This window comes from Siniperca chuatsi, linkage group LG4 (assembly GCF_020085105.1).
Source record: "Siniperca chuatsi isolate FFG_IHB_CAS linkage group LG4, ASM2008510v1, whole genome shotgun sequence".
In the NCBI taxonomy this organism is placed as follows: Eukaryota; Metazoa; Chordata; class Actinopteri; order Centrarchiformes; family Sinipercidae; genus Siniperca; species Siniperca chuatsi.
The window spans coordinates 24,456,473-24,569,168 of NC_058045.1; the positions used below are offsets into that span (position 1 = coordinate 24,456,473).

A 112,696-nucleotide genomic window follows, 5' to 3' on the forward strand; every position below is an offset into this window, starting at 1 on the left:
TTGCAAGAGGTAATTTCCCACTCCATTCATCATGCAATGATTCCAGCCAGGTTGAGGAAATTTCTGCTTTTCCTGCAACAATGGATTGTGAAAACTTTAACTGAACTGCGACAAACATTACCTGGAATTCCATAATTATGTGCTGTTAGTAGCAAAATCTTTACATGCATTGTTGCAGGAAATGTAGATTATAAAATCATGACTGAGCGGAAAGAAATGCAACCTGGCATTCAATTTTTAGGTGAGACGTGGAACAAGAATTAAGTAAATGTGTTTCTGTGTGTGTGTGTGAGAGAGAGAGGGTGCAACAAATGTGTGGGTGTTCATGTGTCCGGTTCTAGGTGTGTGTATGTGTGTGTCTGTGTGTGTATCAGCTATAGTTCTGCTGATGGGGTACGCACCCATTTTTCTGAACTTAAAATATGGTTTCATGAACTTTTCCATTGATATATTCATGTCAGTTCCACCTGGATGAACTCAGCTGCAGTTTTCTACATAGACAAACCCACAGCCAAAAGAACTCCAGAGACACTGATCCACCAGTTGAACAGCTTAATTTTACCTCTGACCATTTTCAATCATTCATGCTATTATTTCAAGTGGCACAAAGATCAAAAGTCCATCCAATATCCTGAAAAAGCCATTATGGTCATGAGCTGCAGTCAAAAGTATTTTCTTTTTTGTCATTGTCTCAGTTTTTGGGGTCAGTCAAGACATGGAAACAGTATGAAGAATACAAAAAAGTTCTCAAGATTTAGTTATGAATGAAAAGCCTACTGATGCTGAGAAAACTCTGAAACTTAGATGGCAAAAGAAATGGAGCACTGAAATCATGCTAGCATGCATCAGCTGTTTGCCTGCTATGTGATAGGTAACATGTTTGCATGACTGTTAGCTATAGACTAATCAGCCGACTGATTTATGTGTGGTACTACTGCAGTATCACACCAAACTGAACACATTTTCAAGAAGAAATGTTTGGGTTGATCAGAGTTGGCAATCACCCCCTCCAACAGATGAAGGCAGCCTGTGTGAACGTGGATGTTATTCAGTCTCAAAACACTAAACATTAACATTGCTGTGCAACCTCCACGGGTGTCCTGCTTAGTAATTAAACCCTAAACAGCATTACTTGCAGTCCATGATTTTTTGCATTGTAATCAGATGAAGTACGCCACCTGATAAAAATCTGAAATATGGAATTGTGCAGTGTACCCAGCCCAGCAGGGCATACTGCAGGCAGGCTTTCCGGTCTGTACAGTGGTCCCGAGTCGGTCTGTTGTTGGCATGTTAAATGGTAAATGGCTACATTTATAAAGCACTTTGGATAAAAGGGCTTTTACAAGGTTTTTGCCGCTCATTTACCCAGGGTCCCTGTTTTATGCCTACAGAGACGCACATGCACGTGGATGACATGATAAACAAATGCAGCAATGCGTAAACAAAGGCAAAGAAAAAGAGAACAGCTAGCTAGTAAACATGGATGCTAATGCAGGGTTAAAACTTTGCTTTTAACTTTAAGCTTTGCAAATGTTTTATGAGGAAAGACATGCACTCGACACATTTTTGAGACCTCAAGGATACACACAATATGTTTTGGTGAGTAATACTGAAAATAAACAGAACTTTTGTTTGTTCACAAGAAAACTCTGCAGGGCAACTTTAATGGGGATAAATTAAAGTGACATTCATTTCATGAGCAGAGGCTTGTGGATTTTGCTCTCCGTTTTTTGTTTCCAGAGATGAAGTTAGTTTTTGGAGCAGCTGATTACAGCACAGACCAGTCAGTGTGGTTTTAGTGATTTGTAGTTCATCCATGCGTTTATTAAAACTGGACCAAATTTTAGTAATGTATTTCCAGAAAAACATGCAGTATTTAGGCCAAAATTATTGGTAGGGAAACCACATAAGGCTGTTTAATATGCAAATGAGGTATATATCATCAATTCTAAATGGGGCCATGAGAATTTGGTCTTAGAAAATGTAAAAGCAAACAAAGTTTAATTACTTAAATCAAGAAATTAATCTTTGAGTTCACCCAAATTACCATAACATATTTTTTTCCACTTACCCCTAGTGGTATTTAGCCATTTTTGTTTGTCCAGATTTTGATATTTCTGCCTCCAAAATCAGTGCCCTGGGTGGATAATCCATAGAGCTTGTTTTGCACAGTTTTCAGTGTCTGCTGAAGAAATAGTCCCTGTGACACTTGTTGACATTGTGATCTGTCCAGTGCAGGGTAATGGGGACACTGATTCTTGACAAAGATGTGTCTGTTGAATCAGTTCTATTGTAATTGTATAACATGTTTTTGTAATTTTGATTAACCAACTCTTTAAAACAACTTGACTTTTCTATGAATGTTTTCCTTCATAAAATTATTAATTTAGTAATTCAACTTACTACCACTTGAAGCAGGATGCTTTGCTTCATGATTGCCTGTGCATTTCCTACTTATGACACCTAACTCCAACCATCTCAAATTCATTTCTGTGAAGTGGCAAATTGCATTTCAGCATTTCAGAGTGATGCTTTTCCCTATTTTGTTGTTTAGGCTGACTAGATGCATACAGTATATTAGTTTGGAAAAATACAGCATTGAATAGATCTCAGAAGATCTCATTAGCTCTAGCTAACAAGGCGAAAAACATCATTTATTCATGTTCTTAAAGAAGGGTAAGAATGAAGAGAAAAGGGGTGAAGGTAGGCTCTGAAAGAGAGGAAGATGAGAAAGAAAAGTGGAGAAAAAGGAACAAAAAAGGATCAAAGAACATTTTCATGAGCTCTGATTCATCCGACTGACTTTCTGTTATGATGTAAAGTCCCACCAGAACCACTGAATGAAAAAGTCAAAGCAATGTTCCAGACACGGCTGTGCCGTATTCAAAGTTGTATTTAGAGTTCAGCAGCAGTGAGGCTAGTGATACTCAGTCCTGACGAAACTGACACAGTGGAGAAGCTAACGATAATGACATTTGTCACTGAGGTAATGCAATTTTTTTGTGCTCACAAGGCTTTTGGCAGGGCCTGCCAGAGCCAAAGAGGAGTGAAGGTGTTAACAGGGCAGGATTACTTCCAGAGTGTAGCTTCTCCAAATTGTCATCTCATCTACAATTATGTGCATTGAGATTAGCTCTGGTCTTATACAAGCATCATCCAAGCATGATTTCACATCTGGAATTACCTTCATCATGTTCTTCTGCATCTCCTTTTGGCCATGCTAACGGTATGGCTTTAGGGATGACAGTGTTGGTCAGTCTGTCCACCACTTTGGTCCAGATTGAAATATCTCAACAACTACTGGATTGACTGCCATGAAATTTTGTACAGATATTTATGATCCCCATAAATGGGTGATCTAGCGCCATCATCAGGTCAAATTCTTTCCAGTTTGTCCAATACTTTGTTTATGACTAAATACCTGAAACACTAATGACATTTCCATCAGCCTCAGCTTTACTTTGTGTTTAGTGCCAAATGGAAAATGTTAGAATGCTAACACACTAAACTGAGAAGGTGAACTTAGTAAACACTATACCTCCTAAACATCAGCATGTTAGCATTGTCATTGTGAGCTTGTTAGAATGCTGACTTTAGCATTTTGCTCAAAGCACCACTCTGCCTACATACATCCTCACAGAGCCAGACTTAGGCATAGTGTTGCTTCAAGCTACATGCTAACATGCTCATAATGACAATGCTACCATGCTGATGTTTAGCAGATATAATGTTTACCATCTTCACCATTTTAATTTAGCATGTTTGCATGCTAACATTTGCCAATTAGCATGAAACAGTACTATTGCTGAGGCTGATGGGATTGTCATTAGTTTTGCAGGTATTTAGTTATAAACAAAAGTATTGGACCAAATAAATTAAACCACAAATGTCAACTTCATGGTGGCGCTTGATGAACAGTCAGGGATCACCAAAGTAATTTGAATTCATCCCCTGGGGCCATAACTGTCTGTATAAAATATGTTGACAATCCATCTAATAGTTGTTGAGATATTTCAGTCTGGACCAAAGTGGTGGATTGACAGATCGACCCACCGACCAACATTGCCATCCATTAAGCACACTGCTATTGTGGCTGATAAGAGCATTTTAACAAGTGTGAGGTAAGACATGGAAGAGGATGAGAAGAACAGAAGAAACAGAGAATCACATGCAATCTGAATACATTTAATGAAGTGAAGATTAGTTGGAGGAAAAGGTACAGCAGACAGAACACAGAGAAGCTGATTGCCTGCTCCCTCTCCAAATGTCAGCTCAATTATTCCATCCTGCAGAGGATATACAGGGCTGATGCTGTTTCAAGATCTGATGAGGTTAAACTACATTTGAAACATTGCTTTTTCTTCTCATTAGAACTCTGAGCTGGGTGATTATTTTTTCCCATCACCTCTTAACATTTATTCCAATACTATAAAGTGACTCAGTTGTGTTGTATTTTGCTCCAGGCAGTCCTTAATTGGTGATCAGAAGACTTGGACAACCTGAAGTGAAACCTTTGGCTCTATAAACACACGATCAACACAGCCTGGTGTCATTATACACTGCTCTACCTGCAGTTATTTTAATTTAGTTCTCTGTCACTCCTCTGAATCTGAATCTCTTTACTGTCAGTCTTTTTCCTGTTTCTTTCTGAGGGCTGCCACCAACACAGACCCCCCACCCCCCATCACTGCCTCCACCCTTCTATAGCTTGTTAAATTTGATTGACAGAGCCAGATATTTGTGGTGAGTGTCAGGGCAGTGAGGTTTGGAAATGGAACAGAGATGTCCATGCATGGGGACTGCATGAAATTACTAGCCATATATGTGCTTTCACACTGTGATATCTGCACTAATTTGTCATGAATGATTCATTTACCTTCAGGAGGTATGAGTGCATGTAAATTATGCTTCACACTTTGAAATAATTTTGGATACGTTCAGCAGACTGACACTTTAGTTGTTCAATACCTATAATTTGTTGGCACCGTTGCATGGCTGAGACAGAGACAGCCAATAGCAAAGAAACTGACTCTAATGTGGGACTGTATGCGTCCTGTCTTTTCAGTGGAACAGACCAGTATGTCACTGGCATGTCATCATCTTCCACGATTCCACATGAATCTCAAGAATTCAGTATTGTTTGCAAGCTGCCAACTCCAAATCATTTCCATTTCATTTTCTTCCAATCTCATTTATGAAACCAGTCAGTCAGTCAGAGCACTACACCACAGTTTGTATAACTCCTAGAGTTACACATACAGTAAAACTAATTATCAGGGTGCACAGTGCTTTAAATTGGGTCAAATTAAGTTGCATGCCACTTATCAGTATTTTCTAATCGCCATATACTTTATATTTGTCTGTCACAGTTAGTTTTAGCTCATGAATGCTGGTTTTCTTTATTGGTACAGTTTGGCATGGCATAGTTTGTACCCCTTGACCTGATTTTGCAGTTGCAAATGCACCTGCAATCTGGACTGCTGATTAACAGAGCTGAAAGACACTGTTAAATTATCCACGACTGTAGTAGTATTGGTAACAGAAAGTTACACCAAAGTTTAAAGTTACTATTCTATTTTATTTAAAAAAATAATAATTTGGTTTTTTGCCTTTATTGGAAAGGTAGAGAGGCAGACAGGGAACAGGGGAGTATGACATGCACCAAAGGTCCGCTGTGGATGTTGCAGACATATGGTTTGCACTTTAACCATTCAGATACCGGGGCGCCCCATCCAATCAGAGACACTGGGATCAATGGGCTGAAAGTACCACATAGCTGCCCGTGCTCTTCAGTGTGCTGTCTTTATCAAATACATAATGACTCGACAGATGGATGTCTCCTCAACAGAGAAGATATAACAGAGTTTGATGCTCGTCCTGATTCCAAAAGGTTACACTTTCCTCAGCTTTCAGTTTGTTTCCACTTAATTCAACTTTGGCCAATTTGCTTTTAGTATTAGATACAGTGGATTTCATCAAGCGCTTTAATTTAATATATTCAGTAGATCTCATTTGTCTCTGATGGCTATCTGGCTCTGAGCCCTCAACTGTTAAATCGATAACATAGAAAGCTTATACCCTATATTACAGTGTGGAATGGCATTATAAAACTCAAGTTCAAATATTAACCAGCTTTCTACACTAGGCTACTTTAAAAGCTGCCTGCTGCAATATGACGTGCTCCTGCGTGTGACTAAATTTTATATTTTGACATAACAGTTTAAGCACTTGAGATCCTATATTGCCATCCAATGAAAGTCATCTATCTCCAAAATGTCAACTTTTCATGTAATAAACTTTGTTATAGGCCTTGTGACAATGCATTTTTTAGGCAATTTAGTTTACACTTTAGAGGAGGTTTTCCAACGCAAGACAGAAAAAAATCATCAAATATAGAGAGGTTTTCAGTGGTCGGCAACAACTGACGTGACTTATCATGAGTTTGGCCTATGATATCTGATTACCCATTACACCAAATATCTGATTAGAGAAATGACATCAGAATCATCTCCTTGCTGTCTGGTGCACATGCTAATTAAAATAGAATATATTCAATAATTAATAATTAATAATCAGCCAATCAATAATCCAGTATTTAGCATTATCTAAAGTTCTTTTGCAGATCAACAAAACACTGCGGCTATGAAATGTCTGTTTTCTTCCTATGAAAACATAACAAGTAGACATTCTCCCACAAAATACATTTGGGCTTATTATGGTGGTGTGAATAGGTCGATTGCCAATGACTCCCAAAACGACATACATGACCGTTCCCCAAAACAGTGGCAGGCGTGACATTAAACACGTGGTTTACGTTGTGAAACTGTCGCAGTTTGGTTATAAATGGGATACCAAACAAAATAGATGTGCCAGCAAGCTTTGTCAGTGAGCCATTATACACAATAGTAGTACTGCCACACCTTAATAGAATGCATCTAGTATTAAAGTTAGTAGTTACACCTGTGTTTAATGAGTCAAAATATCTCTGTGATAATGGTCTATTATCATGCATGTAGGTAAGAGCTGCATTCATTTAGTCAGATTATATGTCTTGTTTTGTCAAGCCTGGCAGGTTTAGATGATTTGTTATTAAAATTAACTTTCAGCCTTAAAGCAGCCTAAATTCCCATTCCCTCATGTTTAGGTCCTCACTGTAGGCAGTTAGCGCTAATCCTAGGATTAGCGCTAATTGTTAGGCGTACAAGAAAGAGTGGTAGTGGTAATTCTGGCAGATGAGGAAATTTTTTTGTTTTTCCCCCCTACTTCTATATCTAATTTGAAATAAATAGAAGTTGTGAAATGTTCCTAAAAATTTTGAAACAGCAGGTTTAAAGTCATTACACTCATATGTCATATCCTCTGTATTTAACACACATAGAAGTAGAAAATAAGACATTGTGGTTTAACAAGTAGGCCTAGCTAGTCTACGGTTTGGACATATTTATTGACCATCAACAGCTAGCTTAATTTTAGCCTCTGTGACTACACGCAACATGGAAGAAGTCCTGTCTTAACTGTGAAGCTGAGAGGGTCATACACCCTCTGACTCCGAACAAAAGAGTGGCTAACGTTAGCAAGCCAGCTAAGAGCACACAACACATGAATATGAAGTTAGTGGAAGGCATATTCCTTCTCTTTTGGTGGAGACTAGCTACCTCCACCCACCTCCAGCCCCTATGTCAAGCTAATTCATAACAGAAGTTATCTCATTGCACTTTTCCTATAAAACAGATCTAGACCGTACTCTTTATAATATTATTTACAGAGACCCAACAAATCCCACCATGAGCAAGAACTTAGCGACAGTGGCAAGGAAAAACTTCCTTTAAGAGGCAGAAACCTTGGACAGAACCAGAGTCAGTTGCTGCCGGTTGGGTTGAGAGAGAGAGAGAGAGAGAGAGAGAGAGAGAGAGAGAGAGAGAGAGAGAGAGAGAGAGAGAGAGAGATGTGTTCTCAGGTCAAATGTGTGACACAAAGAGGGAACCCAGTAAGCTGTATAAATTAAACCTACTGGGTCCAAGACAGTGGTAACAAATTCATCATGGCCTTGAACTCACCTGATCTGATGAATTACATATCAGTATATAACCAAAATCAAAATGTCCCTACCAGAGATGGTGTAAAAAAGGCTATTGATGATATCAATATATTTCATAAGGCATCTATTAAAGCTAACCTTCCAAAACAAAAATGGAATCCTATTAAAAAGCAAAATGCAGACAAATGGTTTGATCAAGAATGCAAGACCATCAGAAAAGACTTGAGGAAAATAGCAAATGAAAAACATCACAAACCAAACAACCCAGTCTTACGCATAAGGTACAATGACATTTTAAACAAATATAAACATACAATCAGGAACAAAAAACAAAATTATACCCACAAGAAACCTGAACATATTGAAAATGCCATTAATTAAAATCGGTTCTGGGATATGTGAAACAACTTCAACACAAAGCAACAAAAAGAACTACCCATCCAAAATGGTGACATCTGGAGAGCACATTTTGAAAATCTGCACAAAGACATACCAATAAATCTAATTAATTCAGATCAATGTATTATAAAAGATAAACTAATGACTAATAAACTAATAAAAAATAAACTCCAAACATTAGAAGAAACAGTTAAAGACCACCAAAACCCCCTTGATTTCCCAATTACTAGGGAACAATTGACCCCACAGAAAAAGTCTATCCAGCCAAGAAAAGTTTGTGGTCCAGACAGCATTATATATATGAAATGCTAAAATGCAACAACCCAGAGATGCAGGGTGCAGTGTTGAATTTGTTTAATTTCGTACTACAGTCAGGATGTTTTCCCGACATCTGGTGCAAAGGGCTCATTTCCCCCATTCATAAGAGTGTAGACAAATCAGACCCTGGTAACTACCGAGGCATCTGTGTCAGCAGTTGTCTAGGTAAAATATTCTAAATAAAAGAATACTAGATTTACTTGAAGAACACTCCATCTTGAGTAAAAATCTAATTGGCTTCCTTCCCAAAACACTGCACCACTGTCCATGTATACACCCTTTAATTAACAAACATGTACACCAAGAAAAAATGGTTAGATATTCACTTGTTTTATTGACTTCAAGAATGCTTTCAACTCTATTTGGCATGAAGGGCTCTATTACATACTTTTACATTGTGGTGTAGGGGGCAAAATGTATGATCTGGTTAAATCAATGTATTTGGAACATAGACGTGCTGTAAAAATTGGAGACAAACAAACTGAATCCTTCTGCCAGAGAAGAGGTGTTCGTCAGGGCTGCAACTTAAGCCTGACTTTATTTAATGTGTATATAAATGAACTTGCTGAACAGTTGGATCAGTGTTTTATAATTTTCAAATTCCAATTAAAATTTGGCTTAAAATATTTGATAGTGTCATCCAGCCCACTGCGCTGTATGGTAGTGAAGTATGGGGTCCACTCAGTCATCGTAGCTATACCTGTTGGACAAACATCCAACAGAATCTTTACATGCAGAATTTTGCAGATACATTTTACACGTACACAGAAAAACACCAACAAATGCATGTAGAGCAGAACTAGGCCGATACCCACTGATAATTAACATTCAAAAGACTGTGAGACTGAGAGTGCTCAAATTTTTTAATCACCTTAAATCCAGCCCCCGAGACACCCTCCATTCCAAAGCCCTCCAACCCCCAAGAGCTGAGCCCAGAAAAGAGTCCCCTATGTCAGTTGGTGCTGAGACTAACTGCCCTTCCTCAGACAAACTCTGACTCTGAAAGCGCTGCTTTCCAAACACCAATCAGAGTAAACCAAATTATAAAGCAATGTAAAGAAACCTATTTGGAACATTGGAAAGAAGAAACTAAAAGCCAAAGTAGATCAGAATGTGATCTGGCCCAAAAAAGAGATTATGAAATGGCAAAATATCTCTCTGCTGTCAGAGACAGAAAGCTGAGACAGACCCTGACCGAGTACAGGCTCAGTGACCACAAAGTGGCAATTGAAAAAGGAAGATACTTAACTTACTTAACCTACTTAATAAGCTCTCAAAATTAAAACTACTCCTAGGAGAAGGAGACATGGCAGATCTTGCTGGCCAGTATATATCAGCCTTCCCATACCATTAAAGCCAAATTGAATTGAATGGGGGAGGGATGGCACAATGCAAATTCCAAATAATATAATAATAATGTAATGGTAGTAATAGTAATATTAATAAAGTAATAATAATAGTAATAAGACTAATAATAACAATTGTAGTAGCAGTTGTCGAGCAGGAACATGGGGGCAGCAGGTGGCCCACAATCACAGTTCCAGACTCTGCAGCTCCGGAGGCAGAAATACCTGCAGAAAGTGACAGAATCAGAATCAGAAATACTTTATTGAAATACTTCATTGATCCCCGAGGGGAAACTCTTTTGTTACAGTATCAGAAGGAGAGAAGAGAGAGACGAGAAAGCATAAAACTACGGGAGAGAGAAGATGTCAATTAAGTAACATGCAGTAATGGGATAAAAATGCATACAGATGGAGAGGGAGAGGAGGAGAGAGGAGCTCAGTGCATCATGGGAAGTCTCCGGGCAGTCTAGGCCTATAGCAGCATAACTAAGGGATGGTTCAGGACTCACCTGAGCCAGCCCTAACTCTAAGCTTTATCTAAGAGGAAAGTCTTAAGCCTACTCTTAAATGTGGAGATGGTGTCTGCCTCCCGAACCCAAACTGGGACCTGATTCCACAGGAGAGGAGCTTGATAACTGAAGGCTCTGGCTCTCATTCTACTTTTGGAGACTCGAGGAACCACAAGTAACTCTGCTTTCTGGGAGCGCAGTGTTCGGGTAATACGGTATTATGAGCTCTTTAAGATATGATGGTGCCTGATGGATATGATGGTAAGTGAGGAGAAGGATTTTATATTCTATTCTGGATTTTACAGGGAGCCAGTGCAGAGAAGCTAATATTGGAGAAATATGATCTCTATTTCTAGTTCTTGTCAGTACACCTGCTGCAGCATTCTGGATCAACTGGAGAGTCTTAAAGGACTTATTCAGGCAGCCTGATAATAAGGAATTGCAGAAGTAACAAATGCATGGAGTAGCTTTTCAGCATCATTTTGAGACAGGATGTGCCTGATTTTTGCAATGTTACGTAGGTCGAAGAAGGAGGACTCACCGTTATGTACAAACTGAGATGGATCTGATAGACCAGCTTAGTGCGATTCCTTTAATGCCAATTAAATGTTCCAGTCTTTGTAATAGGATGTGATGGTCAATGGTGTCATTTGCAACACTAAAATCTAACAAGACAAGTACAGAGACAAGTCCATTGTTTGCTGCAATTAAAGGTAATTTGTAATTTTCACCAGTTGCTGTCTCTGTGCTATGATGCACTCTAAATTCTGACTGAATATCCTCAAATAAACAATTGTTAATTAGAAAGTCACACCACTGATTGGCAAAGGATCTTAGAGAGAAATGGAAGGTTAGATATAGGTCTTTAGTTGACTAAAACCCCTGGATCAAAAGTGGGCTTCTTAAGAAGAGGTTTAATTACACCTATTTTAAAAGACTGTGGGACATAGCCTGATAATAGACAGATTGATCATATCCAGTAAAGAAGCGCTAACTAAGGGTAAAACTTAATGGGGACTGGAATGGGGTCTAAGAGACTGTTGGCTGGTTTATGGCTTAGATGAAGAAATCATTGAAGTTAGTCGAAGAAGGTAGATAAGTAGATATATCAGGTTTTCCAGCTGTTTCTAAGGTTCCTGTGTTTGAAGATAAATTGGTACCTGTTGAGGGCAGGACATGATGATTTTTTTACTTTAATAGTTAAAATTTTATCATTAAAGAAGCTCATGAAGTCATTACTACTGAGGGCTATAGGAATACATGGCTCAATAGAGCTGTGACTCAGCTGTGTGTCAGCTTGGCTACAGTGCTGAAAAGAAACCCAGGGTTGTTTTTATTGTTTTTATTCTTGCCGTTTAGTCTTGTCAGGCTTTGGGGATTATACCATGGAGCTAACCTTCTTTGTTTTATTATCTTCTTTTTTAGAGTGGCGATAGAATCGAGTGTTGTTCGCAGTGAGCCTGCAGCACTATCAGCAAGATGATCAATTTGGGAAGGACTGAAATTAGCACAGGAGTCCTCTGTTGTATTGAGACATGGCATTGACTTAAATGCAGATGGAATTGCTTCCTTAAATTTAGCTACAGCACTATCAGATAGACATCTAGAGTAGGAGTTTTGCCTAATGGTGTGTAGTCCAGTAACACGTGTTCAAAAGTTATTAAATAATGGTTTGATAATGAAGGATTCTGTGGAAAGACTATTAAATGTTAAATTTCAATGCCATATACCAGAACAAGGTCGAGGGTGTGGTTAAAACAGTGAGTGGGTTTATGTACACTCTGACAGAAGCCAATTTGATTTAATAATGAGATAAATGCAGTACTAAGGCTATCATTATCAACGTCCACATGAATATTAAAATCACCTACAATAATTACTTTATCTGTTTTAAGGACTAAACTTGATAAAAACTCTGAGAATTCAGATAAAAATTCAGAATAAGGACCAGGAGCGCAGAACACTACAACAAATAGAATAGGCTGCCGTGTTTTTCAGGTTGGGTGTGAAAGACTAACAACAAGGCTTTCAAATGAGTTATAATTTTGTTTGTGTTTAGGCTTGAGTCTGGGTGGCGTGGATTCATTTACACATACAACATATTCTTCATGACCCAGCCAGGTTTCAATAAGTCAAAATAAGTCAATACGATACTCTGATATTAAATCGTTCACTAGTACAGCTTTAGATGACAGAGATCTGATGTTTAAGAGTCCACATTTAATTCTCCTGTTTTGTTGTGCTATTTCAGCTGCGGTAATTTTGTTCAGGTTTTCATGTATAACTCCTCTTCTGTTAACTTTTGATTTTATTAATTTAAGTGGTCGGAGAGCAGACACCGTCACTAAGGAGTTTTGGGTGGGTAATTGCTCTGGAAGTGCAGAGAAGCAAGTAGGACGGTAACTCTACCTCCTGGTCTCACCTCTGAGTTGTCATGGTTTTAGTCCACTAATAACCTCAGCCAGATTTCTGGATATGAGAGCTGCTCCATCCAAAGTGGGATGAATGCGTATCTCCTAATCAAACCAGGTCTTCCTGAGAAAGTCTGCCAATTACCCAATTATATCTTTGGCTAGCATAGTCAGTCAGGGTCCAGTGTTTACTCATGTATTAGTTATGGACACTGAACATTGTTGTGTGTTTATCTTCCAAACAAGCACCCTTACTTAGGTAAAATTAATATGTAGTGGTGGCACTTCTACTGCAGCAAAAATATGTCTCCTTCACCATTATGGAAATACAAGACAAAAATGAAGAATATGTTCTTGAGCAACAATGAGCACTTAGCCTATACAATTCAATACATTCAGTCCATCTTCATTACTTGTGATAGAAACAAGGACCTAAATGAAGTAAATGCCTTCTATGAGCAGAATAAAAAAGGCTTTGTAAAATGATTAGAAATTCTATTACACACTTGAGCACAATATTGAGAGCTTTTTTAGAACCCTTATAGTCCATTAGAGGAAATGACTTCCACACACTAAGATCAGTGCAATTTTCATATTTAATACACCCTTTTGGCCTGTGCTTCCTGCATCAGAACCTTATTATCCTCATGAAAGTCTTATTCAAGCAGGCAAGTTGACTGGAAGACTTTGAAAAAGTAGGGATTTTATGCATCTATCTATTCAGACATCTATTTAATACCGATACTGGTGAATACTTTTAACATAAATATGTATAAGAGTAAATATTGTATAAGGAAAAAAAATCCTGAGCCAGTACCATTTCACATGATGTTCAGGAGGACAGACTAGACAATTTCACTCCAATACTCTACTGATTTCCTCAAACTGAATAAAAGATTGGATGTTTGAATGCAGGAATGTTATTGGCTGGTGTGCAAACAGGTTGTTTTCATTCTGAAAGGTCGGTTGTTTTTAACTCCATATCTCGGTCAAGGGTACGCTCCAGACGTTATCCATCCGTCAGACAGTTTATAGTGCAGAGTCACTACAGATGGGATCCATCACGCAGAGACATCCAGGCTGATGTTGTTTAGTTTAACCATCTCCAGCTCTGAGAACTGCTTTTAGTTAGGTAACACTCCCCAGGTTTAGACACACACACACACACACACACACACACACACACACACACACACACACACTCATGTTTGGCATGTGGATGAAAAACCATGTAAAATGTGAGCAAGCTCATTTCTGTGTTTTATTATTTACACCCACACCCACATTTGTTACTTATAAATAGACGTTGATTATTTGATTGTTGTATTTAAAAATACAAAGAAAGTCAAACTTAAAAGTCGTGCATGTCTGTAATTCAGACAGAATAATGGGGAAGTGTAAAATGTCTTAAAGGAACAAAATATATTATGAAAAGGAAATGGATCAAAATATCATCTAACTTCAACTCATTGCTTCAGCTTAGTCCAAACTACACATTTAATATGAGACCTTAAACCCTGCATTTCCATAATCCCTCATACTTTTCTCTACACTATAATAAAACTTGAGGACATGGGAGAGTAAAAAGTGCAGTGATGAGGAGAGTGACAAATTTACTAAGTAGCTCTAGAGGACCTAAAGGTGTTAAGATACTCTGGCGACACCTACTGGCCAAAACACACTGCCTCCTGTTGTAAATGCATGTCTATCTTGTAAAAGTGTTGACAAGGGATTATAGTCATTGTGTGAGGAGATGTGAGGAAACCTGAGGGTGTGCTTAAGGTACACCCGTTGTCCATACAGAAAAGTGTGCATTTAATCCACAAGGAAATGATCAAATAAAATGACAGTCTATAATGGAGCACATGTTCATACACTTTAAGGTATATTAAAATGAAAAGAATATAAAATCAGTGTGGAGCAAATACATTTCATTAACATTTGAAGTTCGTTTTTGACTCTATCAGAGAGGCATTCAGCTCAGAATGTATTTTGGTGCCTCTGCTCAGGTTCATATCTAGAAAGCGCACCAGTTGATTTATATTTGTAACTTCAGAGCAGCGAACATTGCTCTGCTTGACGTTATCTGATATTAAGTGATGTTCATTGCTCATTTGTTCATGAAACATGCGTAACATGTGCGTAATGCGTAACACGCACAAGACGGGACCAAAAACTTTTTAGTGCAACTATGTTGCTCACTGTTGAGTTTATAATGACCTTATCTAACTTCATGATGTCTTTCAAGTCCCATGCAGCACACAGTATATACAGAGCAGAAAATCTAATGATGGTCATTGTTCATAGAACATGGTAATTTCGCATAATTGTGGAGCAAAAATGCTGAGATGAGGATAAATAAACACAATTCTATTCCTTCTTCACTTTTAATATAACTATGCTACTCACTTTTGAGTTTGTACTGAAAATATGTAACTTCATGATGCATTTTAACTCCCATGCAGCCCACAGTGTATACGGAATAGAACATTTGCTGTCGTTTTTTATCAGCAGGCAGAACATAGGTATTTGTCCCCAAAAGGCATCTCCGGGTGTGAGATACACACACACACACACACACACACACACACACACAGACAGACAGACAGCGCGCGTGTACTGTGTGCGTGTGTGTGTAAGGGGAGGGCTTGCTCTTATTAAAGCGCGGAGCTCCAGTTTGGACCTTCCCTCGCCTCAAGTCAAGGAGACAGCCGCGGGCACCCGGGCTTTGTAATTTGGCGGCCCCCCGCTGCTTCCATGCTCTCTATCAGCACCACACACTGATCCGGGAACAGCAGATCCTCTCTCCCCGAGCAGCACCGCTTCAACGTGGTGCGCCCCAGACGCGCACTCTCCAGTTCAGGATGGACTCGTCTCCTTCTCTTCACCTTTACCACTGACTGTGACGCTGCTGTAGTTTGGTGGGAGTTCCTGGGGAAGGAGCTGGAACGGATCCTCTGTCTGCTGTTTCGCCTTTTCACTGATTTTAATTTTGATTGAACTGCCACTGTATACTCATCTCCGGGCTCCGAAATGGGAATGTATATTCATCTGCTGCTTTTGCAGTACTATTTCGTCTCGAGTTTCGTGTGCAACGCAGTCGCTTTCGTGGAGGAGCCCTCCGGAGGCAGGTTGGACGGGTACTGCGGGCGGATTCTCCGGGCGCAGACCCAGGGGACCCGGAAGGATGGGCACCATGAGTTCAGGCTCAGAGTGGAGGGGGACCCGGAAAGCTACCAGCCCGGCAGCACCTACAGAGGTAGAATTTTTCAGTCCATCTGCGCGATCAGTGCGTAAACATGCGCCAAATTTAACAAGTGGACTGTTAATCAAGTTGGAAAACAGGGAATGTGCACACTGAAATTTATAGTAATCGTTATTTTATTTCATTTCCAGATGTCTAATCACCTAACATTGTAAGTAATATCCACAGTAATCTAATATTTGACCAGAAATTGTAGCCTGGAGAACACAATTTCCAAACTAGTCAGTCCGCCTCCTCTGGCTCCTGCAGGGAGAGTTGTGGTTTGATAAGGCTACTTAGTGTTATAATGTCTGACCTATATTCACTTCCTCTCCTCTTCCTGCAAGCAAGGGGACACACATACACACAAACACAGATCTGGCTCCAATTAAGCTGACCCCTACAAATTTAAAGTCCCTATCCTGCCTGGTGGATTTGGCCTCAGAAAAAAGACTTTGGCGTACTCACAGAGATTCTTGGTGAGTCTAAAACTTCACACTAAGCAGTTTTTCAATTCAAAATACAACAGTTTCACTTTCTCTGTTTTTAAATCCAAACTTTATTCATAAAAATTCTGATAAATCCAGTGATACAACGGGGGGATTTCACAGTAATAAGACCTGGTCTGCTACAGTTTTGACACAGGCTTCAAAAACAAGGATGAAAATCAAGGGTCACCTTGTCTTAAAGTCTCCCCACTGAGATCATACTCCAGATCATGCATTTTTTGGCTGTGATGCCACATTTAGCAATCACGGTCATAATTCTAATCAGCTATCAGTAACCTGTGAAGGACACCACCCGAGGAAAAAAAGAAGTTATTCCCCAAGCCTTCACAACCTTTAAGTAGCAAATAAGTTCACTTTTTATAAAACCAGATAAGATTGAAAATATTGACATCTTCCTTCTCAGCACCTGGAGCAAGTTTTAAGATAAATGGGCCGGTATGACAATGCTAGGTTAGGACACAAGAGTGAGCCGAATAAAATTCCACCCACATCTCATTATATGGCTCCCATTCCTGGCCTGCTCCCCGCACCAAACTCCCAGCATGAGATTTATAGGCTCTCTTTTATTCTAGTGTGAGATGCTAAGCCTCTATTTACAGCCCTCACTCTTCCACATTGCGCGGATGCTCGCAGGAAAGCTGCTTTCATGTGTGTTTCTCTGGCATCATCCAGGGTGACCCTGCGTCATGCGGTGCGACCCTGATGTGTCAATGTATGTGCCTCTTTAGTGTTCAGTGTCCCTGTGAAGTAAATACACACTCTCTCTCTCCTTTATAGTGGTCCTCCTGGCAACCAGCCCTTCTTATTTCAGAGGTTTCACCCTCATCGCGCTGAAGGAGGGCAGAGAGGGCACCAGAGACGACGACTACACCGGCCAGTTCCAGGTAAGGATGAGCAGCTGTGGAGAGGAAAGGAAGAATCGCTGCATACTGAATGTGCTCTGAGCTTTCTGGGAAAGTTTGCAAAAGATGAACTCATTTGCATGCTATAATGCACATGGGAGTCGACTTAGCTGCTCCCCGCTGTCTTCTGATATGGAGGTTAAAGGAGGTGTTGCTGACAGATGCAACACAGCTCCCCTGGATGAAGCTAAAAAACTGAGCTCTCTTGTTGTGGCGGTGAAGAAAAGAGAATCTAGTTGCCTCTTTGGTGCATCTCTTCTAGGGTGAGGCAGACATGGCATCCTTCCCACTAAGTAGCAGATATTTCCTCCAGCGGAAGAATGAGAAAGGGAAGGAGAGAGGCAGAGGAGGATAGAGAGGAAGAGGCATGTGAGGACAGAGAGAAAAGAGATAAACAGAGAGAGCTAGAGAGAAAGCAGGAGAGAGATGTGAGATGTTTGGTTCAGTAGTAACACAGCTCCCACTGAGCAGCAGAGAGCTCCTGAGGAGAGAGCCAGACTTCCTCAATTACCTCCCGCTCAGTGTAAACAGGAACACACATCTGTAGCTGTGTTTCCACATGCGGATCCTAACCAGACTCTTACCAAACAGAGCACGAGGCTGCTTTCATGTAGCCAACAGTTTCAAGAGAGGGCTGAGAAGATTTCACTTCTTGGTTCCACCAGCCCTCTGACTTTAAAACAAATAGTTCTTCAAGTTTGTTGAGATTTTGTAGCTTTCCCTACATGCAGACACAGCAGTGAGTGTAAGGTATTTACCCAATTATTTATCTTAAGCTATGATCCTCCTTTTAATCGCGTTGGCAGCATCTGTTTTTGCTGGCACTTCTGCGCTTCAGTTTAACAGTTTGGGTTTCCATTGATGACGGAGCGAAAGAAACTACAGTGATCAATTCCTGGTATGTGGATTAACAGTCATAAACTGGCTTAGGAGTTTTGTGTGGCTTTAATGTATGATGTAATTTGTCTAAGTACACATTAATTAAAGGTGCCCTGTGGAGTTTTTTAGTAGCGCTATGGAGCAATGTTTTCAAATGCGGGTCCCTTTTTTGTTTTTTATTGTGCACGCACACGAGCACAAACATGCGGGCAATGCGATACAGCATGAAACACATTCCAGCAGCAACATGCAAAGAAATGTAGCAATGTGCCAACAAAGGAAGGGAAAAAAGAAGAGTGCAAGCAAGTAAACATGGATGTAAACAATGCAGGATTTAAAACATTCAAACAAGACTAAGAGTCTGAAGATGAAAAGTCAGAGTATTACCAAAGTCATAAGGATTCATCTTCTGGTGACCATGAATGCCTATACAAAATGTCATGGCAGTAGATCCTGTAGTTGTTGAGATATTTCTGCCTGGACCCAAGTGGTGGACTGACGGACTGACAGACATTGCCATCCCTACTGCCAAAATCAGCTTTTGTCAGACCTTAAGGATATACACGTGTTTTGGTGAGAAACACTGAATGTAAAGAGAACTTTTGTTTGTTTACAAAACTCCACAGGGCACCTTAAAGAAAGAAAGCACCAAAACTAATAGTTTACATTATATATTATAATATAATACACTACAGTACATTTAAACAGCACCACAATCTACAACATCCAAAATGGTCATAAAGTTGAATCAACACCTCTCTAAAACAGTTTCAACAAAAACTGAACATAATAACCTTCATGACGGGAGGATTTATTGCAGGACTCTTGTATTGTATTAGTGCGTTGACTGCATTAGTTTTAGCTAGGTGTACTTTAACTGGCAACTGAGTGCAATGTACACTATATGACCAAAAGTATGTGGACAGCAGAATGAAGTATATGGACCCCTCAACATTACACACACTCCAAAACCATGGGCATTAATTTGGGTGATACACAGTTACCGTTCCATTCAATTCTGCCAGTTAGGTTCTTCCAAGCCAAACTAGGAAAACAATTTCTCTATGGACCTGGCTATGTAAACATTATCATGTTGAAACAGGAAGGGGCCAAACACGCTTGCCACAAAGTTGGCAGCACACTTTTGTCTAAAATATTGTGGTATCTCTTAATTGGAACCACGAAAAACAGCGGTGAGGGGTGTCTACATTTTGCTCATATAGTGTATCAGTTTTAGATGCAAAGCATTAAATGGATCCAGGAAGTAACAAGGATGTTTTCAGTTCAATTGTTTGTTTGTCAGCCAGATCTTATTATCAAATATGGACCAAATTTGAATACAATTTGGTGGAAACTTCAGCTATGGGCTAAATGATTAGTGTTAATAGTTCATTGCAAAATGGGCAATATTGAACCGTTAAGCAGTTTTCTCATGAACTACCGCTCTTATTTACATGAAAACCTGGCACATTTATCCCATGATTATCTATCATGTGTATTTTCATGCAAATCCAAATCCAAAAGCAGTTTAACAGTTTCTAAACATTTTCTTTTATTTAAAATAATCACAAACAGACGATTGTGCAGTCTTGGCAGAGTTATTGGCCCTTTGAGTGCTTTCGGGATCTTTTATTCATTCATGTCAAGCCTCCTGTCCCTTAGTGGTAGAAGGTATGACAATGTCTACTGAAGACATACTGAACAGGAAGGTCACCTTTCTTCTCTCTATAGTCTCTACAGGCAGCCAAAGAGTGTAGGGAGCTTGGGTTCTGACACTGAAACTGTAGGTCTTTTTGAGAGTGCGTCAATACGTATGAATTGTTTCATTTGTTCATTCATTCATTCACTTTGCTCTTCTTGCTAGTGTATTTTCCACTTTTATATGGTGTAAAGTCTCACATGCCTGGCCGTGGTTCGGCCCTCAGCATCTCTGCCTCTGGGTTTACTCTCCAACTTTTCAAACCACTAAATTCTAATGAAAATTCTTCATAACTTTACACACTGATTTACAAATAATAAAACAAATAACATTCACTGGAAGAAGAATAAAAAATAAGGCATCAATTGTGTTCTGAAGTTTTAAAAGCTGAGAGTGATTTTGTGTGAGCTCCCCAAGTGGAATAGATAAAGTTGAGGAATCTGGACTGATGTTCTTTTTACTTGGAGTTTGGTGTTTAAAACAAAGATAACTGAGTAACCATGTTGGTTTCTAGCAGTCCACTCTGTGTTGTCACAAGGCACGGCTAACTTGCTCGGATCATTTCGGTTTAAACAGTTCAAACTCTCACAAACATCTCACCTCACTCTGCTCTATTTGATTTCAGCTCCCTGCACAATAAATACCTCACAGTCTCAACCTCGGAGTCCCAACAGAGTCTGGAGTGAGGCTGAGACCAGGGAGTAGGCAGTGAGCAGAAACTGGAACAGTGTGGGCTGAGCTTGCACAAAATTAAAGTTGACAATGCTTTGCAGTCTGTTCGATACATATTGGCAAATCCATCAGACACCTTTTGTACTGTAATTGACAGTTGTAATAGACACTTTTATCCACATGTGGAAAATGATTAAGGCCTCTAGAGATAAGCTGCTGTCAAAACACTGTCAAGTATTAAAATAATATATTTGGTTCTGAAGAGTTCTGAGAAGTTGACTGCATGAAACCAGATGTGTCCTGCATGACGCTACATTATCAGGACACTACTTTAAATTAATGAAAACTTTACTTTGGATTGATGTAGTAACAGAAATTTGTTTCAGAATGATTTAATTTATAAATACGCCATCCTTTGTGTCCCAGTTATATTAGCGGGTCGATAAGAGAAGATGCAGCATGACAGCGAGTCTGGCTTTTTATCTAAATGACCTCAATCCATCAAACTCAGCTTCTCTTTATCAGAGAGGTTTACATAATAATACTTATGTAAAATTAAGTTCATGCAACAATTTATATTCCTGACAGTTTATTTTCCACAAGTTAATTATGCGGCTAGTTTTGCAATGTCATGATTGTTATTGTGCAGTGGAAGAAGAGCCAAATGAACACAGTTGTGGGTCTCCGTACGGCTGTTCTCTCTCCTCCCTCTCTGGTACTGGGTTGTTTCTGGCAGCTGTCCTGGAATGTGCCCACCTGCTGTTTCACTAAAACACTACAACTGAGAGTCGCTGCTCATTGTTTTTTCCTTAAGCAATAATCTGCTATTTGTCCCCAATACTACCATTAAAGGACTTCTGTCTTAATGTGTCAGACCATAGAGAGTTTCGCTGTGAGTGTGCATCTGTGTGTGTGTGTGACTCAGTATCCCACTGAGTCTGCAGTCATTGTTTGCTTGGTAATGTGTGTCTTTGTGCTTATATATGCACCGAATGGGTATGTGGGTATATGTGTGGGTCTGCATGTGTGTTTTTCCCAGCACGCCTTGTGTTAGTGTGGGACGCGGGTCATATTTATCTAGGGCAGCAACGTGTTATTGCTCAGGGAGACAAACGGAGCTTGTTTGGATAAGGGGAGAGATGAGCAGGCATGAGATATTATCTTCTTTTTTTCCCCTGCACAGATTATCTAGGGTTCTGAGTTTAGCTGGGGATAAATAAACCCAATCAGTTTAAAGTGCAACAGCTAAGTCATAGGTTTCAGATAGAGGCAATTACATAAGCCAAGTAGAGCTTAGAGGGCTTTAAAGAAAAGGACGTGAAAGAGTTGGAATGATGGTGACCTGATATGTAGCATAATCACACTCAAATGTGATCCTAAAGTCATTATTGTCTCTCTAAGTACCCAAAGATAGATACATGCTGGAGCCTAAGTCCCGCACCCTTTTCTGTTTTTCTGAATAACAGGAGTTAAGGACAACTGTGTGCTTGTTTACTTCAAGGAACTTCCAGTGAAGCCAGAAGATGATGTACACATCTTATGCTTGACAAGCTCGCTGGTTCAGATGTTTGAGGTTTGGATAAATAATCTTGTACTCTGCATTGATTATGGCTTATTAAATACATAATGCATCAAGACTATGAGTGTGAGGCCACTATTTCTTGCACTCTTTAATCCACACAAGGAGGTGACAAATCATTTTGGGGGGGATTGTGAATTGATGTAAGAAATGAGAGCATGATGAATTTTTACAATCATCCAAAACATTTTCATATAAATAAATGTTTATCATGCTAATCTTTACCACAGATTATCTAAAGCTATATTTTCTCAAGCTATACCCAAAGCGTTTACGTTTGCTGTTCTAAACACTTTGGTATCCGGTAAGTTTTTCTCTGTTGAACAGGAAGTGATTTTAAATTTCCAACAGCAGCAAACAGTGTTGATGTTTTTTTTTTTTTATATAACTAGCTAGTTTTTTAGCATGAGCAATGATAGCCACTATCACTGACCAAACTTCAGAAACAGAAAACAGGTTCGTGCTATCCCAATAGGTCCCACCACCTCCATGTAGTCATTCCAAACAACAAGTAGATGTCACAAATGCAGCAACTCATTGGCTTCCCACCCACAAACATTCACTTTAGAATACAAACACACACAAACACAACAGAACCAGAGATGCCACTACCAGGAATTGGAGCCTGGGCCTCTATAGTGGGCAGAAGTTTTGCCTCTGTGCCATTCATATGCATTCTGCTCACACTGTTTTACTGACAGTTGATCTGTGGGAAGTCCAATGCAACACCATCATTTTAAATTTCCAACAGCAGCAATAGTGGTGGTTTGATATAACTGATAGCCATCATTGCTGAACAGACAAAAACAAAAGTACCATCTGCAGAAAGTCAAATTTCAGAAACTTCATGGAGAAAGATGTCTCAGTACTGCTCACACTATGCTTTTACTTGCAACCCCCCAGATTTTCTATGCACTGTAGTCCTTGTCACTGCTAACACCACTTTTGGCCAAATAAATGCTTGATACATTTGTATTTTGTCAAAGCATAGTATAATATGCACCACTGGAACAATAGCAAAATTACTTTGAAAAGGAAACTTATTATTACCACTGTTTGGTGTCACAGAAAATGTCACCACTTAGTTTTTAATGTTTGGAAGCCAAAAGCGATTGAGGATGACTGCTAAAGTCAGCTCTGCAGCTCTGTGACTCAGCCTTGGTCTAAGCAGGAGCCTGTCTGGTTTATTCATGCTGTTTTTCATTGACAATAGCCTAAACAAACCTTAGTCGGCAAGGCTGGAAAACAGACATGCACACACAAGTAGGCACATACACACACAAAGTCAACCCTATTCACACCACATGCACACACATAAACAGTGGCTGTTTACTTGTTCAGAATAATAATGGCCCCACACTTTGGTTAAGGTTTCAGTCAGGTTAAATTGTTAAGTTCAACCCTTGTTACTTTATGAGGCTCCCTGTTGCTATGAAAAACCAAGCTACCCTTTCTTTCTGATTAGGCACATATGTTTTTTATTTTTTTTATTTGTCCAAAACAAGGTCACCCAGCCAGTAATTGACAGGGGCATCTAATTTGCTCATGTAAAAACGTCCCATGTTCTGTTTTGTACTTAACTTGGGTCTGGGAGAAAATGTGGATATTGTAAATATCAAAACAGCTGTCAATTAAGCATGGCTTGGTTTTCCTTATATGGGAAAGAAATGATGATACCAGTTGGAAATAATGCCTATTTTCATTAATTCAGACAGCAAAAGAAAAAGGAATAAATATATTTCCATGCCACAAAGTCTGTAAACACTATATGTTTACTGGATTATTGAGGTTCAGAAACACGTCAGGTACAAACAGACTTCAGGTCAAAAGCTCAATACTCAGTGTTTGTAAATGGCTAGCCCATGTCATAGAAAGTATTTCACTTTACCACATTTCTTTTGTATATCTGTATGTGTTATTTAGTCTATTCCAAGAGCATGCACTTTAGTCAAGGTGACAGACATGTGTGTTATTATCAGAGCTTTTCACACCAAACCCTGATAACGTCAGACTTTTTGCACAAGAAAAACAGAGATGAGAAAAGGACAGGACACTCAAAGAAGGGCAGGCAAGAAATCATTTGAGCATTTTTTACAAGTAGAAGACAGTCCATTTATGAATCTAATCTGCATGAACACAAACAAGACACAAACACTTGGTTTGATGGCTAGAAATTTCTACAAAGCATTATAGCACTAAAATCTGTATATAAACTGTAACAAAATGGATTTTAAAAAGAGCTTTGGGGTCATTTTTATATTAAACAGACTCAATGAACAATGCGTTCCCTCTTCTCCAATGTTGTTTAGTGTAATTGAACGGCAAAAGCCACAGAATTGGCTCTATTTGCAAGGAAATAAACCTGCACACACACACATGTAGTTTTTTACAGAGTAGCTGTTTGGATATATGACACCGCTGCCTTGGTTGGGTGGCTCAGACACAAAATGTAATATGATGCAATATTTGTGATAGCCCCAAGATCTCAGCGGTATTCTGCAGTAATAGTATGGCTTTGATTGATGGAAAGCTCAAGGCAGAATGTCGGCGCCTTCGAGGTCTTCATCGTGCAAGAGAACTTTGTTACTTTCTGAAATAAGCTCATCTTCAAGGGTTGACGTGACATTTCAATCTATCTGTCTGTCTGCCTTTGTTTTTCCTCCGCACTCAGGTTCCAAAGATTTTAACTGTATTCACTCCTTTGTATCTGCTTTGCATTTAATTACAAACCTGCAATGTGTGTGCACACCGACCAACAAACACACAAAGTAATATCACTCTTATTGTCAGTTTTCTCCAGGGATCCTGGGTGTCTGTTCAAGCCTTGGTTTGCATTGTCTGTCTCCCGCTCTCTGTCTCTTTGTGTGCGTGATGATGTGTGTGTGTGTTTGAACAGGGCTCTGCGTTTGCTTGTGCGGGCGCTCTGAAGCATCTGTGTTTACCGTCTCAACAGAGAGCGAGAGATTGAGAGGGAGGGATTGAGACAGACAAACCGTGGACACACACAGGCATGCCATCCTCTGCAGTGAAAACAAACGCTCCTTTGCCAGTCTTCCCACACTCCATCTCTTCCCCTCTCTGTCTCTCTTTCTGTCTGTCCTTCCATCTCTCATTCTCTGTTAGCAGTGTTAGAACAATATGGCTTGACACTTTAATGGGCCTGTGTTGTTTCTAGTTTCTTTGTTTGAATAAAAGTCATCAGAGCAGAACACTAGTGTGATCTGTATGTATTAACAGTCACACTTTAGCCCCAAAACCGATAACCTAAGATTCGACTTAACAAAATCAAAATGGACTGGCAACACAATTTTGACTTTAACACCACTGACTCCTGACTTCAAGTCATCAGGCTCCAGCCTGATCTCCCCCTAAGCCCAAAGTGGAGTAGTCTTTTGGGACCAGCAGCTTATACAGAGACAGAGCAGGCAAAGATGCTGCTCTCAAACAAAAGGATTACCATTTTGAAGATATATTGTATTTGAATGCAAGAAAGAAAAGAAAACACAAGGACCATGACTTGGAAAGTTTAGGACTTGGTACTTAACTGCCTTGTTGTGGGACTCAACTGTCTGGACATTTGACTGTCCTGTTGTGGGGCTTAATGTGGGACTTGCCTGTCTTGACTTTGGACTCTTTACTTGGCATTGACTGTCTTAACTTGGAGCATTACTTGGGACTGGACTGTCATGACTCTGATCGTGATTTAGGACTTGACTGTCTTATTGTTTTTATTAAACGGACTGCAGTGCTGTCCAGTAGACAAATCCAGTCTGAGCAAACACAATGATGGACTATTGTCCTATTCATACACTCTGTCGCTGTTGTGCTATTGCTCTTGATGTTAAGTGTGGACACATACATCTGAGCCAACAGCGTCATTACAGAAAATAAGCTGTACTTTTCTTATGTCTAGACAGCAGATCTTTATTTGAGTATTATCCATGTGCAGTTTCTGTGTCAATTTATCATGTTGTAGCCCTAATCTATCTCCACATTCCTCTCTCCCAAAACTCTGTGTGTCTGTCTGTGTCTGTCTTCTCTTTAAGCTTACGTCTTCCTTTTTCTTTGTTTCTCCCTTTCTCCTTTTCTTCCCCTACCTCTTTTATGTCTCTCACCCCAGTCTCTGTCTCGTTCTCTTCTTCTGCCTTTTAGCCAGTGATTTGTGTATGCTTTTGACTGACAGAACTTCAGTCTCGGTGACACAAAGTAAACCAAACTGTGTATAAGGATGCATGAGGAGGTCGATACAGAGATACATAGAAGTATGTGTGCGTGTTTGTATGTTCTGTATGCATGGGGTTTTCCAGGTCTGTGTTCATTTCAGTGTGTTCACACTGTGTGCATTTGTGTATGTGCGTGTGGATGTGTATTTGTGGAATAGAAAAGGGAGTTTATGAAAGAAAGAAAATGAAAATGGAGAGAGCTGTCTGTGACTTTTGTCTCCCTCCTGGTGTCATCAGGACTTTGGGACTGGGTGTTAGGTCATTGTTATTATTGAGCCGAGGCAGCTGGGGAACACTAGCTACAAGGTCATAGGCCATGTGTGCATGTGTGTGTCTGTCTGTGTGTGTGTTTAGTCTTTAAAATGTCTGACAAAGTCCAAGTACCGAACGGACTGGGCTGTACATGTCTTGAATACACAAGACTGTTATCCAAATCCCCACTTAGGGCATTTGAGAACTATCCTCTTTCCCAAGCTGGTGTCACCAGCTAATGTTATGTTAATGTCATCAAAGAAGAATCAGAGATTGCTCATATTACTGCTACTGGTAATATTAAGTATAGACATCAGTTAACCATTGAGATTAATGTTGACATATGAGTTTATTTAATGACTCACTCCCTGAACAGATACCATATTAAAAGTGGACATGCACAGTTCTCTCATATCTGCACTCTGTAGCTCCCGCCATAGCTCGATACGTAAAACATTTTCTGCTCTTGCTCTCTGATCACTGATGAAGACTACTCACTCCGTGCACCTGTGACATTATTATAAGGAAGCAAAGTGCATACGTCTGTCTCTGTTCTCTGTTCAAATCTGAAAATGTAGCCCCTGCTAATTTGATTTAGTAAGTGAACAAACATGGGAGTAGCACAAACAAATAAAAATCAGCTAGCAGTTTTAGCTGTACTGGCCTCAAAAGAGCCATGTTGATTCTGTTATGCTTTCATTTAGCTGGAGACCTGTTCCTTCGTGGGGCCATTGGTGGAAATAGAGCTTTTCCCAAAATAACCTGTATTCCTTTTGATAAACCTGCAGGATGTTATATGTACAGTATGGTCCAATGGTCAGTCATTTAAAATAAAAAATGGATGCTATGAGCAGAAAGTTTCAACATAATTATTTAAATTTCAAATGAATATTAATTGTACAATTAACTGAAATATTGAAGTGCATAGGTTACAATACAGTACAATAGACAATGACCATGTTGTAGTATTCAACTAAATTGGGACCAGATTTGCCATCCACCCTGTTGTTTCCTAACCTTGCAAAGCCAGACTGCATCGTACAAGCTCTAATGTTTTTCTTGAGGAGTTAGGTCTGAACAAGTCTACAGCCACGCTAGCGGCTCTGTGAGGCTGTAATGCTCATTGTAAGGACAATCAAACTTAAAAAGATAAACCAAAGTATTGGACTAATTGAAATTGTGTTTATGGTGCTAAATGAAAAGTCAGGGATCACCAAAGTCAGTGGGATTCATCCCCCGGGCACCATGGATATCTGTACCAAATTTCATGGTAATCCATCCAGTAGTTGTTGAGATATTTCAGTCTGGACCAAAGGGGTGGACTGACATTGCCACCCCCTAGAGCCATGCTGATGGTGTGGTTAAAAACATCCACTTGAGAATGACCTGAGCCTGGCCAGATCAGAACATCACCAGAGTGTTTAGATGGTGTTAATAACTTGTCGGCTTTTAATAAGTAACTATTTTTATTTCAAATAATTTCAGAAAATTTATTTGGTGGATAGTTAATGAGATCGGATCTATCTCTACCATGTTTTTCCTGTTTCAAAATTAGAAGCAAGCACCTAGTGAGTGGTGTATTCGTCTGGTGAGGTATCGTAAGGTTGAAAGTTGATGTATGAGTGACGAAAAGAATTATCACTTGCTACAGGAAATAACCTCTGTCTCAAGCAAATCATATTGAGCCTTGTCAGACCATAGCAAGAGAAGAGCTCTTATGGGCTGGCATTGCAATTTACTGCTGAGTGATCTGGATATGCATTTTCAGGGAAAATGGACTTCAGAAAGATCATGGTGACATTTTCAAAAGCAATGTCATTTGTTTTCAGTATGTTAACACTAAATCCTTCCTTCTTTTCTTTCTAGATCATTGATGAGGATGACACACAGTTCATGACCAACTGTGCCCCTGCAGTGACGGAGAGCACCCCTCGCCGACGCACCAGGATACAGGTCTTCTGGACAGCGCCACCTACTGGGACTGGATGTGTTATACTGAAGTGAGTTTTGTTTTTGTCTAATTATGCTCCTCCCTTTGAATAAGATCATACTTTCGAGAGGCCTTTAAAGAGGTACTGCACACTTAAACGTGTTTTTTGAGCTGTAAACTAAATTATTTGACTGTACTGTGATGAAACACATCAATGCTGGTGTTAATATTGACATCTTTACCAAATTTATGAAAATCTGCATTTCACAGGTTGAAAATGGCTCAACACGCCATCTACTGATTTAAATCACCCTGAACCTTGCAAGGCCAATGCTGACGACCGAGTCGACCGTTTGGGACTAATTTACGTCATGACTTTTATATTAAAACACCCTCTAGACCCACCTCCCCCTGACTGTGAGTGGGAGTCTGTGAAACAGCGCTCATTTTTAAATATATGCAGATTGAGATGCATCATTCTCAAGAGTTTACACTAGTTTTTGCTAACCCTGTACTTAGTATTTTTCAATTCTGGTGCAGTGGTTCGGACTTGACGGCTATAGACACATCACTGGACTGCATTCTTTCCCTTGATGATGATCCCATGATTAACAGCAGGGCTATGGCTACGTACTGACATTCCCCCACAGACACACACACTCACCGGAGAGCCTCCCAGCCTCTCTGAGCCGCTAACGTTAGCTCAGCTACAACACAGGAACCACACAGAAACTTTTACAAAGGGCCATGAATGTGCTTCTGACTGTCAAAGCTCCAGCGTGTTTCCAGCGTGGACACGGAGTCTGACAGCAGCTGCTCACGGCTGGTTAGCTGTCTGTCGCTCACTCTGGCCGGTGTCTCCTTACCTCCCGCAGCATAAATATGCTGGGAGGGAGGGAGCTAGCACAATTTGGGGGTGAAGTTACACTTTAATATGGTGCCATTATTGGAGAGCAAAAACTGCAATATCAAAATCCGCTTGCAGAGACTTAAAAGCTGAGGTATTACATAAGTATTCAGATCCTTTACTTAAGTAAAAATGCCAATAAAACAATGTAAAAATACTTTGTAGCAAGTAACAGTAAAAGTATAGCTGTAAAATATACTTCAATTTTCAAAGGTAAAGGTATTCATTCTGCTGTAAAATTTCCCCTGTGACTGATATATTAATGTATATTACATTATTATTAGTTTGTTAATACTGATGTATCAACATGTAAGCAGCTTTTTACTGTTGTAGCTCGTTGAGGTGGAGTTAGTTTGAACTACTTTATATTCAGTTTGATAGTTTAGTCCAATGGTTCCCAACCCTCCAAAGGGTCACAAGATAAATCTTGTTGGGGGTTGTGAGATTGTGAGATTATTAATGGGAGAGGAAAGACGAAAAAACAAAGTTCTGATACGCAAATCTTTTTTCATATTTTCTTTTTACTTTTCTATAACATTTGCTTTTTTGTTAAACATTGGATAATTTTACCTGTTTGGTCTAAAAACATTCATTTAAATGAAACCATATGAGAAGTTTATAGGGGAAATTTCTCTTTGGTGGATCTGCTATAACCTCAGACATCTGAAACATGTACAGGAGTACAAGGAGTCACAAGTACACACTGATTTTAGTAGGAGGTCACAAGCAAAAAAAGGCTGGGAACCACTGGTTTAATCTTTAACAGTGCATTGTATTTTAGAAGATTCTCATGTTTTTTAATGTACAATCAGAAAAGTAACTAGTAACTACAGCTGTAAAATAAATGTAGTGAAGTAAAAAGTACAATATTTCCCTCTGAAATGTAGTAAAAGTATAAAGTATCATAAAATGGTAATACTCAAGTAAAGTACAAGTACTTCAGAAATGTACTTTAGATGACTTTACTCAAGCAAGTTTCAAGTCTCTGTAAGTTGTAGTTCATGCTGTGACAAAATGAATGGAAATCAGTAGCTGCCTATAAGAAAGGAAATCAGTCTCAAAACCATACGGTGTGCTTTGGATAATAGAGAGTACTAATGGAAAGTATTTTATAGGTAAAATTAAAAACCAGCAGTATGATCCATCAAGTTATATAATTTCACAACAGTAGGATCACTTAATCTACAGTTTCTCTTTTTTTGCTTGCACAAAGAAGAAATCTGGACTGCTTCACTACCGATGAACACTGCACCCTTGCATGTTGTTTTTACAGATAGTCATTATTGGTTATAGGCAACACATTAAGTAAGCTAATGCCAGGTGTTTCTCCAAAAGCCATGACACACTGTGGCTTGTGAAAAGGGACCGGCTCCACAACAAAGAAACAGATGATGATTAGGGGGGCAATTTGTGGTTTGAAGCAGGTGTGACACTAAACCTGCACTGTGTTATTTCAGGAGTGGTGTGTGTGTGTGTGTGTGTGTGTGTGTGTGTGACCTTAGTTGTATGTGGTTGTGTGAGATGGCAGCTACAACTCCTACATGTCAAATCCACTGTATCAGATCAAAGGGTTTGTACTGTTTCACCTGGACACACATTGGATGAGCATTAACTGCTTAGTTTTGTTCCCTCTTAGTCATTTTAAAGGCTCAATCACTTTATTTTGATTCCTCGTGAAACAGCATGGTGCTGTGGAACCAGTGGTGTGGTGGTAACTGAAGCAGTGTGTATGCTATGAATATTAATGATATGAAGAATGAGATTCAGGTGTTAAAGAAGAGCATGACTGAGAAATTAGCTGATATTAGCAGATATATTGGTATTAGTGTATATGTCTTACAATAATAAATAAGACTGCAACTGCAACAGAGAAATTCAGGTAATTTAGAAACAATGTTATCACTGCATAGTTTGTCCATTGATATATTATCACCTTTTAAAGTTGATATGGCTAATGTGTTACCAAACAGTTGCCTAGTTACACATCCAGCATATCTGGTGATAATGTGTTGTGTCTTTTATTACTGTATATTCTAAATATGTGTCAAAAATGTGTCTATGTATTTTTATGTAAAAAATCTACATGGCTGGAAATTATGTTGATGAGAGTGGTGAGAATGAACCAAAACAGTAAAGTTGCAGGCCAGACAATCAAAACAATGCGTCACGGAGCTGAGGGAAACTCGAGAGTCGGGTGAATTCTCAGTGGACTTATTACTACGAGCAACCCCTTTCACATTACACATAGTTAATATAAAAATATTGATCAGTGCAGCTTTAATTCTCAAACATTAATATCAGTATCTGCCTCAAAAATACGGTATTGGTTTGGCTTTATTCAAAAGTAAGCAGGCCAAATATTACTAAGTAGACACTGACCAGCCTTGACTCCATGGTAGAGGACCACTAGCCATCTGTTCCACATATGAAGAGGATGTTTTTTATGTTTTAATGATGTTTTGCTTCATCTTTAACTGCCTTCTCTTCTTCTTAACACTCACAGACTGAAAGCTTTGAAAAGCTGAATATCTCTACAGTACGAAATAAAACTTTAAACAAGGGAAGATCTTTTGTTTTATTCGTGCTCCGAATCACAAAAGCATTTTCACAACAATCCATGATTAACGTTATTACTTTATTATATTTACAGAAGCTATACTCACATCCAGAGTTGCATATTTCTGTTTAGTGTATGCACCATCACCTCAGCTGCTCTGTAAAGAAAAAAGAAAAGAATAGAAAAAAATTTGATTGAACACAGTGGAATGCAGTGAAGTCTATATTTAGCCCCTGGACTACAATACTTTGATGCATGTCATGATGAACACATGAATTCTTAATGTTTTTACAAGAGCCACAGGCTGTTGTGGAATTAAGAGAAAATGAGGTAGAAAGCCAAAGAGAGCAAAAGACAGTCTTCAGTGAAAGAAAGAATTAAGGGATTGATTTTTACGCACAATGACTTCGATTTATGCTTCTACAAATGTAATATTTTCTGATAACAAATCCCTCTTGAAATGAATACATGATGAAGTGTAAAGTGTAATTCATGCCACCTCTGTGAGCACAAACAAATCATATGTGGGCTCATACAGGCACGGTGAGTTATGGCAATATGTAGCTGCTAGCCACGTTTTGGCAAATCGAGAATACAAATGATAAACAACCGATAACTCGGGAGTGAACACACCTCTGAAAGCGTTTCTCACTCTGTCTGCCTCCCTCCCTCTTTCTCCACAGTTCTGCTTTTTTCCCTCCCTCTCGTTGCCATCTCCTCATCCGACTTCCCGAAGGGAATAACCTCCCTGACATGCATTTCTTCCTCGAAGCAAGATGCTATAACTTGCCCTTACCTCCACAGTATACTCACAGCTGTTACTTTTAATTTATCTGCTGCTGCTGTATGACAGATGGCACGGAGCCATCCCAGTGTTTGCTAGTCCAATAAATCTAGCCTTGCGTAGGGGAACATCTGCTATGCAGATTCACCTCGTATTACTGTCACTTTTGTCTGTCAGCGGCGAAATAGAGATTTAGCATTACCTCATCTAACGTGTACGCCTTTCGGTCTCACTCTGTCTTCTTTCTTAACTGTCCACTCTCTGCTGTTGTAACTTGCTTGTCACTTAATCTTTGTTGAGACTGTCTGTTTTTTCCATGGTGCAACTAGCACATTCTTCAGAAGCAAATTCATGTCAGTCAGGGAGGCAATACATCACTTTAGTGGACAGCATTAGCAACATTAGCAACTGTCTCCTATGAATCATACCTTTCATACCAGTGTCGAGTAAAAAGAAAGATAATGTAACTTCAACTATGAATCTTCACACCAAAGCTGTACATTTTCACTTACATCCCATGTCTTAGGAAAGTATTTTGCCTCTTTTTTTATCTTACCCAGTCTGTTTCTCTCTTCTCCCCAGCACTCTCTAGTTATATATATATATATATATATATATATATATATATATATATATATATATATATATATATATATATATATATGTGTGTGTGTGTGTGTATAGTATTTTTCCCTCACTGTAAAAAATCTCATTGGTCGTTTCAATGCTGGAGCAGGCCTCTGGGATTGCTTTTTTTAAAAATTTGATTCCAACTTCAACACCTGCTATTTCAAAATTATTTTTTAAAGGCAAAGAGGTGACAAAGCTGTTAAGGACAGCTGTAGCGCTTAAATAGAGGGACTAGTTTTTATTACCAGATTAGCTAGAGATTTAGACTTTTATTTAAATATTTGTTAAGATCCTTTGTTAATAACTGTAATGGAAAAAGCCAACAAAAAATTAAAGGAATAGTTTCACATTTTGAGAAATACGCTTATTGGCTTTCTTGCTGAGAATTAGATGAGAAGGTAGATACCTCATGTCTGTACAAGGCTACAGCCAGCAGCTGGTTAGTTTAGTTTAGCATAAAGACTAGAAACAGGGGGAAGCAGCTAGCTCTGCTTTGCTAGCAGGCTAATAAACTTTCCAATTATGGCTGACCTAAAGTAAGGTATAAGGGTGAAAGACTAGTGAAACTAGAGAGAATGAGAAACAGAGAGAACAAGGGAAAGAAGAAGGGAAAAACCCATTAGTTTAGTGAAATAACTTAATTAACAGTATTGTGTTTTAGCAATAGGCTGTATAAAATATGGACGTAGTCTCCATGACATCGCCATAGGTTTCTGAAGAGCCAGTGTGAAGCTCAGTGTGGTGGCTCCGGCTGATGCCATCTTGGCAGTGCCTGACTCCGCTAATCCAAAAAATAGGCATGGAGCTGAGGCGGGCCAAATGAAGCCTGGTTGCTATAACCAGCCACCTGTGACGGCACCCATCTGTTACTCAAAGCGGCCACGTCCTTAATTATGCATAACTTTAAGCCTTAAAGGATATATTGATAACATTTTTATGTAGACGAATATTAAAAAAAAAAAAAAACATCCACAGAGCTTTTAGAAATGTGCAGAATAAAAGTATCACTTTTCCTTAGCCCTCCCCCATTATAATAAACTATGAACTCTGGCATTCTAACCCACTGCAGGATGTCCAGTAAGAGACAGATAGGTGGCGTTGAAGTTCAGAACTTTATGGTCAAGCTTCTTCACCATACACAGTACATCCACACAATATCAATTAACAGTATGCCATGCTGCAGTGATTTCATGGGAATGAACTAGGCAGTGCTAGTAAACAAACACTTTGCTTAATGGAACATAAGCACAGCAAACCATTCTCATTTACTACACATAATGTTAGCAATCAAAGTAGTATGCTTACGATTAACATTACAGCTTTCAATAGAGCTAACATCAGCAGCATGCTAGCAACAATGTGGCTGTTACTAATAACAGAAAATCTGAATTTTACACAACATACAGCTGCCATCACTTTAAATGACGAGAATCGAACACTCAGTCTTTATGCACGCACAACAATTTTGAATATTTCCAGCACCTGAGCCTCAAGTGGCCATTCGAGGTACTGCAGTTTTTGCCACATTTTTCAGCCCCCGAGGTTGACTCTTGGTTTTAGCTAACAGAGGCAGAAGTTTTATAACTGTGTTACATTTGGAAATTAGCTTTGTTTGTAGCAGTTCTTTATCTGTGATTTTATGTAAGTGGTGTACAGTAAATCACGCTACAAGACTATGAACCGTTGCTACTTAGCTGTCGCCCTCACTAGTTGGGAGAGAGGGTTCTACAAACTATTTCCCTAACAGTGTTCTGTTATCAAGGAATTGTACTGACAGAACATTTTCATGAGGATTTACATGAGCTCCAACAAGCACGCCAAACTAGTTCTATTGGTTATTATAACTTTGTACTCACCAAGTTAATTGCTAAGATCTGGCAAAGTAGTTACATCACAAAAAATGAGGCCAGACAAGGCAAAAAACATGAGCAGTCAGACTATCAGAGAGGTTTTAAACAATCCCTGAAACTTATTTCACTACTTTGTAGACATCTATCATAGTTTACAGACAGATTTCTTAGTTCAACTTTGACCTACCGCACTTACCGTAGTTGTGCGTGCACAGTTTTCCTGTGCAATGAGGGCTTATCGCTGACATAATGGGGTGGACTCACTATGGGTTTTTCCTCCAAATAAAGTGTTTTAGATAATCTGATTGAACTTTTGCTTTGTTTTAACCTTTCTGACTGTTCGTGTTTGTTGCCCCGTTGGACTTTGTTGTAGTGATGTCGCTGTGTTCCCAGATCTCAGCTGTTACTGCAGCAAGTGCAATGTTATCATAACCAATAAGCCTGATGGCCAAAACCACAATAAGACCCACATTGTAATAAACCATAATTATCCTTTAAGGTTAGAGCTGAAATAATTAGTCCATAAATCGAATCAACAGAAAATTAATCTGAAACTATTTTAATTAGCGATTAATCATTTAAATCATTCTTTAAGCCAAAAATTGACTGGAATTTAATATTTGCTGTTTTTTAGTCGTATATGATAGTAAATTGGATATCTTTAGGTTTTGGACTGTTGATCAACAAAACAAGTAAGGGATAATGTACAGTGAGTCGGTCATTGTTGCGAAATTAACCTTGACAGGGTGATGCCTTCGCGTCGGGGCCTAGAATCACCGGGTATCACAGGACTTCTTTCTGCGGATTGATATGATTGGACTCCAGAGTCTATGATCAGAACTGCGTCTATAGCAACGGTCTGTTATTCATAGCAGCGGCCAGCTCTTCAGAAATAACAGACTGTAGAATGCCGTAATTGACCAATCAGAATCGAGGATTCAACAAAGGCGTGCAATAAGCAATTTGATTATGTGAACTTGGGGTCAGATCATTTTGATGGGCATTTTTCATTATTTTCTGACATTTTATCAACCAAACAATTAAACAATAAAGTAATCTGTAAATTAATCGATAATGAAAATAAGTTTTAGTTTTTTAAGGCAATGCTACTCCTTCTTGATCACATACTGTGAAACTCCACTTGGGACTACACTTCTTTCTTTTCATAAGTTTACACACAGTTAAGTGATGTGCAAGCTCAACACCTGAAAGAAGTCAGCTGTTAAAACATGCTCATTAGTTTCTTGGCAAGCAGAACATGTCAGCAGCTTTTAAATAGTACTCTCTATCATGTGCTATCTCTGCTCGTCTCAGACGTTACTGGCACTGGAACTAACGACATCTTCAAGATACAATGTGCAACTTTTCTCCTTGAGGCAGGAAATGTACTGTCAGGCCTGCCCTCCTCCTCCTCAGTTGGTCTAGTTTTCGCCCCAACTCTTGTCATTCATCCTGCGGAGCTGTCTGCCTTGAAACAACATGTAGCCTGAGGCAGAGGGAACCAGGAACTGCAAAGCCTCCACAGGCGCTGAAGAAGTCCACGCTTGTGTTGACCATGTTTTTAACTTTCCTGCCACATATTTAGCTTTGCTGCATTTATTTTTGATGCTGCTTTCCTCCTAAGTTTCAGCTTAGGTAAACAGGCAAACATGAATTCTGGCATTTACTTATTGTTATATAAGTGATAACACACGATAATGTGGAGGCAGCCTTTCCTCTAAGTCCATTATCTTCATATTATTATCAGGACACTTCTCAAAAAGAGAAGCTGTGTTCAAATTTAAATAATTTTGAATCAAATGTATTTTAAGTCAGTTCGACCCATGCTAAGGTCCATTTTATCAGTGAGTATAGGGTTGGGTTTTGATAGCTTTTTTGTTGAATATGAATCTAGTATCAAATCTGCTTTTTGAGTCAAATTCCTATTGAATCCATTTAAGTTTTAGCTTTCAACATTTACTAGTAACCAAATGTATGATTAAACGATCTTTGGCAGACACGGGTTCGGAGAGAGAATATTAACCAGACAACAGCCAACAATTTTGTTTTGGCCTGTTGTCAAATGTTGGGAAATTAGTTGCCGCTGATCTAATCTGGCACCACTGATGTTTGTGAGTTCAACCAGTGAAAGCGTTGGTCAGCGCCGGCTAAAATGAAATGCCTGCTAATGTTAACTGAATATTTTTTACATTGCTCTGTGCTAGTAAAAATGAGCAGGGAGGTTCTATAAGAGATTCGTTAGTAATGAAGCTTAATGAATCTGTGTATTTTGCCAAATGGGAACCATGCCCAAAATGTCAGCAGCTACAATCAATCAATCAATCAATCAATCAATCAATCAATCAATCAATCAATCAATCAAACTATATTTGTATAGCACCTTTCATAAAAGTGTGTGCAGTTCAAAGGGCTTCACATACAGTATGACTGACAACACGATAATAAGACAGAAGTGTAGACCGTAATAGAGTGAAATAAAATAGATTAAAAGACAGGACAAAGATAACAATGATGAAAATGAGAAAACGATTAAAAGCTATAATAATAATAATAATAATAATAATAATAATAATAATAATAATAATACAATAGAGTTAGATAAAAGCTAAACTGAAAACTGGATAAAATATTTAAAAAGACAACAAAACAAAAACAAATAAATTCGATAAGAGGGATAAAAACAATTAATAATTTAAAAAAATCTAACAGATAAAATAACATTTTTACAACATAAATACAAATATCAAATAAGAGAATAAAATAAAGTAAATAATGTCAAACCAGTCTTAATCAAAAGCCTGGCTGAAGAGGTAGATTTTCAGTCTTTGTTTAAAAATTTCAACACTTTCAGCTGCTCTCAGATCCTCCGGCAGACTGTTCCAGCTCGGGGCAAAAAAGCTTAAAGCTGCCTCACCACGAGTTTTAGTCCTACAAGTGAAAGTTAACTGGTAATGTAGCACATAACAGATGTCGTGTTACTATGGTAAGTTTTTCTGTGGCTCTGTTGAGCCAATATTAATGGACATCCTGGCGGCCAAATGTGAAGAAAATTTTTTTGTAGCTATGGTTTAATGTAATTAAAATATATTGCATATTACATATTACCTTAATATGTCTTAATCGTTTCACAATATAGTGCACATTCTGAAAGCTGCATGAATAGATTTTTTTTGCCACTTGGGGGCAGCGAAACAAGCTTTAAACACAACACTGGCATATTATCACCTCATAAAGTTGTTATGACCATGTGTTAGCACATAATTGACCATTTGCACATTCAGCAGACACAAAGTAACATTAAAATTCATGTAACGTTGTATTTCTGGCCACTAGATGAATGTGAGTCCAATATTCACTCTCATTTTTGCTCTATTTTGGTCTCTACTGACTGAAATATCTGGGTCTTTAGCAGCTAAATGTTCCACTTTCTTCACCAGCTGGTCGCAAACTTTGTCTGTCTGCTATTTGATACAGGGCAGGTAGTTTAGTTGAAAACTGATGCCTGCAATTGCTGGAAATCAGGTTGATGATAGCAGTGAGAGTTATCACAACAGTAAAGCTGCGCTAAAAGATGCTAAAATGCTTGGTAAAGCTGAACTGATAAATCTCTCTGGGTTTGTCAGTGAGACAGACACCTTTTCGCATTACACGTAGTCATTTGATCCATTGTTACAACTGATTAGTTCAACTTTAAAAATTATTATTTCTTTTAGTTGTAATCGACCATCTTTTTAAAAGCAAAAAGCTGCTTAAGTGTAAATGCTGATCTTTTCACAGTTTCAAAAGAAAACAACTCACAAACACTTATGCACATAGATCTTTGAAATTATCTTCCAACCTCTTCCTGTAGATGAACAGTTGGCACTAGAAAGTTTTGTTTATATCTCAAGAGTATATAGTAAAAACAACTTGATTACATTTCTGTTTAATGGGGAAACTGTCAAATCTTCTCAGATTGCTTAAATAATGGTGAGACACCCACATAATTTCCCTCCTTTCTACATATTCACAGCATCATCCAGTTTCAATTGCTGCATGTTATGAGGAGGATTTTCACCAGCAAGGTTTTTAAATTTCTGCCTTGTTTTGACTTTTTATCTTTCGCGAGCGTGACACGACAGAGTGTGTATGTGAGATTGTGTGTGAGTGATTGTGTTTTTGCATTTGTGTGTTTTCCAAACCAGGTTACCAAGGTCCTTCTGGTAGTTCAGATGAACTCAGCCCAAATCTGTTCTTTAATCTCCAGAAATCCTGAAAAGTCTTTCAGTGTCTGGAAACGTTTCCACTCGGAGCTAAAAGAGACAGACAGAGAGAGAGAGAGAGAGAGAGAGATGAGAGAAAAGTGAGTCTGTCTGAGTAGAAACAGGGTGAGGCAGACTGTTTTCCAATCTAAGTTTTGCTGTCCTGTTGATCACTTCTCATCTCGTTATCAAGTTTATACTTACATTTCTCCTCTCGCGCCATCAATGCCCTCCGGCTGTCTGTTCATCACATTTTCACCTCACATCGACCTCCTGCTCGATCTTCCCCATCAGTATGCTGCTGCTGTTACTGGGAGGACTCGAGGAGGAGGAAGAGGCCACCAGTCGTCTGCTTGCTTAGTGACAACACAAGTCTAACTGCGAGCTGCTTGACAGCAGGATCTAAACTCTTCTGTCTTGACGCAGTCACAGACACAGACAAGCCTTTTGTATTGATCACAGGACTAGATTATATGAAGTATGCTAAGCTGTAGGAAACCACTACTGCCTGGGTATTTGTTGCTATTTAATGTCAACTTTAAAGTCCCATGAATGCTAACCACAAAAATCCATTCAAGCTGAAATGATTCTTTCTGTATCGCTTCTTGTTTTAGCCAGCTGTGGGGCAGTCAAGACAGTCAATCAGTCTGATTGTCACTTTGACACTTCAATACCTTGCCAACTACAGGCCTGATTTACCTCAAATTTGTATGGAGATTCATGCTCTCAGAGAATGATTGCTAATGACTTCTGTGACTTCCTGACCTTTTGTCTTGCACCACTGTCAAGCAGTGGTGAAATGAGACTATCCCTCTATCCACCCTCCACCCTAAGCAAAAAACACGCTTCAGAATGCAACTTTCAGCCATGAACAAAGCCACTAACATTGATGTACAGAGTACTGTTCCCACATTTCTAGCCGTGCTATTGACGTGGCTTTAGGAATGCCAATGTCAGTCGGTCGGCTGGTTGGTCAGTCTGTTGGTCCGTCAACCACTTTGGTCCAGACACTCATGGTCCCTAGAGGATGGATCCTAATGACTTTTCCCCTGACTTTTCATCAGGCACAACCATAAGACATTAACGTTGCCCTCAGGATGAATTGTAATAAGTTTGTAAGAACTGTAATACCTTTTTCATCTAGCACCATCATCAGGTAACATTTTTAATTTGTCCAATGCTTTGCTTTATGTCCAAATACCTGCAAAAACTAATGACATTCTCATTTGAGTGGAATGTTTTTGAGGTCTGTGTTTATTCACCCAAAACAGCCAACCTACCAACTGTACAGATGTTAGCTGTTAGTGGTTACAGTAGCTGTTTCCTTTTCTCTCTGTACATCATGACTTGTAGTCAAAAAGCCCCAGGAGAAGTGTGCCTTCGCTGCAGTTAGCACCATCCAGGAAGAATTCACATCCACTCATGTCTTTGCATTGTTTTTTTTATGTAATATAGCCACCTCTGAAATTTGCTTTGTGTTCATATTCTTTGTGTTCCAGAATAGCTTTGTTTGTTGTATTTGCAAGGCCATCAAAATTATAATGGGCCCACCAATCATAGAGCCCACCAACATGTTTTTTTACCCAGTACTTCACAAAGGTATGATCCTGATAGGATAGAAAACAGGGGAATTTTATTTTTTTATGTGCTTGATTTGAGACCAATTTGTTAATTTTGACTTTTTTAGTAAAAGATTTACAAAATATAAATAAATATAAAATGAGACGTAACACTTTTCCCAAAATTTGATTTAGATTTATCGTAGGCCCTCTTTGAAGGCCCCGATGGTTCTCCACTGCTGTCAAGTCAGAATTTCCCCTTGAACTGAGGAAGAGGCTACTCACCAAGTCTAAGGCAGCAGATAATCAGACAGTGGAAGTTGGCAGGTCCTGTTGCAATGTGAGTGTTAAAAGGGCATGTAAACACTGTGTGTTTATTGAAAAGCAGCTTTATTTCAATAGTTTGTACTGACAGTCATGTTGTAAACATCAAAGTCTAAGGAGAGTTAAATAAGTGCATTGGAAGAACCATGTCGACATTATACGGAAAAATGTAATGGCTTTGGCCGTATGTATAAAATGTCAACTGTACTCAATAAGAAATGCCTTCTAATATTCTATACAGTTGAATATATACTTATTATACTTACTCATGTTGGTATTCACGCATCAAATCCGCAATTTAACCTATTTTAAATAAACGGCATGCTTTTAATTTCTAACATATATCCTGCCTCCTTTTGTACCCAAGACAGTTGGTTTTCTACAAACTGTAATATTTATTCATATTCTACAAACCCTTGTGGACAGTTAGCCAAATTCTCATTCAGATACAGAGGAACCACTTTATGGAATTCATATTGTTATAAAGAGAGGAATTCAGCATCCTTGTCAATCAATGAACAATCTCCCAGTTGTAAACATCAATATCACTCTGTTACTGTCCAGTCCTGCTGATACAGGGGCGTGACGTAGCACAAGATTCTGGACCCTGTACATAGGCATTCTCTATGGGCCCCTCCCCGGATCCACGGCTATACATTCTAGTATCTTTGTGGGCCCTGCTCACATAAGGGTCCTGCAAACTCAGTCCCCTTTGTCCCTCCAGTGACATGTGTATTTGTTTAGTTGTATCATCTCCAGTGGCTCATTTTCTTTATTTATATATGTGCAAATAAATAAACTAAATAAAAGTAAACAGGATAAACTGATTTGTCTTTTAACAGTAACTTGATGTTCTGTGATGATCTTCTGTGATGTTTATTATTGCAGTCAGGAGCAGTTATCGTGGAGTGAAAACATTATTCTATGAACAGTTACACAGTTGTACGTATTGGAGCTGCTCTCTGGAGAGCTCCCCACATGAATCCTAACAGCATGCTGAAGATTCAGCAGGGAGGGCTGTCCAAGCCTCCAGGGTACACAGAAGAGAAGTCAGCAGACATGTCGCTGAGATGTGGAATATATGCATGAGGCAAGAGATGCCAATGGAAGTACGATTAATAACAAACCTGAAAAGAAGGAGGCAGGGGAGTACAGGGAATAAGAAAAAAATCTGTCAGCAGTATGGCAAATCGGAAACAGATGAAAAAATATAGATTTGAAAGCATTAATATTCTTTGTCTAAAGTGTTGCAAGATTGATGTGTCACCAAGACACATTTTCTCTTTTACAATAGCCAAAAGTGAAATCATTGTTTAGTTTTCCACTGTTTTAAAGCATCATCTTATAGGCATCTGCTTTACATTTTGCTGCCAAGCATTTACAGTATGTCAGGAAGTGTGAGAGGCATGTAGCCACAGCAGCTCCACGGGTGTGCAGTCAGAGAGAGGACGTCTCCAGAGAGAGCTACACTGGATGTGGTTACCCAATATGAGAGTCCAGATCTAAAGGGAGACGCCTCGTGCTGAATCCCACGATCAGAGGGGAAATGGCAAAGGAAAGAGCTGTGATCAAATCTCACAGTTTGAGCGGAAGCCAGGGGGAAAAGCTGCAGACTAGATGCTGCTTTCTGTGATAGAGTCAAAGAATTTAGTTAAGCTCTGTATTTTCTGATTGACAACTTGTTGAACTCAAATGCACTCTTTCAAGTCATCAACAATATATTGTTATATTGACAAATACAGGATGGGGTAAGGGACACAATAAGGGACACAAAAGGAGTATCTACTAAAGCACAAAAAAGGAACAAACTGCTCCTCCAGTTGTCGCAGGGTTGGTGGTTCAGTGTCCTTGAGCAAGACACTGAACCCCAAATCTGCCCTCAATGTGCAGGTTACACAGCCTTGCATAGCAAGTGCTGTATTAATGTGTGTATGTGTGGGTGACTGTGATCCTGAAGTTTTCAGGATACAGGCACCATATAAATATAGTACTTTTATCATTTACGTAAGATGCAATAATCAATATTTTTACATTAACAATAGACTAAATGACTTAGTGTAATGTGAAAGGGGTCGGCCATAGTAACAAACCCAGATAAATATCACCCAACTCCGCAGTTCCCCTCACCTCTACAGAGAGTTTTAGTGTCTTTCAGCTCATTGTTTTGGTTTTACAGCCCACAACTTTACTGCTTTGGTTTAGTCTCACCACTCGCATCAACCCAGTTTCAAGCAGCAGCAGGCATGTTGCTGTAAGACAAAAATCTTCTAAAACCACTATACACTACCTGCCCAGCACCAAATGGCTGACAGACATTAGTGACATGCTAGTGGAAAATTAATGAAAAATCAATGAATGCAGCTTTAAAACAGATACTATGTTAATAATGACTGAGTAGATGTTAAAATCGGCATAAATTCAAGTTCAGTTTCTTAATGCTGAAAAATTTCCAAGGACTTCTTGGAAGTGGTTAGTGGAAGCGGAAGTTAATGCCTAGTTTAGTCAAGTAAAACACCTTTGGACAGGTTTAAGCATCTGAAACAGGCATCTGACAAAGTTTTGTGGTTTTTGTTATAGTTAAGAAAAATGATAAGTGGAAAATGCCATAATGTGAGTTAGGAACTCAAACACTAATTGTAGAATTTCAAGGTAAATGTAAAGTAGACACCTTTTCACGACTCTAGCTCCTTGGCCTTGCTCTCCACTTGTACACTACTGGAAAAGATATATAAAGTAATCTATGACCTCTTTAGGACCCAGAGGGAGTTACAGCCACGTTGTTAGAACATATTCCCTCCTACACATTACTGTTACTGTCTGCCTTCTCTGAGGTGCAGTGGCCTGTAATTGACAAATTTTCAAAATAGACGAGTAAACTCACAAACTGATGCACCAATTGAACAGATACGTCTAGTGAAGAGGGGATATGTTAAAGAAAGACAGGTAGTAGCTGTTGGTATGAATCGTTTTTACAGTGAAAAGGTGTCAAAACGTCTTTCCAAATGACCAGATTTATTGTTGGATTTATTGAAGAATTTATTATTTCATTAGCCTCACTGAAACTATTACAGAATTACTTCAAAAATATCAAGGACAGCTCAATAATACTCCGTATATTTCACTTTTGTTTATCAATTTCATGCCCAAGCAGTCAGCCCATGTTGTAGGGTATATTGCACCATTCAGTCTGTGTAAGATTTATAGGAGCAATATAACCGATAACTCCTACTTAATGTCGTCAGTCCCTCCTCTGTCTCCACAGTCAGTGTCGTTCAGCTCACTTTCATATCCCGCTTTTATGTCTCTCTGCTGTATGAGGTGGAGACACTCTGAAGACCTGAAGACTGCTTTTAGAAAAATAATATAATCGTTATGTATTTCAGTTGATATAATTAATTTATATATTATATTAAGTACAATTTGTTATGGAATTTTCCAAAGCAAAAATCTACTAAATCTTAGGCATTCTGACTGTGAAGCTTGATTATCCTTAGTCATTAAACCAGGCTTTGCAACAGTCACAGTTGGGTTGTCTGTCCACAAACTTTACTTCTACCAAATATATCAATTCTGCATGGATGAAATTTGGGGACAGGCCATTAATTGCTTTGAAAATGATACATTTCATTTTTATTTGCTTCTCAGAGTCTTCTCTCTTTATCTCTCTGTATCTCTCTCTCTCTCTCTCTCTCTCTCTTATAGCATTGGCTCTCATATATTGACAGCTGCTTGTTACCAGGACATTTTTATACACATGTTTCTGCTTTGCACGCATTCCTGCCTGTCAATCACCTGCCTAATTGACATTTGTTGGTGCGCTGTCAGTGTGAGTCAGATTCAGGCCCCCCACAACCAAGCTTTATCTTAAAGCCCAAACTGAAGTTTATGTTCATTTATGTTCCTCCTCCTGGTGTCCACAGGAAAAATAAACAACAATAATTGTATGTGATTAATCAGACATAAGTGAATATAGGATTATATACATATTCATTCATACATATGCACATACATACAAACAAACATACACATAAATAGGTAGTATATGTATTAACTGCCAGGTTAACAGGTAATTCATTAAAATAAAAGTAGGTACAGTACAAGCTTGTGATATAATCAGCAATACTGCAGCATACACATGCCCATAATTACACAATAAAGAACACGGCACTTCCCCGTCATATTCTTGTCATAATTAACTATATAAACCCTGTATCAGTCTAAATAGCCTTTATTGTATATATGACTCTTGATACATATTCTTAAAAATAATCATATTCAGAGCTTTTCTGATCAATGATAGTAAATTATTCCAGTGAAAGGCCACCCTGGACAGAACAGTTTTCTTTAAAGTTCTGCATTGTGGGAGAGCTACCAGCATGCATCCCCTCAACCTCCAGTCTGAATGAACAGTTCAGGACCAGATATGCTGCTCGATTCTGAACGATCTCAGGCTTCTGCAGATCCTTTTTTCACTGCTCTCGACCGTATCGCAGGGCAACAGTCCACGTGTCAAAATCCAACAATTGTACAACCAGCTTTAATGTCATGAAGTTATGTCAGAAGGTAGATATAAAGACAAATATATTTGGTATGGTGTGTCGGAGTAATTAGAAACAACGAGGACCTTTTAAAAGCAATAAATTGATACACCACCTGCATACGAAGCACTCACCTTATGAGAGAAAGGTGTGGGCGCTCTTCCAGAATAAAGCAGAAAACTTGACAGTGAGACAGTGGAACGTTAGGTGCTGTTTTCCCCAGAGTGTTTTTTTTCTCTCTTGTATTAGGTTTGTTAGCAAACTTAGTTCAAAAATGTAAAACAAGGTTTGTGACATGTGATATGATTTACTGTACTATAATGTGTATACTGTTTACTATAAATTTTTTACGAATATTTTCCAGCAAATTATGCATTCATGAGCTTGGGTCCCTGGGGCACAGAACCTGGTGTAGAAAAAGAACACCCAGATTTCTATCAGACAGAAATTGCTCGCTTTCTATGTTGTTGTTTTTTATTGTTTACAATTTATTTTTTTAAAAGGGCTTTGTTCATCCAACCGTTTATGACAGAACAGTAGTGAAAGGAAGTATTTTATCTGAAAAAATGTAGGTGCAAACTTACAGAACTATTGAAAGGGAATGTAAAAGCACTGGGAGAGTATGCAACTCTACTACGATGGAATGTAAAACGATTGCAAACGACAAGTGTTGCAAGGCCGCCAGACTTTATTGTTCCTGACAATTTTTTTCTTTGTCTCAGAATTTCCATATGAGTGGCATCACACAAAGTTTTACAGCTCTATCTGCGCAATATGAGAAAAGCATTTCATTTTAACTGAAGAGGAATGTAACTGGTATTGGTAAAACAACCTATTTTCATTGGGACAGTTTCATTTTCAACAAATATTAGCTCATAAGTTAGAATTCGGCTCTGTCTGCGGCCAGTGTAAAGATATATTCCTGCTTCCGACTGTAATTCCAGCTCTCTCTTCTTCATGTCTGTGGTCATGATTGCTCTGTTACATTTCATATTGCAGCAGTGTGATTGTGTCATGAGGTCCAGAGAATACAGCGCTGTATCTGTAAAAAGATGTGTTATCCGTGTCCACTATGAAACATCAGGGAACCCATTACCTTCCCCTCTCGCTGACGAATACATGGATCAGATATTGAAAAAAAACACTCCAGTATTATCCATCTAATGCACTTTTTGCACTGCTCGTACTATCCGACTTTATCTCCCTTCTCATAATTTAAATTTTTTTCTCTTCCTTTCCCTTTCTCACTACCTCTCTCTCTGTCTCTCTAGGGCCAGTATTGTCCAGAAGAGAATCATTTATTTCCAGGATGAAGGCTCTCTCACCATTCGACTGTGTGAGAAAGGTAATGACAGCTGGCCATCATCGCCATTGGCTGCCCCCCGTTCATCCTTGACCGCTCATCATGGTGCTATTATCCCCTGTTCTATCTGTCGTTGCGCCCCTTTTTTTTTGGAGCAGAACAGCTCCCACTCTTTAATACCATGTTTAAAAAATATGACGCCGACAGAGGCAGTGGGGAAAACTGAGGACAACTAATCACGGATCTCCTGGGAGTCTGTGTGGAATTAAAATATTCCTTTGTATTTCGCCACAGAGCAGCTCCACAGCTTTTGTGTTTCCTGTGATTTCACCGCAGAGAAAAATGCCACGCCAGCTTTGGAAAGCTGTCCGCTCCCCAAATAAACACTAAACTCTTGTGAGACAGTGAGGCGATGAGACTCTCTTAGCTCTGATGCACACGTTTTTTTGTACAATAAAAACCAGAGCCCAGACAAATGGTTTTTCAAACTTAATCTCAGGGGGAATTTTACTTTCATAAAATCGTCCTCTCCTTACCAAAATCTAATTTTCCAGGCTATTATGCAAGCCAATCAAGCCACCCTGTTTTCAATTTGCTTACTCATCCTGCTATAACTTAGATGTCAAGTGAGAATTTCTTTCGAATCATTTGGTGACTCATAAATATTCAAAAACTCTCCTTGACCTATCTTTGCAAAACATTGGTTGAGGCCAATATTTGAATATTTATGAGTCTGCGTCAAGGCTAATGTGTCATTTAAATACCAGTTTATTCCAGTGATGTAATTTTGTGACATTCTCACCGGTTCCAAATTGTAGTCATTCATCTGATAATTTATGCAGGTGTGCATTTGTGTCAAAGCTCGCACACCGGCTGATCTCTGTTTGTCTGTTAGCTCCCTGAACTGTGTTTTCTGTCATTTATTAGGCTTGTGCATCTTGTCTACCCTCTACTCTTTACGTATTGTGTGTGTTGTCGTGTTCACGTCCTGTCTCCCTGTAGAGCGTGTGTTCGGTGAAGCCACAGAAGCTCCTGCCATGGAGTGCTGCGCCTGTGGAACAGCCAAGTACAGACTCACCTTCTACGGCAACTGGTCAGAGAAAGTACATCCCAAAGACTACCCGAGTAAGTTCAAACCATGGGCATGCACTATTGCGTGTACACTGTCCACATTCACCATGTAAATAAAGAATGCACTGTAGATATTCATACTCATACATAAGTGTGTGTGTATATCCAGCATGATGACGGTTAAAGTAAATATTAGATAATGAGACACAAAAATGGTGACAACCATAGATAAGATCAATGTATCAGCACAGGTTATTCCAAGTCAAGTTACTGAAGCAACAACTCTTAAAGAAATTGTTTGACAGTTTGGGAAAGCTTATTCGCTTTCTTGTCAATACGAAGCTACAGCCAGCAGCCGGTTAACATAACGACTGGATACGGGGAAACAGCAAAACTGGGTCTGTCCAAAGCTAACTAATAAACACGTTGTATCTCCTTTTTTTAATCTGTACAAAAACCAAAGTATAAAAACAACAAGTTGTGGTTTAACAGGGGGTTATGTGCGGGACTATTTCTTGGCCAGACGAAGTGACTCGTTATGACAACACTCTACTAAGTTACTGCACCCAGCAAAGAAATAGCCCCGCACACACACCTCTGTAAACTTAACTGCTCCTAGCAACCGCTACTGCTGCTTCTGTGTCAACTGAACGTGACAGGCGGGATGGATACATCTCTCACTAACGATTGGTAGTAGCAAGATATGAGTTAACATAAACACAATGTATCACTGAATGAATAAAGTGAAACAAAATGGCAGTTCAGTCTGATTGTTAGGCTAATGTAATCAGTGTTACAGGCTTCAGTGTATTAACTAATCTACATAGAGTATTCTTACAGAACTATGAATATCAAGGAAAACTATAATAGCCAAAGTGCTGACTGACCAACTGAAAAATGCTTACCATCCTTATCTGAAAACACTGATAAAGTACGTCACGTCAGGCAGCCAGCTAGCTACTCATTCAATCAGTTAGTTTTCACTCTCTTACTGACTTACTTAAACCACCCAAACCTAAATTTCTTTGTCTCTCCTGCTCCTGTCTTCCAGGACGAGCCAACCACTGGTCGGCTCTGATTGGTGCGTCTCACTCCAGAGGTTACGTGCTGTGGGAGTACGGAGGCTACGCCAGCGAGGGTGTTCGTCAGGTTGCTGAGTTTGGCTCCCCCATCAAGATGGAAGAAGAGATTCGACAAAAGGTAGGGGTGACATCAGATGGAGACTATGCGGGTTCTCTGTCACTCCATTTTTGGTGTAACCACACACTTTCCATGTTTTTTTCATATGTTTGACCCTCATATTGGACTAAACCCAAGTGCTAGTGGCAAGAAATGGGATACATAAAACAAACCCCAAAGAAAAACAATAAAATCCAAGAACTGTAATCATCTCAGACCGCAACCTTCATCAGTGCATACAGAATGTAGATACACTATCATCATTATGTGCTCATGCCCCCCTGCCATATGTCAGGGGCTATTACAACATACTGAGAGGTTAATGACAGGCTGAGGCAATAAGAATCTGAAATGACGCGCGTGCACGCACACGCACACACGCTAATTTTACTCTGTCAAAATGGCAGTTGATGAATGTGCAATACATTGAAATTCTCATTTCCATACCGGGCAAAGCATTAACATAGCGACACAGGGCGTCTTCATACTCTCACCCTCTCATTATCCTTCTCATTAAACCAGATGCATATTGACAGTACGAGGTGCCGGATTCTGCTTGAAATCAGATTCCTTTGGAAAACATCGGCAGACTTCCTTTGAGTGAACTATGCCTTTAGGGGATCAGATATTTTTGGAAGGCATCCACTGGATAGCACCCCGAGAGGACAGGCTGTTGCCTCAGCTCCTCAAGTGTGTGTATGTATGTGTGTGTGTGTGTGTGTGTCTGTAGAAAAACTGAAACATAGCACAGACAGGGAACTAAGAGTGCATGACAGGACACAGCTGAGAGATGTGCTTGAGCATACTTCCATATAGGGTTGGGTAATGTGACAATATATACAGTGAGACGACAGTCAGATATTTTGCTATACCATTTATAGCATGGTATGTAGCTATACCTTTAAAAAGAAACATAATAGCATTTTAGCTTCAACACATATCCTTCAGTTATTCAATGCATGTTACTCCCACCCCGTCACAGATATGACTAGGGCTAAGTTTGAATGAACTAGAACTAACATGCAATTAGTTTGAATTCCAGTGAAAACAATGTAGCTTACTATGTTGTAGAATAGGTGTTCACTCGCGGTCTCTCCGCTGCCTCACTTGAGTGGCAAGCTAACGGCAGTTGCATTTTACAGAGTCATCAAAAAGCCTTACCTTTATCCATGATGTTTTCATCTGTGTTGTTGAATCCAAAATGCTCCTACATATTACTTCTCATCTGGTTTGGTGTCATGATTATCTGATCAGCACTGGTTGCTAGTTTGTTAGTTACAACAATAGCCTAGTTTAATGGTAGGGCAACGGGGCATGAAATTGGTCAGAGGAACATTTTTGTCCACGTTTGAACGTTAGTTTGAATTTCGAATAAAAGGTGACAGGCTGGCTTACTACGAGTTCCAGTGTCCTTCTTTTAATCAGTAAAGCTGTAATGGCAGCAGAATGGCTCACATTCACTCGCACATTCTTAATTTCTTGATCTTTTTCCAAGTTACCTTGAGCAAATTTGTACTTTGCGGTATTGGGCTATATAAATATAATTGACTTGACTTATAACGCTAAATGATAGTTATGTATGTAACTACGATTCCATGAATTCTCGATAGTGGGGTGTTGTCCAAATCTGACTGATGTCGTTATGTTGGTTTGTACTTAGAGTTTGTGGAGAGAAGACAACGTCAAAGATTTTTCACATATACTTTTTTGGTCTAGAGCAGAGGTTTTGTGAAGTGACAGAACAGGAACTGCTAATAACTAATTTAGCAAACTTTTAATGGTGCCAGTTTGACAAAATGTACACAAATACAGGCTAAAAAAATTGGGTTTACATTATAGCCCACAGCCAAAAAACTGACTCCTTGGCAATATTGCACTTCCTGCTTACATCTCCCATAATTAATTCTGTAGTCTTAAACACACAACAAACAACAACTGTGATCAGAATCAGTTGATTGTATAAAAAAGTGACTGTACATGGTAGACAGCAAAGGTAATGGAGTGCATTAATATAGCCCTTTTACTGTATACCAAAGCTTTTTCTATAATGTTCTTCCCATTCACTCATTCACATAAACACAATACAAAAAAAGATTATAGATTTAGTTACTGCCTAGTGTTCTTGTCCATGTTTGAAAAGACCTGCCAATCATTTTCAGTTATAAAAGGTTTCATTCTGTCTTTTCCTGGTCTGGCCATCAGGATCATTGGGGTTTAGTGTCTTTCTCAAGGACACTTTGATATGTGGACAGGATCGGATCTGGGGATCAAACCACCAACCCTGTAATTAATGAACGACCATCTGCACCTTCTCAACTATAGCTGTATATGTAATTTACAAACTAAATAAAGTGGAATCATGCTTAATTTGTCAGGTATTTAATTTTCCCAAACACAGACATTAGCGTCTGGATATTTAGTCTCTAATCAGTTTCTCAGAGGATTTCCAGATAATGTCCTATATCACGATACAATGGATATAAGCATCACAGTATGAAATTTCGTAAACTGTGATGGAAGATTTTATCCATATGGACCAACCCTATTCTATGTTACATTTGTTGCTCCTGTCTGCTATTTCGACTGAGGCCCATAGTATATTGCTGTCTCTGTGTGTCCTCTTTCAGCCACTCTCTCTCTCTGTGGGCACTGAAAGGTGTGTCCTGGCCATTTGCGAGGGAACAATAGTGTGTTGTTAGTGTGCTGTCACTGTGGTGTGTGCCTGTCAGTTTAGGTTTGGGCTGTTGTGTGGAGACATTAGAGGCTGACGGACAGCCCTAACTCCTCTCTTGGCTGTCTCTGTCTGTCTCTGGGGCTAATAACTACCCTGACACAATGGAAACTTCAGCCTGTTTCATAGCGGAATGAGATGGCTTGATTGTCTACTGTAGACTGGAATGTTAGCTGTTGAGCTGTAGAATGAAACAGCTCGATTGTACACTGTACACTGGAATGTCAGCTATTGAGTTGTCGGATTTTGTAACAGGGAGTCTTAAAACTTTTTTTTAACCGTGAATCAATAAGGTTTTGTGTCCTGCGCTATGCCCCATTCATATGACAAAATATAGACCCCACAATGTGTTTAGTGTCTCTTCTTTTAACAGGAGAACTGTGTTTTCACTTGAAATCGTAAAAAAAAATTCCAGTGAATGTTCACAGTGCCCAATTTCAGTTTACCAACAGTATGAAACAAAATTTGAAATGATATAAAATAGCAAATCATCACATTTGAGAAGCTGGAACAGGTGAATGTTAAAAAAACATTTGATCCTTTATCAAAACTGTTTGATCACTCGACTAATTGATTAATCAACTAAGCATTTCTGCACTAGTGTTGTGCTGATGTGCTGTAATCACTGAACTGGGAACTTGAGGATATACTTATTTGCTTTCTTGCCGAGAGTTATATGTTAGATGATATTATAAGATTGATATTATTTTCATATCTGTGCATTAAATATGAAGCTACAGCGAGCAACGATTTTGCGTAGCTCATTGTAAAGAATGGAAACGGGGAAACAGCTAGCCTCGCTCTGTCTGACGATAACAAAATCTGCCTCTAAAGCTCACTAAGTAACACATTAAATCTTGTTTGTTTAATCCGTGTTTAAATGACAATTCACAGTTCTTTAGTGGGTTATGTGTGAATGTTATGTGTGAGTTCAAAAGTGAACACGTGTAAGTAAATAAGTATTGAACTATTCTTTTAAGTATGCCACAGGGAAACAGACTACAGACAGAACATTAAGTAGTGTACTACAGTATAAATAAAGTTCTCATTGTTTAGTCTCATGAGAACACTGAATTTATGTTAAATACTGCTGTTGAGGTGTAATTGTTTATGATAAATAACCAGTGCAAAACTAAGGTGACACTGTACCAGATGGCCTGTGAGAGTCAAATCCTCTTCAGATCATCAGAAGCCTAATTCTAAGGTGATTATTCAAAGAATTTTGCACATAAATGGAAAGAAATTATATATATATATATATATTCATTCGCATACAAGAATGACTGATAACACTTTATTTTTGGTCAAGTACATTCCAGTGTTTGCGTGTGTCCTCATGCACACACTTTGCCTTGTAGATGAATCATTGAACATATTGAAGTTATCTTTTCAAGGTTTTAGACACAAACAAACTAAATTACACACATACACACTCCCATTTTTTCAATTCTCTGGGCCGTCTAAGTTCAGACTGGGAGAACATCGAAGTGGCTGCTGTAGAGGTGGGAAGCCGACATGGGTCAGTAATCCCTGTCTTAGCTGAGAATCCCAACCATCCAGAGGAGCAATCAGCTGTGGTGATGTGTGGACAAAGCCTTAAGACCAACCTCTCCAGCCCAGTGCCGGCCTGCGCTCCCCTAACTAACACAGGCCTAAGCCCGGCACAAGACAGGCAGACTGGCAGACAGAGACGCAGACAGACAGGCAGGGAAAACGAGACCTGAGAGCTCTCACTGTGATGATGTGAGTACAAGCCAGAACATCTCTGTCAGAGAGGTGCTTCTTCAAACTTGTCAGCGCTGCAGCACGCTGCAGGAAGACGTCATATATTTCAGAAAGTCATGCGGCAGCATTTAATAACCAATCAGAAATTACACGAAGGTTTTTTCTGTAAGCAAATATTTAGACGCTGAATAGATGTTGACACAACAGCCTGCTCCATCTTACTAGTGTAAACCAAGCGAGAACCACAGTCAAAGTTGAGGTGTTTATTGAATTGCTGCTGCATGAATTGCTTTGCAAAATCATGACCTAAATCTATCGTCTCCTGCTTGTTTGTTTAACTTGGCCATCATGCTGTCCATCAAATTCTCTCTGGTAAGCATGTGAGCACAAAGGCCCACTTAACAGGGCCCGACATGCATGAGGTTATGTAAAATATGTGTGATAAAGCTCATTTTGAAAGGCTTCAGGCACACATCAGTTCGTACCACAGCACGCACAGCACATCGCTGCATACCAGCTGACAGCTCTGACTACTTTCTGAAAATGGATCTCTCTAAATACTGGCACCATTGACTTTGCAACATTCAGCAACAGGTTTAAACGTGCCAAGATCCTAAAATGCTTTTGTCAGTTCACTGAAGCTGTCAGAATAAGGTGCACATCCTTTATAGACAAATAGAGCTGCATGCTGAGAACTATACTTGTATAAACTAGTTGAAAACTGTTCATTCACGTCAGTGATATTTGATAATTAGCATAATTGATGACCCCAAATTATGAGCGAGTTTCAATGACAAAAACATCACCCAAGAGTTTAAGAACTTCAAATCAATGTAGCACAGTAGTCATATTAGGGTACCCAAAAAACTTTTAAAGCAGAAGCTCAAGCAAAGTGATCCAAGTTATGGTTTTAGGGGAGTTAAGGAATAGTTACAGCATGTAACTCCCCTTAAAACCAGAAGTGTCATAATGCAAATTTGCCTCATTTGTGTTGCCCAATTCGTGTGTTTGCATTGACTTTGTATGTAATCGCGCAACGCGAAAAATTTGCTTGGCTTTCTGTGTGAACACACCTTGAACTGATATACTGTATATATATAGAAAACCCCATGATGTATTGTATATGTATTGTTTATACAGCACGTGCCAACTTGTGTGATTTCTCATTTTGAAAAATATATACAGCACACACAATACTTCTAGCCTTTATGAGGCCAAGGAAAGTTGCCTGAGCTCGTTTTGAATGAAGCTACTAGTGTCAGTAGATTAAGAACAGACAGATAACACAGATTTCTTTCCCTTTGACCAGAGGAACTAAAAGTATATTTTTAATGTCACCAGTCTCTTACTCAAGAAACAAAATTACACGGCACATCTAATTATTGATTGCTTGGAAATGCCACATGCTGCCGAGAGTGAAAACGATCACAAGAGTGGAGGTTGAAAATTTGAAGAGCTGCTGGCCAAGGAGTAAATCCTCAGCCCTTTTAATGCCACAGCGCACTGACACAGGACAAAAAAAATCAGTAGCTACCTAATTATTCCTCCCTGTGAAATGCCACATGCTCTCAGCCAGGTGTGATCACACCAGGATCAGACAGCAAAATGTCAAGAGCTGCTGGCCAACGAGCCGTTTGTATCAACTTTAAAGGGGAGAAGTGTGATCACAGGCCCAGTCAATTACATTTTAATGACGTTAATGCAATTCTCTGCCTCCATAGTGATTTCTGCATCCAAATCTCAAGGTCTGCTCTGCTCCACAGTGCACTCTTGCTCACCTCTAAAAGGATTTGTCAATTGTGTTCCTCTTCTTTCTGAATGCATTGCTCAGCAGGTGCTTCGGGGCACTGCCTGTCATGGCTACAGCTGTTGTGAATAGTCATTTGACATGCGATTCTTTTGTGTGGAAGCTTAACATGTTTTTAAAATCTGGCTCAGCTTTTAGCACTATAGGGAGCAATTCAATTTCAATTCAATTTTATTTATATAGCGCCAATTCATAACAGAAGTTATCTCATTGCACTTTTCCTATAGAGCAGGTCTAGACCGTACTCTTTATAATGTTATTTACAGAGACCCAACAAATCCCACCATGAGGAAGTACTTGGCAAAAGTGGCAAGGAAAAACTTCCTTTAAGAGGCAGAAACCTTGAGCAGAACCAGACTCAGGGTGGGCGGCCATCTGCCGGTTGGGTTGAGAGAGAGAGAGGTATAGGGGGCAAAATGTATGATCTGGTTAAATCAGTGTCTTTGGAAAATAGGTGTACTATTAAAATTGGAGACAAACAAACTGAATCCTTCACCGAGAGAAGAGCATCTCCCTCCTAGATAAAGAGGTGAAGTCTCTGTTTTACACTGATGACCTTGTTCTACTGTCTCCTATTGAACAAAGACTACAGTAACAGCTGGACATAGTAGAACAGTATTGTCAGAACTGGGCCCTGGCAGTAAATATGAAGAATGAATTTTCAAAAACGCCCCAGATCCCAGGATAACAAATACCAGTTTACCATTAATAATCATATCATTGAACACAGTATGAATTATAACTACCTTGGTATAACCATAACAGCATCAGGGAGTTTCAACATGGCAGTGAATGCACTAAAAGAAAAGGCTCGAAGAGCTCTAAATGCAATTAAGAAAAATTTCAAATTCCAATTAAAATTTGGCTTAAACTATTTGATAGTGTCATCCAGCCCACTGCACTGTATGGTAGTGAAGTGAAGTATGGGGTCCACTCAGTCATCGTAGCTATACCCGTTGGACAAACATCCAACAGAATCGTTACATGCAGAATTCTGCAGATACATTTCACACGTACACAGAAAAACACCAACAAATGCATGTAGAGCAGAATTAGGCCGATACCCACTGATAATTAACATTCAAAAGAGAGTGCTCCAATTATCACCTTAAATCCAGCCCCCGAGACACCCTCCATTCCAAAGCCCTCCAAACCCAAGAGCTGAGCCCAGAAAAGAGTCCCCTATGTCATTTGGTGCTGAGACTAACTGCCCCCTCTCAGACAAACTCTGACCAGTCTCACAACAGCACTGCTTCCCAAACACCAATCAGAGTAAACCAAATTGTAACGCAATGTAAAGAAACCTTTTTGGAACATTGGAAAGAAGAAACTAAAAGCCAAAGTAGCAGAATGTGATCTGATGACCTAGACACACACACACACACACATTTTAAAATAATAATATAATGGTAGTGGTAATATTAATATTAATATTAATACGATAATAATAATTGGAACAGGAATAGGACAGTTATAGGAATAATAATGACAATAATAGTAATAAGACTAATAATAATAATTGTAGCAGCGGTCGTCTGTAGCAGGTGGCCTGCAATCATCGAGCCAGACTCTGCAGCTCCAGAGGCAGAAATACCTGCTGAATGTGACTGAAGGAGAGAAGAGAGAGACGAGAAAGCACAAAACTACAGGAGAGAGAAGATGTTGAGTTAGTAACATGCATTAATGGAATAAGAATGGAGAGGGAGAGGAGGAGAGGGGAGCTTAGTGCATCATGGGAAGTCTCCGGGCAGTCTAGGCCTATAACAGTCTAACTAAATAATCTTTCAGGACTCACCTAAGCCAGCCCTAACTCTAAGCTTTATCAAAGAGGAAAGTCTTAAGCCTACTCTTAAATGTGGAGATGGTGTCTGCCTCCTGAACCCAAACTGGGACCTGATTCCACAGGAGAGGAGCTTGATAACTGAAGGCTCTGGCTCCCATTCTACTTTTGGAGACTCTAAGAACCACAAGTAACCCTGCATTCTGGGAGCGCAGTGTTCTAGTTGGGTAATACGGTATTATGAGCTCTTTAAGATATGATGGTGCCTGATGGATATGATGGTAAATGAGGAGAAGGATTTTAAATTCTATTCTGGATTTTACAGGGAGCCAGTGCAGAGAAGCTAATATTGGAGAAATATGATCTCTTTTCCTAGTTCTTGTCAGTACACCTGCTGCAGCATTCTGGATCAACTGGAGAGTCTTAAGGGAATTATTCGGGCAGCCTGATAATAAGTAATAATCCAGCCTAGAAGAAACAAATTCCTGATTTGCCTGATTTTTTTTCCAAAGATAACTCCAATGTTCCTTACAGTGCTGCTGGAGGCCAGGGCAATGCCATCTAGAGTAACTATATCTTTCGATAATGTGTGGGGTTACAATAACTTCAGTTTTGTCAGAGTTTAACATCAGAAAATTGCAGTTCATCCAGGCTTTGTCCTTAAGGCATGCTTGAAGTTTAGCTAACTGATTAGTTTCATCTGGCTTGATCGATAGATATAATTGGGTATAACCCACTTAACAATTAAAGTTTATGGAGTATTTCCTAATAATATTGCCTAAAGGAAGCATATATAAGGTGAATAGAATTGGTCCAAGCACAGAACCTTGCAGACATGCCTAACTTTAGAATGCACGGAGGATTCCGTGCAGTCAATAGCTCACCTTTTCCTTTTAAAACAGGGAGACAAAGGATGTAGGAGTTTAAAGACAGGTGGACACACAGCTGCAGATTTTCCCTCCAAATGTTGCCCTGAGCCTAAGGCCTGGCCATATATTGCCCTGGGCTAGTACCTATCAGGCCTCTCTGGGGAAAGCTGCAGCTCACATTTCCTCTGTACAAAGTGACACTTCTTTCCATTACAAAGTCTCAGTTTGACAAAAAGTTTGACTGTCACGGTGACCTTCTCTGTGCCTGGAGAGATCGGTCATGGCGGGAGGTGCATCTGTGGGTTTCTACTGTTGGTCTGAGGCTGCTTCGCTTACAAACCCTTCTTCTCCAAAGATGTTATGAAAGTCATTTTGTACTTTGCTCTTTATTGATGTCTTCTTTCTGTCCATCCTTCCTATTTTTCTCATTTGTTTTGTCTTACTTTTTTTGCAGCTTGCTTCTTGCTTCTCTGTCCTCTATTTCTCTCTCTTTCACTCTTCCCTCCTGCCTCCTTCCTTTCTTCCTTAGATGTTTATTCCAGCCTTCCTTCATTCAATTTATTTGCTTTCTTTCATCCTTCCTTCCTCTTCCATGAATTTAGTTTATAAACATGTTAGCTAACATTACTGGCCATTCCTCTTTTCATCTTTCTTTCTTTGCCTGCATGCGTCTTTGTCTTCTTCCTTATTTGCGCCCCTCCCCCTCCATTTTATTCTTTTTTTACTTCCATCCAACCTTCCTTCCTCTTCCATCCCTGCGTTTTCTCCAAACACCTCACTGACTAACTGACATTGCTTCACGAATACCCGAAACATCTTTTCTTGCTCATGCTCTTATGAGCGTATCAGTTTTCCTCTTTTCTTGACTGTCTCATTTTTCTGCCTCTCCTATTCGCTCTCTCCTTTATTTCTCCTTCCTCTCATAGTGTTTTCATTATGTTTTCTCTGTTTTCAAAGGCCTTATTTCAGACTGATTGTCAAAGAAGGGTGGAGGGTAAGACGAAGGAGAGAGTAGCAAGAGAACCATCCTTCACCTTCATCTTTCTACTCAAAACACTTCACAGGAAATTGCTGCAGACGTGCCATAGATAGACAGAAAGGTGGACAGGCAAACCACACACACACACACACACACACACACACAAAACACTCCCAACATCTTTATTGCTTCTCGTAGAAGTCCGGATTGCACCGCTAAATAGAGAAAGAAAACACAAGGCTCTCCGAGAGCGCTCCAAAGTCTCCCTCCCATTCTTTTCTCATGGCTGACACCTGTCAGATTAAGAGTGGAGGAAGTAATGCTAAGTGATTTACTTTCTCTTTCTCTGAGTGTATCTCTGTGTGCATGTTCACAAACCGTTGCTGCTCTCCGAGATGTTTTGTTGAGCCGTCACAGCGTCTACACTCTGCCGAGAGAAATATTTTTGTGCCGCTGCTCAAAATGCCTCAGCAGGGAAATTTTCTTTCTGTTTGTTTGGTAGTTAGCCAGCATTGCTGTTCGACATGCGTGCAGTGAAGGGGAGTAGTAGTCAGCTCCAGACTCTGCAGCTCTTTCTCTCTCTTTTTATCTGCATTTCACACTCTGAGTGAAAGGCCTTTCATTTTCTTCTGCTGTTCCATAAATCGTTATAGTTCTTCTTTTTACTATGCAAAATATCTGCATAAAAGCTATTTAAAATTATTAATATTTATTTATTTGACATGAGGATATACAGAGATGCACTTTTTTTAACACTTACAGTGTTAATTATTGTGACTGGAGTTAAATTGTGAATGCATTCAGTCTATAAATGTGTTTTTTCTTCCAAGAACTAGTAATGTTGCTAAAATTACTGGCAGATGCATAACGTTACTGAAACGCTACATGCTGCTTATCAGCGCAACAGGTCAAGCAGCAAAATCACCTTCTAAAGAAGACATCATTTGGGGCAGAGGATACAGTTTGACCAATCAAAAGCAAACTGTGTGTGATTGCGCATTACATGCAGGCAGTCTAATAAGACTTTGCATTGAAACATTAATGAATTAATTTCGACATTCCTCCATCTTTCACATAATTGTTTAGTTTTTATTCTTTGATGAAAATTATAATGTGTTTCGTCATAGATTTTATAGGTTACTTTTTATTTCTGTTTTTGTCATGGAAAACAGGACAACTGCACACATAAACATCTCTGCCAGCAGTTCTAACTTTCAAAGGGATTAGAGAAAAACAGAACGGTGGGGGTGGGTGTCATATTGCAGTAATACAATGTAATTTTAATCTCTACCATGAAAACACTCACAGGTGGACATAATTGTGTGTTGTCAGTACGCAGCCTGTGTCACGTCACATTGCCCCTTTGGGAAACAGGTGATAGGCAGCTTGTCAAACCTTCCTAAATAATGACACACTGATGCCAACAGCGTTTCTTGATGGAAACATGGGGAATAATTATATTTTCATTGCGTGCTTGTTATTCATCATAGAAAGACTTCCATCTTGATATCTATCGGTTGGAGGTGTCTTGATGAATGCTTTTTAAAAAAATATACAGTAAGTGCCGAGAAAAGGAGAAGTTTACACGAACCTGACACCTTCCACTTCTCCCTGCTTCAAGGCATCTTCTTGTTAATCAGATACATATCATCTTTGATAAAAAACCAAATAGAATATTTTACCCTTTTAAGCCCAATTCTGCTGCTCTATAGAAGACGATGCTTTGCTTGTTTATTTATATGCTTCACACATTTTATTTTGCACATTTTATGCATTTCACACCCATGCATGTATGTGCTGTGCGTACACTTTTTTGGGCCTCGGGGTGATTAGACAGTGTTTGTCAAGCTGGTCTTACAGCAGGTCGCAGTGAAGGGTGTTGTCAGCCGCACTATATTTGGACTTAACTTGTCTCTGAGAGCGAGAGGTGGGTGGAAAATGAGAGACAGCTCAGCCCGGCACTGGCTTTGTGTGTGCGTGTGTCTTTTCCATCTTTGTGATTTGTGCACACGTGGGAGTAGTATTATGTAGCGCTATCTTGAGTTCTCGTTGTGAAAGAGTGAGAGGTAGTTAAGTCAGGGAGCAGCTGATGACAATGGGACATGCACACACACACACACACACACACACACACAGACACACATCACGCTCACAGTGTCGGTCCTGAGGGATTTTTGGAAAGCTTTTGGCGGCTGACAGACGGACAGCATCCCACAACTAACTCTAATTGGCTGAGAGTTTCAGGAGGGAGACAACTGGACGAATGAAGCGGGGAGGATGAAGACAGTGACAGCCAAGATACATCCTCCCTATTTTGAAAGATTATTTTATTTCATGTGTGCGCTGCCTCTCAGCTTTGTAGTACAATTTAATGACTGCATCTCTGATATTTTATTATGAGTAAGATTTAATTAGTAACGCTTGTTTAACGCTAGTTAAATGTTCCCCTGCCCCGTCACTGTGAAAAGTCTGAATGTGATTTTTAGAGGTGCACTACTGCATATGCAGTCAATGGAACGATGCAAGTGGATGAGACCAGACCACCCATAGGGAGCAGAAATTGAGGTGAAAACACGTTTGTGCAAGTGTAGAATGTCTCAACTTGAGTGAAAAATTTGCACTTATTCCAAAGCTGTTTGAGAAACAGCTGAAGTTCATGGTAAGTTTTAAAATAAGGCGTGTCAAAAGGCTGTTTCCCAACATTAGCAGGTGTTTTGTGTTAAATAATACATTTTAGTCAAATGTTCCAGCTTGTTTGTGTTTTGTAGTTTTATCTGTACTCCACATGATATGTTTAAAGGGATCTCAGACTTCTAGTACCAACTAATGACAGCATCTCCAATATTTTTTGGTTGTTGTTCTGTGATGTTGATGCAGATCATCAGCTCATTCAGTGAGAGTGGTGTGCATGATTAGGTCCAGTGGTGGAAAGTAACCAAGCACATTTACTCAAGTACTGTACTTAAGAACAATTTTGACTTTACTTGAGTATTTCCAGTTTCTGCTACTTTATAATTCTAGTACATACTATACTACATTTCAGAGGTAAATACTTTTTACTTCCCTGCATTTATTTTAAAAGTTTAGTTGCTTGTTACTTTGCAGATTCAGATTATTAAAAAAAATATAATCAACTAAGAAATTATGATGTATTATTATATATTCAACTACCCAGCAGTATATAAAGTAGTTAAAATTAGCTCCACCTTTACCAGCTGCAGCATTAAAGTGATGTACATTAATGAATCAATAATTAAAATCCAATAATATATATTATTCTGAAATGAGCCGTTCTGCATAATGAGTACTTACTTTTGATACTTTAAGGATATTTTGATGCTAATATGTTTATCCTTTTACTTAAAAGTTTGAATGCAGGACTTTTACTTGTAACAGTGTAACAGAGTATTATCTATGCTGTGGTATTACTACTTTGACTTCAGTAAAAGATCTGAGTACTCTGAGCAGTTACTGACTGGCACTGTCAAGTTGTCAAAGAAGGGGTCAAATTTTTCGTCAGTAAATCACATTCCGTTATAGTGGTGTACTATTTGATGTGCATGTGTGGCCATTCCTAAATTGTATTGTGATGACTGAGAAATATTAAATTCATGCTTTTTGTTATTGTCTATTCATTGAATCTAGCTCTATCTAGCTCACCCTATGCATACCTGAGCAGGTGGTAGGCTCCAGTTAGGTGAAGTTGAAGGTATGGTCACATAATTGCCCCACAGCAAAAGCTTGTGATGTCACGTTTGCATGTAGGCTGGAGAGCGTCTCAAAATGCATGCTTGAATTTGTCTGTTGTGCGGGCTTTAGTAGGAGTGAATGGGAAACCAAGCAAATATTCGTAAGACGGAAGTGTAACATGACCGTACCTTGAGAAGGTAAAAGGTCAGTCACTGGTCAGTGATAAGAGAGTGGGTGGCAGCTTGCTGTGAGGCTCTTTTATCTGTAGATTTTTTTTCTTTAGCTTTATTTCATTAGTAATTATTAATAATATTTTCTTTGAATGGACTCCTGCCTACAGCTCTGCTTTCTTCAACATCTCCTTTAAAGATGAACTCTATACCAAATCAATGTTTTTTTTAACATAGATTCATGTTGAAATGTCTCTATTCATCTTCTTACCTATTATAAGCTTCCCTTAAGGGTATAGGAACTAACATAAAGACATTTTATTAAATTATCATCCTAAGCGGTAAATGGGCATTTTGAGTACCCCCTTTAAAATCAATTATCCATGTTGGTTTTGTAGAGAATATGTTGTTACCGCAGATCTTCTTTATTATTATATAATAATAGACTGAGGGCACAAACATTGCATGGCTTTGATGATTAATTACAAGCAGAAATGTGTAGGTGTGATATTAGGTTGACAGTGATGACCACAGGGTACACTCTCCCTAATGTAGCTTCTCTGTAAAGCAGAAAGGTGTTTTTTTCTTTCACAAAAAACCCCCACTATTCTTCTACTGGTCTTTATATAAACAGTATATCGTCCTTGGCCTGACACCCCCATTAATGCTGTTTGTCGCTGAAGGTGTTTGACGTAATGCTAAGAAGCAGTTTTAATAAACAAATGTCACATGAAAGGACTTTTGAGATCAATGTAGTTGACGATGCAAACATCAATTCCAATTTCTTTGCAATCATAGGACATTTGATTGCTGCTTTTGATGGAAACATTAGGGGCAAAAATGCCATTAGTTTCTGTGAAGGAACAAAGCGAATGTGATGGAGAGGTGAGGTGAGGGGGCTGCCTGCTGTGCAATGAAAAGGGTGAGGAATTAGAATTACAGATTTATAGACCCACCCTAATGAATGATAGTTGGAAGAGATAGCTGTCTTTGCGCTTTAAGAATAAACTTTTTTTTTCTTTTGTGAAGAAATAAATGACAGTGAGCCATACATTCTAATTATATTATATAACACTTAAAAATGCACACGTTTGAGACAGAATCATTTCTTTTAGCCATGTTAGCAGCATGGCTCAACAACTATTGTATGGATCGCCATGAAATTTGGTTCAGACAGTCATGTTCCCCTCAGGATGAATTGTAAAAACTTTGGTGATCCCTTAACTTTTCATCTAGCACCATAATTAGGTCAAAATTTAAAATTTACTTCGGTTTATGACCATATACCTGCAAAACTAATGGCATTCCATCAGATTCAGCTGTACTTGGTGTTAAGTGCTGATTTTTAGCATGTAAACATGCTCAAAGCACAGCTGTGTCTAAGTACAGCCTCACAGAGCCTCAGGCATGGCTGTTTTTTCTACTGATTGAAACATGCTGTGTTTGCCCAAATTGAATTTTGGTGTCTGGTATGGACGCTTCTGCCCCCAGAGGAAGAAACAAATGCAAACTTGAAAAGTCAAATGCAAAGTGTCGTAAACAGGAGTGAGCAGCACTCCAGAGACAGCTAGACTAACCGGCATGAGATATTTCTCTCCTTCATCCCCTTTGGTATAAAGCAGCACACATCAGCTAGGTTGGCAGACATTAATGTGCAGTTTATGGACATCAACACCCAGGGGTTTGGGTACTGGAATTCAGAATCGTTAGTTATCGGTTTCCTCTTACTGCCATATGGAGCTTCCGACATGATGGTTTGTGCAGAATCCTGCACAACTACCTGGGACAAATATATTTATTCTTCAGACAGATTACTATGTAATCCAAATAGGATTTTACAGCAGGTTATTGGTAACAGTGGAATAAGAGGGTTTACAACTCAATTACATTCTGGTGTTAGACAGGATGACGACATCTCTCATAGCACATCTCATGTCTCTGTCTTTCTTTCATCTAATGTTGAAAGGCTTTAACGCTTCACTTTGTAGTGGGACTTCATTTAAGCTCAATCCTCAGATGCACTGAGGGAATTTTTGCTTTCACAAGTCACTGTTCTATCATCTCTTTACTGTGGAGACGGCTGCTGGCTCTAAATTGCCTTTTCTTCCATAATTTGCCCACATTTTAATTCCTTAATGCCTTATGTGACACTTCAACTGTCTGTTGAATTATCTGTCATCAAATATTATATGTCATGATGTTCTTTTTTGAATATATATGATACCACTGATCTTCTAAATGGATGTTTTTTTAAGGGCCACAATGAAAGTCTGTCTGTAAAGATAATGTGACGGCAGAGCCAAATGGATAAACCAGTGATGTATAAGTGATGAATTAGATTAATAGAATTGTGGTTGTAATAACTCTTGCCCAGTCGTAAATGTTTAATAAGGCATTTCAAAATGCATGGTGCTGACAGAAAGTGGTGTCCAGAATGAATCGTTTTTATTCTGGGCTAAAGATCCCCTGTCAGCAAATCAATGGAAGAGATTGAGGCTGTAGCGAGACAGTTTGTTAGGCTGGCTGGCACCAAAGGGCCTGTCTTGTCCTTGGCATGTCTTACTTTGTTTTATTTTGTTTGGTCATTGTACTTCTCTGTCAGGGTTTTCATTTTTTTTTTTTTTTTGGAGGGAAGTCTGGTGAGGGGATTTTGCCTAAGCCTGAAAAGGGAAAAAGCTGAAGACAAGAGTAGGAGAAAAAAGGACACTGAATTTTAGAGAAGTTGCTGTGTGATGATGAAGTGACCACAATCCTGCTTGACAGGAGTGTAAACCTAAAGCAGAACCTTGTTTTAAAGGAGCTGTATGCAACATTCACTGCCAATAAATGTCGCACTAGAGCACCAGCATCTCATACCAAAACAATGCCATGCAGTGCCATGCGCAAAACTACAGCTGATGACAATAAAACCTTTCTGTAAATGCACTCTCCTGTGTATCTGTATCAAATATCAAAAATATCAAAACATTGTTAAAGCAGAATATTGGAGCAATTTACCTTCTGTTATTAAACCTGTCAGTTTCTGACCTATTTTTCTCGCTACCTTGCCATCCGCCCTAAGCAAAATTCTGCTAAGGGGCCCTCCAACCTGACCCGTGAGCCATGTAAATCATTTGTCATTGCCACACAGTCACACCTGACACCCCAGTGCTCCCACTACAATCCCCCCTCCTTTAAAACAGTTTGCTCCATCTGTCGGTCTCAGAATAAGTAGACCTCTACAGAACAGAATGACATATAAACAAACAATATTTATTGAATAGAATATTTTCTATAGAATCTTAAGAATATTAACATTAACATAAATAAGAGAATATATATATATATATATATATATATATATATATATAATGTAGAAAATATAAAATGTGCAAAATAATAAAATATAACACTGAGCTGTGGCTCTACTGCCTGGTAATTAGTCCAGTCCTCACAATATTATAAAATTAGCTTTGGCTATACAATGTAAACATAAGCCTATAGTCTCTCAAAATAGTCACATAAAACCTATACAGCTGTGTGGCTCCCCCAGATTTCCTTTTATACATTTTCAAACATAAAATTCTATTTATGCTATTTCTTGGCTGAATACTTGATGGTTGTTATTTACTGAGAGATGTGCATCCATATTGCCCAGAATGCAGCTAATCAACATTTTAAATTCAATATTTAATCAGTAGTCAATGTCAATCCATCTTGCATTAGTCCAGAGTTGTAACTAAACCTTAACTGAGAGACTAGATAATCATTGTCTTGTTTTAAAATGCTATGCCTGGAGTGTCATCACTGGTCCCCACAGAGGTTGCTGCTGGAAACCACGAGTTTAATTTTGTGCACGCGCATATGAACGCATGTTCACACGCGATATGATGTGCGCGGTCTTTTTTACGAGCTGCAGTTTATAAACACTGTTGACATTTATCAAAAGTAATAAATAATTGTATTTCCCTCTCACTTTTGTCAGGCATAACGTCACAGAAAACTGCCCAGCTAACCTTAACAATGGAGCGTGTAGGGCAGCATGTGCCGGGACTGAGTCCCGGACAGCCCCCGGCCCAGTTTAACCACTGGGGGATTATGTGCAGATGACTCACAGATGACGTGGTTCTGCTGGCTTCATCAGACTGTGACCTCCCAGTGCACACAGGCACAATAATAATCAGATTAATCAATAAAAATAATTGTTAGTTGCAGCCCTAATGGAAAGCACAATTACCAATAAAAATGTGATATTTGCTTGATTGATATAAATGCAGGAAATAGCATATAGTGAAACTGTTTTGGCAACACAGAATTAACTTTCAGTCTCAACTTTTAAGCCAAAATGGATGAGAAGTCCTTAAAGTGTTCAGAAAAGTGGAAATTGAAACATTTACAAATCCATGACAACTGTTCATATGACTGAATAATACCATTGAAAGCTCCAGAACAGCTACTAAATCGACTTGTGTTGAGATTTTCTTGTGTCCCCTCCACATACTTGTCAACATTGGGATGTCAAAATAAGGGAACGTCCTACCACTGTCCCCATACCCCTTACATTTAGACAAGGGTACACACCGAGAATCCTAAAATCACCACTAGGCAACCACTTGCTTTAAAATATCAGTGCAACAAGGATTGGGTTAACTAGTTCCTACATTAAGTAAGTGACTACAGTTAGGTGGTCAGAATCAGACACCTGGTTGAAAGTGAAACATCCCTGCATTATATAACAGAAAACACAAAAGGGCATATAAATTCAGCACTTAGAAGTGTATTTATGTATTAATATTATGATTTATGACTGAGGATATGTACACATCACTTACACATTGTGCTTCAGGTGTGATTTATAGAGAGGCTACTGGTAAGTGAGACAATTGAGGGTGATTACGAAAATGGATTGGGCGAGATAGGGTGAGTGAGAGAATGGATGGGGCATACTGTTTTATTTGTCGTTGGGGTCTCTTGCATCCGCAAGAGACTTGTTGTACACAGAGGTCACAGACTTTGCATTCCTCAACGCCTTCTGAGAAGGAGTATTATTCGTGAGCTTGACCAGTGTGGTTGATTTTACATGACAGTAAAGCACAAACAGTAATGTTGTCCAATATCTTCTGAAACAATCTTTCACACTAAGTACATACTAAATACAAAGTGTATCTTGCCAATTGTTTTTGATGTCGTCAATTGGAAACTGTCCCTAATCTCTATCTGTCCTTGGAGTGATGTCAAGCCGAGATGCAGGGTCCAGCACTCTCAGGTCCTTCAGGAGTTGGGAGTTGAGTGGAAAGGAGGTGAACATCGTTCACAGAACTGCTTCATAGAAGGTTCAGAGTAATGGTAAAAGACAACAACGATATGCATTAGATAGAGGCAAACATTTCTGGCACACTATAAAACTTTTCCCAGGCTGTCAAAAGATGAGATCATAATTATATTAAACTACAGAGTAATATACTCACTGAAAGAGTTTTTTCTTGGTTGAAACGGGGAGCTCTGCATTTCTGATGAATGCCCTTGTCTCTGCTCCAATGAAGAGGTCTTCATCTGCCAAATGATGTCCCTCTCAAGAGTCCATCATCCATGATGGCCCTGGCTGATATGAGGTTGTCCAAGAATCACCTGATCAGCGTCATCAGTGTGTGTGTGTGTGTGTGTGTGTGTGTGTGGCTTCCTCATTTAAAGGAAATTCGTTGTCATCATAAATTCTTGCAAGTATGACAAATTCTTTGTTGGCTTTTCTGTTGTTTGATTCGTCGCACCACAAAGAAAAAGGCTGAGATTTACATATGATTGCTACATTCCCATCAAGCTCCACAGCTATGGCACCTGTTAAGCAAAAGGATCCAGTAACTTTAGGCTACAACATGGGGACATTAGCAAGGACTCAGTTAGATTTTACCTTTTTATTTTGAAGCAATACAGTCTATTGCCTAACACATTGCTCAAACTAACACCGATTACTGAAGCTTCAAAAATCCCTCCTCTATGGCTTTAAGATCAAGCTTATTAAAACCATAATTATCCTGGGTTCTCAAATGTTATAATATATTAAGTACATTCAAATACATTTATATTTTGACAAAAATATGTAAAGAGCTATGCGGCTAGCCTTAACGGAGCCATATCTTACCTTTGATGAGTTGCGTGGCTTTCGTTTTTCCCGCGGTGTACTTCCGAGCGATTGCAGTCGGGGAACATGTCTGCTACACTACGGTTGAAATCACTGCATAAGCTGAAGGCCACATTATTTTTGGCCCAAAGCATTGACATTTTCAGCTCAGCTTTGGTCACTTGATCTGCCTCAGAAATGTTTCTAGTTGTAAATGCAGTCATTGGCGGAGCATGTGCTTATGCTTGGCAGATTTGTCACGGTGGCTCACATTGCTTTTCCCTCAGTGTGATACACTAAAATAATATGGATAAAATACGGGAGAATCCCAGGAAAACTTCTGAAACCCTACAGTACCTAACCTACCTACCTTTAACCTCTGGTTAAAGTGGTTAAGTTATTATCTATATTTTCCATAGCAAATACTGATGGAAGGTGTAGAGAAATTACTGCACACCTTCAGTCCCCCTTTGTTAATCCAACACATCGCTTAGTGTTTCCGTTCCACAGGGAACACTATTGCACTTCTCCAACTGCCACTTTATATTTTTGAATCTGCAGCGTCTGTGTTTGTGTGTGTGTGTGTGTGTGTGTGTGTGTGTGTTTGTGTCTCCATCCTCTCCTAATTGGGAATTTGTATTCATTAAAAGCCCTGGATGAACACTAAGATGCAAGTCCACACCTGTTATTTGTGTCAGCGGTGGCACTGTTGGAGGTGGGTCAGGATTAACAGCGGCCAACCATCCCCTCTCCTCACTCATCAATAATCACAATCACGTCATGAATCCCCAATTATCTCCCAAGCTGCTGCGATCCAAGTCTGAATTCCAGTTTTAAAATAATGAGGAATTAAGAATAAGATTTTTTTTTAAGCTATTACCAAGCTTCCCGCCATAGATTTCTTTTCCGTTGTATCTCATTAGAGTGGAGAGGAAAGATTACATTTTGATTAAAAGGGATGTGTTTTGGCGTGTGGGCTTTTGCATGTATGACAGAGATGGCAAGATCAGTTCTCCTATAGTTAGTTAAAAACAGAAATACACAGATGACTGACAGTAAATAGGGGACGTACAGTAGCTTATTAGCTTCATGTCTACAAGGTAGCAATATGTTGGGAGCTTTATAATGAGGCTGCTTCTTTCATGTGGACCGAAGCTTTAATCCCCAACACATCAGCAGCATGACATATGGTAAACAGTGCATTGTTTGTCACATATACACCTTCTTTCTTTGGTACTTTTCATTCTTATTCTCTAAACTTCCCTCTGAAATGAATGCATCTGCTCATTTCTTCCTTACTTCCCACACCTTTCTCCTCTCTTTCTTTCCCTCCTTTTTGCTGTCACTCTTTTCCTTCCGTCCCTAATGTTTTCTTTCTTGATCTTTCCTCCCTCCACTCCTCCCTTGCTTTCTTTACCCTTTCTTCCAGCCTCCCTCCCTCCCCTCATTTCCTCTTTTTCAAACCAACCCTGCTAGCTTACATCATTATTTCAACCTTATCTCCTTATTCTTTACTTGGTTCGAAGATAAACTCCAAATGAAGATTATGAAGCGCTGCATATTGCTTCAATTGCTGCTGCTGTGTGTGGGCTGCTCAGCACAACTTGTAAAAATGTTCCTACATCCTTGTTCATTGCCCTCGTGTACACCCTCACCTACGACTGGTTTGCTTTCTTTACAGAGTTGTACAAGTTTTAGTCTAAATGTACTAACAAGACTAAGGGCCAGATTTACTAAGGCTTTTGCACCTGTTTCAGGCACAGATGTGACACGTTCTACCCAACACACATTCAGTGTATTTATCAAACAGGCCCACTAGACATCACCAGGAGTCATGCTATTTGTTAGTTAGCACATTGTGCGACTAGATGACATCAGGGAATCAACAAAGTCATCAGGATTCATCCTCTGGGGATCATTGATATTTGTCTTCATGGCAGTCTATCCAATAGTTGTTGATACATTTAAATAAAAGAACAAAAATGTCAACCTCATGATGGCACTAGAGGAATAGTCAGAAGATCACTGAAGTCAGTAGGCCTCATCCTCTGTGGACCATGAATGTCTGTACCAAATTTTATTCAATTCTTTCATTAGTTGTTGACATATTTCAGTCTGGACCAGAGTGGTGGGCCAACCGACTGACATCCACAGAGCCACTGGGCTAGCGCTAAAACCTGATAATTTAACCATCAATTATCACTGTTGCTAGCTCCATGATGTGATGTAGAAGCCATTAAACAATCAGACCTGAAGTTACCATGAGTCGTATTTGCTTGTATTCAGTCTCAGAATGCACAAAATTCAACTTTGTTTACTTCTTTTTCTCCCCCTTCACAGACACACACACACACACACACACACACACACACACACACACACACACACACACACATTTTGTCATTATCTCTCCATGCTGTCCTTTGTCTCTGCTGTCCTTTCTTTCTCCCTTCATCCCTACCTTGGATTCCTCTGCTCCGTGTTATCCTTGTCACTCCATCGTTGTTTAACACTTATCAGCCGGATATTGGATGATAAGGCGTAATCAGGGCCTCCATCTCAACCTTAGTGCCTGTGTCAGCGCTGACATGTGGGTTGGCATTTACTGCGTGACAGCAGCTTGACACCAGTTCACATCCCTCTTCATTAGAGAATCTGGAGCCAGTTATACTTTGCGCCAATCAGCCTCGGTGTAATCAGTTGTGTTCAACACGCCAATCTAGCCCTGTGACAAGATAATTACCATGGGTTCCCGAGGGAGACGTGTAGTGGGGAGGACCACAGAACTCAAGTAGAAGTTGTAGCTGCACTTGCACCATTGGAGTACAGTGTAACTCTATTTCCATCAGTTTAATCAGGGTTTTCTGTGGCTGTTTTTAGAAACACGTAGGTGGAAATGTTTTCAGTGGGAGTCAGTGCAGAGATTGTGGAGTGCTTAACAATCTGCAGGAGTGCTCATAAGGCTCATGAGAATGGTCATAAATAATCAGACTAAGATGTACTTTCACTTTACTTGAGTACTTCCATTTTATGCTATTATATACTGCTACTCCGCTACATTTCAGAGGGGATACTGTACTTTTTACTCCACTACACTTTATATGACAGGCAGGGGTGGAGCAGCGATTTTAAATGTGTGGGGGTTCTAGCGGTGGGGGGGTAACCACCGCAAGTCCTGCCGCCTACGGCCTCCATTCCTGTATCCACCATAAACAAATAATAGCTCAAAATGTACATTGTAGCACCATGCCCTTCACCCAAATATACTATATGCACCAGTGTTCAACATCCCATAGTATTAAACAATGACTTTTTTGGTTATGTTTGTTAGAAAACACACTTTACACAGTTATATACTTTTCAGATTAAATTTTTTTCATCCCCTTCCTGTCCAGTGAATGAGTGGAAAACATGTATCTCCAAATTTTGTGATTTTGAATGTGAATGTTTGTAAAGTGTTTCTTTATGGGTTGAGGAAATTCTTCTACTTTTTAGATTAAATAAACTATTTAAAACACTCTTGGATTAGCTGGAAAATCAATTGTCACTAAACTCAAAATAGTTTTTCTGGGCTCATTAAAAGTTGACTTTTTAGAGATATGTGGTTCTCATGGGACAGCGATGCTACACACATGCGGATAGACCATGATGCATTAATGTAAATTAAACTATCCAACAGTATATGAAGTAGTTAAAATGAGCACAACCATAAACATCTACAGCAGTAAAATTCAACATACACATTAATGTGGGCAGCAATATTAATCCAGAAACAGCAGATATAATAGGAAAACACTGATAGGGACCATTTTACTGCACCATGAGTAATCTTTAATTACATTTTGCTGATAATACAATTTATATACTTCTACTGAAGTAAGGTTTGAATGCAGGACTTTTACTTATAGTGGAGTATTTTCACATTGTGGTATTAGTACTTTTAATTAAGTAAAAGATCTGAATACTTCTTCCACCACCTCTGGTCAGCCACCATTAGCTAGTTTGTTGGTCAGCTGGTTTGCATTTGGAATGATTGAGGTAGCTAGCTAGCTAGCAGCTAGCACAACAACTAGGATAGCCTATTTCATTTTATGTTGCCTGGCTAATGTTAGCTGAGACAACACATAACAAGACAAAGTTACAAAAGAAAATTATACATTACTAACTAGTTAAATAGCCGTTTCATACCTCTGATTTACTCTTGTTCTCTAATCTGTCATCACAGCCAGCGCCAGTGACAACAGCGAGTGGCAGGAGCCCTGTTTACGTACCGTCACCTGTTTACTGTTTCCCTTGGCCTGGTGGGTTAGCCAAATGGCTGTGATTGTGAACTCATTCTCTGAGGTACTGTTTTGACAGATTTTCATTTCGTTTCATCTCTCTGTGAAAGTGAGGGTGTCACAACACTCGTAACCCCCGCGGATACGATGCGCCTGTTGACAGGTATAGTTACTAGTCACTCAGAAGATTTTACATTTAAAAACCTGTGGTGAGATTAGAAAATATGATGCATTAATGTAGATCAAACCACCCAACAGTCAGGGCTGGACTTAACCTAAAGCCCTTTTCATTATAGTTTAGATTGCCCTTTAGTTGACCTAGGGCAACTGCCTCCGAACCAGAGGCCGCTTTGTCTTGGTTTGTAAAGTAGTTAGATGCATTGGTAATAATAATCCAAAAATACAATGTGACAGTATAACACTGACAGAAGTCATTTTGCTGCATAATGAGTACTTTTACTTTTGATACTTGAAGTATATATTGCTGATAACATATGTGTACTTGTAATTAACATTTTGAATGCAGTATTTTTACAAGGTGGAGTCCTGTAAACTCAGCACTGCGTACATTATCCTGTTATTCAAATTGAGATACAGAGTAATATAGGCAGTGCTTAAATCACGGATGGGAACAACAGCTAGCTAACTGTGTAGCCTTGGAATTAAAGTAATATTATGAAATATTTTTAGTGCCCACCCACACAGATATTATACCAATTAAATTACCCATACTGACATTGTCAGTCGTTACCAAAAATGTACATTTAATGGAGAACACCAATGTAGGAGGCACTGTCACTGCACAAAAATAATCTTTTTGGTAATTACAATTTTGACCAGATATGTGAACAAATGCCAAGACATTGATACATTGATTTCTTAGCAAGAGCAAGAGTGTTTAAGAGTGTACAACTTTAAGGATTTGAACACTTCCTCTACCACTGAAAATATGTGACATGTTTGGTGTGCCCAGCATGAAAAAAAGCAAGGCTCAAAAAAGACCATTTTTCATACAGTGGGTTACATGGTGCAAGCTATTTCAGAATATGACATATTTTCCCGTAGCTTCCTTATGAAAGTTTAATGAGCAGGAAAACCTGTTAATGTATTCTTTGCTGGAAAACTCCAGACCTAGCAGAGAAGGGCACAAAGAGAAGCTCTCTCCAAGTCCTTTTCCAGTGTTCAGTCTATCAGTGGTCATAAACATCATCCATCTGACAGGTCACACAGTCCATCTACCCCAATTGTGTTAAAAATATTTCTACTACAGTCTCTCTTGTTTCTCTGGCCTTTAAGCATCCCCTCCAGTCCACCTTTTCTATTTAACAGTTTCCCTGGGCGGCTGTGAAGCCAGCCCGCCCAGACTCTCTTTCAGTCAGTCTTGTCCTCCGTCTGTGTTTTTTTCCATGTGGTCATAAACAAAAATCCCTGCAAGAAGTGACTTTATTCCCGCGACAGGGCCGAGGGCATGGAATCCATCACTCGCTTTGACTGAGTTATACCTCGGCTCAGCTCAAGGTCAAAGCAATTACTGGACTTTCACTCCCACTCTGACCTCCCTCTTGTCCCTTTTCTCTGCTCTCCCCTCCACAAAACTCTACTTCTCATACTCCCCCCCTGACACCACTTCCTTCTCCCTCAGGGTGGTTTTTCTCACTGACACCCATACTTACTTGTGCTTTATGTTTTTCTTTGCTGTTCTTTTCTTTTTCCAACTTTGTGACCTTACTCGCCTTTCCTTCCTCCATACACAATTTCTTTCCACTTGACACATGTTGCTCACATAAATGGCTCCGTTTTTTTTTTCTTTTTCATGACAGTTTTTTTTTTATCATAGACTCTTTAAAGTTGCTTTAAGTCATAGTTATGACCTTGTCTGTTGCTAGTTTTCTATCGCACACCAGCAGGTCAGCTGCAGTAACCTGGTGTCCTGGGTGTAAATCAGTCCCTGATTTGATATCTAAGATAAACCCCAGCTGACTGATTTGATTGGAGACCACTGCAATGCAGGACTTCCATGCTTCATCTCACAGACTCAATGGTGGCCTCAGATGAAGTCTGCAGCTCTGACTATCTTGACATACAACTAGTCATTATCATTAGAGTCCAAAGTGAACTGTTAATTCAAGTGTTGTTTTTGACTAGGAACTGATAGTTGCACCACAGACTGATGTTGGATTTGGATGATGGCAGCTTGTTAACCAGCTGACCTTTGTCAGTGTTGTCTTTTGTCAGGCCTCATCGCATTGATAAATTCAATGGTGGATTCCATCGATATTCCAGCGTTATTTTTTCTATGATTACAATAGGCATGAATATACACATTAACATTAACACAAATAACATTTTAGGGAAAATGTTAAATGGGAAAATGAAAATTCAGTATTCGGTTGAAAAAGAGTGTGCTGTCTTCTTATTTAATGAGCCATTTTAACATAAAGTCATCAGATTCTATGTTTTGTATTTTTTCACATAGAGGTTTTCTTAGGTCAGCCTATCTACTATAATGTAACATAAAATGAAACTGCTGGAGGCAATTTCAAAATCATCACCTCAGCTGCCAGAGGAAAAGAACCAGTTCTCAGTTTAGCACATAATGACCTTTGCCTTCTTCCCAAATTACAGCTAAGGAAAAGTTCAAGACTGCTGTAGCCTGCTATGGAAAAGTCTACATTCATAACCCTGGAATATAGACAAGGCTTTTCTTTTCCCAAACGACTAAATAATGGAGCTAGTCATTTAAGGCTTACCTGACCTGAGTGATTGCACAGGTATGGCAAGAAATCACAGTCACCACAGGCTCCGAATTACACACAACAGGACAAAGAAATGGACAGAGGACACGGGACAGGACAAGAAAAGCCTCATTACACAAGACACAAAATTACACAGGTGAACAGAATGATCCACCCCCTACTGCCCTTCTCTTCTCTTCTCTTCTCTTCTCTTCTCTTCTCTTCTCTTCTCTTCTCTTCTCTTCTCTTCTCTTCACTTCTCTTCACTTCTCTTTTGTCTTCACTTCGCTTCACTTCTTTTCTTTTACTGTAATCTCACACCCTCTGGAAGATCTAGATGATAATGATGTTTCAGATTTAAACCTGAGGGCCTGGTTCAAAAGCCTTTGAGGTGTCTTGGATGAGTGGCTGCAGTCTGCTGGATAGCAGTCTTTAAAACATCATCTGCTTTTCCAGATCCACTTCAAACGCAAATTCAGAAGGCTTTCTTGCCAAAGCTTCCACATTTCTTATATAGCAAAACCTCAGTTTTCAAATGCGCTTTCATGCCAGATCATTTATTTTCATTGTAATGACAATGTCCAATTTCTTATCTCAGCTTGAAAGTATTTTTATTGTGTTTTCTCATCTGTCATAACATGTTTTTGATGAAAAATACTTCTTTGGTTATTCAGTGGAGTCATCCATTTTCCCAAACTACCTCAAAGTTACAGTAAATGGCTCAGTAAACAGATAAACAAATCAGCAAGTTATACCAGCAAGAAGTATAGTAGCAATTTAAAATGGGATGATCTGTGGGTGTGCTTTTGCTCATATGCTTCTCACGTAAATACAAATATTCATGCATATGCAAGCCTGTACCACATAGTTCTGGGCCTGTTGTATTCACAGTATAAAAACCTCATACCTCCATCTCATTCTTCAGCCATTATTAATTGTAGCTGTGTGGTTCTTTGTAACAAACAGAGAGGTTTGCCAAGACGAAGCATGACAGTGATCAATGCTGACTAATGTGACAATGTTTCCTCAGGTGAATATGTCACACATTACACCTGACACTGGTGTGATGGATTACCAAGCCCTCAGGTTATAATATCTTGGAGGAAATGCACACAGAGATACTCACACTAACAAAATTATTGTGTCACAGAAACACACATAGCAAAATGCACAAAAAAGGTGCACACACAGTATTGTGGCTGCAGTACTGTCACAAAACACTTGGCTACACCAACAGGAAGCATAAGTAGTGTAGTGTGCACTACGAACTGTTTAAAGACCCTGAAAACCATAACTTCTCAGCTTCTTATTACAGTATGAAAGATGGTGTCCCACTTTAACACTTTTTTTTTTGCCAAAGTTACAACAGTTTGGGTTATTTTAGATGAGAGATTTTTGTATGCCCCTCTCACTGGTTCGAAAGCAGGCAGATCAATCCACCTACCCTACGCTAAACTTCCAACCAGCACACTGTGCCAAAGCCATGATTCAGCCTGGTCAACGGCCTCCTGTGGCCTCTACTTCCTCCCAGTCCTGAACACGTAATGTTATAGAGCAATGCTTCAGATTTGAAACCCAGTTTTCAAGGGCTTTAATGAGGATTGGGTTTAAAAACACCAGGACTTTAATTGGCTACATTCAATAAAACAGCATGTTTTTACACCCTGATATTGCTACCTTTGCTAGTAGCATCATTGCTGCCATTGTTACAATCGGAGACACAGTCGTCAAAGTCTCCGTTGCGGTGCTGCCTTGTTTTGAACACTAGAGCTCTAAGTGTGTGTTTAATGTGAAGCATTAAAATGTTACACAAATTGCTGGAATGTGAGCTATGATGGGTTACATGGTGGCAGGAATGAACACACTTGTACGGCCAGGGGCTACAGTGTAGAATTATCAAGTTATTACAAGAATTAGAAACATTTCAAACGCCAGCTTTTCACTGTCAGAGTTAATCAGATACCTTGAAATTATTAAAAAAGAACACATATTAAATGTTAAATCATTAAATATTGAATTGTGATTTGCAACTAGCAAGCCTTCAGGGGAAAGAAGATATGGGCTTTGTTCATTTCAAATCTGTTTATGCTTTTGCTATAGGGGAACACAGGTTGTTATTTTGCACAGTGCAATTACAGCAGCTAGCTTGAGGGACAAGTAAATTACAATGTAATTGGACGAATGATACAGCATGGCTCTTCATATCCATGTCACAGGTGGTTGATAAATAACCTTCTGAGCTGAAATTGTTGTGTGTGTGTGTCTTTGTGAAATGATATTTGACAAATGATCAAAGACATCTCGCTAGACGAGGGGAATTACAATTTATTTCCACAAAGGCAGATTGTTTCATCATGCTGTCACCTTCAGATAAAACCATGTGTGTGTTCTCAGTGTGGCATGACTCTGAGTGAGTACTGACATGTGTGAGTGGATATGTACAGTATGTCTGTGTGTGTGTGTGTGTGTGTGTGTGTGTGCGTGTGTTCTCACATTTTGACCTAAGCTGTGAATTTTATCCGACTGAGTTATAACATAGTAACCCAGTCATCCATCTGTTCCACAGCCCCCATGCAATTGTAATTGCATTAGTGCAGTGTTGATTTTTTATTAGACACCTTTTCCCTTAGTCCCCAGGCTCATTTTCCTTTATTAGACCAAGTCCGGAAAGACAATACAGAGCCTCACGCCGCTGCACCAAGAGTCCCTCCAGGCAAAACTTCATTCCAAAGTGAGCGAGTGATAAGTGGGCAGAACTGAGACCACTGAGGGGATTTGGGAAGGAATGGTGCAGGCTGTTCACACAAGTATGTTTCCATCCAGCTGTCAAGAAAAATGTACTCCAAATTCTGGAAATGTCACTCAAAAAGCAACATGAGAATGCTTTCATCATGCAAATAAATCATTCTTTCTAAATTAGCAAGTTGACATTGTTGGTGTTGTTGGCAAGTGTTTGCCAAATGCATGCCTCTATCTGAAGATAAAAATAAATACATATTTGCTATAGCTAATGCTAAAAAAGCAACATACAGCAACACGACTGCAAATCAATGCTAATGTTGCTCAGTGTCTGCTGGATGTGTAAATGAGCAACAGTTTGATAACTTTGCCATATCAACTCTCCAACAAGGAGATAATATGCCAGTTGTGTTTACAGCTTGTTTCCACTGCCCCAAAGTGGCCAAAAAATCATTTATTGCAGGTTTAACAAGGTGTACTTACTAGCTTTCAACAGCATCTCATGGTCTTCATTGGCAGTGGTCATCAATATCTTCATTTGAACTGTAACCACCCATTACACCACACAAGATCAATGGTGGGGACACTTGTACAGAGCACTAACACAGATGGGATGGGATGGGAACCCGACTTAAGACCAGAAGGGACGCTGCTATAACTGGTACGACCAAAAGCATCCCAGTGGGACTCCCTTACATGGCTGGACTGTCAGAATATCTATCCAGATTGTTCAAGTCCCAGGGAGTCAGCACTTACCACAAACCATTCAACACCTTAAGATCTCTGCTGATACACCCTAAAGACAGGAACCATCCTCAGAGGAAGACTGAAGCGGTGTATGACATCACATGTGACACCTGTGGGAACACTACATCAGTGAAACAGCAAGGACACTGGACAAGAGACTGAATGGAAACATCAGATGTCAAAAGCCATCCTTGAGCAGAGACAGAAGTAAACTATTGTGCTGTAAGACTCGGGAAACATGCTGCTCTACTTAATCATTTATTTAGCAAAAACATTTCAATCACTGCTTATCTCAAAAATAGCCGTAAAATATATATTTTTTCCATAATGGGAAAGTATTTTATCAACCTCTGCCTTTTCCATTCAGCTATTAATTTGATAAATTATTATTTGCAAATGTGGATTGAACCTCAGCCGCTGTTTGGGTCGGTTTTCATCTCTGCTTTTATATTTGTTCATCTTCTCTACATCATTCTCTATCCCTCTGCCTCTCTCTTTTATACTGTTGCCATTTTCCCATCCATCAGCCTAAGGGTCTAGATATAGATTTTATATTTGATGTCATGGCTCACATGCTGCATGGACAGCAGTGATTCACATTCACAGCCCTCTTTTACTCAGGCCTTCACCTCAGCACCATGCACCATGAGTGTTGGCCAGTAGTGTCACTTACTAATCTTTGTAATTTCTTTGTAAGATGTGTCCCGGGCTTCAGCTTTTTCCTCTTCACTTTCACTGCTGTTACACCTGCTGCCGTCTGACAGAACATGAATGACAACAGCCTTAGTGGAGTCCTGTCACTGTAACAGGAGTTCAAACACATTCAGTGGTAAATATACGTGCAAGGGTGTGGATCATTATTGACCTGAAATGTAAGGAGATATTTACAAAACACTGATATTTTGGTCAAATACGCACTTCCATTCCTCCATAATAAGGGAGGGGGTGAAGAAGTGTTAACATGCTAGGGAGCACTGAGTGAATATAATGAATGTAAAGTTATTTTAACTGGATGAGTGTCTGTGTGTGTCTCTTCTAACCCCTGCTCTTTTCCTCTGCTCTTTTTAAACATCTCTCCTTTCTCAGATTGTCATTCTCTCCTTCCATTAAGTGTATTCTTGTCATTTTCTCCCTCTTACCCTCTCAGTTGTGTCTCCCTTGTTCATGCCCCAATCCATCTCAGTCCCATTCTCATGCTCTCTTCCTCTGTCTTCATTTTAACATTTCATTCCTGGCTTCCTCATCCTTCACTCGTCTCTTCTTGCAATCCTCATTCTTTTCAGCTATATCACTTTCCCTGTCCCGCCCTCTCCTCTCCTCCTCCTCATCTCACTTACTAACGTTCATCATTTCTTTTCTTCTTGTTCTCCTCCACAATTTTCTCCTCCTCTTTTCTGTCATTATCTTCTCTACCTCCATCCCCCCACCCACCTTATGTTTCACTCTTTCACTTCCCCTTGAAAACATTCATGAAAATGTAATGTGCATTTAAACATTGGTAAATCACAGTCATTTTGTGCCATTACAATAATTGCCATAAACAAACAAGACCATTACAGGAAGATTTGCATCTCCTACCGGCCTCCACGAAGCATTTTGTATTACGTGGCTGAGGGCTGCCATAATATGTGCAGGACTGTTAAACAGGAATAGGATGCTTTCCTTTTAGAATAAAATGAACCAAAACATTGAATTTCTGTTAATGGCAGATGGTGAGTGAAAGAATGATGGAGAAAATTACTTTCAACATGTTTATCTTTTCAACGTGTATATGTAGAAAGTGTGGAAAAAATTACTGGCTTCCTTGCATTTGAGCTACCACGGTGGGCAAACCAGTAAAGTCTTTAGTCGTTTCTAACTGTGATTTGAGAATGTAGTGCGTTCACATTGGAAAAATGACCAAGTTAAGTAGCCTATACTATACCACAATGAAAACCATGATTTTGAGTGATTTGTGTGGAATGTTGTGTTGATGGATACTGTTGTCCCACAATGCAATAAATTGTAATTCCCCAGGGACCTTTGGAGGAACTCTGTGTGCTGCCCGCAGGGACCAGGGTCTAAATTAAGTACTGGGGACATTTTTTACCCTTGGTCAAGCTCCGACCGGTGGAGCAGTGGTGGTTAGACCGTCTGGATCGATGCGTTGCTGGGTCACAGGCCAGCCTTCTCTGGCGCAGCGGCTCTGCTACTGTGCTGTTGAAGCCGTGGTGGAAAACACCGGACGGTGAAGGTAAATCACAAATGTCCCACATGCTGCTTGTTAAATGCAATAACTGCTAACTGTTGTCATGCTATTGCTACCCTAACCAAAAGCCAGCTACATGCTAATGCCAACCGCTAACGTTACTGGTGTAGAATCGTGGTGTTCCTTAAGACAAGTGTTGGCTAAATCGATGATATCTTGTTAATGTTGTTGCAGTGAGACACAACGTTTTTTTTTTCCACCGTGTTTTTCAGATGAAACGGACGGGAACACTGAACTGCAGGCTGCAGAGACTGGTGTGTTTACTCCTGCGACCACCAGCAGCCCTCCTCCCATTTCTCTTGCTGAAGCACACAAACGCTGTATTTTGCACATTTATATTTCTGCAGATTAATAAATAGTTGTGGAACTAAATGTGTGTATAGTGGCTGTTCTTGTATCCGAAACAAGTATATACTGCTAAATATGTAAAAAGACAGGTAATGCTTATGCTTGGTGAGACAGGTGAGAGTGCAGAGGTTAAAATAAGCAAAGGTCCTTATGCTGAATTGCAGGGGATGTGTTTAAAACAATAGAATTATACAGATGTGTGATGGGTGTAACCCAGTGGGTGTAATTTGTCTAATCTTCCCAGGTCTTTAGACTGCGATGGAAACGCACACAACAATGGGCTGAAGGAACTTTTTAGTTCCTTGAAAAGATCTTGGGGATAAAAGTTTCTAGTACTTTTGGTGGAAAACCAGCTTTAGACTTCTTTCATATGAGTGATTAAATTGGACTTATTTTACTGGAGTAAAGGCATATTGGATTCTCTTGACAATATTAATTAACTTAGCCTATAGAATCGTGACATTTAGCCCGTTTTCACCCAAGTTTTGATTTTGGAGGATTTCCTTGTCTTCATAAAAAGCTGGTGCTGGGGTGGGAACCACTGCTGATGTGGGCCTGTAAAGCCCATTCAGCATATGATGGCTATGCAAATTAAGTTAACTTGACTTGACACCTGGGAAAATTGGACACCTGGGAAAACATGCCATGTGGAAAGTGTCTTCAATTGCTTGCACTCCAGCATACAATCCAAGTAAGGTTCTTTTCACTGTTGATTGTGTGGGCATGTTCACGTGACATCACATGGTGAACTCAGGTTTGAGAAAATAACCTCTGACTAGACAATCCAACTTAAAGGATTGTTTAATTTATTTTTCCTAACCAGTTCATAACATAAAACCGCTGTCTCTCTCCCTACCACCCTATCTGTCTGGATTTATGTGTCTGTCTTTCTTGACTCCATGCCAGATTGTGTATTGCTGTCCCTCTGGCTATCTATATTCATATACATATCTTTCTAGTGTGTCCACTTATGTGTGTGTGTGTGTGTGTATGTGTGTGTGTGAAAGAGAGAGGACGGAGTGAGGTCTGAGGCCACAGAGGCCGCAGAGCCCCAGGCTGCTCTGAAGAGAAGATGGACACTGACTTGTAAACTTGTTTTCATCCACACATACATACACATGCAGACACCCACCCAACCGCCCACCAACACACACAAACTCACACACGCATGTTGTCTCCACACCGCCCCAGGGAAGACGGGAGGCTTTCAAGGCGACTGTGGAACCTTCAGTCAACCAGAAAAAAGGATTTTTTTTTGGCATATCCCAAACTGAAGCTGTTGTGTGTGTGTGTGTATTTGTAGATGGTTGTGTGTGAGTGTTTGAAGACGAAAGAAACAAAAAGATGGAGAAGTGGAGAAAACACAATAAAAGCTCTTGTCAAACCAGAGAGGGCACATATGGACTTTCCAATTTCGTTCTCATCAACTGCTGCACCACACTAAATCCATCATTTCTCTTCCTGCTTTTGGCTGTGTAATTACATCTGATGCATTATGATAGATAATGTGTTGTGCAGTCCATAAAGTGGCCGTAAAGACTATAGTGGTGGGTGCTGTGCAGATTGAGGTTCCCTACGTGAATAACAGATGGCTATTATAAAGCAGCACAGAGCCATTTTGTCCTGATAAGAGACACACTTTGTCCAGGCTCTTAAGCCTTTGAAAAGTGGAATACACTTTTCTGTCCTTGGATGAGACTACTCACCCTCAGTCATGTCAATTTGTCAATTTTGGCCTTTTCTCTGTCAATGTTTTTTTTCTCTCCCTTTATCGTCATCCATTTAGTGACAAATTGCTTCTTGTATCTCTCTCTCCCTCTCTCTTTTTCTCTGTCTCTTTCTTTCTGCAGGGAGATGAAGTACTGACTGTCATTAAAACTAAGGCTCAGTGGCCGGCATGGCAGCCGCTCAACCTGTAAGTATCACTCATTGTCAGTTTCACTAAAGAGAAAAGGCACTTCTGGGAGAGACATTATTGAAAATTTAAATAAATAAAAATTCAGGAAATTGTGAAACCTTGAACAGAAATTAACATTCAGTTTTGCTAAGAAATTAGTATATATATATATTTGGTGTTTGTTTTGACTTATTGTACTTATTTGGTCACAACTGTGATTACCAAAAAGAAGAAATGAAAGTTTTATTTACTGGTCTGCAGTGATGCTTCCACCTACATAAGATTCCTCCAAGGGGCATGAATTTTGCAGTCCAATTGAAAATGTCAGTACTGTAATTTGATTGATGTGATGTATGTGTGGACAGGTGCTAAAAATAATTTGTTATATCACATCACTTCCAACAGGCACACAGGCAGTTAACCAGCTGGGGACCAATGTTGTTAGCTGTTACTCCCATCTGTAATTTCAGCGCTTCCTCCAGTACTCTGGGACCTTTTCCATGTCATTATTCAATTCATTGGGTAACGTAGGGAGTGCTCAGGACTACTCGTTGCTGTGAATTTTATTAACAGTCTGGTTATTCGCCATTACCACAACTGGACCCATGAAAGAGAGACAGCAAACACTAGATAGTCCTCCTTCTTTTTATACTTTGGTATGAACACGACACTGAGTATGCAGAAGCTGCAGATGATTCAGCAGGTGTTAAATAACATGAATGTTAAAATTGGCACAAAAATATGCACAAAAGCTGCAGTATCAAAGTTTACATTTACTTACACAAAATGTGAAGAGAATATAAGTTTCAGTTTGTTTTTTAAATCCTTTCTCTCTGACCAGTGGAGGTATTACATTTTCCATCACGTTGGCCGTGAACCTGTCGTTCACACTGGACCTCTTGATGGATGTCTTGATCATTTAATCGTCATGTTTTCTGGATGAAAACCTCCTATTTTGGTGTCTTAGCTTCAGTTGAAGGATTACTTGCTTCTCTGTAGGTTGAGAACATTTTATAACCGTGGGTTTATAAATGTTCTGGTCTGGTGGTTAAGCTGAAAACAAGGCTGATTTTCTCTGTTCATGAAAAGTTAATGTTTGGGACAAAACAATATGTCACTTTTCTTTCTGTTGAAAAGCTGCCTGAGCGATTCTTCAAGCCGAGATTATTCTATTTTTTTTCCTAAAGCGTAACATAATCTGTTTGGCTTGAAGCAAACAAAGATATACAAAATTCTTGTTCAGTGATCCATTAATTACATTATATTACAAATAATACATCTACATAATTTAGGATGTGCTGGATGATCAACAGAAACAATATGAGACGCATGTTTTATTGCTTTGTTACAGAAATCTTTGATAATGCGACCTTTCCATGAATCACAAAGACCCGATCTTCATCATGGGCAGTATCAAATTCCTAATTAGCAGGATAAGTAATTAAAAGTTGGAAAAAGGTTCCATTTCTGACTCAATGAACTATGAATTATAATTGAATTTCAGATGTATTTTAATATGTGAATTTTAGAAAAATGTATTCTTAATTATTTCATGATTCCTTCCTTTATGCAGCTCTTAAGCCAGGCCGACTTGTCTGAATAGTCACACACTCTGGCATCCTGTGCACTCCTGTGGAATTAGTTCAAGAGCAATTAGAAACGTATCACAATTGTAGCCCTCAGCACTGCATGAGCATAAGCATGAGCACACAGACACAGACACACACACACACACACACACACACACACCCACTAATGTACTGTATCTTTCACCAAACATCTGTTTAATTACCCCTCCTAGCATTGTCTGTCATTTGCGATATATTGTGCCACTATTATTTTTACTAATGAGAACATTCACACACATGCATGAGCACCCACACAGTCACACACTCACTGAATATGAAATATTAGCTCAATTTGTTCAATTTTGCATGCACAGTTGTCAAGTTGTTCTAAAATAGTTGTGTTTGCACTTATGTCCTGGTTAAAATGCAATAATTAAGGATAATACCAAGGACTGTTTTTTTTTGTAAAGACACTTCAAATTACCCCATTATTATCTTCCGAATATTTTATTATTTTCAGTAGGTTTTGGACATTCAGAAAGAATATGTCATTATGTGCTATTTTCTGACTCTAATATATTATTATTATATTTATATAATATATTAATATATTTTGGAGCATTAATTATCCAGCAATTAGCAGAGTGTGACTCAAGTCAGAGGTCATGACATCGGAACTGGCCATTTTGCAAGTAATTAACTAAATATTTTAACAGCAGTGTTGAGATGTAGGAAAATGTTTCCCCCTTAGGGCTGTCTCATTAAACTAATATTTGGAGTGGAGTTTATTTATCTGGAAATGTTCTTTGTTTGTTTCTGTTTATTTCTTGACATTGCCCACCCATGTCACCAGGCGAGCAGCTCCATCAGCAGAGTTTTCTGTGGACCGGACCCGTCACCTGATGTCCTTCCTCACCATGCTTGGGCCCAGCCCAGACTGGAATGTGGGGCTGTCAGGAGAGGACCTCTGTACCAAGGAGTGTGGCTGGGTCCAGAGGCTGGTGACAGACCTCATTCCCTGGGATGCAGGCACTGACAGTGGTGTCACATATGAGGTAATCTATCCTAATTTTACTGGTTAGTTCAAATGTATGATGGCAGTGGTAGAAACCTGAGAGGTGTAACATCCAAACTGAAAAGTTTTTTTTTTTTTTTTTAAGAAATTATGGCAAAATAAGCTAGGATATAAAAAGTGTTCATGTAACATTACTGCCAATATGTCAGTAATGTTACATTTTTACTGTGTAGTCAGCTCTGACACTCTGATATTAGCTTGAGGAATGTCAGCCTAGTTAACCTCTGTAAATCATAAGTTGTCTTTGTTAGCTAGCTAACTACTAACCAAAGCAGCTTTGTTGTTTCCTAAAAACAAATTAGATACATCAATGTATCTAATGTTTTAATTGTTATTTAACTAACAAATGCTACAGAGTTAGATGTTATAGATCAGATACTTTTACTAGCTACAAAACAACCAACCACATCTGGTTCTGCTGAGTTGGCCACACTTTGCCATAAAAGTTAAAGACCTCCAAAATGGCCGTTGAGGGTCTGTCACACTAAATACTGTACCATACTGTGTATTAGACACATATGTTAACTGTGCCTTATTTAAAGGTGTACTGATGTAGTCTACTTAGATAAAGCTGTTGCACAAGTGAAAGCTGACAGTTAAAGTATATTGCATATTATTTTAAGGTTTATTGCTCACTAGCTGTTGGCAGAAAGCAAGATTTATTTCAAACCTTCACATCACAGCCCACTTGACTTCCACCTGTCTGTTACTGTGACAGACTTCTTTAGTTTTCTGCATCCTTGGAATGAAAGCAGCTCATCCATATTCACCCACTGTTTGGAGACTACAGCAATTTATTTATAGTTTACAACCTCATGAATAAGCAAGGAGTTTATCCTGCTGAGGGGAGGTGGTAAATACCTTTCAAAAACTTCACTGACATAAAACCAGACCTCTTTCAATTTGGCTTCTGGTACTTTTTAAAGGTGGAAGCATTCTTGTCTGTTCTGGGCCTGTTTTTAGTCTTGGTCTCCTAAGCCCTCTGACCCACAGACCCTCCTAGATTTGTGAGTTGTTGTTTCATGTGTATTATGCTATATGTATGTGAATCAGTCTTTGTATAAAATGTAGAATTTAACACAACTATGTAACTCTGCACTACTTAAACATTGGTTTCCTTGGTCCTGGAATGTCTTTTAAACGGCAGTTTCCAGTCTATAATGTATGCTTCTACACCCCTTACTCTGGAAAGTGTTCCCCTTAAAAGACAATGTATATTTTTTACCATCAGATAATGCATGCATCCTACTATACAGCAGACATTAAATCACTGCCACCTACAGACAGAGATATTGAAGCACACGTCTTCCGGACCCCCTGCTTGTTCATCTTTGCACTGTATGAAAAGCAAAGACTTTATAGTTTCTTTCTGTTTGCAGACATTACAAGTAAATTTGATAGTTTCTAATTATCTCCAACAAGTGATGGATGTCTTGTTTGGTCTCATTCCACACAAGATCTTTTAACTAAAAAGTCAGAGAAAAAACTTGTAACTACAAAGTGAATCATCAACATTGTTACTAGAGTACTGTAGATGAGGATGTAACTTCATATCTTCTGTAATACATCCTTTGTAGATGTCTTCCCTTTGTCTTATTCAGTACTCCTGCATATATTAAATCGAAAGTTGGTAACAAACTTGAAACGACAACGTTGAGTTAACCTGTAAGAACAAAGAGAATGATTCATGTTTGTCATGTGTTTCTATCTTTTCTCTCTGTAGAGTTTTTTTTAAGCTCTAACACACATGGACACCCATGCTACCACACACACCTGGAAACAATGCCATGAATCTCTTATTAAAGGGGTGTTAAAATGGATATAAATGATGCATAGTGAGATCAAACAGAAAAGAGGCCCCAGACCAGATGGCTTATTGTAGAAGCAGTGACTGTAGGTGACTCTTTCAGGCCCTTGACACCTACCAACCTCACCCTTTTTGGTCAGATCGGAGTATACATTCAATGCAGCTATTGTACTGTAGTGTTATTACATATTATTTCTAGTTTGCATGCGTAAAGGGCTGCTCCTTTACGGTTCCTTCCCTCAAGAGAAATCATGTTGTTCTCTTTTTAAAAGCCTGTTTCACAGACGTGCAGACACTATACGCTGCTATTGGATTAGTATTCTTGTCCCACAAATAATTCCCATGCCCTAAATTTTGGCTGTTTAACTTTGATTACTCTAACCATTCCTCAGTGGAAGACCCAGACTCTTTTCCCTCAGGCGTATTTGATACTCAATATACAAGAGCAGATGTTTTCCTCAAGGACACCAACCATTCCAAAACCAAGTGTATGATTTGCACAATGCTAATGCGGGAAAGTGGTAATAGTTCCCCATCAAATCATGACCTGATCTTCACCCGTAGCATCTTATTTGCACATGTCCATTTTCTCCTGTTTGATAAAGAGCCATCAGAGCTTATTCACCTTTAGATTCACATTGCAAACTCAAACCCATCTACCTAGGGAGATGACAGTGAAAACTGAAAGGCCCTTGTAGTGCTAAACACTTTCTGACAGGACGTGTTGAACAGGTGTGGCTTCTGTTAGGTGTTAAATTCATGTCTACTCTGTGTCTTATTTTGCTCAGAAATATGATTTGTTTTCCCAGGAAGGTCACTGGGGGCTCAAAGTGTTCCAGAGGCATCAGCTCTTTCAAATATAAGATAATTAAAGCTGCATTAATTGATTTTATTTCGGCCACCTCGTTCTAACACAACCAGCTGAAAACTTTGACATATTATCCACCTTACAGTATAAAGCTGACCATGTATGCAAACACAGCATACATGGAGCAACATTAGCATTCATTTAGAGTCGTGTTTGTGTCCACTTGACAAATATAAATCCAATATTCACTCTGTTTTTAAGCTTTGTTTTGGTCTCCAACAACTCCAATGGGAAATATCGCATTAGCAGCTAAATGCTCCTCTATATTCACCAGGTAGATGCTAACTTAATCTGTTTGCCATTTGATGCTGGGCAGGTAGTGTAATGTTTGTGTGCAGACAACAGCTGCCTACAGTGGCTGGAAAACAGCACTGATGAGAGTGGTGAGACTGAACAAAAACAATGAGTAGAAAGACATTAAAACGCTCCAAAGGGCTGAGGGGAACTGCAGTCGGGTGGTAATTATTTGTAGTATTATCGTCACTATGAGCAACACCTTTCATGTGACACATAGTCATTTGATCCATTGTTCATATAAAAATATTGATTATAGCAGCTTTAACCTTTGTATACTGCACTTTATATCAAATTTGCTCACTTACCCTCGTATTTCGGCCTCTTTCAGTCACCAAACAAGCCCACTATTCCTCAGGAGAAGATCCGGCCCTTGACCAGTTTGGACCACCCCCAGAGCCCGTTTTACGACCCAGAGGGAGGAGCAATTACCCCTGTAGCCAAGGTGGTGGTGGAACGCATTGCTAGAAAGGTACAATGTAGTAAGTGCAAGTGTGTGTGTGTGTGTGTGTGTGTGTGTGTGTGCACTCGTGAAATAAATGTTTTTAGAAATGATTTGACACTGGTAGAGTAACTCTGATGATGATCATGAAAAAAAGTACAGCTCCAATTATTTTAGTAAAAAGACAACAAACTGCATTTTTAAGACTAACTTTTGAGCAAACTTGGGCTGAACAATTAATCTTTATTAAGAGTGCCATGTTCAAATCACAAGTGCTGCAATTTTAATTATAATTTACATGACAACTGCCGCCAGCAAATAGACTCAGCTGTAGCTAATAGCAATGTAATGTTGACATGTACTGCATGAAACTCATGTTGTCAGGTCATGATTATATTTGAGTATTACTGAGTCATTTCAAGTATACTACTAATGTAATATCCTGCTAAATATAAGCTAAATTTGTTTAATATAAAAAAAGAAAAAAGAACCCTTGCAGGACCCCAACAACAAGAAACTGCATTATTGTATCCAAATGTTTTTCTGTTGAAACAAGATAACTCTGTTATTATGTTGTTGAACTATGTAAACTATGTAGACCACAAATACAGGCCTTGGGGTTAACTAAATAATTGCAAATCAAATTGCAATCGTAATATTGGTCTGTAAAAATTGCATTTACAGTCAATATTTTCCTGAAATTGTTCTGCCCAACTGTAACCATGTTAACACAACACACAAAACGCATGAAATACCATTGTCACATACACAGCCAATGGTGATCTATATCAGCCAATGGTCAACAGTTTTATACTATGCTGCTATGGTTTTGTCTTGTAATAATCTTTGGATACATTTTGTGTGTGTGTGTGTGTGTGTGTGTGTGTTAGTGTATGACCCTAGCTTTCCTTGTGTGTGCAGGGAGAGCAGTGTAATGTGGTCCCTGACACCATAGATGACATTGTAGCTGATATTGGAAAGGAGGAGAAGGAGGAAGGTACAGTAAATGCCCACACACACTGTTTCCTGATTACAGTTCTTCTGGGAAAGACCCTAAACAAGATAAAATCGATTAACTTAAAGGGCTTGAACCCTCTCATTACATGATATTGCATTCCTTTGTTCTTTGAACTTGACTCAGTTCCTCAATTCATTCTGAGTTTGCAAAACATTCACTTTAACTACAGACTTACAGACTGAGCAGATACTGTGGGGATTCAGTGTCTTATGATGCTCAAGGACACACATATCGCTCATTACAGACACAACTGGTTTAAGTAGAGGCTCAGCTGGGCTCAGGCCAGATAGTCAGAATACACATCTGGCAGCGCTATGGCTCGACCCTGCTGTGAGAAGGCGGGCGACCCAATGCTGCAGAGCAACACAACTGCGTCTGGAGCAAGTCCTGTCCTTATCAAACATACTTTATATTCTGCGATGCATCACAGATCCCGTCACTCTGGACAATGATGTTTCAGCAGTACTGCACATGAAATCTGTGTGTGGCGCCTACCTGAGTGTTTCTTAGAGTTTTATGTAGTAAATAACCGCAATGAAAGAAGGAACAAATACAGTTTCTTTTTCTGCCTAGTTCTCTCTTTCTGTCTCACTTTCTCTCTCACTTTCTTGCTTTGATATTTGTGTGTTGGTTGGGGGAATAAATAGTGAGATCACGACAAAACAAAAACATATAGATTTTTTCAACCCTGTCTCCTAGAAATTACAGTCATATACAACTAATTTGTTTTGGCAAATGCATTTCGTAAGAAAAGTAATACTGCTGTTCATGTTTTTTCTAAACATAACAGACACGTTTATATTGAATGTATCTGCAATATCCACATCTGTCAACTTAAGCATGATTTTAATGTGTTTAGGAAAGTCAAAGCTTAAAGGTTGGTTAAAGGAGTAGTTCAACATTTTGGGAAATATGTGTATTTACTTTCTTGCCGAGAGTTAGACGAGAAGATTGACACCTCTTTTCATGTCTGTCAAGTATGTAGCTAGAGCCAGGAGTCAATTAGCTTAGCGTAGCATAAAGACAGGAAGCGGGGGGAAACAGCTAGCCTGGATTTTTCCAAAGTTCAAAAATACTTGACATCCTGGAGTGTTGTCATCACAGTAAGGTCCAGGAAGTTACTACACCCAGCTGCTGTTGGCCAAGAAACAGTTCCAGCATATAACTCCCTGTAAAATCACAACTTTACATTTCTGTTTGTGCACTAACAAGATACAGTGTGTTAGTATTAGTGTATTAGTGAGCCTTTACAGGTGTTGGTAGGTGTATTTTTTTTTTTTTTTACGTCTGTGCACATAAAGGATTTCACACTCCCTGGATTGAAAACAACACACTGTCAGTGAACAGAATCTAGGCAGCATTTATGATCCCCCAAACACAGTTGGAAAATGCAATTAGTAGTATATTAATATATTTTGTTTGAGATGGGTTGGTTTTTGAACAGATGTGTGTACCCCGCATTCAAGTGTGGCCATTTAAAATGGGTAAAAACACTTTTGATTTCCGACGTTCTTTTCTAGCATAATCCGGCCCTTACAGGGATCAGTGCTGTGACCTCATAGTTACAAGATGAGCTGTACTTTACCTCCTTGATAACCCGCACACAGACTGTGCAGGACAGACCAGTGCATGACAGTATTTGTGTTGCACATGGGTGCTTTATGCCTATTTTTACTCTAAGTGGCCTTGGGTAGGCTGCAGGATTTTGCCCACACAGCAGAATTCTAAACAGGAATCTCCTGCTGCATAATAAATGTCCTCCTCAGCCAGTCATAGACCATTTGCTTCTTTCCCTCCTCCTTTTCTCTCCTCTCTTACTCTACCTGTCCTCTCCTTCTCCCTTGTTTCCCCTCTTCTCTGTGTGAGATGACACTACAGAGACGAGTATCCATTCAGGCTGGTCCCCCCGGTCCGCCCGGAGCTTCACTGCTTTCACTTACACATCAACCCAACTCTGCTCTTACCTTCCTCTCTGCGTCTCCAGCTCTTTTCTTCCCTCATTCTCCTCTGTCATTACACGTTATCCCAGAGAGTTGGACCCACTCAGGTTTGTCCCTGAGGCCTGACAGTATATTCTCTCTTGCCTCTCCTCTCATTTTCTCTGCCTCTCTGAACCCCCGAGAGAGCATTATTAATTGACGCTAGCACCCCTGCTACTTCTTGTAGCTCTGCTACAGCTGATAATTGGACAAGACATTCACAAATCACACTCTTCTCTTTCTCTCCAACTCTATCCCTCTGCTACTTCCTCTCCCTCTCAGATGTCACTCTGTGGCCTTTTGTGGTCCACTACCTGCGGTAATCACCTTTGGATACGATGTTAAATAATCAATGTCAGCCCAGTCCCCCATCCCTCATCCCTCCTCTTTACTGTGGCAAATCAGTTCAGCTGCTTTAGTGGAATGAAACTGAAAAGGAAGTTTTGTAAAAGCAAATTAAACGATGACCCTGTCATCACAGTCAATCACTGAATGAGCAGAAGATTTTTAAACCAAAAAATGAAAATGCCTCTTTTTCTTTGGTAATTTAGCACAAATCACTAAACATCCCTGTGTGTTTCTCTCTTAGATGACACACCGGAGACGTGTATCTACTCAGGCTGGTCTCCCTGGTCGGCGTGTAGCAGCGCTACGTGTGAAAAAGGCCGCAGGATGAGGCAGAGGATGCTGAAGGCCCAGCTGGACCTCAGCGTGCCGTGTCCCCACACTCAAGATTTCCAGCCCTGCATGGGGCCGGGATGCAGTATGGAGGGTAAAAAACACATACAAACACACACGGATGTACAGTACAGTGCCCGCCGAAAAGTATGAGACGTTAGGTTGGAGAGTGGGGGACCACAGCTGTGAATCCCTGCACCCATTGGGAAAATGTAGGCAGAGAAGTCCTTGAGCAAGGCACTCCACTGTAGTTGCTATGTAAGTGGTCAGTGGTGCTTGTACTGGGCAGAGGACAGAATGATATTGGAGGATAATAATAGAGGATTTGGGAGAGAACAAGCTTTCTCAGCCAGTTTTACTTCAATAAATAACATTTATTTGGTCGTGTGGAAGCACTTGCAGTTAACACAGCCAAAGTAGGAGAGCAGATAATTTTTTATTTATATCATTATATTCAATGCAAATGCTCTTTAAGTCCCTCTGGACAGGGAAGTAAGCCTTATCTCACGAAACAGCATTAATGCTCATGAAAGCCTGGAGCATGCCATTTGTTACAAGTCGATATTAAGTATTAGTCCAGCAGCTACCAAAGTGACTGCTAGCTGCTGTCAATAATGGCAGAAATACTTAATTGAAAATACTGCAACAACATGGTGGAAACATAAATAAGACTGACCACTGTAGCAGAGGAAACTGTCTGTAATTTAACGTCTTCACAAAGTAGGCGTAAAATTGTCGGCACTGTCAAAACAACGACTGAGAGAGACAGACAGAGAGGGAGAGAGAAAAATAGTGAGATGTACTGTATTTCAGACAATGAAAACTCTTCAGGGACAGCAGTAAAGGATGTTGCAACAAATTAAAAGACGCATTATAAAGTAACCTTACAGTAGCTCTCCATTCACGTTTAGCAAGGGGACAGACTGCTTGAATATGTACTTTTCCTTACTTTTAAAGGTCCAGTGTGTATCATTTAGGAGGAGCTATTGGCAGAAATGGAATATAATATTTATAAGTATGTTCTAATTAGTGTATAATCACCTGAAAATAAGAATTGTTGTGTTTTCATTACCTTAAAGTAAGCCGTTTTTATCTACAGAGGGAGCGAGTCCCCTTCCACGGAGGTCGCCATGTGGCACCACCATGTTTCTACAGTAGCCCAGAACGGACAAACCAAACACTGGCTCTAGATAGGACCTTTCACTTTTTTTGCTAGTTTCGTGGTCACTGTAGTTTTTCCCATTCTGCAATTTCACTGCTAGATGCCACTAAATCCTACATTCTGGACATTTTATAGCTCACAGGAGGTCCAATTCAGTGCGATATGATTAAAGCAGCCAGTACTTTATTGCTGTGATATTTTTTTTAACCTGTTTACAGAAATAATATAGTTAAAGGAGTTTTAAAAGTTTTACCAAACATTTCACATTGATTTTTCATAACTCAGTCACTCTTTTTGTTGAGCCGACAACATAAGGCTATTTAACTAATATATGTCACACATGGCCTTACTCTTGCATTATGAATACATGCCTATAGTTCCAAAAGTGTCTTCTCTTTAACCAATATTCAAATATTGGATTGAATATATTGAAATATACTGTATAGCAGCAGAATACACTTTCTTTTGCTTTCCATTACTTTCCAGACAAAAACACTTAAAACACCTCAAAACAGCCCGGCATTAGATCTTCTTTAGCAGCAATTTGTGCGAATCAGATCAACTGTTACATCTTTAATCATAAATACCCATCTAAATTGAAAAATTTTGGTGAGGTAAAATGTTGCACCCTTGATGGTAATTTGTGGCAGGCTTACCAAATTCCCCCATGCTCTTGTTCTTAATAGTACACAGGATACACACACATCAAACTTTCTATGGTATGTGTACATACTATATGTACATAGACACAAACACTAACAGGCACTTTGTGTAGCAGGGTACACTTCTGAACTTGTTGAACTCTTTAAAAGATAGGCTATATGGTTTTAGTGTCAAGTAAATTCCTTTTATCTCCAAAAAGTCAAACAGTGGAATTTCATTGCATAAATATAAACACGCTGATATCCTTGTCTCTGCAACACTTCATTACACAAATTTAAAAAAAGCATCAAAAAACAAAGATTGCATTTCTTTTGCTATAATCCTTTCAGAGTTGGGGCGTTCATTTCCTATCAACAAGAGGGGCGATCCATGAACCCTCAAAATAATAAGCAGATTAAAGCTTAGGTGTTTATCTCATCCTGACTAAAACAGACTCAGTGACTGTGGCTTAAACTGATGGAATCTGTAGTGAAAACACAAAGCTTCTGCCTCATTTATATTTCACGGCCTTGTGGAATTATTTTATCCAAAAATTTAATTGTGCAGCTATTACATACAGTAACAATTGGGGTTATTGTTGGGAAGGATATTATAAACAGGTAAAACAGAAGGAAACGGGTGGCAGCTCTGTGATTAGAAAAATAATCTGGAGACTGTGAAAGCAGATGCCAGCTGTAAAAGACAGTGAAGCCCACACATATCTGAAGTTTATATGGTCACATCAAGAGGATATGTCACAAAATACAGTAAATCCCTAATCACACAGTGTAAACACTGGTGATTGGATACCCTAATTACTTCACTGAAACATAACAGATTATGTGGATTAGCTGTTAAAGCTGAGCGTCCTCCTGCATCCAGGACAAATCCAGGATTTGATCGTGTTGTCTTTGACTAAAAGAAATCAACGTACCATGCTTTCATTGTTATGTTAAAGATAATAGTAACAACAGGGGGATTGTGTATGTTCAGGAATCTCATTAAGATGCAGAAACAAAGTGAAGATGCAAAGACACTAACATTTAACACAGCGGAGATTCGTGGTTCACGGTAATCTATCTAAGATGTATCTAAGATGATGACAAATGTGTTTTAAGCAAATTAGCATCAGCTTTTCCTCCTTCTCTCAGGTTCTCTCTGTTGTTGTCAAAGGAGAAACTTTTCTTTCTGATTTCCATCAAAGTTGTCTTTTTGATGCTCTTTTGCTGCAAGTAACAACCACTGATCCGGCAACAAACACACGTATAAGCACAAAACCCCAGGAGTTTGCTTTTGTCCAATTTCCAGTGAAGTTGTCAGTTCGGAATAAATGCTGAGAGGCAGCACAGTCAGCGTCTGTCTTCTCCCTCCTCACTCTTCTTCGTTTGCTCCCAGGATGTCTACCAGTCATCACACGAGTGAAGCTCAGGCTGTTCAAGGCTGACAGAGCTTCTCGCACATGCACACACACACACACACACACACACACACACCCTTCACTGCTCCTCTTATCGATTATCAGACAGCAACACGGATAGCTTTTTGTGCCTGAGCACCTCTCCTTTGTTTTCATTTAGCGCTCCGTTAGCGTGCGGAGGGAGATTGATAATTGCGGGGTTCATGGAGGGCAGGACGGGGGCCAACGGCCAGCATGATTAATATTCCTGGGAACCACTTTGGGTCTCTGGAGGCCTCATCCGAGCTGGAGATACCTGTATCTTTTATTAATGATTCACTTAGTTCTGCTTTATTAGGCCACAGCCGGTAAGAAATGCTGTTCTCAGTTTGTTGGAAGGCAGAGTGTAAAGAGAATCAAGTGTTGAGAGTCAAAGAAAAACCCATGCCAAGTTGCTCAAAGTTCATCTATCATTTCTAAATAAAATCCTATTTACAAGGTCTCTTTGTTCTTATTCTTGACAGACTCTCCTTTTCTCACTTTTAATATACTATCTGTACCAGGCCTACACTCTCAGAAGAGGCGCAGGGCTGGACCTAGCACATTAGGTTACATGCTGAAAAAAAATTATTCTGTGTGCAATTTTGGCGCCACCCAGGCCCCCCCCCCCCAAGGAGACGGCAGTAAAGGGCAGTTAGACTCGTAGAGTGACTCTCTAAGTGAAAAATAGGGAGATCTTGAAGCGCCATGCTGGCTAATAGTGATAAAATACACCAGAGTGGAGCCTTGTTAAGCCTGAGAATCTGCAGTTCACTTTTCAGCTGATACAAGCCGGGGTCATACATATTGACTTTTAATCCCTAAGGCCCATGCTGTGACTAGGACTGCCCCTCAGGCAACTTGCCTTATTAAAAGAGAGTTGAAGCAGTTTCTGAGGAAGAGCTTTTTCAAAATGACACCTTCAACTTTGAGATGACTTACCAGACTGAAATCCAAGCAGCTGTGAGAATTCTAGTGTGATGTGTAGGGAGAGTGTCCTGTAACTAGATAACCTGGGTTCAAGTATTCCTGTGAGGAATCTTGCCTGCTGAAGTGTTCTTCACTTAGCATACTGAAGCTAAAATAGCTCATTTGGGAGCTCTAAGTTGAAGATCTAAAGGTCCCTGGGGTTGCTGTTGTCCCATAGCAGTCGTTGATAAAGCTGATTAGTGCCTTTTTGTTTCCATGTCATCCTACATGTTTTCACATGGGTGTCCTCCCACACCACATCACATTCATGTTAGGGACATATTCCTCAACGAGGACAAAAAATTATAATGACTTATTCATTGGTAAATAAATAAATGCAATTACAATTAAAGCATTTAAAGACAAATAAATATTTTAATTAAAAGATAAAAGCTGATAGTAATATAAATAAATAAATATTGTAAGTAATCAAAAATAAATAGATACATGTTGTCCTACATGGGTGTCCTCCCACACTGCATCGCATTCATTTTAAGGACATACTCCTGCCAGAAATAAATTCATATTTTAATTAATATAGAAAAGAAAAAATACAAACATAAAAGAGGAGTTAATAATAATAATAATAAAGATACATTAATAATTAAATGTATCATTATGTTAATGAATTAATACATTTCTGAAATTGTATATTTATTTATTTCTGTTTTTTATTTATATATGTATTTTTGTGTCTGCATGTTAATGAGGTAGATGGCACTGACCAAGGACTATTGGTTAAAACAGGCACAAGCAAAAGATCATACAGCTGTTTACATTACATTAATAGCATGTGTACCAGCTTTAGAGTGAGGCTAGAACCACTAACCTCATTAACATACAGATGGAAATACAGAAATGAAATGTAGAAGTACAGAAATAAATAAATGATGTTTTTTTTTTATTTATTTCATTATTTGTTTAGACATTAATTCTTTTATGTACTAATTAAAAAAAATAATTATTTATTTACTCATTGATCAATGTCTTTTTTTGACCTCCATACCACTGCACCTTCTCTCTCTTGTGGGAGGCTGTAGCTCAGGTGGTAGCACAGATTGGCCATTAATCGCTGGGTTGGTGGCTTCTCTTATTGACGAGTCGAAGTATTCATCAGCAAGACACTGAACACCAAATACAAACTGCAAATACAGTATGTGTATTGAAAGTGTGCTACGTAATTGTAATGTAATGAAGCTGAATCTGAGTACTTTAGAAACAACTGTGAATGTGTACTACTACTACTGTGGATAAGAGTTCAGTAATGAGTGAAACCACATTAAATATGAAGTACAGCTTGCAGCAGGCCAACATCACACACTCACAGACTAAACTTATAAACTTATGATTGTGGTTGACACACAGCCAACCACAATCAGAGCGCTAAAACACCAGCAGCTGCTTAAATAATCAGAACTTCTTCCCAAAGTATTTTACTATAGAAATATGATTAAAACACTGCTGTGGCCTGACAGAGTGTTTAATAAAATAAAGATAAAACACAGCTTTAAATGTTCAGAATGATGGGAAGAATTTTTTTTTTTTAAAGCAAGCAGCTGCTAAACAAATTAAAATGTGACTCACTAGTTTGTCTTGATGTGACAGGAACAGAGGACAAAAGGCACAAACGCCCTCCAAAGCTTATTTATAGTTATATTTTAAATCTTCAACAGATGGCTGAAAAATTGGCCACTATTGAAACTATAGAATGACCTGACCTGCGCAGTTTTCTCCCGGCATTGATGTGCGTGAGTGGGGGGTGGGGAGCAGTAAGCTTATTAAAAGGACTAATAGTAATAGACAGAGGGAAATGTGAATCAGCAAAGAAACAATGTGCATTTCTTTTCAACTTAATATTGTCTCTGTGGCTGGCAGTGTAACTTTGTTTTTTTTGTTTGTTTTTTTTTTATCTTGACCCTCCCCGGAGCCAAAAATATTTTTCCTTGAGCCTCCCTGAGTGACTGGGGGAAAATGCATAACCCTCCTTCCACCATAAATAACCATATTTGTATTATAATCACACCAAAGGTAGTTGGTATTGGATACAATAAAAAGCAAAGGCTGACGTTTTCCAACCATTACGTTTAATAGTGAACCATGACTCTTAAACCATCTGACCCCAGACTACCAGTCCACTTTGTCCTCTCATATAGTAGCTACTCAAAAGTTAACTATTCCAGCTCTGAAACAAAAATAAGACGCTAACTTAGTCCAGCCAATGCATCGAGCAAACAGCACGGAGGGAGGGAGAGTTATCACCAAAACAAACAGCTAATTCCTTAAACAATATGCAAATCCTCCTTACAAATAATCGCATCATCACACAAGCTGTGTACACTTCAGCAGAATATGAATACTGGTATATGGGTGCATGACAGCCACCCCCCTAACACACAAAACCAACAAAATATAATAAGCCTACACATCACACACACACACATACATACAGCGCACACAGAGCCAACATTAGTGACGTGCATATTAATGACCGTTTTCCCAAATAAACCGTATCATACACAACAGTGGCAGCAGTGGCCAGAATAATATCAATTGTCACGGCAGCCATAGAAATAAAATTAGAACTTTTTTAAGAATAAAATTAGAACTTTTTTAGGCCCTGACGGTTCCCCTCGCTCACCTGTGGCTGTCCACCGGGAGCACATCTCCGTACTGGGCCAGAAATGACTCAGGCAACATAGCCCACCGTACAGGAGAGTCTGAACAGGAGTCACACCATGCTGTAAATGTATATCCATGTTTCATATTTCATATAAACTTAATAGTACAAGAAAGTAACTTCAAATTAACTTGGATGTGTTGTGTCAGTCTTATGCTGCCACCTACTGCCCCATATAAAACCTTATGAAAAGTAAATAAGGAACAGTCCCTTAGGTGAAGGGAAGGAACCACTGAGGTATTGACTTCTCTACTGTCATGTACAGAATTCTTCCAGCTGTTATCATGGCTGCCACTGGGCGGCTATCAGCTCCAAGGTGCTTTTCTGTAGGTCTGCACCATTACCACGCTGGCGTACGCCTGCGGTGTAGTAGGCAGGGTCTGCACACCATTTAAAAGGCCTCTCAGCCGGCACATACGCCCACATGGCCCATACAAACATAAACAGGTCAAGGGAGATTGATAAGACAGAGAACTGATGAATGTCCTGCAGTGCTGTCCATGCTGGCAATTATTTGTCAACTAGGAAAGCTACCGTGGCCCTGTAGGCCGCCATTATTGTTTTGTTTTTTTTCAGCTGACAATGATGTGGTTGCTGCCGCTGGCTGACAGGTTACACTCCATTTAAACAGTTTTCCTGCCCCTCGCTGTTATGTGTTAAGCGGCGCACTGAAATGGAGCGGACCCAGTAGCTGAATCTGACCTTTGACCTATCCGGTCTCTTTGTTTCTCTCCTCTTTGTATCTCTACACATGTTGCCCTTCTGAAACAAGACAAATTGACGAAGAACATAGAATTTCGGTGACAACACCTGTCTTTAATTAATGGAATATGTAGAATCCTGGTGTGTTGTTTTATTTCACACCTGACACAGAACTTTCTGCAGTGGCAGCCGAAATGATTTGACCAAAACTAGCTATTTATTTATATTACTCAATGAAATAAATGGTCAACTCCAGCAGTGGACCTACTTATGCAAAGAGGAATGGCATGGCATTATGACAAAGAAGCCATTTTTAAAAGAAAAAATGCAGAACTTGTTCTAATAATAACAAAGAGAAATAAAAAAAATTAAATATAAAATGTCAAGATGTTCTTCTAATAGTATCTGTTGCAAAGTAGACCTTGTTCTTGTTTTCCCTTTTCCTGGTTTTTCCTGGTGGACAGAGCCATCGACGTGTATGATGTCGGAGTGGATCAGCTGGTCGGCCTGCAGTGTGTCCTGTGGGATGGGGATGAGGTCTAGAGAGCGATATGTCAAACAGTATCCTGAGGATGGCTCGCTCTGCCAGCTCAACACTGAGGAGACAGAGAAGTGCGTCGTCAACGATGAATGCTGTGAGTCTTTATATATTACTGTGTGTGAGCATGTATGTTTTTGTCACAAATTTAAAATGAACAAGTGCGACCAATTATTTGTTCAATTTTTCAGTTTTCTAAATGACTTTCATTTTTTCCATGATGTAGCCAAATCAACAATGCCTTTAATGTGAGTCAGCTGTTACAGCTTTTCACATATGAGTCAACAAACTGTCTATGATTTGTACTTCCATATGTGAGTTGTGTTCACCTCTACAGGTGTAAGAAGTGAAGTGCATTTTTATGTTATCTTCCAAACTTATCAGACTAATGTAACTATTATTAGAGCTTCACTTTATCTGGAGCCTTTTGTTTGATTATAATATATATATCTCATATAAAATGCGCTGCAATTGGCCATATGTTTATGTAACTATACAGTTGTATTATCATAAAACATGTTCAAGTGTGCTTATGGCGTGCTTAGTATACTAATATTGACCATAAGTTAATGTCTAGAATTCAAACACAGTATTTTCCTGTATTCTAACTATGAGCCCATATACTGCACTATCAGTGGTGGAAAGTAACTATGTACATTTACTCAAGTATTTCCATTTGATGCTACTTTTTACTTCTACTCCACTTCAGTTCAAAGGCAAATATTGTACTTTTTAGTCCACTACATTTCTTTCACAATTATAATTACAAGATTTTACATTTAAAGCAAATGATCAGCTTCTCGCATAGGATACATTGTTATAAATCGAACTACCCAACAGTATATAGTAATATAAGTATATATAAGTAGTTGCTCCAGCTGCAACATTCAAATACTGCTTACATGTTACAACACAAGTTATAATAAAACAATATTATAATGTAACATAATACTATAACAGTATGAAGGAGCATAATGAGTACTGATTATACTTTTACTTGAGTGAAAAATGTGATGTAGGACTTTTACTTGTGATAGAGTATATTTTACATTGTAGTATTTATACTTTTACTTGAGTAAAGGATCTGTGTACTTCTACCACAACTGTGCACTATTTATATACTATTATGTACTATTTATGTAGCACCTTTCTAGAGCAGAGGTCAAGTGTTTCACAATAAAAGATAATAGCAAGACATGAAATGCAGTCACAGTGTAAGAGCAATAAATAGAAATTAATAAAAATAAACAGTAACGTTTAACACGCGAAACTCAGATTAAACACATTTTTTAAAAATAACCTGCAAAGTTCATTTTGTGCAGTAATCACAAAAATACTTTGACGGGTTCTAGGTTGGTGATATTGTGACAGTCAGTTGGTTGGCTGTAAGCTGACAATTAAATTTAACAAGCACTGTTCAGTTAGTTACTCAAATCACACGACCTGGACTCACCTCTCACAAAGGCTGCTACAATTTTAGACATCGCGCCACATTTTCATGCAACTATCTATTACTGTGTTTTTAAATGACATTTCAATCATTACTATTTGCTCCATCTAAGAGGCAGAACATAACTTACGCAAAGTCTTTGTCTCACAATTTGAGACTTGATGTGGTGAAAAATGATATGATTAATTCTCTGATGTGAGAAATGAAGACGATCAATAATCATGATGATAAACATTCTCTAAAATCGAGCAACTGATTTGACTTCAGCAGTCAAGCCAAAAATGGATCTCTTTGTAGTGGAACTTGAAAATACTGACATATGTTTATATTGTGATTTTGTGTTTTTTCTTCCCACAGCACCCAGCAGCTGTGTGGTGACTGAGTGGGGTGAGTGGGACCCCTGCAGCGTCACCTGTGGGTTGGGCATGAGAAGACGTGAGCGCATGGTGAAGATGCCTCCTATAGATGGATCGATGTGTAAGACCGAGGTGGCCGAAGTGGAGAAATGCATGATGCCAGAATGCCGTAAGTTATCAAATATTTATTTTATTTCATTTCAATGGTATTGTCATATACGTTCATATCATGAGTTTTTTACATGAATATTTGTTTGTAAATTTATACACGAGTTCAATTCAGTTCACTGTAATGAATAAGCAAACTGATGAGAGAGAGATTCTGCACGAGTATAAATCGGGTTCGATCATCACCAAGATTTCACAAGCATTTTAAAACATAAAGTACAGAAATACTGACAGTTTAACAGGATAATTAGCACTAATTGTAGTACATGTGTTTGTGTACTTGTGCTTGTGTGTGTTTGCAGATACCATCCCTTGCATGCTGTCACCCTGGTCTGACTGGAGTGAGTGTAGTGTGACATGTGGGCGGGGTGTACGAACACGTCAGAGGATGCTGAAGTCGGATCCTGCAGAGTGCACCGAGGAGCTGGAGCAGACAGAGAAGTGCATGCTGCCCGAGTGCCGTGAGTAACTTAAGAACAAAACTACTGCTTTTCATTTCCTAACTTTCATAATAAACTGTTTTCTGTCCACTCTGTTAAAGATATATTCCGTTTTTTACTACCTGGGTCTGATGTTAATAGTTTTGGCCATCATTTCTGATGGCAAGTAGGGCAATCAGTTTGTTTTTGTAGATGTACTTCCTGGTTCAGCTTTGAACAACTGTACTTATTGTACTGTACATTCATTATGATAGAAATAGGCATTGCTGGCGCATACACCTTAGTTTTAACTTCTGTTCACAGACTGATGGTTACAGGTCTAATCATCTGACAGCTTGTGTTGCTAGCCCTAACTGCCCTAATACTTGCTTGTTTCCTGAGATATGGGTTGTGTTTCTGACATGATTTGTAAGGTTTTGTTTCATATGTATTCTTTTTACAATTAATTAGTTAAACAGTGTCCATTTTAAGATCTCATTTCATATCTGTTGCCTTTTTCATTGGTCCCATTTTCAGGTGCATGACTTATGGTTAGCTTTTTTTTAAGAATTGGTCGATTATATTAATGCCATTGTTTTTTAAATGTATTTATTTTAACAGCTAGGCGGGCTTCTGTGTCACACAAATGTACTCTTGGAGTGTGTGCTAGTTTGCTACTTTTTTATATATTGTCTGCTGTGACCTTTGACTTTTGTCTCTTTTGTAATTTGTCACTGTGCATGACTGACCAAACTAATTTCCACGGAGCCCGGGCGTGGCCATAGAGAGAAAAGAGTGTTCATAGCCTACATCTGTGTTTAACATAGGCTTTATTATGGTGAAGAAATTGATGCCAAATTACGGTTGATTTTGCAGTTTAGTCCTTAATTGTTAGTGTACAGTTGGTGCACTTGGTAGATCACTGCATCCAGGTGTAAGGATATGTGGGTGCGCAGAACATGCCTTGCATAATTAGGCCGGTGATTTTAAAGAATGTACCGTGATTTAACCCCATAAAGCACATGGTGATTGATATCCTAATCTAGTAAACTACCCACCTCTATGCTTTAGCTCTGATATAGACTAGGATTTTTTTGGCTATGTATAGGCCGGTATTTTAAAAACATCATTGCATATTTTAAATATGCATAAAAACCTGTAAATGTTTAATATAAGCACTGCACAGCATACCCCCATGTTTACAGTATAAATACTTTTTGTCATTTACACAGATTCTATTTCGGCTACTAATATACCACCATGCAATGTTGAATGCATGTTTAATATACGTCTAATTTTTGATTAACCTTAACCTAAACTAAACGTCTAAAGACAAATAGACATATAATAGACTTCTATTAAATGTCTTTTCAACGTCAAAGTGGGTAACCAGTAGTTTCCTAGAAGAAGCAGGTGCACTGCACTTCTTGCTTCAGGGAGAAAGGCTGGTCTGTTGTGCTGGCTCTCTGTATATACACTTAACTCGTGCTCACGAATTAACCAAAAACATGGGCATGAATTGTATCTCGTGTGCACGCAATAGCATTTCGAGTGCTCGATAAAATTAAACGTGGCCTCGATATATATATTTTTCTCTCTATGGCCACGCTGGGTTTCTGTAAATGTATCTAATCTAATCTAATGGACTTTGTTCTACAATGTTGCTGCTTCCCTGGATCTCCACAATTATACTGGTGAAAAAAATGCTGTTATAACTAATAGGAATGATGGTCAAAATTACAAAAAAATTTAAAACACATAATTTTCTTTGACCTACACAAAGCACATCTGTTAATCTGGGTTTCAACGTGGCATCCTCCAGGACTAAAAACTAACCACCCATTAATCATGTAGACCTATGCCTTTCCCTTCTCCATAGCCAGTGACCACAATTTATTCTCCAAAAGCATGCTGTATTTCAGTAATTATTTAGTATGCCGCCTTCACTTTCTCTCAGACCTTGGTAATATGTAGAGCCATATGTTATGGAGCTGGCAACTTGTAGTGAGTAAGGGGGAGCGGAGGACTGAAAATGGTAAACACTTGCTATTGAGCAGGCCTGAGAATAATGAATTAGCAGGGATTCAGACTGAAAATAGCCCTGCATTAAAACAGCTGCAATGGTGGGAGCATGTTGTGATGAAATACGATCCAAGAGGTCCAGTTTGAGTAACAGGTTCATGAATTCGAAGGCTCCTCAGATGCCAGAACACTACAATGGTTTATAACACTCTCAGACAGGACTTTCTCTGGAAAGTTATCACTGCGGCAGTCATTTTATCTTTCGCCACGATTGCGAGGTAAACAGTAGAAATACTCTGTTTACGTTAAAAAGTAACCCAGCAGGAATGTGCACTTGCATGTATTTGATTGGCCAACGCAGTGCCTTGCGTGTTTTTTCAGGCAGGTATTACTGTCTGTCTGGAAGTGGTCTTAGTGACAAATAAAGAATTGGAAATGGGATAGAAATTTATCTTAAAAGCCTCTATACGCACAGTTAAGCCAAGTAGACACTGTATGGATCAATTTTAGAATTTTTCAGAATCGGTTGTCGTTGACGTGCAGTTTGAGGAGGGTCACTGGGCTTGATGAATTACCTGTACGATCAACAATCTGGCTGTCAGAAGATTGGTTGGACTTCTGGCAGGTCAGAAATTTTGGTCTGCTGTCAGCAGTTCCACAGTCCGATTTCCAACATGGCTGCTGTCAACAGTCCGTTATAAACTGTAGTGAACTTTTAGTGGAGTAGTATTTTACATTTTATGGCTTAAACTTTTTTGTTGACTGAGAGTGCTATGATATAAAACTGAACTTGGCTGCAGAACATACAGACCATATTATCTGCAGCTTCCAGCCATCTGTGGCTCCACATAGTAGAATTGCTGTCATGAAGTCATACTGCCTTTCTCACTTTTTCTCAACACTGTTGAGGACGCGTACATCTTGTTTGAATAAACTTTATTGGAATTGCCGGTCCAGTTGCCAGTCAGTTAATCTGTACAGTGTTGATTAAAACATGTAATGGGAGTTAACACAACGTACTAGATTAATAAAAAATGCACAGTCTTCCCAGCTTTCCATATCACTTGATCTCACATTGTCCAGAGGAACTGATAAATGATTACAATGCATTCTGGGTAAGATGACTGTATATCTTCATCACCCCTTTAAGGGGTGATCTCACAGAAGTTCACTTGAGTTTTCAAAATGGAATGGCACTTAGAGTGAAGAGCAAAGGAAAAGTGACTATTGGAACATGCACTACTGAGCTCAGACTGCTAAACATGATCTTGAGTTTATCAATCAGAAGAAGAAATATGCCACAAAATGTTTTCTGTTCTTTGTTTATCAATCTGACATTTAATTGTCTGCCTCTCCTTCCCTGACATTTCCTCTTGTTCTCCTCCTTCTGTTCCTCCTTCCAGCTGTCGACTGCATGATGTCTGAGTGGTCCGAGTGGTCGGTGTGCAACAAGTCCTGCGGTAAAGGGCACACCATTCGGACCCGTATGGTCAAACAGGAGCCGCAGTTCGGGGGCAGTGCTTGTCCCGAGACCATACAGAGGAAGAAATGCAAGATCAGGAAGTGCCGGACTAAAACAAAGGAGAGCGGAGGAGGAGGACGAGGTGGTGGAAAAAGTGAGGGGGTACCGGGTAAAAAGGGAAGAGCTGCAGCGGCCGAAGAGCAGCCGGGTGATAGAAATAATCTGTTATATTGTCATTATTATCAAGAGATCAGTGAGACGAGAGTTGAGATGCTACTGTCTATTGTTTATTCCAACAGTTTGCAGGATGCAGCCGTGGACCAGCTGGATGGAGTGTACCAAACCATGCGGAGGGGGGATCCAGGAACGTTTCATGATGGTGAAGAAAAGAGCTAAAGCCACTCCGATTGCGAGTTGTAAGGACCGGAAGGAGATCCGTGCCTGTAACGTTCGTCCCTGCTAGGGGGCACCACTGAGCTACAGAGGAGGGGAACAGCGGGTTCGATACACAAGTTGTGAAAATATGGGTTTATTTGATAAAGATGATGATGGGGATGAACTTTTTGTGCACAGGGAGGTGAGGTGAGAGTCAGATGATGGGTTAGTTTGACACTTTGGAAAAAGGAGATGAGTTTAGGTAAGTAGAGTGGAAGGGAGAAGAAAGGAGGAAAAAAGCAGATGATAATGTGCTGTTTAGTGAAGCCATTGTAGGCATTTAGTTAAACAGGGCTGACTTTTACTTTAGACCACAATGGAAGTATTAGAGAGCAATGTCTGTGTCCTGCAAAAAAAATCAGCTTTTGAGGAATTTTAGAAAAAATAAACTACAGTAGCTTTGCCATTTTGTGTATTTTCAGTAGTTTTGGTCCCTGGGGTATGAATAGGGTTGGGATTGGGTTACTGGTATTTCACTGGAATTCTTGCCAAAATCTGCTCCTATTTTCTGAGAAAAATACTCACAGGAACCTGGGATTTTTGGCATGTGTCTGCTTCATACTGTATGTACTGACGCAAAGATACCTTCTCCAAACATCAATAATGCAAATGTCATAGCTATAGTCCGCCCTGGAAAGGCCATGATTGCGGTAGTATAACTGGATCAACTTATTAGTTTTAGCGGTTTCTAACAATTCTTCTACATGTTAAAATGGCAGCATGCTGTGGTGGGGCAAAATATTTTTAGAATAAGTGTGAAAGAAGCAGAGTAATCTGTAAATGAAGACAAATCAGACGGTTAAACTATCTTAATCAGACGTGCAGGATGGAGGCTCCCAGAGGTGTAGTGGTGTGTCTACACAGGTATACATCATATAGCCACCTCTGCGCTGGGGGATTTACCATATACCTACATAAAAGTCACATACAGATATGTACATCTTGTACAGCAAGACTGCAGGCGAGCATGTTACAATCTTTCATGTCATCTCTGGTGTTTACGGCACAAAGAGACTTTTGTTCCCTGACTTTAGCCTTTAAGGCAGGTAACATACAATAAGTATTCCCTTAAACAGCATCAAGCCTGGGGAGAAGCGCTATTTTAAGGACAAACTCGGAAAACAAATGTCCATTCCCTTGTTGTCATTTCATAACCCATGAGCTTCATGATATGAATGATTATAGTTAAAACACTAGTAACTTGCTAAGTGGAAACACACAACTACACATATGAAGCAAACACAACAGGGCACAATATCAAACAGGTAAAAATCGTGACATCGACAACAGTTAGTAGCTACAGGGAGAAGATCTCCAGAAAGAGAAGATGAGATGGACATAATGTTAGTTAACGTTACACTGGCAGCCACAGCACCTCAGGGGTGGAGGAAGTGTTCAGATCTCCATTACAACTAAAAGTCCTGCATTGAAAAAGGCACTTAAGTTAAAGTACAGAGGTATTAGCTAAATGTACTTAAAGTGTCAAAGTAAAAGGAGCTAATTTTAACTATTTTATATACTGTTGGTTAGTTTAATTCATAACAGAGCATCATATTTTACCATATGTTACAGTGTTTCCCTCTGAACTGTAGTAGAGTAGAAGTATAAAGTAGCATGGAACTGAAACACAAGTAAATCAGTCACAATATACCTACAAAGACACCACTGCACCACTGGAAGCTCCCTCCCCAAATCAAAGTGCAGAGCAGCGGTCAGTAGGTGTACTAAGTAATCATTTTAAAATCATGGACAAACTTTCAACCCTAGCACGGAATATTTTAAGTTGGCAACTGTCACCTCACTGAGAAAAAACATAAACTAAAGTGAAGATGTAGGATTTCTTTTTTTGCAAGACATAGTTGCTCAGACAGGAAGTCTCTAAAGACTTGTGGATGTACTGTATATCTTCTATCTAACCAACACTTATTAATGACACTACTATGTAAGTACTAAAAACCACTTTCCCTAATAAACAGATACATTTAAATGGAGATGTTTTATACTGTTAAATTTAGTCTTTATATACTGTACTGCTGTTTATCTGTCGTTTCAGCTGATGTAGCATTAAACCTGTGATAGCTTTCACTCTGTCAGAAGATCTTATTTTAGCATGTGCAATGATGATTATTTTGGTTAGACATTACGCTTTCTCTGCCGTAGATGTTGTCTTAAAACAGATAGCTAAATGACTGTATCTGCCTTTGTTGGTCCTGAAAACACAAACAGACGGAGCCGTAGAAGTGTCAAGTCTTACACATGTGCTGTGCTGCACTGGTGCAGAGTTCTGGCTCTGTAGGACAGCTCGACATACACTAGACTGTTACTGGGGCCTTGGTTACAACACACTTAAATTTCATGTATTGTTTTTTTTTTGCACTTTTCATAGTGTTGCCATGATGAGAGTGTAAAATATTGTTTTATTATTACTTAGCATATTATGTTGCAGTTTTCTTTTCTGTTTTAATAAGAATGTCATCACAAAGTTCTTTTTCTGTAGGTGTTTTCTTGACTTTCTTGCCTTCACTCTTTTCTGTTTTCAGGCCTCTTGCTTTTATTTCTTTGCCTCTGTATCACATGACTATTTTCTAAGAAACCACCTTTACAATAAAAAATGTAAATGTGAAAATCATGACGTCATTGTACTCGTTTTGAAGCCTAATGTTCTGTTTGGGTTAGACCTCGGGGGATCTCTGACAACATACAAAAAACAGACTTAATATTGTTTTATCACCTTCAGAGATTTTTATGAGTCATTGAACTAATGACAGAAGATGCAGACACAGCGGTCTGTGTCTGGCAGTCCTTTTTGTTTGGAATAGGGACATGAGGTCAGAAGAAAAGAAAAACATGTGACAGAAAAACATTTGTTGAAGGAAGTAAAGCCAAAGTCCACAAAACACAGGGTATAATGGATCATGAATCTAAGAAAGCTAAAAAGACTAAAATGCACATAATTGTGTGAATTATTACGTAACATTTTAGCCTGAATCCCTAACAGCTTCCTCAGGTCTGGTAATGTACTTACAATGTCACTCCAGTAGATGGAGATAGAAGAATGCACAATCATATAACCCATGAGGAAATCATGGTGAAGATGAGTCTAGGAGCAACTCAAAGATTGTGTCTTATTAGTTTGATAATAAAGCTGATATTATACATCATAGTTTCATCTTGGCATCCCTCATTATTACAGGACTGTTCTTTGTCCTGCTCAGTATAATTTCCTATTTGTACTAATTTCCAGACATGAACATTAATACACATTAAAACAACATCACAAGATGATTCATTATGCATAAAGCCATATTTTTAAGGGGCAATCCAGCAATTTGCACTATAAAGTTGAAAGATTGGCATGCGTATGAGGGTAGGCATATGTGTCTTTATTATGCTATCAAACTGAATAGGTTTGAAAACAAAACTATCGACACTGCAATGATTTTTTTTTATTGCAAGTAAAATTAATTTGTGATTAAAAATGTATTAATGCAAACCCAAAAGTTTTTCTTGCTGTTGAGCTGACTCTCATGGGCGGGACCTACGCTGAAAGATATAAGACACGTCCCTATTGGCTAGCCTCGATCAGAGTGACAGCTTGGCAACATCCACTGTAAACAGGAGACGGAATGGAGAAGACAGAAAATCAGTGCACAGGTATGTTTACACATAACTTCCATCTTAGTGATAGCAAGAATGTTATGTTTGAACTGGTGCAAGTAGATTTATTTTTGTTTAACGATCTGTGATATTGTAATGGGTTAAAAATAAATATTATTTTGTCAGCCTGAAAATTAGCTGCTAGCTTAGCCCAATAAGCTAGTGACTACCGTTACAT

General features: G+C 39.3%; 1 protein-coding gene and 1 long non-coding RNA gene across 3 annotated transcripts; both read left to right on the plus strand.

Annotated features, from left to right (window-relative positions):
* Positions 1-15,690: 15,690 nt before the first annotated feature.
* spon1b (spondin 1b) lies at positions 15,691-111,490 on the plus strand. 2 transcript variants are annotated; one of them, XM_044193672.1, is made up of 16 exons: positions 15,691-16,280; positions 17,552-17,658; positions 28,847-28,980; positions 47,572-47,645; positions 48,606-48,728; positions 49,726-49,874; positions 84,649-84,713; positions 87,117-87,318; positions 90,639-90,779; positions 91,671-91,746; positions 94,336-94,518; positions 102,476-102,646; positions 104,357-104,524; positions 104,826-104,984; positions 108,368-108,634; positions 108,726-111,490. In XM_044193672.1, exons 1-16 carry the CDS (start codon positions 16,055-16,057, stop codon positions 108,887-108,889), a joined length of 2,409 nt encoding a protein of 802 aa, XP_044049607.1. In that variant the 5' UTR covers positions 15,691-16,054; the 3' UTR covers positions 108,890-111,490. The 2 variants fall into 2 exon arrangements, with proteins under 2 accessions (XP_044049607.1, XP_044049608.1); XM_044193673.1 differs by having other exon boundaries at positions 15,692-16,280; positions 108,368-108,580.
* LOC122875007 lies at positions 80,942-82,721 on the plus strand. Its single transcript, XR_006377722.1, has 3 exons — positions 80,942-81,031; positions 82,219-82,435; positions 82,663-82,721. It is a non-coding gene; the product is annotated as an uncharacterized LOC122875007 (long non-coding RNA).
* Positions 111,491-112,696: the final 1,206 nt, after the last annotated feature.

What these genes read in the sequence shown, in the direction of transcription:
- spon1b (XM_044193672.1), top strand. Translation starts at nt 16,055, where the DNA reads ATGGGAATGTATATTCATCTGCTGCTTTTGCAGTACTATTTCGTCTCG. An exon ending in TGGAACGCATTGCTAGAAAG is followed by an intron (nt 90,780 to 91,670) that starts GTACAATGTAGT and finishes TTGTGTGTGCAG; the next exon opens with GGAGAGCAGTGTAATGTGGT. An exon ending in GCCGGGATGCAGTATGGAGG is followed by an intron (nt 94,519 to 102,475) that starts GTAAAAAACACA and finishes CCTGGTGGACAG; the next exon opens with AGCCATCGACGTGTATGATG.